The following is a 144,179-nucleotide window of genomic DNA, read 5'->3' as shown; positions in this document are numbered from 1 at the left end:
CCTTTTAAGCCTTTTTTAATATGACAAGGACCAACAAAAACACGAAAGAATGCATATCCATACCTCGTCCTTCCAGTGAAGGAAGAGATCATGTTGGTTCTCGGGTGTTTGCTTTTCTAATCTGACATGAAGGACAAATACAGAGCTGACAGGTGAAGGGCTAAGCTAATTTCCATTAAAAGGTGCATATCATTTTGTTATACAGAATAATTGCTCTTCTTGCTCCTGAATGCAAATGTGTGAGAGAGGATGGGGTAGAACGGAGAGAGAGATCTGGAGAGAGGAAAGTCAACATAGGCTCAACTGGGGGAGACCAAGTTTAAATGTGTGTGGAGACATACTTAGGAGAGTGATTCTGCTATGTGAAGTCTTGGGAGAGAAAGGGGAAAAGACGTTTTAGGAGGTTTTGCTATGTGTTGTGAATGGCAGACCTCTTTGCTGCCTCTCTATAGACATCACTATGGTTTAAATTGCTTTCGAATACCTTTTTGGATGTCAGGTAGGTGTGTCTTTTATGTAGGACACTTGCTGAGGTAGGTCACAGAGAGGCCCAGTTTTATTAGGCTTATATTTTTATAGCATCTTTTTAAAGTGCTCTTTAGTGCTGCTGTTTAACTTTATTAAATAATTCTTCTTTTGAGTTTTAAATGATGAGTAAAAAGACTGTTAATCTTTTTCTCAGTTAACCCAGGCTCTATTGGAATCCTGGCAATTCCAACTTATAGACAGAACTAAAGCAAAATACCTAAGAGGAAAAAGGCAACCTTTGAGCCTTGAACTTAGAAACCCAGATGTTCAGTATTGCAACATGAAGTATCCCAACAAAAATGCATTTTGTTTTCTAGTTTCTGAACTTTCTGTGTTCTTAACTTGGAAACAGACACACTGAGCTTTTACAGGCCATTCCCGGGGAAGCATTTCAGTAAAACTTCTTCATTACGCGTGATGAGGTATGTGAACAATTTCAGCATTGATGCCCATTAATTTCCCATGCCCTTCCCTGCAGGGCTGTTAGGTCCCAGCCCCATGTCCCATCACAGAGAGGGCACTGCACATGGACCCTCTCTGCAACATTCACCACATTGCATCTTTGACACGTGTGTCTTTGTTATGTGTGAATGTGTAGCACATCCTCACTTTTTCAGCAATTTCAAAACCTGGATGTTAGTGTCTCATTCTTTTTCCAATTTTCTTTGTTTATAGGAAAGCATTTCTGGTTATTTTCTAGACTTTGATTACTGGCTAAAGGATGATCAGCTCTCCTGGCAAATTTGAAGAGTTGTCTGTGTTTACATCTGTTCCTTATCAGGAGCACCCCGTACTAGACTGGATGTTGGCATGCTGCAGACTTCTTCTCTTTGGCCAAGTGCCTATTTTAAAACAGTACAACCTCCAAGATTTTCCTTGAGGTCATTATCAACACTTCTCCCAACAGGACGACGGCAGGAGTGTGGGAGAAATTTCTTTCTGCTGGGTTTACATCCCCAATACATGGGAAGCTTTTTGCCCTTTCTTTGAAAATAGTTTGAAGTATCTGTATCATTGCTTTCATTGTCTTGGACCAATGCTTTGTCTTGGATTGATTTATCAGTCTCTGCCTTATTCTTTTCATTGTTTATTCATAAGACCCTGGCAGCATAGCTGCCCTAATAATTCTCTTCTTGATATTGCCATACTTTTCAAATATGTGGTTCCAAATGTGCTCCTAAAGGATGGTAGGCTGAACCTCTGTGTATGCTTGTGTTGATGATTTTTCAGCTGAACAAACAAACATCTGAGATGCTTGATGAATAGTACCAATGAAAAAGTATCTACCAACAAGGCATATTATTTAAAGACAAAATTTTGTGCATGGATGGACTAAGCAGAATTTTCATAATTATTCATTTTCCAGTTATCTGTTATAGAGAACTTGTGCAATTTAGCAAGCCCCCAAGGTTGAACACTTACCTTCAGAGGCAGTAGTGCAGAACAGAAAGTACATGGACTCCGGACCAGACAAACTTGGATCCAAATCCTGGTTCCATCATTTAATGGCTCTCAGGGCCTCATCTCTCCATTGATAAAATAGGAACTGTATTTATTCTGCAAGACTGTAGTTAAGATACGTCCCTATATAAAAAGTGCTTGGAAAATAGTAGGTACCCCCCAAATGGTAGCCTCTTTAACTTTATTATTGATTTTCCTGAAAATGCCCTCAGTCTGCCTCACTCAGGTGCTCTCACTGGCATGATTAGCTATTATTCTCATATTTCACAAACCACATTTGGCTTTAATGAAACCATACATATGTCCATCTGGAAAGTAAGTTCAAAAAATAAATATAGCGCCACAGAATGATGAATAGCCCCTTGGGAAGACCAAAACACTCACAGACTGAGGATTTTTAGGTAGGTCAGAGAAATTTTGCCTAGGAGTAAACAATCAATGCCTACTTTTTCATTAAATTCCAGGAAAACTATATTAATATGTCTAGAGTCTATATTTCTAAGGTTTCATTTTTGCGATTCCTTCACAGTAAACTTCATTGTACTCAATTTATCTTCCTAGAAGACCAATGTTGTTCTGGGATATTATTGGCCTCAAGGAACATTTCATTATCTGACTCAACTCTCAAAAGTTTTCTAAGATACATTGTGAATGGGATTTAAATAATTTGTTTTATTTTAAAGAAAAGGATCATTTCTCAGGAAACATAGTCATTCTTGCCTCTTAGATTAAAACAAGATATAAATGGGATGGGGTCTTTCAATTTGACAATGGAGAAAACCCTTATAGAACTTACCACTCCTAGGGATTCCCACAGGGCAAATGGTTTCATTTAAACATTGATCTGATCCCCGTGAACCAGAGAAAAAATTTTGAGACAAAAAAGCCTTCTATAAAAATTGTAACAGAAAATTAAGTGTTTTGAGTCATAATAAGGATATCCACAAACAATTTCTGGCAATTCTGTTATTTAACAAATTTGTATCTTACAACTAATCCAAAGTATGTATAAAAACTTACCATGCATATGAAAAAGCAAGAATAGCTATTTATCCAAAACTATTTTGCATACTTAAAATAAATCTTTTGAATCACTCTTTTGATGCTTTGTTATGCATAGGGCTACAGTGGAACATTATTTTAATTAATTCATCATTGTTACATCCAAGATCATTTGTTGTGTTCATAGTCCCTTCCCTATTCCCACTAAGTACTTTAAACTACTTCACCACATTTTAATGACAAGTCATATGAAAGTCCTTTGACATATGGCCTCTAGTATGAACTCTAGCCTAGTATCTCCAAATGATCTGAAGTTTGTTACTATGAGATTTCTAATGAAAGGTAGAATTCTTTCAATTAATATAATTAATTTTTAGACTCAAACCATTTTGTAGGTTCCCCAGGCAAAAGGTAGCTTCACCATTGGTTAGAGTAAGGAAAAAGAGATTGCTTAAGAAGTGTGGAGTAAGACTGATGCTTCAGTAAGACTGAAGTCAGGGAGAGATTGGGCCCTGGGTACCCGAGAAAAGCATAGCTGCGTCAAGGATCGTCAACTTTGACATTTACTACCTGTTTCCTCCAGAAGGTGGTGCTTGTCAGTCATGCCTGGATGGTTGTGAGACAGGAATAGATACTGATTCTTCATGTTTCTTAATTCTATGAGAATCTTTGCTCAGGAAAAGAAGCCACAGAATGTAGAAGCAGTACTAGATTGGCAACAAAGCATGTTTTAGCAAATCTACAACTCCCACATAATATGCGTTGTAGGAGTTCATGGTAAAGGAATGGTTGAGGATAGAGGAGAAAATTCACAGAATCATAAAATGTTCAACTAACAAGACTTCAAAAGTCGTCAGTCGTAAGAGTTCTTAACAACTCCCTACGAGATGTGTGGATTGATTTTAGGATGTCTGTAAAACCTCTAGAAGTCGCTTGCAAGTTTCATGTTGTATTTATCCATGAGGGTTCACAGTTTTCCTTATATTCCCAAAGGTCCCCCAAAATAAATAAGATTTAGTAATGTTCATCTTGTAAAGGAGGAAGCTGAGGCATGGCATGGTTAAGCAACTTGCTTATGTCTCCTTTAGAATATCAGTGCTGGTGCTGCTGATGGAGTCCTATTTTCCTGAGTGAAGCTGCAACTACACAAAATTCCACAAAATTTCTTCATTTTTTGGAAACAGAGTGTTTACAAGGTACTCTGCTAAGTTTGTTTCTGATCATGTCCAAATAACTGTAAGTTTGGTTAAATACTCAAAGCTATTAGCATTATACTAATGATTTTGAAAATGCTTATTTGACCAAATGTTTCCATTTTGATTGATTATGTTGGTATTATCCAGACATAGTACAAATAACAGCATGCTCCCATGATCATGATCCTGTAAATATTCTGGCATCTCTCCCATTACCAATAAAATGATACAGCACAAATATGCAGCACAAAAGGGAGAAAAATGGGAAACATGTGTCTGAGTTCTCCATGTGAAATCTGGAGTCATTAAGGGAATGCTTTGTATTCTGTGCCCTAAGCATGCAGTAAGTTAGCAACTGTGCAATCCAGCAAAGTAAAAAGAAAGAGTGAGGTTGCGAGAGATATTTCCAAAGGAGAGAAATCACAATTCTTGTTTTGAAACCAAAATAACTCCACCCGTCTTGGCCTCCCAAAGTACCGGGATTACAGGTGTGAGCCACTGCACCTGGCCACAAAACAGTTAATGAAACAAACAACATCATCAATAGCAAAAAATGAAAAATAAACAAACAGCACTAAAGATCGCAAACAGGTATCATAGAATAACGATTATTATTAGCCTGGATAGGGTTCACATCCTTTCCCAACCTCTGCTTGAGCCTTTCATTTTGCCTACCACCAAGAAAGGTTAAAAGCCAGTTTTTCATGAGAGAACAGAGATCAAAAAAGAAGCTAAATTTCTCATGGTGGCTGCATGAAGAGGAGCCTGAGAATGTGGGCCTACATGAGAGTACAGGCTTCATGTTATGACAGGATATGGAGGCTCAACATGGTAGGGGTAGATGTCAGGCATAAAATAATCCTATGGGGTAGAAGAAAGAAAGTCTCTGGGCGGGGGGCGGGGGGGGGATGGTGTTAGAAAACAGGAAAAGATGAGAAGTAGTTGGAAGCTGTTTCCTCTAAATGTTGAGGAAGAGGTGACGGCAGAAAATGATCAAGGCTTCATGAAAGACTTACACAAGCAAAAACACATTAGACACTATTTTCTAAAAACAATGTCTAGGTAGCCTTGGTATTTACGACATAGAAAAGCATGTGTGACCTATTTTCACAATGGGCCACTTTGCATTCAATGTGATGGGTATACTTGTCATTGTACTTACCACAAAAGGAGGTGTTCAACACTCAGTGAACCACATCTTCATGTTGGTGATGAGAGCTGGGGCTAGAAGACGGTGATACGTGGAAGACAAAGGCTAGGTGTTCCACCCCTTAAAACCTACATCAAGGTCAACTGCAAGTTTCAATGCTTGGTAATAGCAGGAAGTGAGTCCGATTAGTTAATCCCTTCTATATTTGGGATGGCTGCAATCTACATTAGTCAACCTGGGAAACAAACTAGCCTTATTCTTCATGCTTGTGAAGGTGTGAAGCACAACACTGAGTGTCCACACTCGGTGAGTTCCACATTCATGGGGGAATAGGCTCAATCTTGCCATATATAGGCAGAATCCTTGGTTGCTCTGTTTCCTTTTTCCTTCTAGGTCATGAAAGTTTTTGCTTTAGTAATTTGCTTAACTAAGGAAATCTTTGAATCAGAGATCACCACATGAAATCTTCAGATTGTATGTCCATGCAAATGGCTAGGAAGGAAGACTTTTATTACAGAGTAAGTATATTGGCTTATCATTTAGTGAAAGAGGTCCCCAGTCTTTTGTGGCCAGCTGTCCAGAACATATCCTTCCCGTGGGGCATTCACACTTGATTGTTAGAAGTGGCTTTTAATTACTTGCCACTTTGCTCTCACTCCATTAAGCTCTATTTTATGCTGGACAGTGGGCATTATTTACTCACTGCTCACGAGCCAGTGGCCATGGTTACATTTCACTTAGATTTGCTTGTGTGTGATGTTTCAGTCACGATCAATATTCTAGAACTTCTACCAAATCAGAAACCCATTTCACTGCTTGGGAATTATGTTGATAGTCACACTTCCTGGCCATCAGGTACCATTTTTTTCTTTCAAAACTTCCAGAAGATGTCCCAATCTTGCTCAGTTTTTCTGCCTTCAACAAGCCTGCCATGAAAATGCATCTGGTGAAATGCTGTTTCACAACGTGGTTTGTGAATAATTTGCCTCAGAGTACATCACTCAGTAATCTCCAGCCCAGAGTAACAGGAAACCCAGCACCCCTCTTTAAGGGTACCTCCTCCTCCAGTATTTCTGGGAATTCCCCTAGGATGCTTATACTTGTGCAAAGGGATGGTCCTGTTTGCTCCCAACTGCCCTGGACTATGACTCCCACACACTCTCTTCAGGATGGGAACATCATAACCAATTCTAGAGACCAGCTGTAACAGACTGGATCCCACCCCTTTCATCATGACCATTGCTAGCAAAGCCAGAGACCTGCTGAGCATCTAAAGACCCAGACAAAGGAGATCTGCTGCTGCTATTCAAGCATCACGTTCTGCATGTCATTCGTATCTAAAGCAGAATTGCTTGAGTCTGAAACTCATATTTTAGTCACTTCCACTAGTGCAGGACCTTAACCCCAGAGATTTTAATATTTGAAATATCATCTAAGGGCATCTCATTCTAAGATAGCCTCTTCTACCAAAGTCTTTATATTCACAGAAACCCTTTCTGCTAACATAAATAAAACTAGGTCAGGTTCTGGTATTCAGACACTCATAACATAGATCTGACCCTATTTTTTTCTTGCCGTCAAGCAAATTTTATCTTTGGAGCTGTTGTTGTCCTTCCCAGCCATTGTGCATTGGCAATGACCACCCTGACAGGTCACAGTAGCTTTGAAAATTGAGCAGAAATTTCGGAAGGCCTGCGATCTTGCATACATTTGCCCAAGCTCTCTCTAACCACGATACAAGCTTGTATATCAATAGTTGTTTTCTTTTCTATCCTCCCCCCAAAAATTCCCTTCACTAGATACTCCACTACTCTAAGTATAGCAAAGCCATATGAACATTAGAATTAGGAAATCCTGAATTAGCATATGAACATCATTCCAGATATGTGTCATTAAGGAAGTTACTGAGCCTTTTAGACTTGAGTTTTTTGTTTTTTTTTTAATCTGTACACTGAAAATACTAAAAGGGATAATAACCTTATGGGATTGTTAATGAGATTCAAATCAGTTAATAATTTGAAGAGTTTAGAGCTGCATTTGGCACATAGTAAGTATAGAACAAAAGGTAGCTATAACAAATGTCTGCTGTAAGTTAAAGTTGTGGTCTACTCAGGCACAAATGAGGCTCTGAGAGCCTCATGCTATGGGGGGTTGCATCTGTTCTGCCTCTCTTGAGCAACAGAATTGAGACCACAGTTGGCAGGTGGAGTTCTCTTATTCCTAATACCTATCTATAATAATGCTTGGCATGCTCCTTAAACAAGGACTTTATGAAGATAGAAACAGTGCAACTACACAGTTAACTCAGATATAATAAGACACATTAAGCATGGGGCTGTGAAATCCAGTCTTTTCTCACTAAAGAAGCTGCAGAATTGATTTTCTTTTGTCAACTATTTTTATCATTTTTTTTTTTTTTTTTTTTTTTACTTAAAGTGTTTTAGTCTTTTACATTTTCTTCCATTATAAAATGTAATCCTAGCACTTTGGGAGGCCGAGGCGTGCAGATCACGAGGTGAGGAGATCAAGACCATCCTGGCTAACACGGTGAAACCCCGTCTGTACTAAAAATACAAAAAATTAGCTGGGTGCAGTGGCTGGTGCCTGTAGTCCCAGCTACTCAGGAGGCTGAGGCAGGAGAATGGTGTTAACCTGGGAGGTGGAGCTTGCAGTGAGCCGAGAACATGCCACTGCACTTCCAGCCTGGGCAACAGAGGAAGACTCTGTCTCAAAAAAAGAAAAAAAAAATATTAGCCTATGATTATTGAAAAAAATAAAAAGATTCTTATATAGTTAAAATTTTAAAATCCCAAAATGTGAAGTTTTATGGAAGAAAAATAAATGTCCCTATGACTCTTTTTCCTATTCTTTATCATCTCACTTCTGAGAAGTTGACACTGAAAATAGTTTGGTATATGGACTTCTACACATATAAATATGTGAACATACATATATATGAGTATATAGTGATGTGTCACTTAACAATGGGGATACTTGATACTTTTGGAGAAACATCATAGATGATTTCATTGTGCAAACATCAGAGTACACTTATACAAACCTAGCTGGTATAGCCTACTACACACCTACAATAGATGGGATAGCCTATTGTTCCTAGGCTACACACCTGTACAGCATGTTACTGTATTAAATACTGTAGGCAATTGTAACACAGTGGTACTTGTGTATTTAAACACATCTAAACACAGAAAAGGTACAGTAAAACTATAGTATTATAATCTTATTTATTTATTTATTTTGCTACAGAGCCTCGCTGTGTTGCCCAGGCTGGAGTGCAGTGGTGTGATCTTGGCTCGCTGCAATCTCTGCCTCCCGAGTTCAAGTGATTCTCGTGCTTCAGCCCCATGAGTAGCTGAGATTATAGGCCTGCACCACCATACTCCACTGATTTTCTTCTTGTTGTATATTTTAGCAGAGACGGGGTTTTGCTGTGTTGACCAGGCTGGTCTCGAACTCCTGGCCTCAAGTGATTAGCCCACCTCGGCCTCCCACCTGGCCCAGTATTATAATCTTACAAAACCATCATTGTCCATCATTAACCAAAATGTCATTATGCAGGGCATGCGTGTATGTACTTTTTTTTTTTTTTAACAAAATCATCTCATACTATGTGCTGTTCTATAACTTGCTTTTTCCCTTCACAATATATTTTGGGCACCTATTCATATCCTTATGTTTAGGTTTTCTTAATTCTTAATCACAAATAATTTAGATATAATTCATTAACCTCTTAGCTAATGCATGCATTTTCTTTAGACTTTATTAATGCGCAGTATTATTTATAAATTTTAAGTCTTTCTTAAAAGACTTAAGCAATGTATCTTGTTTTTATTTAAGAGTAAGGCCATGCAATTTTAGTGTTTTCTGTTGATTTGTATTTCTTTCCATTCTCATATCTTCTGTCCAAATTCCTACAGAGTAATTTGCCTTATTCTTATTGATTTACATGAAAGTTTTTATGTATTAAATTAATCCTTTCAGTCACATATGTAACAACTCTATTTTTCTTTGCCATTTGTATTATTGTTTCACTTTGTTTATAATGTTTTGCATTAAACATAAGTGTTTGAAAGAAACTTATCTGGATTTTAGTTTATTACTTACAGATTTTTGTTATACTGAGAAATGTCTTTCCTAGTCCAAGATTACCAAAAAAGTTTTGTGTTTCGTTATTTTACATTTTAAAAAAAGTTAAAACCTTCAATTTGTGTAGAATTTATTATGAAGTAAAGAGTAAGTGCATTTTGTCCAAATAGCTACACATATGAACCAACAACATGTACTAAATAGTACCTCTTTCCCCAACAGTTTGGCAACCCCATTTTAACACACTAAAATTTCAGTTTTTCTAGGAATGTATTTCTGGCTCTTACAGATTCCTCCATTGATTTCCTTGTCTATTCTTGTGCCACCATTTTTGAACATTGCTTTTTGAAACATTTTAATATGTTGCATATTTTTCTCCCTTTTTAGATTTTTTTCATATTTTTCCTCACTTTACACAAGTGTATTCCTTCAAACAAATTTCAATAGTGTTTTTGTAAAAGGTAATTTGATTACTTTTAATTAAGATTGCAAATAAATTCAACATTATTTTAAGGTGAATTTACATCTTAATGATGAGTGATTTTTTAAAATCAAGAGTGTATGCTTTCCTATTTACTATCTAATGTAACTCAGAAAAATAAATATTTCCCTTTATGTATATCATTCACATTTCTTGTTGCTTTCTTGATATTTTAATATTTTGCTGTTATTGTGAATGGGATCTTATATTTAATTTTATTTCCCACTATTTATTTTTGATATAAGGATAGTTGTTTATTGTACTTTTTTTTAACTGCCACCCTGAATGACTTCTTCTCTTTTCTCTGTTTTCTAATGCTTCTTTCGGGTACAAAATATTTGCTAGAATGTAGGTGGTGAACATACAGGTGCTCATTGTACAAGTTTTGCAAATTTCCTTTAGGTTTGAAATTGTTCATAACAGAACGTGGGGGTGATACTATTTTTTCTGAGTGCACTAGGCCACACTTTGGATATTTCCTTATATCCCACCTATAATTATATGGTTACATGAGATATTATTCAGTTCTGTTCTTATTTGGCCAAATACTCACTAGCTTTCTTATTACATTTTCTTATCCTTTATATTTCTAACCCCTTCGCTCCTTTTTTTAAAATCAAAAGTGATGACTAATTAACCAAATGACTAGGTTTATTTTATTATGTGCTATATTGAGAAATTTTGAAAAAAATTTGATTTTAACTAACTTTAACATCATTGATTATTTATATTATTAACTGTTATTATCATTGGTAAGCACATGCTGCACAAGGTCCCTGCTCTGGAGATGATATTAAACCTCACATTTAATTATTATCTTGAAATTTTCTGGTATTCCAGGTAACAACAAAAGCTATGGGAGTCTAGAAATAATTAAAGCATATAATTAATATGACCAGTTTAATGCTATAATACACAATCTCCAGTTGGCCAAATAATATTTATTAAAATCTCCAAGCTTATTAAAACTAACATCTATTGGGACAATTTGGCAATGACCTCAAGTCATGATGCCTTATCATTCATGTACCATTAATTTCATTGTTTTTATGCTTCAGTGCTCTATTATAACAAGAGGATTAACTTTAGTTATGATTTTATGTGAGAATAAGTATGCAAATACCTAGTTTGTAAACTGATTTGTTTGCTATACTCTGCCACACATGTCCCTGCCAGAGCAGCACCTTGCTATAGTTTATATTTTAGGCAAACCTAAGCCTGTGGACTTACAAATGAACTTCTTAAGGGATCACATATTCACATGTACTTATGCTGGCCATCGCTAGAAATAATTTTAATAAAATGACATATTTATATTAGTTCCTTGGAATGCTTGTAAGCCTTCTGTAGACATCTGTGATGATGAAATATCTTTATTATTTAATGTTAGTTGTATATTCTGTCTCTTTCAGTTAAAATAACTGAATGAAAATGTAAGTGAAATGCAGTTTTTGCATATATCTAATCATATTTGCTGTATTTTTTCAGACTTCTAAAATGGGTGTACATACATATATCTAAATATATCTAATTTCCATTTTTATAAAACTAGTTCCATATTGATAGTACAATTTTGTATTCTTTTTGCTTATTAGTATATTGTGTTTAAGAACGTCATTGAATAATTTCTAAAACTATAACTTATAATAGTATGAATCTGCTGTAATTAATTTGCATATTGTTAAATCTTTGCTTATTTAATATCTGAAACAGAATCTTTTGTTCTCTAGAAGCTATTATGCTACTTTCGGGGCATAAAATAGGTACACAGTAATTGTTAGAAAAAAAGAGACAACTTTAAAAAGAAATAAAATACACCTCTTCTTTAGAAACTAATAATTACATGGGAAGTCAGACAAAACACAGCTCAAGAGATGTGACATTTCCAAAATATAGCTGTGAACAGCTATAAAGATCCACAGAGAAGAAAGTGAAAGCTAATTCTCGATGTGGGAATAGGTATAGCAATTGTTTCAAAGGTCATTTCCTCAAAAGGATGATCAGTGCAGACACTCACCTTGCCAGGGACTGAAGTTATTTCAGTTCTGTTTACCAAGCAAAAGGTACACATGAAAATTTCTGAAGCTGTGTGTGAAACATTGAAACGCCCTACCTTCTCTGGAATTCTGACTGAGAAAGCACTGAATGCTAGCTGAAATTTCTCCAAAAAATTTCTGGTATGCTTCCTTCCACATAAAACAAACAATAAAAGGAATGAAGGAAGAAAGTTCTCTAGGTCACAGGCTCCACATGCACAGCGTCCCCAAGCTTGCATTTTCTTTATTTGACTGAGCAGGCACATTCTGCAATCGGAAGGCCTGTAGTGAAAGCTTATCATATAAGCATAATGGCTAATACTAATAGAAAAAATACTCTGTGACTGGCTTTCTTCTACCTAGCTTACATACGCTGACTTACTAATCCATGCAAAAACTATTGTTGTATGTCCCACTAGAAGCTCCATATTATAGATGAAGAAATGGAGGCAGAGAGAGGTTTGGCTCAAAGTAGCACAGGTGGTAAGTGGTGAAGCTGACATGCTAACCCTGGAGTCCACATTCTTTACCATTAGGACAAAGATGCCCAAACTTGCTTGGGTTCATGGTACCTTTAGTATTACAGTAATTTTTTTTTTCACATTGTCCCAAGGCCAAGATATATTTGAGTTTCATTTATTAAGTAGCTAAGTCAAAACAACTTAGTTTTATGTCCTAACAACTTAAGAGCCATTTAAAACATAATACATATATATAAATATAAAATATATTTTAGTTCACTGGTACATAGCCACAATCAGTTACTAACAGGCTGTGCGCACCTATTGGGCACTGCACAGCTTTTCAAATCCTGGAAATCAGATTAGGTATGGCTATCCTCATTTCCTAATTCACACTGATTGTGGTGCCATATTTGTTTTTATTGTGTCAGTTGCCAAAAACTCAGCTTTACAATAAGAAGCTGTCATGGAAAAGAATGTAGCATGATCTAATAATGTTTAAACTATGTTTAAATGTTTAAACTACCTTGAGCTAGCAGGTCTCATGCTATTGGCAGACGTCAGTTAATACCATGTTTCCCTCCAAAGTTTAAAATACCTTGTAGCCCCTGTGAGTTCCCTGCACCACCCTAGGGCACCTAAGTGCAGCTTGGGAATGGTGACTGTAGACTGTATTGTCACTTGAGTTTAAGACTCGTCCAAAAATGAATTGTGATTGCTTTTAATTCAAAAGATGCCTTTTGAAAAATCATACTCCAAGTTGCCAGCTTCATTATTCAAAGATTTACATATATTTAATTGAAAGATTCTTTCACTTGGCTTAGCACTCCTTTGAGAAAAGTATTACAAATCAGAGGGAATGAAAATGAAGCCATTTGGGGAATCTTAGCCATTTCAGGTTTGTACAGCTACAAAACATGGGGCTGAACTGAATGGTTTCTAAAGTCCTTTCTAAACTTCAATCACTGGAATTTATACACTCGAGTCTTTTCTCTCTAGTTGTAGGTATAATATTGCTTTTCCACATGAGGATTCCTCCTCCCTCCCTCTCCCCTCAGCTTCCCTAAGCATTGAGTCATAGACTATGATACAATAAACACACTAGATCCCCATTGAAAGATCTCTGGGGTTCTACTCTGAGCTCTGACATACACCATCTGTAAGACCTTGGGCAAGTCACCTCACCTTTTTGCACTCATTCTCCTAATTTATAAAAATGAGGACAGCAGTGACTGTCTCACCAAACTGTGGTGGGATTAAAACACTGTGTGTGCGCCATAATCCTCTTCAAATTATAAAGCACTACATGATTATATTATAATATGATGAGTATGAGTTTATATTCTAGTGGTGTTAACATCTCTCCAGATTAGCACCGCCAATAGGCTGTGGTGATAATTACAATTTATTAGGGGAAAAATGTTTTCTTAGGGTCTCTTAATTTATAATCTATATATGCCAATCCAGCGCCACAGTTTTGCTCATGTATAATCATTTTAATCCTAGGTTGATTAAATAAACATATATAGTGCAATCTATCTTTAATCTAGCTTTGTTCTTCTTAGTGCCTGATCATTTTGATGGTTGCAAATCAATTCTGAAATTATTTAAACATATTTTTAAACAAAAACAGACACAAAGCATAAGACTCTAAACTCACTCATTATAACTCATTAAAAGTTAAAACCCATTAAAAGTTAGCTCCTATCACCCCAGAAAATGAAAACATGACTGTTATTAAACTAGTAAAGATTCCTCTTAGCAAACATTATACAAATCAGATAGTAGTATTTTGTCACTTTGGGGAAAATATTTTCATCTGATTGGGACATTCAGAATGTGGTTAAAGGTGCCATTTATTGCATCATTGTTTCCTCTTTACCTTAAAGGAGTTTTCTCTGTTCTTGATGTGACAAATGTTGTATTTCACCTATGAACTTTTTTTTTTTTTTTTTTTTGTTTTGAGATGGAGTCTTGCTCTGTCGCCAGACTGGAGCATTCTCGGCTCACTGCAACCTCCGCCTTCCGAGTTCAAGTGATTCTCTTGCCTCAGCCTCCCGAGTATCTGGGACTACAGGCCACGCCCAGCTAATTTTTGTATTTTTAGTAGAGATGGGGTTTCACCATGTTGGCCAGGATGGTCTCGATCTCTTGACCTCATGATCCACCCGCCTTGGCCTCCCAAAGTGCTAGGATTACAGGTGTGAACCACCATGCCCAGCCTGAACTTCTTTTTTAAATATTTTTTCTCTTTGGCTTTGTCTGTTAGCAAGTTTGGAGACAAAATGGCTTCCACTTCTCACATGCTAATATAATTCCCAATTTTAGTTAAGTCCTTGCCCTTATTTTTCCCTTTGTCTTTTTTTTCCTTTTCTTACCAATATTCATTTTATTTTATTTTGTATATTTTGTGGATTATTTTAAAATACAACAAATCCTTTAGAGAACAAATCATGATACATGAAAGTTATCACATAGAAAAATATCCTAACAAATGGAAATACACTCAGCCTCATTATCAGACCAGGCTCTGACAAAACACTCATGGCACATCCAAGAAGGGTAATTTAAGGAGATTAATAAAACGAATGATTTACGAAGTTGTAAAGAGGGTATAAGCAGTCTGAAAACGAGGGAGCAATGCCTCAGAGGTAGTGGCAGCAGCAGGCTTTCCACGTCCGGGCTTAAGGTGACAGTGAAAGGAACCTTTACTGGAATCCAGAAAGGGGCCTTGTGTGGAAAGCGCTATCTGGCAAGAGGTGTGGCCTTTGGTTGTAGTTCTGCCAATGTAAAGAGGCCTCACAGGGAGGAAACCAGAGGGAATAAACACCCTAACTTTGCTCTTTTCTTGCCTTCTGATCTTCCACCAGATGTCAAACCCAACAGGAAGATGGAGGGCCACAGAGCCCACTGATGCAGTGTGTGGAGCAGCCTCTGCCAACAGGCACTGAACAGGGCAGAGATGGCTAGAGAGTGGCCCTGAGGCTGCAAATGGAGGTTCTCCAGCTGATCTAGCAATGGTTAATAATGGAAATAAAAGTAATCCATAAAGAAATGAATCTGTAGGCTGGAGGGAATAATATATGGCAACTACCATCCCTATAGGTCAGTATTTCAAAAAGCAATATTCAAAAAATTTATAATCATTGAATAATATAAACTCTAGCATATTAAAGAAAATCCTCAATACTGAGTATATATTTTACAATATACAATAAAATTAAAACTTACAGCATATTATCATCATAACCACAAGTTGTAAAAATAGGAATTATGGCCGGGCACGGTGGCTCACGCCTGTAATCCCAGCACTTTGGGAGGCCGAGGTGGGCGGATCATGAGGTCAGGAGATCGACACCATTCTGGCTAACATGGTGAAAACCCGTCTCTACTAAAAATACAAAAAATTAGACAGGTGTGGTGGTGGGCACCTGTAGTCCCAGCTACTAGGGAGGCTGAGGCAGGAGAATGGTGTGAACCTGGAAGGTGGAGCTTGCAGGGAGCCAAGATTGTGCCACTGCACTCCACCCTGGGTGACAGAGCGAGACTCCGTCTCAAAAAAAAAAAAAAGATACACATATTTTACCCATTCCTAACGGTATACAAATTAAATAGAAAAGTCAATGTTAAAATGCAGAAATTTTATGCATTCTTTGTTATCCTGTCATAGTGAAGACTCAGAAGTCATCACAGAAATGGCAAGACAAAGACAAAATACATCTAGAATAGTGAAATCCAGTACATAAAACATTAGAAAACTAATTTTTAGAAATTTAGAGATAGACATTTAGAAGCTAGAAGAGAGATGCTATTGTCAGCCAACATGATGTAGAAATGAGAGTCTAATAAGATAGAAATATATAGAATCATATTTTAAAATGTTTTATGTTTGTATTGGTCTTCTACTCTTGTTTAACATCCCCGCCCTCCCACCGCCCCCCTGGCAAGCCTAAATATGTCACTACTGTTATTATCATTTGCTGCTTGTCTGGTTTCTTTGCTAGAGAGATGAAAACAAATCATTATTTTTTGCTCAAGGTAATGAGAAAGAAAGGAAGAAAAATAAGAAAACAGAAAGAATACTGGGTACTTTGAAAGGACAGGATGAATTTAAGTGATTGGGACAGCTTGAACAGTAGTGTATTCAGCAATATAACCCCTTGCTGTTATGCCACTAAAATATTTACCATTGTCACTTGCTTTGATAATTGTTTTGGGTCTTTGTGAGTTTTAAATTGATTTTGCCACTTGTGCCTGTTTGTGTTCTTTGGCTCATTTAGATTTAAACATTTATCAGTGAGGTAAACAATAAATTTTGCTTGATTTGAAAAATTGGGCTGTTGTGCTTTCCATCAGTCATTTTGTGAATTAAATCAGATTTCAAATGCTACTTAATAGCAACCAAGTCTACTGAGTATTGACTTTAATTAATTTTCTGTCTCTGACTCTGCAAAGCAATCAACAATTAAACCAAATTTAACTGCCTTTGGTGTGTCAGCTGCTTGAAATGCAATTTTTTTCATGGCGTATCTTAAAAATCTCTGTTAACATAATAGCTTAAACCCGTTCCTTGTTTTCACAGTGATAAAACTATGTAGGTGGCACTTTTTTTTTTTAGTTGGATTCTCCATCATGAATGCACAAAGTTGTTGAAATTCTTCATCCCAAACTCAGGCATTTTAGAAACTAGTTAATTCCTATCTCCTAACTAAACAATACTTGTAATTTTCTGATAGGCTTCAAGGAATGCCTACCAAACCATTTTAATTCATTCCTGAGAAGCTTCAGTTTCTGAAATGAGCTTTCACTTCTTCCTTATAAAATAACAGCTTTGTTTGACATGCCACTGGATACTTACATGTTAGCTTTCAACCGGATTGTCTTACATCCCAGAAAAAGTGTGCATGGGAGCAAATAAATAGGGGTGACTCCAGGGGTCATGGGAAATTTCCCTGATATATGGAACAATGTGAGATATGTCTAAGGAAAATATTTAGTTTCATAATTTGGGAATAGGATTTCATTTAGCACTTTTGAAACATGTGTCTAAATCAGTACGCAGCTAGCTCAGGAAAATAGTACTGAAGTGCCTGAGCTTTCAGTCATTTCATCGTTAGCTCTGATGGTTGTTAGATTCCCAAGCGGTGACAGAGTACGGAAGCTGCCTGGACCACGAAACACATCCGCTCCATCTCCTAGGTGTTGCACGTGGGTTATTTGTTGTTTTTGCTGTGTGATGTCCAGAATTGGCCACATTAAACTTTAATTCTCCATTTCCTTTAGGCTTATAGGACTCTTCGCTGAAAGGAAGATTGGATGTTGTTTTGTCCAATCCACTATCTGGTGCTAAATTTGTATACCCTCCTTGCATTCCCCAAACTCTTCAGCAAGCAGCAGATTCTGAGGGAAACACTTTGTCTTAGTCTGTTTGTGTTGCTACAAAGGACTATCTGATTGGTAATTTAGAAAGAAAAGAGGTTTTATTGTTTGTTTGTTTCATTGTTCTGTAGGTTGTACAAGGAGCATGGGACCAGCATGTGCTTCTGGTGAGGGCCTCAGGAAGCTTCCACTCATGATGGACAGTGAACAGGGGACAAGCATACATGGTGAGAGGAAGGAAGCCACAGGAAGAGAGAGAGGTGCCAGACTCTTTTCAACAACAATTCTCAACAACTCACTCCCCACAAGAATGGCACCAAACCATTCACAAGGTAGCTGCCCCAACAATCCAAACACCTCTCCCACCAGGCTCCCCTCCAACACTGGGGATCAAATTTCAACAGGATACTTAACGGTGCAAACTGCATCCAAATCATAGCACGCATTAAATGAACTACCCACTTCTCTGTCACTTAATTACCTTTGAGTTGCTGAATATCAAAAGATTCCAGATCTAGATAGATAGAGCACTGGACAGATCCAGATAATTTTTCTCTAAGCCAGAAAAATGGGGGCTCACCATGAGGCTACCTACTGTAGAAACATATGCCTTTGATATACGAGGAACCCTTTTTCCAGTCTGAATGCTGTATGCTTCTTCCCCCTCCCATTTTTGTTCCTCCCAGAGGCTAACTTCCAAAGTTCCTACTAAGCCTTGATAAAACAAGGTTTGAACCCTGTGAGTAATCCTGCCCCAGGTGCTGTCCAGATGATGGCCACAGGGCAGACTCTCCTACCCAAACCTTAGCATGATAGCAAAAACCTTAGCCGCCATTGACTATTTCACTTCTGACTGGCAATTTCTGAGAATCACTTTACTGTGATTTTGGAAATAATCTGATGCCTTGATTTGCTTGATAGAACCTAAAATATAGCATCTGGAGCATGTCCTTTTTAGAACCACATTAATAATTGTATTTATGGCACAGAGCTCACAGCTAGCAGTTTAAAGTCAGAACCATAGAAAGAAAACCATGTGAGTTTGTATCCAGCTTCCACCCTTGCTGATGGCATTACATGACCTTAAGCAAATAAATTTCTTGGTTTCCTAATCTACAAAATGGGAATAATACAAAGACATGTTAAGTGCCATGGGCAATGCTCATCCACAGTACGTGTGAGATGAGTATGGGCTATTGTTGCTATTAGTCTTGAATAAGCTATGATGATAAGGCCATCCCTGACCATTGCCAGCCAGGTGGTGATAAGCTGAGCCCAAGCAAAGTTCTCAGCCTTCTCTGTACATGCTATGGATGCTGAAGACATTTCATAGAATTGTTACACTAGACCCTGTACTCTTTACCTTTAGCCAAGTCTACTGAGATTTACTCTCATAAATAGATGACAAGCAATTACATCATAAAAGAGATCTTCCATGTTGTCCTCTTATGGTAAGCAGATGTTGGCATCAGGAAATTGTCTTGCATCTTAAATCTTTTGTATTGCAGCGTAAACCAATTTCCTTATTCTGTTCTTGATGAAGAGGAAAAGCCTCTGCTCACTAGATTCTGTAAATAATGAGTGGGTAGGGACAGAGGCAGGAAATGAGAACGCCCACCGTGAGCTAGGAGATCATCATTTTGCACCCAGTTTTGTCCCAGGCAGCAAAGTGAGCCCAGGCAAGTAGTCAGTTTTCTAACCTGTAGATGATCTTTCAAGTTTATTTAACCTCCAACTTACTGTAACTCTCATAAGTACCTTGATGTGTTAATATGTTTTTAAATTACTGTTTAGAGATAATACAAATAACTTGCCTACTGTAGTGACTGACTTATTGTAGAAATGCAATGCATGTTTGTTCCCTTTTCTTCTTTCTTCCCTCTTTTCACCTCCTTTAGCATTAACAGAAACCCCATTATTGGAGAATGGTTTCTGTGATGACAGCCTGTTGTAATATTTCTCAGATCATGCATATATTGCAGCTTCATTAAGAACCTTTTAACAGTAGACGTTGAATAAAATATTCTTTGAAGATAATGGACAAAAAGGAAATAAGAACAGTGCAAACTGTCATTTGTCCTCCTGATCCCTAATCAAGGTTGTCTTCATTGAAATAGATGGAGTTGGTGATGGTATGGTATGGAAGATTCTTCTTATTGCAAAACTACACCATGGATGACACTAGGTCTGATTTACATTACAGTAACGGCAAAAACTGCAATTCAACCTAACAGTTGTTTTGCTTATTCTTCTGGGGAAAATTAAAATGAATCTAATTTGGTTTCAAAATTCATCTGAGCCCAATAGCAGCCACACATTCACCTACAGAAGGCTTCATTCTATTAACTTTTAACCATCAGAGCAAAACTACTTTCTACCAAGTTCATCAGCCTTTACTGATTATGTTAAAGTGTGTGTGTGTGTGTGTGTCTCTCTGTGTGTGTGTGTGTGTGTGTGTTGAGGGAACAGTGGGGATGGAACTTACCATTTAATGAGCTCAATTATTTTCAGCAACATGAGTTATCAAAATATTTCTGCAGCCAGATTTTGCTGACTGGTACAAAATTATATCTGGCCCACACTAACCATTTGCACCTAAAATGTGAGTATCTCCAGAAGCAAAAACATAATATTTTGCAGAATATTTCCAGTGCATGATGTAACATATACCTTACCTTTACAAGGCAAATATGAGCAGCCAAGGTTAATTAACTGCAAGCGGAACTTGAAGAAAAATGCTCTACACAAGCAGCGCTCAAATGTGGCTGCACATACAGGAATTACCCAAACAGCATTGCAAACAGCACTGATGCCTGGGTCCCACTCCCAGAAATTCTGCTGGAAGTTGTCTGGGATGCAGCTTGGGCATGAGGATTTTTTAAAAGCTCTCCAGATGATTCTAATATATAGCTAAGTTTCCAAGCCACTGATCTACATTTGTGTACCTTCAATTTGGCTTATCAAAAAATTTATGTGAGGAAGGAGGGATCTTTACATTTAGATTCTTTAATGACCAGTCAATTGCTTCTGAATTGTGATTATAAATATTTCCCTCTTTACATAACTGTGTTCTAGGAAATCAGAAAGGGATTGAAAATAAGGTGGAGAAAACTGTGTCCTTATTAGAGAACCCAACATAACAAGGAAATAAAGGAGAAAGAAGTTTATGTTGCTCTTATGTAAAATGTCTAGAGGTGTGCAGACCTATGGCTGTAGGGTGGCTCCACTGATCATAGGGAATCTCTCTTCCTATATCATGTTCCACTTCTGTCTTTAATAATGCACTGCCTCACGTTTGTTCTAAATAGCTGCTCAAGCTCCAGCCATCACAGCAGGAAAGATGAAATAATAAAGAACATCCTATTTAAAGATACTCCTTAGAAGTGGAATAGGATGCTTTCACTTACATTATTTTAACTCAGTGGTCCTCAACTGGGGTACATTTTGTCCCTTAGCTGATAGTTGACAATGTCTCCAGATATTTTTGGTTGTCGCAACTGGGATGGGGGGTGGGAGGCAGCAGAGACTACTGGCATCCTATGGGAAGAGGCCAGGGATGGTGCTAACATTTTCACAAGGCACAGAACAGCCCCCCACAACTAAGAATTATTCATCCCAAAATGTCAATAGTGGCAATGTTGAGAAATCCTGAAAAGCTTAGTCATGTTAGTCATATGGCCGTAACTAACTGAAAAGAAGACAGGAAATTAAAACCTATATTTTGAGAGGCTGCATGCCTATTTAAAAATTAGAGATTCTATTACTTAAAAGGGTGGAATGGACATGGGGCTGGGGAGGAATGTTTGCGCCGTATTACCCGATACGTTCTAACTTTCAACTCTGGCCAAAAATATTTGAGAGCTGAAATTTGTTCACTCATCCATGATCCATCATGCAACCACGATGCAACTTTAAACCCGGCATGGACTGGCCGGTTTTTGAAGCAAAACCAGACATTTGCATGAATAGAAATGCAATTCTAATGAGAGCTTTTTTGGCTTCTCTTCCTAAGAAACTGGGGTTATATTTTAATGAGTTAATCTCATGAATATCCCGGATAAGCCTGCTAGCACTGACTACATCAGTAGTGGGTTACAAAAGGAGTTTCCAAGACAAAATGTGCACGTTGAATTTTTTCTTTCTTCCCACCTCTCCTTGGATAGAAATGTCCCTTGAGATGGAGCAGGGGTACCAAAGATATTCAGATCCTTGGTCTCTTCCAGTACTTACTGTATATGGAGACAACATAAAAGAATAAAGCTGGACCTGTGAGTATATCCAGTCCAACCTCATTTGGTGAATGAGAAAAGCAGGCCCCAGAGATTGGGATTCTAGTCCTAGCACGCATTCAAAGTAGACAAGTGATCTTAGGCAAGTTCCTTACCATCTCTCTGCCTCAACTGATCTCTAAAATGAAAGGATTGGAATAGATAATGTTGTAGGTCACTTCAGACTTTCAATTTATTTGTGTTACGAAGCTCTGACTCTAAGAGTTTTAGTCAGAAATATAGAATGAAGAATGGGATAGCTGAGCCTGGAATCTGCCCTCTGAATTTGAGCTCACTGGTGGATTTTGCACTTTTCATTTTGTTGTCAGATTTATACTGACCTCCAGTTAGTATAATGTAAATGTAAATGTCCTGAGAGGCCAGGCTTTCCTTGAAGACCAAGTTTTATTCAACAGAGAATCAGAACATTCTAAAGAGTTTTTCAGTTCTATTTTAGCTACATTCAACTGTAACTCTAAGACAGTAACAATTCAGATAATAAAGTTGTCTGAACTTTGGAAGAAAAATCAATGAAATTCTATCTATGAAGAGATTCTTATTAAAGTCCGTGTCTTTTATAATGACTTTATACATAATTCAAATAAATTTTTATTTTTTTAATATCAGGGCAAAATATCTGATCTGGGTTTATTATTGGGTTTTTAAAAGATTAAAGAAACATTGGCTGAGCATGGTGGCTTACACGTGTAATCCCAGCACTTTGAGAGGCCGAGGTGGGTGGATTACTTGAGGTCAGGAGTTCAAAACCAGCCTGGCCAACACAGTGAAACTCCATCTCTACTAAAAATACCAAAATTAGCTGAGCGTGGTGGTAGGTGCCTGTAACCCCAGGCTGAGGCAGGAGAATCACTTGAAACCGAGAGGTGGAGGCTGTAGTGAACTAATATTGTGCCAATGCACTCCAACCTAGGTGACAGAGCAAGACTCTGTCTCAAAAAAAAAAAAAGATATCATATATATATATATATATAGAAACAATGAAACAGAATTGAAAATAGCATAGAAGCTTATCATTAAGTCTTCCTGAGATGGAGAAAGTTTCCTATAGTTAACTTCTTTCATCTGATTAACACACTTATGTACAGCAATCTTCAGCCACTATGCAGAATGTTTTCATAAAATGCTTTTCTTTAGAAAGTTATGGAGAAAATTTAGTTTCTGGAATATTTTTTTCACGGTCTTGATATCTTGTGAATGTTAGCTGTACATACAGCCATACTGGGGCAATGACAACATCCTACAGTCTGCTTTCTTTCCTAAATGTACACAGCTTCTTTCAAAGAGATCAGAGAGATGATTCCCACTGCAGCAAAAACAGACTGTTCGCTCCAGCAATTAACACTGCCCAACACCAGTCAAACGTGACAATGTGCAGATGTGGATAGAGTAGCCCCTTGTAATTTCTACACCTGTAATTACTTCCCAAAACTGGCCTATATGTTCTGAGAAAAAGCCACAGGATTAATATTTAATCTTCAAAAAAAAAAAACCCAAAAACCATAATATGATATCCTACAGTTTACATCTATTGGGCATGATTTCCAACAGAGAACGCCAAACAACACTGGCCTTAATTGCATCAGAATCTCAATATACATGTAATATTTTCAATCATCTCATGTTTTAATTCTTGAAATCCTAATCTGTTTGGTTTCTTATCTCCTAGGGTTTAGCCTCTAAAACTAGTTGACAAAAATTATAATGAACAGAAATAATTTTTAACAGGTTGATAAAAATAGGCCTTAATTCAAATCAGAGAGTTTTGGAAAAGTCAATAAATTTTTAACGTGCTCTCAGTATATCCAAATATTTTGAAAAGTGAGTTCTTTGGAAGTTGCCATAGCAGCAGGTATTTGAGACTAGAAATATCTTTGATATTGTATGTTATGTTGGTATCGAAATTGTCTTATTATAGAAAATGTCACAAATTTTCCATTCAGCATTACTGGTAACAGTCACGGCAGGTAAGAAAAATCTGAGGAAAGTACCAGGGAAGGCAATTGCTAATATTTCCTTGTTTAACTTAGCCTTTCTAGGCAATTTAAGAAAGAATGAAATACATTACCTGGTGCCTATTTCATTCATTCAGTGTAACTCTATTTTTTTAAATAATGATATTCAGCACATATCAATAACTAGGTATATTTATCTGCCAAAGACACACATTATGCTTCACATAATACTTTCAATTTTACTAGGCTAGTTTTGTAAACAGAAGATGATTACTTATTCAACAAAGATCAGACAAAGTAAAATAGCAGAAATGTTAGATGTTACCTCTGTGGTGACATCCAGGGATTCCCCTTCAGGGTTGATTAACTTTACATAGGAATCTAAAATAATTATGACTACACATGCTGAAGAATGAAATGTTCCCATCAGGCAGTGATTACCACCAGCATCAAGACAGAATTTCAGCAGGCAATCAGAAATCACCAATTATGCAGAGTATCTGCAAGAGATAATGTTGTTGGTGCATAAAAAAGCAGAAATGAATAACTGGAAAAGATTTTTAAAGGGAGCAGATGGACTCATTTTGGCTCCTGACAGTTGACTTATGCATACTGTGTGCACCTGACCCATGGTAATAGCTAACTACCCGCACTCATTTGCAAAGTGCTCTTCAACCACAATGATAGAAAACAAAGCAGAACAATTCTTGTTCAAACAGAATCTATTTCTTCTATACTTTGTCTACCCAAGTCCCTGACTTTTCCCAAAAGCATGAATTTCTAATTTACATTTCAATGTTGCATGTAACAATTACTTTATGTGTTTGCCAGCATGTTTTTGAGATGTTTGTTATCCCACCACAACAGGAGCCACCACTATCTAAGATTTTTCTTGCTGGTTATTCTCTCTCTCTCGCTCTGTTTTTTTTTTTGGTTTTGTTTTTTGTTTTTTGTTTTTTGTTTTTTTTGAGATGGAGTCTGGCTCTGTCATCCAAGCTGGAGTGCGGTGGCGCGATCTCAGCACATTGCAACCTCTGCCACCTGGGTTCAAACAATTCTCCTGCCTCAGCCTCTGGAGTTCCAGAGTAGCTGGGATTACAGGCACCTGCCACTGTGACCAGCAATTTTTGTGTGTGTGTGTGTGTGTGTGTGTGTGTGTGTGTGTGTGTGTATATATATATATATATATTTTTTTTTTTTTTTTTTTAAGTAGAGAGGGGTTTCACCATCTTGGCCAGGCTGGTCTTGAACTCCTAACCTCGTGACCCACCCACCTCAGCCTCCCAAAGTGCTGGGATTACAGGCGTGAGCCACTGTGCCCGACCTGGTTATTTTTACTGAACCTTTACAGCTTTCTGCCATCAAGGATCGATTCAAGTTTGCAGATTTGGGAGAAGTTTCCATAACACAGAAACAAGAAGGGACTTTAGTTTTTACATAGTTCACATTTCCACCGTTGAGATGTGAGATAAACTACATAGAATCAAACATCTTGTCAACAACTAATTAGTGGCAAGGCCAAAATCAGAATACAGGTGTCCCTAAAACATAGAAGCATAAACCACAATAATTTATTTCTCATAATGTTGTGAGGTGATTGGGTAACTTTTCTGCTGCTTTCACTTGGGCTTATCTGCATGGTTGCATTTAGCTAGAATGTCATCCTGGCCAGAAGGAACAAGATGGCTTCACTCGTCTTGCTGGCTGGGGCACTTACGCTCTCTTTTCAATGGGTTCTCGTCCTCAGAGGGACTGGGCCAGTTCCTTTACATGGCAGTCTCAGTCAGTGTTGCAAGAGAGCAAAAGCAAAAGTTGTAAGAACCCTTAAAACCTGGGCCAGAACTGGCACTGCCACTCTTGTCCCATTCTGTTGGTGAAAGCTGTCCATACAGACAGATCAGACAAGAGAAGGAGAAATGGATTTCACTTCTTTTTTTGTTTTGTTTTGTTTTGTTTGCTTGTTTTGTTTTGTTTTGTTTTAAATTTATTATTATTATTATACTTTAAGTTCTAGGGTACATGTGCATAACGTGCAGGTTTGTTACATATGTATACCTGTGCCATGTTTGTGTGCTGCACCCATCAACTCATCAGCACCCATCAACTCGTCATTTACATCAGGTATAACTCCCAGTGCAATCCCTTCCCCCTACCCCCTCCCCATGATAGGCCCCGGTGTGTGATGTTCCCCTTCCCGAGTCCAAGTGATCTCATTGTTCACTTCCCACCTATGAGTGAGAACATGCGGTGTTTGGTTTTCTGTTCTTGTGATAGTTTGCTAAGAATGATGGTTTCCAGCTGCATCCATGTCCCTACAAAGGACACAAACTCATCCTTTTTTATGGCTGCATAGTATTCCATGGTGTATATGTGCCACATTTTCTTAATCCAGTCTGTCACTGATGGACATTTGGGTTGATTCCAAGTCTTTGCTATTGTGAATAGTGCCGCAATAAACATACGTGTGCATGTGTCTTTATAGCAGCATGATTTATAATCCTTTGGGTATATACCCAGTAATGGGATGGCTGGGTCATATGGTACATCTAGTTCTAGATCCTTGAGGAATTGCCATACTGTTTTCCATAATGGCTGAACTAGTTTACAGTCCTACCAACAGTGTCAAAGTGTTCCTATTTCTCCACATCCTCTCCAGCACCTGTTGTTTCCTGACTTTTTAATGATTGCCATTCTTGATGGGAGGAATAGCCAAGAAACATTGCAAAGGAGCATGGAAGACATCTCCGCAGGATCTTTGTCAATCTACATTCGGTCAGCAATCTCAAGGAGGAAGGACTACATTTCTATGTCGGCCCAGCCTCTTCATCATTTGACTCATTGTTGCTTTTGCAGCAAATGGGTTCAACCTAGTTTTTCTGCAAACACTTGGCCAACAGCCAATTTGTAGGCAAATTTACCTGATTTTGGTTGTTTGGCTTTATATAACAGTGAAAACTTTTAAACCATCTAGTAAAAATAACTAGGTTCTCTTTTAAAATTAACTTGATTTGTAACCTAATACATTTTAGAAAGTAATAAAACCTTGAGAAAGCCTTTTTCTGCTCTTAAGTCGAATCCTTAAAGTTTGATTAGTTTCCAAGTGAAAGCTGTCGAATTGAGCAAAAGGCCTGTGCTCACAGTTTATGACAGATGCCATTTGGTAACCTGAAGGTGGCAGATGCAAAGGCCAAAAGTGGAGGAGGGTAGTGGGGCCAGGGTCGGGGGCCCCCAGCTGCTTTTTTGATGGGCTCTTTGTCAAAGTCTCTCCTCTAAGGAACGTGACTCCATGCAAGTGGCTGTAGGTTTCAGAATAAATATTTCATTAGTCATGATGGTTTTGAAAACTTAAAGCTGTGAAGGACACATTGGAATCTCTGTGATTTATGATAAAGCCGAAGGAAATTTGATCATTCCAGTCCTGCCATATGTAGCTGTGAGAAATGTGCAAATGAATTGAACTAGCAAACCCCACAGATTTTGTTTCTTGATTAAAAAAAAAAAAAAAGTCTTAAGTCAGATCAGCTAACAGGCAATTTGAAACAGGGACTTAGCAAGGCAGCTGTTTTAGATGAAATTCCTTTCAGATGCTTCTTTCTCCCTTCCCCCTTCCATATTTTTCTGGCAAGGACTCAGAGCAGCTTATCTTCCAAAATTATTTTAGTGCTGCCTATCAGTGATTAAAAAAAATAAAAGCCTGGCATAGTTCTGTAGGTGCATATGTTACTCCTCTATCAGTTTGCTCTTTGAGGGTGGGTGTTTTACACATCCTAGTATGTCCACCAATCTTATTCTCTGCACATAATAATTCTTTATATGGTACATGTAAGGCATTTAGCACAGAAGCTCAATAAAATGTACAAATGTGCTTTTGAGTATATTATTAAATTTAATTATCATAAGTATCTAGAGAGAAAGAGTAGTTAAGTGACTTGCCAAACTATACAGGAGTTAGATGGCTAAATCAATTTGAACCCAGTTCTCCTGACTTGTATCTGAGTTCTTTTTCTGTTACAACATGTTTGACATTTCATAATAGGTGCTCAGTAAATATTTATGCAATGAATGAATCCTCATTGTGATTGTCTTTGTTACCAGGCAATGCAGCTTAGTCAACAGAGCATATTTTAGAATCTAAAATTTAGATCAGCACGTCAGTTCTAAAACACAGTGATTCTTTGACTCCTGTCTTCAGTGACCCATGAACAGACCAGACTGGCCAAAAAGGAAGGAAGTGATTCATCAGGTCATTTGGACAAGGACTTCATTTCCCAATATGATGAGTCTTTCAGCACTTGCCCACAGCGATAGGAGCTTGGAGGGAATCAGACTCAGTGAGCTGAATTTTCTTTTCTCTGTGGCATAGGTTCACATTCCTTTATCCAAAACTCTTAGGTGAAAATTCAAAATATTTTAGATTTTAGAAAGGAAATACAGTGTATATTCTAAATATTCTGCATATACAGGCCTGAGGGTACACCACACAATAAATACATTAAAATTTATACAGTGAAATAAATATTCTTAGTAGAATAAAGATTAAGGCAGATTTTGCCACTCAAAGAGCTTTGGAGCCAAAATTGCAAAAACATTTACAGTTTCAGAATTTTCAATTTTGGAATTGTGTATAAGAGATTGTAGACTTGAATTCTGGTGATAAGACAAGTCTCATAGAAATATAGGAAAAACTTTCTCTTGAGTGACATTTAAACATTTGAAAAACAAACAAACAGACACACCACTCCTCTTCTCTGTCTGTGCCAATAAAAGAAAAAAGGCAAGAATTCTTTTCTAGATGGAAGATGTATCTGTATAATGTGCATTTCTCCACTGTCTCAATTTAAATGTCCTTCCTTTATAGAGAAAAGCAGTCATGTTGCACCTTTTTAATGCCCATTTGAGTAAGTCCTGTAAGTTGCAAGTTCCAGAGAAATCCACATTTCATTTTTATTGTATGTGAACCAGATATCTTACCTGACACGTGTCAAGTGTATAAACACAATCTTTAGTTAAGTTTTTCGTTGTCTCTGTGCTTGTTCAGTAACCAAGGGCCTAATAAATGTTACTGATTTTTTGGCCCAGTGCTGTCAGATTCCCTTAAGTCAGGCCCAATGCAGAAAACAGATCAATGTAGAATCAGTACAAATGCTGTAGGTCGGAGCATCCATCAGTTCAACCAGAAAGAAGGGAGTGGGGTGGGATGCTGTAAAATCATTACTCTTCACAAATCCTGCCTTTTGAAATCAGAATCCAAATTTCCTCCACGTCGTTTTCAAAGTTCAAAGAGAGTTATTTTCTTAAATTGCATTTTATTCTTTTTAGGAACATCTGTCCCGCTGGTTTCATCTTGCGTGTAAATGAGCTACGATAGCAACAATTTCTGTCATCTTTGTCACTGATCTGGAATGAAAGTTACCAGAGAGCCTCTTGAGAAATGTGGTAGAGATAATTGTGAACCCTGCAAAAATGTGAGTCCTACGTTGCATTTGTTAATCAAAAATCCTGGAAAATTGATATTTTCCTAATATCATCTCTAATAACCAAAATGTCTCTGCATAAATCACATATATAAGGAAGGCACTTACAGTTTCTAGAGTAATAACATTAATAAGAAATCAACTTTAGATAAAGAATAAAATAGCTATTTATGTGGCAAGATATCTGAGATCTCAGATTATTAAAGTTAGCAAAATAAGATTAAGTCATTCAGGAAAAAGAAGAAAGAATCTACCAGTGTGTTAGTCTGTTCTCACGCTGCTATAAATAACTGCCCAAGACTGGGTAATTTGTAAAGAAAAAAGTTGTCTAATTGTCTCAGTTGCACATGGCTGTGGAGGCGTCAAGAAGCTTATAGCAGCAGACACCTCTTCACAGGGTGGCAGGAGAGAGAATGAACGCCCAGCCGAGGGGGAAGCCCCTTAGAAAACCATCAGCTCTCGGGAGAATTCACTCACTATCACGAGAACAGTATGGGGGAACCACCCCCGTGATTCAATTATCTCTACCTGATCCCCCCCTTGACACTTGGGGATTATTACAATTCAAGGTGAGATCTGGGTGGGGACACAGACCCAAACCATATCAACCAGCTCTCTATTATATTTCTAGTTTGAACTTCCTAATTCTTCTTTCAACTTTTGTCCTTCTCTCTGATGAGCAGCTAAAGTGATTGTTTACTATGAGAAGTTAGAGCATATTAATCCTCTACATAAAACTGTTTAGCGCCTTCCCATTTCACTTTGGAAATATTCAAAATTTTTAGCAAACCCACAAGGCTCTATGAACTGGCCTGGGTCTACCTCTGAAGGTAGGCATGACCTATGCCCCTGCTGACCATGCTGTCGACATACTGACCTTCCTCCAGCATTTTAAAAGTGCCACTTTCTTTCTTGCAGAGCTTTTACATGTGCTGTCTAAAATGCCCTATTCCAACTTGCTGGCCTTCAGGTTTCAAATTAAGTATCATATCTTCAAGGAGTTTTCACCTGGTGATATAGACTTGATTTCAGATACTTACTCATAAAATCTGTGCTTCATAAAATCCGTGCCTATCTTTGAAAGAATCCCCAAATACTTTTCATTATGTGATTATTGTTGTGATTGTGAATTCATTGCCTATTTTCCTACAAGCTTCTGCTTTCTTTTAGGCCTGAAATTGCACCTGTTTACTCTTTACTCCATTCCCAGTGCCTGGAAAAGCTCCTTGAACATGCAAAGCATCCATGAATACTTAAATGAAATGTCACTTTTATCATATATATCTTTTCTTATTGAAGAGTCCCTCGCTTGTGATGGGAGTCACTTGCCTTATACCTCCTGAACAGTTTCTCGTAGAGACGGAATAAGCATAGTCATATTTCCTTAGGCAGTTGTTTAAGGCAGAGGTTCACGATTCATGGGTAAAGGCCCAGGTGAGGAGTGAGGGCACCCAATTCTCCAGGCTCTCCCCTCACCACTTCAGCATTTGTTGATTCACTTCAATGTTGATCACACTTCTCATTTGTCAAATGTGATAATAATGCCTCCCCAACTCATAAAATTGTATCAGAAGTAGGCCAGGCGCAGTGGCTCACGCCTGTAATCCCAGCACTTTGGGAGGCTGAGGCAGGCAGATCACGAGGTCAGGAGATCGAGACCATCCTGGCTAACATGGTGAAACCCTGTCTCTACTAAAAAAAAAAAAAAGCTAGGCATGGCGGCATGCACCTGTAGTCCCAGCTACTTGGGAGGCTGAGGCAGGAGAATGGCGAGAACCCAGGAGGTGGAGCTTTCAGTGAGCTGAGATTACGCCACTGCACTCCAGCCTGGGCGACAGAGTGAGACTCCGTCTCAAAATGAAAAAAAAAAAAAAAAAAAAAAAACTATATCAGGAGATGAAGCTGAAGGTTGTGTGAAACATGCTATATAATTTAACTATAATAAATTCTTTTTAACTTCTATTTTAGGTTTGAGGGTACATATACAGGTGTGTTACATAGATCAACATATGTCGTGGGGGTTTGTTATACAGATTATTTCATCACTCAGGTGTTAAGCCCAGTACCCAATAGTATCTTTTCTGCTGCTCCCCCTCCTCTCACCCTCCCCTCACTTATAAGTGAGAACATGCAGTATTTGGTTTTGTGTTCTTGCATTAGTTTGCTAAGGATAATAGCCTCCAGCTCCATTCATGTTCCAGCAAAAGACATGATCTTGTTCTCTTTTATGGGTGCATAATATTCCATGGTGTATATGTGCCACATTTTTTAATCCAATCTGTCATTGATGGGCATTTAGGTGGATTCCATGTCTTTGCCATCATGAATAGTGCTGCAGTGAACATTCACATGCATGTGTCTTTATGGTAGAACGATTCATATACCTCTGGGCACATATCCAGTAATGGGATTGCTAGGTTAAATGGAAATTCTGCTTCTACCTCTTTGAGGAATCACCATACTGTTTTCCACAATGGTTGAACCAATGTACACTCCCACCAACTGTGTATAAGTATTCCATTTTCTGCACTACCTTGCCAGCATCTGTTATTTTTTGACTTAATAATAGCTATTCCGACTGGTGAGAGATGATTAATGATCAGTGATATTGAGCTTTATTCATATGCTTGTTGGCTGCATGTATGTCTTCTTTTGAGAAATGTCTGTTCATGTCCCTTGCCCACTTTCCAATGGGGTTTTCTCATGCTCTCACATACTTCTCTAATCTAAACCAAGCTGGACAGAAGGGAAAGAGATGTAGTTTTCCAAATACATCTCCAAATGATAAGAGTATTATAATAAATATATAATAGAGATTCCTTGAATTATATGTTAGCTTTCTAGAAAACAGAAGACAATATTGATCTGAAATGCCTGGATCTGAAGAGTACAAGTTCTTATTAGAAGAGGAAAATAGTTGCACCTGAGTAGTTATGTAGGCAAAGTAGTCTGTACCAAATATATTACCATACACCTCATTAAGTAACTGCTAGCAAGATAGTGCTAACTCACAAAAGTAGATGAAGACACTAAAAAATAATATTGGGGATTTAATCTGGAAGTAGACTGGATACACTTGCAGATTCCACAAAAATCTCGAACTAAAGTAAGAGTATCCATGATTTTAAGGAAATAGAAAAGAAGGGGATGAAAACAATTGTTAATTCTTTGCCCTTTAAAGACTTGATGTATTTATCTTGGAGTCAGAGGGAGGGCAGGATGCACATTATTTCTGATTGAACATTTTTTATCACTGCCTACTTGACCATGGTTCAGTGCTAGTGTGTGTGTGCGTGTGTGTGTGTGTGTGTGTTAAGAGGAGTGATATGGTAGTTCAAATAATCTTGCAGCCAGCAGCAGCTGTTTCTGATTTCTTTTAATAATCCATGAGAAAAATATTGAGTGTATAGTAATGCAAACAGCCAAACAATGAAATAAAAATAGGCAGAAGCAATCATTTGCTCTAAGTCTTTTCATTTTATTTGAATATACTGAGTAGGTTGAGATGTTGAAGTAACTGCCACTGTTTATGAAACAGCACATTTGTGGCTCCAATCTTTAATGTGTCGTACGTGTTTGTTTAAATCCATTCTTGGGTTGAAGCATTTGAAGTCAATGTAGCTACTCTTGTTATAAAGGAGATCTTTCTGCTTCACTAATTTGTCCTTACTCTTTTTATTTTTATGCTATCCGCTAATTGTTTCATTGTGTAACTCACCTAGACCTTAAGCAACCACATCAGATAAAGAGTGCATAGATGAGTTAGTACACATTAGCTTAATATCTGGTACCGGAATTCATTTTACACTGGGAATTGTCTTTTGTCAGGAAAAACTTTTATCAGGTGCCACCCACTCCTCTGTTTACTATACTCTGGAGACACTGGTCTTCTTCCAGTTTCTTGAACAGGCTACTTTCTTTCTTGCCCCAGGGCCTTTGCATGTGCTATAAATGGGGGCTAGAAGGTGAGACTATGGGGACAGGAGTTAGCACGGAAAAAAGGAAATGGAAGTGATAGACACAACATTTTAAATTAAAAATATGTGGAGAATTGTGCACTTAAGATTCAAGTATTTCATTCTGTTACTAATTTCCTGGGCTGCTGTAACAAATTACCACCAACTAGAAGACTTAAAACAATAGAAAGTCACTCTCTCACAGTTCTGGAAGCCAGAGGTCTGAAACCATGGTGTCAGCATAACCCTATTCTGTTTGAAGGCTCTAGGGGACGTTCCGTACTGTGCTTCTTCCAGCTTCTGGTGGTTCTAGGTGTTTCTTGGCTTGTGGCCCACATAAGTCTAGTCTGTTCTTCTATGGTCATCTTGCCTTCTCCTTGTTTGTTTCTTTTTTAAAAGGACACTTGTCATTGCATCATTGCATTTAGGGGCCATCTGGATATATGAGATAATCTCATCTCAAAATCTTTAGCTTAATCACATCTGTAAAGACACTTGTTCCAAATAAGGTAACATTTACAAATCTGAGGGATTAGAATGTGATAATTTTGAATGGTCATTATTCCATTAACTTCTTCAAATTTACTTGCAAAGTATTGAGCCAAGTTGCATCTTCAGTTTCTTTCAATAAGCTTTTGGGAACTTCTCATATTGTAATTTTTTGTTTAAGTAGTTTTAAGTTGTCTTTTTTTCATAATTAGGTTAGCTAACGGATTGAAATTTTATAGACTTTTCAAGAAAATAACTCAGAAATTTGATTATAAATTTTGTAATTGTGTTATCTCATTATTTTAATGTATATTTTTATATTTATCTCATTAATTATTTCTACTTTTATAAGATTTGTTGTGGGTTTTTCCCCTAACTTTTTAATCTGAATGTTTAACTCATCTATTTGTATTCTTTCTTGTTTATTGATGTAAGACTTTCATGTTAGGTATTTTCTGTCAAGAACCTCTCCAACCAAATCCATCCTGCGAATATGTATTTGAATCTTTGACCCAAGAGTATTTTTTCAAAAGATTTTTCTAATTTAGAGGTAGCATGGTATTTTTGTTTATTTTTTAATTTCTACTACATTAATTTTAGTGTAATACATAGGTCTGAGATTGTTACCTTTATTATTATTTATTTTTAGGATTTGACAAGTTTTCTTTGTGGCCAAGATTTGTGATTGTTCCATGGGTACCTGAAAACATGTTCTGCTTTCAGAGTAGAAAATCAAGTAGAAGAGTCTTATTAATTATGTTATTTAGGTCCCCTATATCCTTATTTTAAAAACTTGATTAAACATAAAATGATAGTGATTTGGTTTATATCTGTGTGTCCACCCAAATATCATGTAAATTTGTAATCCTCAGTGTTGGAGGTGGGGCCTGGTGGGAGGTGGTTGGATTCATGGGGTGGATCCTTCATGAATAGTTTAGCATCATCCTCTTAGTGCTGATAGTGAGTGAATGAGTTATCAAGTTATCACAAGATCTGGTTGTTTAAAAGTGAGTAGCATCTCCCCCCACCTCTTTCTTCTGCTTCCACCATGTGAGATGTGCCTGCTCCTGCTTTGCCTTCCACCAAAGTTTCTTCTGCTTTGTTTCCTGACGCCTCCCCAGAAGCAGAAGCCACTGTCTTTCCTATACAGGCTGTGCAACCGTGAGCCAATTAAACCTCTTTTCATCATAAATTACCCAGTCTCTGGTATTTCTTTATAGCAATATGAGAAGGAATTAATACAGAAAATTCATACTAAGGAGTGGAGTATTGCTATAAAAATACCTGAAAATGAAGCAGCTGTGTAACTGGGTAATGGGTAGAGGTGGGAAAAGTGTGAAGAGTTCAGATGAAGACAAGGAGATGAGGGAAAGTTTGGAACTTCTTAGAGACTTGTTGAATGGTTGTGACCAAGGTGCTGACAGTGATATGGACAATGAAGTTCAGGATGAGGAAGTCTCAGATGGAAATGAGAAACTTATTGGGAACTGGAGTTAAGGTCACTTTTGCTATGCTTTAGCAAAGAGCCTAGCTGTATTGTGTCCCTGCTCTAGGGATCTGTGGAACTTTTGAGAGGAATGATTTAGGGTATCTGTAAAAGAAATTTCTAAGCATCAAAGCATTCAAGATATGGCCTGGCTGTCTCTAACAACCTATGTTCATATGCATGAGCAAATAAATAACCTAAAACTGGAACTTGTATTTAAAAAGGAAGCAGAGCTTTTAAAGTTTGGAAAATGAGCAGTCTGGCCATGCAATAGAAAAGAAAAGCCCATTTTCAGTTAAGGAATTCAAGCAGGCTGCAGAAATTTGCAAAAGTAAAAAGAAGCAGCTAACTGCTAATAGCCAAGAAAATGGGGAAAAGGCCTCAAAGGCATTTCAGAGACCTTCGTGGCAGCCCCTTCCATCACAGGCTCAGAGACCTAGGAGAGAAGAATGATTTTATGGACCAAGTCCAGACCTTGCCTCCCTGTGCAGCCTCAGGACACTGCTCCCTGCATCCTAGCCACTTCAGCCATGGCCCAAAGGGGCCCAGATACAGTTTGGGCCACTGCTTCACAGGGTGCAATCCATAAGCCTTGGTGGCTTCCATGTGGTGTTAAGCCTGTGGGTGCATAGAGTGTAAGAGTTGAGGCTTGGGAGCCTTCATCTAGATTTCAGAAGATGTATGGAAAAGCCTAGATGTCCATGCAGAAGTCTGTTGCATGGGTGGAGCCCTCATGGAGAACCCCTACTAGAAAAGTGCCTAGTGGAACTGTGAGAAGAGGGCCACCATCTCCAGACCCCAGAATGGTAGAACAACCAGCAGTTTGCACCCTGTGCCTGAAAAAGTTGCAGGCATACAATGCCAGCCCTTGAGAGCACCTGTGGGGGCTGAACCCTGCAAAGCCACAGTGACAGAGCTGCCCAAAGCCTTGGAAGCCTACCCTTGCACCAGAGTGCCCTGGATGTGGGACATGAAGCTAAAGGAGATTATTTTGGAGCTTTAAGATTTAATGACTGCCCTGCTGGGTTTAGGGCTTGCATGGGGCCTGTAGCACCTTTCTTTTGGTCAATTTCTCCCTTTTGAAACAGAAGTATTTACCCATTGCTTATACCTCCATTGCATCTTGGGAGTAACTTATTTTTGATTTTACAGGCTCATAGGCAGAAGGGACTAGCCTTGTCTCAGATGAGCCTTTAAACTGTAGACTTGTGAGTTTGTGCTGGAATGAGTTAAGACTTTGGGGGACTGTTGGGAATGCATGATTGAATTTTGCAATCAGGGAAGGATATGAAATTTGGGAGGGGCCAGGGGCAGAATGATGTGGTTTGGATCTGTGTCCCTGCCCAAATGTCATGTCAAATTGTAATCCTCAGTGTTGGAGGTGGGGCCTAGTAGAAGGTGATTGGATTCATGGAGTGGATTCTTCGTGAATGGTTTAGCGTCATCCCTTGGTGGTGTTCTTGTGATAATGAGTTATTGAGTTATCACAAGATCTGGTTGTTCAAAAGTAGGTAGCACCTCCCTCCTCTCTCTCTCGTCCTCCTGCTCCCATCATGTGAGGTGTGCCTGCTCCTGCTTTGCCTTCCATCATGCGTAAAAGCTCCCTAAGGCCTCCCCAGGAGAAAAAGCCACTATTTTTCCTCTTAAACCTATGGATATGAGCCAATTAAACCTCTTTTCTTTATAAATTACCCAGTCCCTGGTATTTCTTTATGGCAATGTGAGACAGGCTAATACAGATAGTGAGAGTCTCTTTCTCGTAGTATGATTCTTCTTTTTTCTTTGTGTTTCTTGTGCTATTGACTTTATGACTATTAATACTACATTATTTGGTATATGGCTATCCCTAATTACTGAACACCATTGTAAATTTCATTCTTTACCAATCTAAGTTGACCATAACTGTATCATCAAATGCCTTTTTTCTCCCTATTTACTTTTTCTGGTTTTTTTTTTTTGTTGTTGTTGTTGTTGTTTGTTTGTTTGTTTTTGAGATGGAGTCTCGCTCTGTCACCCAGGCTGGAGTGCAGTGGCACCATCTCAGCTCACTACAGGCTCTGCCTCCTGGGTTCACTCCATTCTCTTGCCTCAGCCTCCCGAGTAGCTGGGACTACAGGCACCCACCACTATGCTCGGCTAAGTTTTGTATTTTTAGTAGAGATGGGGTCTCACTGTGTTAGCCAGGATGGTCTCGATCTCCTGACCTCGTGATCCACCCACCTCGGCCTCCCAAAGTGCTGGGATTATAGGCATGATCCACCGCACCTGGCCCCTATTTACTTTTTCTAATACTAAGGTTGTAACCCCTGCTTTCCTAATTGTTTGCTTGCATTTTCCTCACATGTATTTTCCCATATTTTAATTTACAACTTTTCTTAGTTATTTTTGTTTTGTTTTAAGTATCTGTTGTATAAAGCCTACAATTAAATTTAGCTTTATAATTTCCAAAAATATCTTTTTTGGGGATTTTGAATAGGCAAATTCATCCATTAATACATTTATTAATGTGAAAATAATGTTTGATCTTATAAGTATATAATATTTCACACCACCTTCATCTCAGTTTTTATTCTTACTTTATATGATTTTCTGTAAGATTTGTATTTGCTTTGCTTTGTGGCTATATGACTTAAAAGGTTTTCATATTTGTTCTGTATGATTGCCATTACACAATGTCCTTAATCCTCTATTTCTTTTGAAGGACTCTTAATTCCTTACTATGAGCAATGACAAAATACATATTGTTATATTTCTCATTCCTTTCCCTGGCACCATCCAGTTTTCGGATGATTATGTGTTTTGTCCTAATATTTGTCTTCCTGTCTTTATGCTTCATCTTTTGTGACTTAACTGTACAGACTAAAATAACGTTGTAGCTCCACCCCTCATGGGTTTAGAGTTACCCCTGGTAGCTTAGCTTTCACTGCAAAGCTCCCCTGCACTCACTTTCTGAGCTGAGTAGGTTGCCCTGACTTTGATGAAAGCCCTGCAGCAGAAGAGCAAAAAGCCTACATGGAACTGTCCACACAACTGCACAGGATTCAGAAGTGGGTCCAGGGATGTAATGTGAGCACCAAAAGCATCTGTTCCAGTATCCATAGAAGAGTGAGTGTCAATTCATGCAACATCAGTTGGACATTGATATCATGCGTGAGCCTCAGGTTGCATCACCTCTGTGATACCAGCAAGTGTGGGAAAGGCCGTGAAAAAGCCTGTTCAGTTCACACAGTCTATCTTTTGGGCTTATCTTCTCTTTTGTGTTCTGAGGAATAGCTACCGTTCTTGCTGTTCTTGTTCCCATGAGAACAAACACAGGTCATGTGGCTTATGAAGGTACACACTGGTTACGGCCTGATCAGGCTTCTGTTGGAGACAGACACTAAAACTAGATGGCAGTCAATAAAAATACAGGTCAAAAGTATTACAACTATAGTTACCAAAGTAGCTGGTCAATAATAGCTTTCATAAATCAGGCTGTTAAAAATGGATTTCTCTGTGTCTCTTCCTGGCCTAAAATACATGAGATAAAACAGATCAATGTATTAAATTGCTTAGATATATCTGTTTTTATAAATTCCAGTTACTAAGTGTGTGTACTTTTGGGCCTCACATCTGGATTAAAATCTTGCCTTTGCCACATACTGACCATGCGAACTTGGGCACGTTACTGAACCTTTCTGGGACTCAGTTCCTTCATCTGTTAAAATGAGGTAATAATAGTACTTACTTCATAGTGTTGATAAGTAGATTTTTAAAAATGATATATGTAAAGTGTTTTAAACAGTGCCTGTTCCATAGTAAACACTGTACAACTGTTATCTCTAATCATATTATTGTTGTTAGTATACTCCCACTGTTAGGTGAAGCCTCCCTTCTTGTGTGTGTCTATAATGCCTTCATAAAACTGATCTTACAGCCAGGTGTGGTGGCTCATGCCTGTAATCCCAGCACTTTGGGAGGCTGAGGCGGGCAGATCACGAGGTCAAGAGATAGAGACTATCCTGGCCAACATGGTAAAACCCCATCTCGACTAAAAATACAAAAATTAGCTAGGCGTGGTGGCACGCACCTGTAGTCCCAGCTACTTGGGAGGCTGAGGCAGGGGAAGCACTTGAACCTAGGAGGCAGAGGTTGCAGTGAGCCGAGATTGTGCCACTGCACTCCAGCCTGGTGACAGAGCGAGACTCTGTCCTAAAAACAAAAAACAAAAAACTGATCTTTCTTACAGTTACTTATGCAGTGCGCATCCTACCTACTAGACTGCATGCTGTGAAAACGGGGATCCTGTTTATCTACTCCACAGTTTTTTCTAGCTCCTGGTAATTAGTGTGGAACATGGTATGGTTCAATAAATACTTTGTTGCATAAAAGGGTGAATTACTCAGTGAATCATTCAATCAATCCTGCTCATTTAGCTCCCTTATGTGCCAATTTTCTGAAGTAAAGCATATATTTTGAACTCTCTCACTCATTATAGAGAAGCACTATTTGATATAAGCTTTGAACATACCTCTTAAAACTATATTTATATTTCCCCTTCAGTGATAAAATACAGATCAGACTGATAGATCAACTTAACCCATAACTCTTCTCCCTAACCACCATACACAGATTGACTTCAATTACTCGGATACATGATATTTTTTCTCAGTGGATTATACAGACCCTATGGTGTGACCATTCAGGCATTATCTTGAAAAAATTCTCAGTCCTGACCCCACCGCATCCTATTTCTGTTACCCTGGAAAATAGTCATTAATATCTCTGCTGCCATATGGGATAAAAACAGTTAATTTCTAAATTGTCTGATGTAGGTAGTTACCTTTTTGGCTGTCTTTTACCTTTTACTCTTTTTAAATTGTATGCCCCCAAAGCTAGAATTGATAAGCTTCAAAGTGAATGGGGAGAAACTGACCCCAAAATTTCTGATTTCCAAGCAGTCAGAGGTGGTTCAAGAGTGTTAGGACCTGGATGGGGGAGCTAAATGAACAGGATTGATTGACTGATTCGTGATTATTCATTGATTTATGCAACAAAGTATTTATCGAACCGGCTTCAGATGAGATAAAATTGTCCTTTGTCAGGGGCCTGAGATTTCTTCCAACATGGAAACACTGCATTCCACTGACACATTAGGAACACTCATTGGATGGGCGTGCCTGATACAAAGCCATGAAGAGAAGCAAAAATGGAAGGGAACTAATATTAATTAACCCCCAGTTGTGTCAGATGCATCATCCTATTTAATCCTCACTGCTATGAATCCTATAATTAAACCTCTTTTCGATGGGAGGAAACCAAGATTCAGAGAGTTGATGCTACTTGCTCAGGGTCCAGATAGAAAGAAACAACTGATCGTTGATTATTTGACAATGCTGATAACTAACATTGGTTCACCCAGTGTCTCAACTGCCTAATTAAGTGGGTCCAGGGATGTGATGTGAGCACCAAAAGCATCTCCCCACTCCCATCTTCCCCTCAACTATATGAGATCTCACATCGCAGGGAACACCTCTTTTGCTGTGTCTACTGCTTCTTAAACCCTACCCACCTCCAGTCATTGGTCTTTCTGTCAAACAACCCCTGTTTACATGGAGTTTCCCTATCTTTGTCCCACTCTGGGGCCTGCTCAGGTAGAAAGTGATTTACAGAAAGTAATTAACAGCATGTTTTGTGTTTGCATTTTATTTGGTTCTTAGATTTCAGTATATACAATCTATTATTTTCTTGACTTGATTACTTTCTTCCTGAGTTCTTCAAATTCTATTTTTACTTCTCCATCTCCCTTGATGACTCCTGCCCCCAAGGACCTGCCCTTATCCTCTTTTGTGAGCTACACAATGTTCTCTTCTTAACTAAAGTCACACCTTTATAACTTCCAGTGTCATTTCTACTCAGATGAATCACATATCTATTTCGGACCTCTCTTTTGAGCCCAAGATTTGCATTTCCAACACCCAGTTGGACATCCAAGAGATGTTTGCTCAGGTTTGGACATGTTGATTCTGATGCAGGCCTAATGTCTATGGGAAGACTCACATTCATGTCTGTATTTATTTGTTAATCTATAAATGGATGCCAAGCTAATGCTTCAAAATCAACAAGCCCAGACTTCTCCTTGCTCCCTGCTTTGATAAATGTTATCACTTAGCCACTCAAACTTAAAACCTAGTTACCTTTGTCTTGCTGTCTTCCATAAACACCCACATGAGTTGGGCCACCAGATTTTGTGGACTTTACTCAATCCTTATATGCTCGCTTTTTATTGATCTTTCATTAGGATCCTAGTCAATCTTTTTACTCTTTGCTTGACCACTTTCTATATTCTCCCAACTAATCTTCATCCCTGCACATCTTTCTCTGAAAGTTCATTGACACTGACACTAGAGTTATTTTTCAAAATCACAGATCTTATCTTGTTTCTCATTTATCCCAAATGCTCTAATTTAACTCCCTTGCCTCCAGAATATCAATACAAATCCATAGTGGGCATTTTAGGCCCCATTTAGAGCCAGACCAGACTAATTCAGCATGCACTGAAGGCTCTGACCTTCCCTCTATGCCTGTGCTCATGCCACACTATTTTGCTTAGAAAGGCCTTCCTTCCTACTCTGTCACACTCAGCCCAAATTCAACTTTGTCTTTCAATATCCCAATTCTCTCTGATATGGTTTGGCTCTCTGTCCCCACACAAATCTCATCATGAACTGTAGCTCCCATAATTCCCATGTGTTGTTGGAGGGACCCAGTGGAAGATAAGCAAATCATGGGGTGCTTTTACTCATACAGTTCTCATGGCAGTGAGTAAGTCTCACGAGATCTGATGGTTTAATAAGAGGTTTCCCTTTTCACTTGGCTCTCATTCTTTCTTGTCTGCCACCATGTAAGATGTGCCTTTTGCCTTCCACTATGATGGTGAGGCCTCCCCAGCCACATGGAACTGTGAGTCCACTGAGCCTCTTTTTCTCTGTAAATTACCCAGTCTCGGGTATGTCTTTATCAGCAGTGTGAAGATAGACAAATACACTCTCCCAGTCAGAGTTTATTGCCCCTTCATCTATTTTCCTATTGCTTAATTGAAATAATATCAACATCTACTTTTGAGACAGAGTTTCTTTTTTTTTTTTTTTTACTCTTGTTGCCCAGACTGGAGTGCAGTGCCATAATCTCGGCTCACTGCAAACTTCGCCTCCCGGGTTCAAGTGATTCTCCTGCCTCAGCCTCCCAAGTAGCTGGGATTATAGGCGCATGCTACCACACCCAGCTAATTTTGTAGTTTTAGTAGAGACAGAGTTTCTCCATGTTGGTCAGGCGGGTCTCGAACTCCTGACCTCAGGTCATCCACCCACCTTGGCTTCCCAAAGTGCTGGGATTACAGGCATAAGCCACCACGCCTGGCCCAACATCTATCTTTCTATGTTTGTTTAAGTTTTTTGAGCAGAGAGAACTTTTCATTATCATTTCTGTAATTATGCTACCCCAAGTAATTCAATACAAGTTGAAATTAACTTCCAAATATCTTACCTCTTAGATTAGAAATATATCAATAGGACATTTATATTGAATAATCTTATATTTAAATCATATTATGTCACTAACGTTTTTACTTAGAGACCATGAATTGTAAGCACCATTTTAAAGACAGGAAAATAAAATACAAGGGAGATATTTGGCAGAGATCAGCCAATGAAATTGTGAAAGATTTTAGAGAAGAATTTGGTATTCTTCATCTTTAGTGCTATTTTTGAGACAGGCTAAGAGAGAAGCACTAGCCAAATGTTAATTTTAAATTAACTAAAATTAGAGAAAAAGGTAAAACTTAGTTATTTATTCACATTAGAAATATTTTAAGCACTCAGTAGTCCCATATGGCTAGTGACTACTGGTATTGAATAGTGTTGGTGTAAACATTTTCATCATCACATAAAGTTTTTTCAACAGCATTGTTCTATTTCCCTTTTTTTCTTTTGTAATATACACTTGATAATTCATTACCTATTAAGGTAAGATTCTACTCCTTTATTGGTGTTTTGTTCTTCATTTTTATTTGTTCCTGCATTGTGAAATCCAGTGTTTGGGGTGTGTCAGAATGAATAAATATATGATTTTCCAAATACCTCTTGTAAACTGACTGACATTCTTCCATGCCTTTGGAATTTCTTTCAATCCAGCTTCTTCTCAGCTGAGGTCATGCAAAAATGACTCACTTGCATACGATACTTTCCTTGAGGAATTAAACCATAAACTGTATCCTTTTGTGTAAATCCCTTACACATTTCAGTTATGAATCTGTATATCTCTCACTTCATTTATTCTGGCTTAGTTATCAGCATAAGCCTGTAAAAGTCAAATTTTGCTAACAAATGGAAGTAATAGCAAAGAAAGCTAAGGACAATTTATTTCTCTTAGGAGAGGGGAAGCAGAGGTACAAACAACTTTTGTTCCACTACCCTTTTAACTTAAAACACACACACACACACACACACACACAATCTTACTTGAAAATGAGGACATTAGAGTCTATAAAAGGGACAGAGGGTCAGAGTACAGTAGTGTGAAGATCTCTTGTCAGTTGTACATTATGAATACAGAATGGGCTGATATAGCCCATTCCTCAAGTCCTGGGTAGTCCAGCCTTCCATATCCCTGGCCCCATTCCTCATTCACCATTACTAGCTCTCCTTGCATTGTGTATTTCAGGAGAAGATTCCTAGAACCAATATTCATCATCTCTCTTTTCAGTGATGGACAACTCTCTGCTGTGCCAAATATACTAATTTTAACCACCCACTCCCAAACTCACACCTCCTTGTTCAACAAGCCAGTTAAGGGCAGTGAATGAATCTACGATGCTGAAGAGCCCCATGGGAATCTTCTCACTGGACACTGGCTAGAATGGAATTGCATTAGACTTTCACAATTGCTTTGTTTCAAAGCAAGGAAGGAGAAATCAAAGGCAATTCACCACCTTTCTATATCCAAGATGAAAACACAGCACTCTTCTAAACTTCGGAAGTATAACTCAGTAGGTTAGTACTTCAGATCTAGCCTGAGGCAAAATTATGATTTTTCCAAAAGATTTTCTTTTTTTAGCATTCTTTTCCTTACACACAGGCCTTTGATCAAGCTACAGTTTTGAACTGATTGCAGCTTTTGAAGCCTCAGAAGATTTAAAGACCCACATTGTTAACAATGGTGTTTTAGGTGTGTGGGGAGTTGGGTACTCAGAGGAGTTAGGTAAGTGCAAAATCCTGAAATTTACACAAGGTTTGCAGCTGCCTCCTCCACTAGATATGAGTGTACCCTGCTATGGTGGGTCTCAAATGAAGAAAAATCCTAAAGATAAAAATAATTAATTTAGCTTTGAGATCAGAGTCTAACAGCTGTGGAAAGAATTTCGTATTTCCCTCCAGAAAGGAAAGATTTACAGTCTGCTCAGTTCCAACCAAGCCTTTCTATGACATATGGAACAACTAAGTTCTTTTTTTCCACAGAGAACAGCTTTCATTAATCAAGTTTCTCAACTTCTATAGAAGAAAGGCTGACATATAACTTAAACAAGTGGTTAAACCAAAAATATGGTGTAGTTTTTATTTGGTTAATCAATGATTTAATAGCTTAAGCTGAACTTTTAGGACTTCATTTATTTTCAGTTTTCTTTATCAACAGAATTAGATCTAATTGACTACACAAAATTGCTCATTAAAAAGATTGATCAACAAAAGGAAAAAAAAATGAGGGAAAGTCAATTAAAATGCCAGTATAAAGACAGAGCTATTGATACTGGGAAGCTCCAGGAAGCTTATACAACATGCAGAGATTTTTTTTTTTTTTCTAAAGCTTCCTTTTAAAAGGTGGTATTGATCTTGTTTTGGACAAAAGCAAATATATTTTCCCCAGGATCACCCTATGTTTTCTGAAGTTATCAGATTTATTTCTTTAAATCTTCTTTCTTTGGTCTGTTAACATAGTCTATCTGGGTAACTCATAAACAATACACAAAACTGTGTCTCTCTACTGAGACCAGGCTAATGCTTCCCTATGTTAGCTTTATTCTCTTTGCTCTTCCTTGTTTGTGACTTTCCTCATCCTTTCGTATTTAGAGCTTAATATAAAAAAGCAAAAATATTAAAAATATGGCAGAGGATTGAGGATGGGGAAGAATATCTAAATCTCAGCAAAAAAGGTACATGGGCCATGCATTTTTATTATCCCCATGTCTTGCCAGTATTGCATAGTCAATTTAGGGTGTCATTTTTTCAAGCACAATTTTATCAGACAAGACACTCTGTACCTCTGCAGAGCTTGGACACAGGGAAGGTGATCACACTATGGTGCTGAAGAAAACTATGTAGCAGGTGACTTTGCTCTGGATTCATATATTTGATACCCAAATTGACATCCTTGAAGCTCTGGGTATTTTCTGAACAGAACATACTAGAAGCTAAATGCCTAGTGGGAAGTACCTTGACAACCAACTAAAGAATGGACATTGGGAGCATACAGTTTGGAGCATTAAGTGATTGAGAACAGCAGATAAGCATTCAGACTTGAGAGTCCATTTTCCTTTTAAGCTGCATAGACTCCAATAATAATAGATCAAGGTTACCTTTTTACACTTTTGGCATCTGTCTTAATCTACAGGATATAAATGCCCCAGACAATGCATACTTAAAATTGACTTTATACAGAATTTGGAGAGGGAGAGTAGTGATTGTGCAACCAGATTACAGAGGCCAGCCACATTCCAGCAAATTCACATTTACTCAGCATCTGGGATAGTTTAAAGCTTACAGAAAATGGGAATGAATGTTGACAAAGGTAGAATAGTATATATTAAGTTCAAACATAATACAAACAAACCATATAACCAATGACATTTTCCGTGAAGAGAAGCTTTTAACGGGAATAGTGAGAGGCCAGGCCGCACAACCCTTTGGGTGTCTAGACATTTGGATGGAAGGAAACTAACCAAATTGTTCCAAATCCTTCTCTTTTGCACTGATTGAATCTGGCTGCAAGGACTCAGCCTGTGTCTAAAACAGAACAACTCAGTCTTCCTCTTCTTCTTCCTCTACTGTTTCATGTTTCAGAGTTGATAGTTTGGGTCAAGGAAGCTACCGACAGCATATGAGTCTATGTATAAAAACCAGAAACAGTTCAATTATCTTGAACCTTAGCTAAGTGTTTCCTTCATTTACAGGCACTCTGCCTTTCCTGAGTTATCAACCTTTAGGTGCTCAAACTAGACACATCTACAATGGACATGGCTGACCTCCACCAGGGAGGCCCTGCAGTCCTTAACACTGAGTACACTAGAAGGCAGGGGCTTCTCTCGACTCTTTTTCTTTTTTTTTTTTGAGACAAAGTCTCACTCTATTGCCAGGTTGGAGTGCAGTGGTGTGATGTTGACTCACTGCAACCTCCGTCCCACCAGGTTTCAAGCGACTCTCCTGCCTTAGCCTCCCAAGTAGCTGGGACTACAGGCATGTACCACCACGCCCAGTTAGTTTTTGTATTTTTAGAAGAGACGGGTTTCACCATCTCTTGGCCAGGATGGTCTCGATCTCTTGACCTCGTGATCCGCCCGCCTCGACCTCCCAAAGTGCTGGGATTATAGGAGTGAGCCCCACGTCCAGCCTCTCTTGACTCTTAAATATTTGTGGACTTCTCCGTAGGATTCCAAAACTACCTTCTAGTTAAAAAAAGAAAAAAAAGATGCAGGATACCTTTAGCTTTTTTTCCTTCTTACCAGCTATTTGGACAGTTGCTGCTAATTGACTTGGTTGAAGATGTCCATTCTTGAGGTAGTTCATAGCCATGTTTCTAGGGTCATCTTTATCTAAGGGTCAAGGATTAAATTGGGATCTTGAGAAGGAAAGTGAGTACTGACATATACGCACACATTACAAAGGAAGCAAAAGAGCCTACTATCATTTGATTAAATAAAAATAGGCTGGGCACGGTGGCTCACGCCTGTAATCCCAGCACTTTGGGAGGCTGAGGTGGGCAGATCATGAGGTCAGGAGATGGAGACCATCCTGATTAACATGGTGAAACCCCATCTCTACTAAAAAATACAAAAAATTAGCCGGGCATGGTGGCGGGCACCTGTGGTACCAGCTGCTCGGGAGGCTGAGGCAGGAGAATGGCATGAACCCGGGAGGCGGAGCTTGCAGTGAGCCGAGATGGCGCCACTGCACTCCAGCCTGGGCGACAGAGCAAGACTCCGTCTCAAAAAAAAAAAAAAAATAGATAAGATTTTAAAAGTGATGGTATTTTAAAATCTACCCACTACAAACAGGAATTGCAAGACTTTCAAGACAGTGTCTACTGAGTGGAGAGAAAGGTAAACATTTAAGAAGAGAAAAACTGCCACACTTAAGTCAGACTGTCTTATATCTGGATAGTTTGTTTCCTCTTTCGACAAGGGACTTTTTGTAAGAAAGTAGTTACTTCCTACATTTAACTCTGAAAGATAGGGATGTTCCCCAAACACGCAATTTACTGTAATCAAACATGGATGATGTTAAATTCTTCCAAATCACTGCTTGCATTAGTTAATTATGCCCAATTGAATGATGTCATCAGTGCAGATAGCCAGAGAAAAACCATTAAGACCAAATACTCTTTAAAAGTCTATATTCACTGAAGCATCTGAATTCTTAAAAGGGATGCTTGGCTAACCTCTGGAAGCACAAAGTAGTCCTCATCCTCCACCTGCAGAGTTAGCCTGCCTGGGACCAAAGCCTGGCTCCACCACCATAATACTGTGGAACTGTTTTTGTCAGGGTTCTCCAGAGAAACAGAAACAATAGGATTTAGAGAAAAAGAGAGAGTGCCAAAGAGATTTATGTTAAGATATTGGCTCACATGGTTGTGGAGGCTTGATGAGTCCAAAATCTGATTGAGAAGGATGCAGGCTGGCAACTCAGGAGAGAACTGCAGTTGGAGTTCATAGGCAGTTTGCTGGCAGAGTTCCCTCTTACTCTGGGGATGGCGGTCTTTTGTGCTATTGAGGCTTCCTTCCAATTGACTGGCCGAGGCTCACCCACATTATGGGAGCAATCGGTTTTACTCAAAGTCCACCGATTTAAATATAAATCTCATCCAAAACACCCCCATGGAAACATCCAGAATGTCTGACCAAATATCTGGGCATTGTAGCCCAGCCAAGCTGGCATAGAAGATAAAGCATCACAATGACCTTGGGCAGGCTACTTAACCTTCTTGTGCTTCACTGTGCTCGTTTATAAAGGGAGATTGTTTAAAGTATGGGCACATACTTCATCGGATGATTGTGAGGATTAAACAGGTTCATTTCTAAGTGGAGTGCTTAGAACAGTGTATGGCTCATAGTAGGCACTTTATTGCAGAGCACTGGAACAGAAGGGAACTTTCAAGATATCAAGTACACTCTGAGATTCAGAGTGGTGAAACGACTTCCCCAAAATTGCAGAGTTAGTTGTTATTAGGGATGAGATTACAATTATAATGCCCCAAACACCAGTCCAATCACTATTGTACAAAGTTTTACTGCTGCTTCCCTTGATGTGGGTAGACTCAACAACAGTGTGTCAGATGAAATGTATTATCACTGGAATTTAGAATCCCTTCATTTTTGAGATGTTATTAAAATAAGTACTTGGTAATCATTATTGCAGAAATGTATGCTTGATATTCATATCTACAGATTGTTGAAAAAATACCTCTCTTGTCCACTGCATGATTTATTGACACTGGGATTCCTTTATCCTTCTGCTGTTTCACATGAGACATTGTATTCCCTTGGGACAGACTGAACTAATACACCTGGTGCTTCCACAGAACCTACCCTCTAAAGTTCAGTGAGAGTCAAGGTACGACTAATTAAAAATACTTGCCTAGTTTGAGTTGTTGGGTTTTTTTTCTTTCTTTAAGGCTTAGATCTGCATTCCATCCCAGCCTGCTGAGAAGAGCTCTCTCTTTTGCAAAGCCTTTTCTTCCTTCCTATGCGAAATGTTACTCAATCTGAGATTCTAGATCAGTGTTTCTCAACGTGAGTTCTACCGAGATTATTTGGATTATAATTACCTGCAGAGTTTGATAAAAATATAAGTAGTTGGTCAGCACTACAGAATCACCGAATTTGAATTTCTTGAGGGGAGATTTGGGAAAAGACACTTTTTATAAGGTCCTCGTGTTGATCCTTAAGCCATAGGAGCTTGAGCATCACTGCCCTCGATTACCTTGATCTTGCTAATAAACACTGCTTCGTGGAATTTCAAAGCTTTAATAATGTCAATTAAAGTTTGTAGGTGGATCAAGCTCCACTTAATTATGTTGCATTATACATTCCTTCTAGCTGAAAACAGTTTAGTTCTTCTGCATTAATGAAGTGTAGCTGTGCTTACACAGTATTTCCTGATTTGAACTGCAAGCCTGATGATTATTGTTAGCTGTGCCTTATAGAAGCTCCAGGATAGGTATCACGTGTTTTAATGCTGACCGTTAACATTCATGGTTTATTACATTAAGTGCCAAATTTTTAATCATCGAGTGTAAAAGTTTCCATTTTCAAAGCACATTAAATCCCAATGATATTCTTGACTGAAGTCATTCACATCCTTAAGAAACGGTTTAGTAAGTGTATTTGAAGGGCCAGTTGGTAACAGGTAGAAAGGTACATGTGTAGGCCAGGCGCGGTGGCTCATACCTGTAATCCCAGTACTTTGGGAGGCCTAGGCAGGCAGATCACGAGGTCAGGAGATCGAGACCATCCTGGCTAACACAGTGAAACCCCGTCTGTACTAAAAATACAAAAAAAAAAAAAAAAAAAAAAAAAAAAAGATACAGATACATGTGTAGATGTTGGTACTGATGATATAATGATATAAACTTACATTGAGGAAAGAAGTCCTTGCAACCTCAAGGTGAAAATATCCACTGGAATTGATTCTTGACTCCTGCCTGACCAATTATCATTGACAATACTAAGATCAAGAACAATGTAACATTCAGTGAGTGTTCACTACATTGAGGGACCTCTACGCATTATATTATTTAATCCTCCAACAACACAATAAATTATATAATTTTATTTATCTCCATTTTTCAAAGAGGACCTGGGGCTTGGAGAGGTCATGGCTCTTGCCCATAGTCAAACAGCCTGCCAGGAAAAGAGTGAGGATTTGAACACAGGTTTATTTTACCTCAAAGCCCTTGTTTTAACCTTGTCTTTCAGTAGACCAGCTTCCTGTTTCTGTTCTGTTCTGACGTTATTCATAAAGTGAGACAGCAGACAAAAAGAAAATGGGATTTGGCCTTTGAGAACAGTGTCAGCACATCTTGAACATGCTGCCACTCCAAAATTAGAACCATGCCATTTTCGTTTTACTGCAGAGGGCGCTGCCTGGGGCCCAGCTGAGCTGAGCTGAGGTTTGGAATAGCTCAATTACTAGTTAAATATGGACTCTGTGCAAGTCATTTATTTCTGCGGACTCCACTGATCATATGTAAATCAAAGGGGCTAAAATCACATGCCTTCAAGCTTCTGGTATTTTACAAATACTGTGATTTTTGTATATTTTCACAGAACTTTAGAACCAGCAGGGATGATCTAGTTAAGAATCATTTGGCTATAAGGAAAAGAGATCCACCCAAGCTTGCTTAGGTAAAGGAAGTTTATGGTAAGGAAAACGGCTTATCTCATAGAAACCAAGTTAAGGGATATAGCCAGGCTTCACAGGAAAGAAAAGCCATCATTTGTCTTCTGTTTTCCTTTTTTCTGTAAGGGGCTAAGGGATGTTCATTTCTGTGTGTTGTTATTTTGTTTCTCTCCAACTCTGAAGATTGGTTTTCTTTCCTCACCTGCTCATGGCCAGTCAGAGCTGCCCAACTGGCAGCACTCAACACTGCTTCACTTCAGTCTCTGGGAATGAATTCCAAATTTTAAGACAAGAGAATCTAACTGGTTGAGTATGGGTTCCATGCTTAACATTAATTATCAAGCCAAAGAGATGGGATGGGATTGTTTGGTATTTGGTACTGTTCTTTCAAGAAATGATTTTAGTAATTTATGCAGAGATTATACAACCTTTGTGAGAAATTGAGAATGAATGTCTAATGGATAGGATAGACATGGTTTGCACTAGGAAAAGCAACAGCGTTTTTTTACTCTCTCTCATCCTATTTCTGTATCTTTGATCCTATTTTATTCTCATTCTTTCTCAGTGCCTTCATCTTACCTTTCATCCTGGTCTTTTCTGATCTCCCTGGTTCCTTTCCTTCCTCTACTCATGAAATTTCTCATTTCTTTGAGGTGCTGCAGTTAGGTCTTTGCGGTAGTAGCAAAACGAATCAGATGAAGTAATTTCTGCCTCGAGTTAAAATAAATACATGTTCATTTTTCACTGAGTGATTATTATGTGCCAAATCTAGTGCTAAGCCATTCACATATACTATTGTATTTATTCCTCACTGTAAACTCACAAAATAAACATTAACTTATTTTTCCATCTGAGAAACTCAAGGTTCTGTGAAGTTGAGTAGTTTGTACAAGCTCACACAGCTAGTAAATGAAACTGTGGGATTTAAATTCAGCCTCCAGAGCCTGAACCACTGTATGCTATGGCTGCTATCATCATGATATGTTATCCAAGCACGTGAAGCAGCGGGCTTATCCTGACTCACAAGAGTCAAGTGTTACATTTGCAGGAATTTTGAGAGCTGATTATTAAACGTGACCATTATGAAAATTTAAATTATACAAACTTACAATGAAATTACATTTATTTTTAAAAAATAATACTTAAAGCACATCACTAATTATGTTACTATATGTGACCACTATATATGCATTTGAGTTTATTTCTATCACATCTGTATGATAGAAATACTGCACCTCTCCCAAAATCTAGAGTATTTACACCACAGAAATTGACAACTGCCCATCTAAATGCAATTAAAAAAATTTTTTAAATCAATAAGTAGACAGCCATAGAGGCGAACGAAGTCCATCTAAAGGCTAAATAGGACTGTGAGTCACCAGTTTGACCTCTGGTTTTTTTGTTTTGTTGTGTTTTGTTTTGTTTTTTGAGATGAAATCTCGCTCTGTCACCCAGGCTGGAGTGCGGTGGCACGATCTTGGCTCACTGCAACCTCCGCCTCCCAAGTTCAAGCGATTCTCCTGCCTTAGCCTCCCAAGTAGCTGGGACTACAGGCATGTACCACCATACCTGGCTAATTTTTTGTATTTTTAGTAGAGATAGGGTTTCACTGTGTTAGCCAGGATGGTCTTGATCTCCTGACCTCGTGATCCACTTGCCTCGGCCTCCCAAAATGCTGGGATTACAGGCGTGAGCCACTGTGCCTGGCCCTTGACCTCCGTTTTAAAGAAATGCATCTACAATGAATGAATCTCAAGCACTCATGCCAGAGCACTCTTTTAAGTGTGGGCATCAGACACAACTACACATCTGGTCAATCATGACTGCCTCAGGAACCACTCGTTGTCCAGACAAAAAAAAAAGGAGTTAAGTTAGTGCTAGCCAAAGGTTGTCTGTTGCCTAAGCTGAGGACTTTTTGAGGCCTGGCTAAGGTTTCCTGTCCTGCACAGCCAGGTATTTGCATTGGCAGATGTGGCATCACCACAGTCTCTGCAAAGAGCTGGCTGGACTTCTTGACTAAAGCAGCAGTGAGCAAGAAAGAGCTGACCCAGAGATTACATTTTTGCTAACCCACAGCAGTGTACTTTTTATGCAGACTGCCTTTGCCTCTGTTTTAGACTTTATTTATTCATTAGTTCTTCTTTCTAGGTCAATGAGAAGCCAAAGAGAAGAGGGTCTTGCAGCTGGAGGAGATAAATATGTGATGGGGTGTGTGGGTGGTCATTTAATGTTTCTTTCTGGGCTGAAATGATGTCGGTTTCTTATGTTGTCTGTGGAAGTAGCAATTATCCTTTTCTCTTTGACTGGAGTAGTTATTTTTGGTAAAAGCTATTAAGTCTTTTGAGTAAGAACATTTTGGGTACCCTGTGGTTGGTTGTCTATGTTTAGATCACTTGATCTGTGACCTTGGACAAATCTCCCAGCCTTTCCATTTCTCTCTTGTTAAGTTGAAAATGATAGAGTGACTTGTCAATAACTAGACAATTTAAAAAAGGTTTTAAAGAATTGTTTAACTTCTAGAATATTTCAATTCAATTATGATTTAATATTATTTCAATTTTTAATGCCTAGAATGTTATTTTAAGTCACATTTTAGCGAGAAAAAAAATCTTATTTATTTATTTACTTAAACAGTTACCCCAGTTGCCACTAATTCATTTTGTGCTTTGGATACCATATCATATCCATAATGTATCCAACTTTTGAATGCAGGAACCATACCCTTAGTTTCCTAAAAGTTTCTATGGTCTGATTGTCTCAGTCCAAATTATGGTATATTGTTTCCAGTTGTGAACCTTCGGAGTGTTTCTCTTCTGGGTAGCTCTAAAAAGCCTCTTCACTTCTACCTTGCTATTTGAGTGTAAGGAGCAAAGAAAATTTAATGAATACTGTATATATAAATACATATATATTCTGTAAAATATCGCTGTGCTTTGCTATGAGGAAGACCCTGCTTTGCTATGAGGACGACCCTAAAGGAATTGTAAACAATGTCCCTGGAGTCAACTATAGCAGTTTAGATGAGAAAGATAATTATCGCCCGAAAAGCAGTGTATAATCAAAGTCGAGTAATGATATAGACTACAAATATAAATGAGAATAATCTCTCTTCACTATCCACTTAACGAATACTCTGGAAGACATTCAGCTCTTCATTCACCCCATCAAACATGCTGACCTTTGTCATAGCATACTGTCTGCTCAGAGCTAGCATGCACCCCTCTGCTAGGGCCACTTGAACAGTGTGCAGCCCAAGTGTGTTCATTCCAAACTGCCAGTGGCACTTGTTATTAAAATCATGTAACATAAATCAATGAAATATCATACAGAAAGTGAGGTATGAGATTTTTTGTATGAAAACTAAATTGATTGCATTATGATGACTTTTATATATGAATGGCTAAAAACAATTACTAATGAATATTGCAAGAAAACTTTTTTAAAATTTGGGGCAGAAATCAGAAAAGTGTATAGGAAAACTTCACACTCACAATACTTGGAAGGTTCTTGCTCTATATTAAATAAACCAAGACTGGGAATCATGGAGGATGCATTATGGATGAATTGTATGCAAGAAAGATACTGTAGGATTGTTATTAGCAGACTCTTAATCGCAGGAAAATATGCCCCTGAATCAAAAGCTTAATGAAATAACACATGTGTAGTTTTAAACATTTTAAATCAGAGTATTTATAAAGCATATGTATCATTGCTAGGATTCCTTCTCTGATCATTTTTTTTCTCTCTCTTTTTTTTTTTTTCTTTTTTTTTTGCTGCTCTTGTAGTTGATTGGCAAATCAACTACTAGTCTTGTTTTCATCAAATTAGAGAACTTCTACTATATTGAGGATTTGGGAAAAGATGAAATCAGTTTTGTTTAATAGTTGGGAATTTGACTGTAAAATGATTGGTGTGATTTTCTCACCACAGAAGAACAAAGCAACATTTTTTTTTTTTTTTTTTAGATAGAATCTCACTCTTGTTGCCCAGGCTGGAGTACAGTGTCATGATCTCAGCTCATTGCAACCTCTGCCTCACAGGTTCAAGTGATTGTCCTGCTTCAGACTCCCGAGTAGCTAGGATTACGGGTGCATGCCACCACACCTGGCTAATTTTTGTATTTTTAGTAGAGATGGGGTTTCACCATGTTGGCCAGACTGGTCTTGAATTCCTGACCTAAGGTGATCCACCTGCCTTGGCCTCCCAAAGTGCTGGGATTACAGGCGTGAGCCACCAAGCCCGGCCCAAAGCAACATTCTTAATTAAGAATAAACACACAAGTGGCAAGACAATGCAAACTTCAGAGCAGGAGAGGTAAAAATTCATGCATAAGAGTAAAGAAAAGGCCCAGAAGAAGCTTTTGGAAAGATCTGGGAAGAGCTTAGGGACCTGATTATAAGTAGTAGGCAGTATTGAGCCATTGACTAATTTTGATCAGAACAGTGAAATTATGAAAGCAATACTTTGAGGGAATTCTTCTGATAACAGTGTGCAGAATGAGATGAATCTTTAATGGCAAATATGTGTTTGAGGATTGTGCAAACTCAGATTACTGGTAATGCTGATCTGGAGCACTGTGATGAGAAGTATGAGGCTGAGGCTATTCTCTGTAAAACGTGCTGTTTTCTACTAGTGATGCCTGACATGAGCAAGGGAAAGGAAGTTGCAGCACATCAATGCCTGATATTTGTAGGCCTCTGATCAGATTAAGGGTAAAGATAGTAGAAGCGTTTATGCCACCACAATAGCACGAGAGATTATAGAAGAAGGTATAAATTTTTTTTTCCAAATACATACTAATTTGGTTCCATGGATAAAATTATGTCATAAGTAGAATTTTTAATTTGTGTTTTGGAATCAAGCAAGATTAAGCTTTTCCTTATTATTCACATAAGGGGTTCATTAGACTATAATCATAAAGAGCAGCACGGGATTTCGAGTAAGATAGAATTTTGCTCAAAATCCAGACCTGCCATTGGCTAGTTAAGTAATTTGAGACAAATTTCCTGAACTCTTTAAAAATTTATTACGTTGCTGTAAAATGGGAACTAAGTTACCTAGCTCATAAGGATCCAACATACTAAGTTTATTGGGTAGTATTAAAGGCAGTTAACATACTGCCTATCACAAGCATGGTCAATGAAATTCTGCTTAAAAATATTTTACTAATTTTTTTTTCATTAAGCCTTAAAAACAAAAATCCATAAGATTATTATTCTAATAGTTGGAATTTTCTAGCTTCTGAGACCCCAAGTGAAACTGAACTAACTCTAGATAGAAAAATAAGCTAAAATATATTTTTCCAGGTTTTTGGAAAAGAGACACCAACAATTCTTTTTCCACAAGAAACTAGATATTATGAAATTCCTCCTCTGTCTGAGCCACTGTTTGCCTGCTATTTAAAGGCTTTATAAATGAGGAATCATCATGACTTTGAAGCCATGGTCTGAACTGCAGGATGTTGGTATACTCATATACAGACATTTCAATACTTTTTTTTCTCCTACTTCTATCCCGTGGGCAGTGATTTCTTGGCAATTCACATGCAAACACTGGGCATCCATTCACATAATTTCTCAGTTTGTTTAGGAGAAGTTGTGATGTTCATTTGCAATAGGGTTTTGGCAAACTCCTGTCAGAATGTCTTTATAAAAAAGGACAGAGCACTTAATTTGGCATGGCTCTTTCATGTGTAGGTTTGTATTTCCTCTCTTCTAGTTTCCTTAAAAATATGTAGAAACACACACATACCCATTCATTAAGCACTTTGAAGCAGCAGTTTGTAATATTTCCAAACAAAACATTACTTTACCAACGTGGTTGAGTGTCTCAAACATCTCTTTTCTGTTGAATTCTACCAACTGAAGTTGAGACAAAAAAGGAAGCCAAAAATGTAGGTTCTGGCTAGTTGTATAGTGTGTTGCTTATGGTAAAGGAAGATTTGAACCAATTCTAATCCAAGAGAAATATCATGAGTCATCATATTGTTCAGGGTGTGAATATCCTAGAACTGATCTATTTGCAAAGCCTACTTCTTCCCTATGAACTTTTCTTTTGTAGCAAATGGTAAGCTTTTTTATAATGTAAAAATGATATAGCTTTTTTTTTTCTTTTTGAAACCATTGGTAAGCTTTTGTTTCTAATGTAAAAGTGATAAAGCTGTGATATATTAAACACATATTATTTATAACAATGGCTTGAATTATTATAATAATTACCTCTATCATTGTTAATCATTCAAACCCAGCTAATTTTAAGTCTTCAAGTGCTCAAAAAACAACATTAAAAGGTCTGACATTTGAAAAGTATGGAATTAAACATCATGGAACTGGCTTTAAAAAGGTGTCCATTCATGGCATGAAAATGTGAAGAACTTTCTTTCTTTACAACGTGAGTTCAAGGAAATGCCTAAGAGTGAATGTTCCATCCTAAATGCTCTGCCCTCAGCTTTTTGAAGGACACAGAAATTGCACCCAGCAAAGATGTCCTGTCAAAATGATTTAAAAGAAGAAAAAGAAAGTTGCTAGAGGGGAACTGGTACTGCAGATCAAAAAACAATTTTAAGCGGTCTATTCTGGTGGTCTGTGTTGAGACATATAACAGCCCAGGCTGCTGTTTTTCCAAGAGGTTAAATTTCAAAAAGAGGAAACAACAGCAAACAGGCTGCCAATTTACTCAACGATGTCACAACTGGCTGGAGCTCTGTTCAAAGTAAAACCGCTGATTTACAAATTCCTGGATTTACTCTTAAATATTAACACTTCTTAGGAAACTTTAGAGCTTACATGTCCCATTTATGACTCCCAGGCAGACACAGCCCTCTCCACAAACACATGGTCCTCATGACAACTCTTCACCACGTATTTCTGCCCCACTAAGGGAAGCCACTGTCAACTCAACCTGTGATGCCAAGAAGCAGCCCAGGTACCAAGGGACACAGACTGGAGTTAACACCATTTGCGTTTCTGTATGGTGTAGTTTGGAGGAGGATGTTTACAGCACAATTCCAAAATAATATGCTGTAGCAGACAGAAGTTTCCCTTCTATCAGACACAAAGAACTAGTTAGGGAAGGCAAGCTGGCTAGACCACGGTTCAGTTTTTCTCGTCTCCTTTCTCCAAGTGGAAAATCTGCTGGCTGGCAGTGGAAACAATAGGGAAACCACCTCAGAATGTTCGAGAAGAGGATGGGGGAGGAGTTGCAGCTCAGGAATACTTCAAAGAAGATGTGTGGGGAGAGGAAGACAGCACACATAAACAGGGAGAAGTAAGTGTTACATAGCCAGTAACTCTAAAAATTGAGAGAGGTGTAAGAGCATTTAAACATTCTATATCCCAAGCAGTGCTTCCCTCCAGAAAGCAGAAATTTCTCCAGGTTATTCAGCTGGAAGAAGGGTCCAGGATCCAGTCACAGAATAAATTTAAAGTAGGTCTGGTAAAGGTTGCAGGACTGCATATATAAATATACCAAATGTATTTTTTAAGAAGAGAAACAATGTACACTCCTTTTAAGAAGGGAAATGCATACTCCTTTAACTAGAAAAGGACTCAAGTTGTCATTCAAAAAAATATGTGTGCAAACAACTAGAAAAACATAAGACACTCCACTAAAAGTTGCATGACTATAAATTGTACTGTATGCATTCATTTTTATATATTTTTGTATGTGTTATTTCATCTGTATCTATTATCTGTCTATATCTATCTATCTACCTATCTATCTTCATTATCATCATCTGTCTCCCTATTAGTTTACCTAGTTATCTTTGGAAAAGGAACAGCTATAAGGAAAACTTATTAGGGGAAATAATAGTGTTAATCATAACTACATCCGAAGTTTCTATGACATCACGAAGTGTTTTTAAATAAATCTGTTATTCATCAGCTTGGCGCCGTGGCTCACACCTGTAATCCCAGCACTTTGGGAGGCCGAGGCGGGTAGATCACGAGGTCAGGAGATTAAGACCATCCTCGCTAACACGGTGAAACCCCATCTCTACTAAAAATACACACACACAAAAATTAGCCAGGCGTGGTGACAGGCATCTGTAGTCCCAGCTACTCAGGAGGCTGAGGCAGGAGAATGGCGAGAACCCAGGAAGCGGAACTTGCAGTGAGCTGAGATTGTGCCACTGCACTCCAGCCTGGGCGACAGAGCGAGACTCTATCTCAATAAATAAATAAATAAATAAATAAATCTGTTATTCATCTAGAAATGAAAACACACACGGTAATAGAGCACACCTTAAACACCTTATTGCTAACTGAGTATGTCTATCTTCTGCAAGTACACAAGTAGTAGCTAAAATTTATTGAGTGGTTCTCACCTGCCAGCCTCTGTGCAAGGCACTTCACATATATCACGTATTTGATCCTTATAAGAATGTTAATGAGATACAGCCCATTATTTTCATCATTTTCAGTTGATGAGACTGAGGCTTAGAGAAACCAGTTGGCGAAGGCCCACTAAGTATAGTCATATTTCAGGGGATAAATGATTTGACTCTAGATTTATCCAAATTTGTTCAATAATTAGTAATGTTGTAAATGGATCCTTGTAGTTTCTAAGAAAGAGATCTTAAATGATTTGGAGGGGGAAAAAATGCATGAAAAAGTCTAGTGGGCTGAAGAGTTAATGGACTTTGGAAGCAGATGGCCTGGGTTTGTGTTCTGGCTGTACCATGTTTTAGCTGCATGATCTTAGGCAACTTATTGATATATTGGAAAGTGAGATTATCTTTCATTGTTTAATCTTGCCAAATGAATGTGTAACTTTAGCACTGACTTTACTGAATCCCTTTAGTTCTTTATGTAGGTGATGGTCATAATTAATTTTATAACTATATTTCTTATCCAGAAATAAATAGAGCTAGCAATTCTTTTTTTTTTTTTTTTTTTTTTTTTTTTGGATCTTTCATAACAAGCAGGTAATGTTTTTCAAGTACTATTTTCAAGTTGTCATACCAGGATGATACTGAAAAGTACCCAGCAGAAAGACTTACTTGGGTTATTGTCCATAGCTAGATATAATTCATTATTGTTTTTAGGTTACAATAAGGGAAACTCAGAGTTTCAAGAAAATATCTTATGAAAGATGGTTTAAATTTTAAATAATATTTACCAGGAATAATAAAAGCCTAATAACCCTGTAACTAAGCTTTGGGTTACTTCTTATATGATTCACTTTAATCAAATGTGTAACCTCATGTATCTTTTTTTTAAAGAACTTCCAATCCCAGCACTTTGGGAGGCTTAGGCGGGGGGATCATGAGGTCAAGAGATCGAGAGCATCCTGGCCAACACGTTGAAACTCCGTCTCTACTAAAAATACAAAAATTAGCTGGTAGTGGTGGCATGCACCTGTAGTCTCAGTTATTCGGGAGGCTAAAGCAGGAGAATCACTTGAACCTGGGAGGCAGAGATTGCAGTGAGCCAAGATTGTGCCACTGCACTCCAGTCTGGCAACAGAGCGAGACTCCATCTTGAAAAAAAAAAAGGAATTTCCACTCTCATTTTGTTAGTTCCACAAGAACACTCAGAAAATGCTACTAAAAATACGTCTTTATACTGAAAAGATTAATTTCAGATATCTTTTTATTTACCACAGCTTAAGAGCATGAACCTTACCAACATCTAAAAATGTGTCATGTTAGTCTTTTCAACATCAGCAACCGTGTTAAAAGATGGAGCACTGGAAGCTGCATTTTAAACAAATGTCCCAAGTAATGCATACTGAAAATGTAATCCTGATGCCTAAGGTGGTGGAATTATTGTTGTTTGGAGAATGCACCTGTAAATTTCTTTTGCAGTCTTCTCCCCTCACTTTCTGTGCTTAAGAAGTCTAAGTCCCACTGCCCCTGCTAATTGTCCCTGGTTAATTAGAATAGAGAATAATCCCTGAACCAGCACGGGCCCATAAGCCGCACTGGTGAATTGTCATTCAGACCCAAATTGTCATTCAGTCTCCCTGAGCATTGAGAAACAACAGAAAGCAAGTATGTTCTTTGATTAAAGATTACTTTTCTAGCCCCAGAGTTGGAACTAAAATATGTAGATAAGATAGTGGCAAGAGACAGACAAATGCCTAGGGAGATAAGGGAGGGTCCCTGGAGAACCTCTGACCTACCCAGGTCAGTGTGCACCAGGGTTTTGCCTAAACATGCCCATGGTGAAAAATTTCATCCTTTAACACATGCAGTGTACAGTGGCTCAGACGAAAGGCCTGCAGGCACATTGGAAAGACAGGGTAGAGCCACCAAAAATTTGCTCCTTATGCAGGGGAAGAGCCTGGCTTCTTCAGCTTGTGTGTGGTAGCCTGGTATTCAATTTGTGAGGTGGAAACCTGTGTCCAGGACCCCTCTCTTTGCTGACAGCTTTCCTTTTGCTTAATAAATTCCACCCTCCTCACCTGTCAATGTGTCCACATGCCTAATTTTTCCTGGTTGTGAGACAATAACCCGGATTTAGCTGAACTAAGGAGCAAAAAATCCTGCATCAGATCTACAGATAGATAGACATAGATCCAGATATAGATACAGATACAGGTGTAGACTCAGATGTAGATACAAATACAGATAAAGGTATTTTTACAGAGTACACATCTATGTAGTATAAGTAAAACAAAAAGTTAACACCACTCCCCATGCCCCTAAACCAAGTGTGTAAAAACAGAAGACTAGCATAAGAGAAATAAAATCTTTTGGCTTCTTACTTCCCAGGCAGATTATAGTGTATGCCAAAAATGGATGTAATATTTAGACTCAATTTAGATTGCCTGTCTTACATTTAAGGCAGATGGGTTTCAACTACTGCAGCAGATAGTTGGTAACCTAAGGCAGAAAGCTTTGTTACAAGGTGGCAGATGGAAGGACAGAGGTACAAACTCCCAAAAATGACTCTCTCAGAGTCTCTTAAAATACTCCAGAACAGGGATGATCATGTTTGGCCCATTTGCCAAGAAAAACTGAGAACAGATTCCATAAAGAAAAGATTAAACCGACATGAGTAGAGAAATGTATCCTGCCCTTGGTTTGTATGAGATACCACTGATTCCTCCTAATAAATCCCTTACCTTTGATTTTTCTTGATATCACATGTGTAGTTTTCTGTTCTTTGTAATGAAATAATTCCTAACCAAGATAGCCACAATAGGCAAACAATTAGAACTCCTAACCAAGATAGCCACAATAGGCAAACAATTAGAACTATTAGAGCATGAATTTACAGGATACCTTGGCTATTTGTTTCATTGATGCCTGAAATTCTGTATTAGGGTTTTATTTTTTTCATGTCATTTTAAATTTCATGTCATTCTTTTGGTTTCCACTCATTCAAATATAAATATCTCTGAGAATAAAAATTACTCCTGAGTCCGTACATTGTGTATACCCTCAGAATTACATCAGAAATTTTTCTTGTGAACACTTTTTGGTAGGGGAAAAAAGCATCTGGTGTGGTAGGAGGGGTGGAAGTGATGCTACTGTCCTTGCTGCCAACTTCCTCTACAGTGACTGCACCTGCCACCATGGTCTTCCTAAAGGTGGGGGTCTTCCTTCCTAAAGGATGATTTGGAGAGCCCCTTGTTACTGTGTTCTAACTGGCAGGATCTGAGTTAGGCATTTCAGATGTATTAAGGCAGGAATTTCTCACAATCACCCTATGATGTTGGCATTATTATTAATGTTCTACAGATGAAGACTTAGAGACTTAGAGGATCAGAATGGTAAAGAAACTAGCTCAGAAAGAGCTGAATTGGAACCCAGGTCTGTCTGCCTGACTCAGAGTCTGTGGTTTTTTGTTTTGTTTTGTTTTTTGTTTGTTTGTTTGTTTGAGATGGAGTCTCGCTCTGTCACCCAGGGTGCAAGATCGCAGTGGTGCGATCTTGGCTTACTACAACCTTCACCTCCCAGGTTCAAACGATTCTCCTGCCTCAGCATCCCGGGTAGCTGGGATTACAGGCACGCACCACCACGCCAGGCTAATTTTTGTATTTTTAGTAGAGACGGGGTTTCACCATGTTGGTCAGGCTGGTTTCCAACCTCTGACCTTGTGATCCATGCGCCTCGGCCTCCCAAAGTGCTAGGATTACAGGCATGAGCCACCACGCCCAGCCAAAGTCTGTGTTTTTAACCATGGATATAACAAAAGAGGAGACATGAGTAAATAGGGGACTTAAGTAAAAAAAGGAAAGTTTTGAATGTCTATGACATTTCTACAATTTAACTTTTTGCCCAAGAATCTTAATAGAAAATGAATATTTTTTAACATTTATAACCTAACAAGATACACTATGTTAACTGTGAAAATTGATCATATTATTACAGGTAGATATGTACAACACCACATTTTCCTAACTTTATCATTCTCTAGTTCCAGTTTCCAGTAACTCTCTGTAAATAATCGCAATAAGGAGGTAGTTTTGAAGGATTTTTGATCACAAGAATGTTCATGCTTGCAGTGTATAGGTAATTACTAACATGAATAAGATGGGCATGATCAAAAACTGCTTAAGAAGGATAAAACTTCTTTAAAATGTTAGATATGTGTAATTTATTACTTTTAAAATATCAACAAACTGTACCACAATTTTAACTGGAAGATGCTATCTTTTTAGACACTTTGCAGAGGGATAGCCATCAAGGGCAAAAACTCCAGTTGAAGACCCTTTGCCCTATATAGTGGGACGTTTCTGTAAGGTTACAATTGGAATATTTATCTTGCTTCTTATGTATAGGTTATATGCTACTTTAACTTAACCTTTCAACACAGTGATTACATGTAAGCTTGTCCATGTTTGATAAATACTCTGCGGAGTGGCAATCTCATGCATGAAGTCCTTTTAAGAATGAAAATAAAATGATTTTTCTCGTAACAATGCTGGTAGAGAGAAAAACTTTATTAAGTCAAGTTCTGTACTTTAAGAAATGTGAGTAACTCCAAGTTCATTAGCACGGCCTAATACCCTACATCATAAAATATGAGCATTTAGAGAAGCTTTTTTCTAAACTTTAATTAGAAAATGAATGAATTAAAAATAAATATAATTCTTTTGACAGTTGAACAACACATGCATATGATCACCAGATCTATTTGGTGAGAGAATATTCCATATTGCAATGATATGAAATGGTCAGTTAATTGCTTGTCGGCATCTTGGCTGAGGTCAAGTGAAATTGTCAGATGGTCTGGGCTATATTGTGGTCTCTTCACCATTTTACTTGCTGCTTCTGGGATTCTAGTTTTTAAACAGAAAACAATTACTATCCTCACTACTTGGGTCCATACCCACTTGGTAGAATAAAATAGCAAACTGTCAATTGTTCAGTCTACATACAAAGTATGGATTTTCTGACCGGATAATGCACAGTAAAAGCAGATTGCTGGCATGACTGGTTAAGCTTTTGTATTAACACAATTGACTACAATTGCTTGCTACCTTAGGAAGCTCTGCTGACAAGTTCTGGCAACTTGCCCACAAAAATTGGAGTCAACATCACCAACATAGTTGTAAAGCATTTTAAAAATAAATATATACAGGGCAGGGCGTGGTGGCTCACGCCTACAATCCCAGCACTTCAGGAGGACAAGGCAAGCGGATCACGAGGTCAGGAGATCAAGACCATCCTGGCTAACATAGTAAAACCCTGTCTTTACTAAAAATACAAAAAATTAGCTGGGCATGGTTGTGGGTGCCTGTAGTCCCAGCTACTCGGGAGGCTGAGGCAGGAGAATGGCGTGAACCCGGGAGGCGGAGCTTGCAGTGAGCCGAGATTGTGCCACTGCACTCCAGCCTGGGTGACAGACCAAGACTCTGTCTCAAAAAATAAATAAATAATAAAATAAATAAATAAATAAATAAATAAATAAATAAACCAATTTTGCAGACAAGATAAAGATATGATTATTTACCTTACAAATAGTGATATCTCTTCCTTGATTTATTAAATAATAAATGTGCAGTGTATTTAAAAAAATTCTTACATTCACAAATGTCTCCTTTATCCACAACTTTCAAGGAATACAATTATTAAATAGTTATTTGTGTTAATTCTTGTAAATGGGTTCGTATTACCATTTTATTTAGACAAGATGGAGACATAACGGTCTTCAAATAATATAGGGATGCTAAGATTTGGCTCCGATCCCACCTTTAGGCGTAGGGTGTGAGAGAATAAACAATTCCTTATTATAGGCTTTTAGGTAATAAAAAGAAATAAGTCCAAACTGTAACATAAAACTAGGTAATGGATCTCACATGTTTACAGAGATTATTCCTGCCATAAAGTTAAAAAAAAAAAAAAAAAAAAAGGAATGGCATAAGGTAATTCCCTCCTTTGTAGTTCCTGGGTTGGTTTACCATAGAAGATGACATGTTGCACTTACCACCTAGGGCATTCATCTATTCTGAAATCCAAGTCCAACAGAGTAAAGCATGAGAGAAAAAGCAACTCAGACTTCCCTGTTTCACCTCCAGGGTGACTGAGAACCCATCTTTCTCCAGTGGTAAACTGTCCCATACAGAGTGGTGTGACCTCTTAGGTTTTGGCAATATTACTACTGCCTTCAAACAGCACCTCCCCTGCTCATGCAGGAGATATTAAGCTACACAGTCCTTAAATGCTAAGTCTGGTTTTGTTCCTTGTGAACCATAGGAATGTGGCAACATCAGAGCTACTCTAAATTTCACATGCTTTGCTGACTCTGTGTGTGTGTTTACAAGTTTATGCAATATTAGGATACATACAAAATGCAGTATTACAAAGAGAACTCACTTAAGAAATAACATTTTGTCTAAATAATTGAAGGTCCTGTGTACTTTTTTCCAATTATATCAACTTACTTCCCTGCCAAGAATCACCATTTTAAATTTGGTATCTATCATTGCTTGCATTTATTTCCTGTTCATTCCTTTTATGTGGGCTAACAATACTCTTAATATGTTTTTTTATTATGGTTGATATTTTATTTTATAATAAAATAAATAAAAGAAGTAAACTTTGGTTAAAAATGAAAAAGATATTTTTATAGAGAATAACATCAGCATAGCTTTACTAATAGTCATAAAATGGACTTATTTTGAAGATGTTATTATTTATACTAAATACACTTCCCCTTATACCACAATACTTATTCTCTTGATCAAATTTGCAATTTTAGTACCTGTTGAATACTGAAAATCAGACAAATATTAAGAAAAACATCTCATTTCTGAAATGAACTACACTATATAAAAGTGGAAAATTAAATAATCTAGAACAAGAGGAACTCAAACATAGAAAGCCATAAGGAACTTAAATTTAAAAAATCTAAAGCTATTTAGTGAAATATAAGAACAGAAAGCATGAAATTCAAGCTAAAATTCAGTTGGTTGAAGTTACAACTATGGTGACTATTATGATATCTAAACTATAACACAGATCATTGGAACTCTTTAGTTTATCTTAGCAGCACTCTTCCAGATGGTTTTATAAAATTAGGAAATAGAACAAAAGAAATCAAATTCAAAATAAGTATTTGTCAATACTCTTCTGGACTCTTAAGGACAATTTCTTTCCAACCTTCATTTACCTTTTCTCGTGAAATATTCAAAGAATAGACCAAGAGTTATTGAAATCGTTTATCACTTTTCCCCTTCAGAAAACTGATACCGTTTTAGAGGTGTTGTGTATTTCTACCCATTGGAGCTTGAAAATCATAATTTCTAAACTGGGTTTTTCCTTTTAATAAATCACTCCATACATGATTAAAGAGTTTGTGTATATACTTTGTTTTAAAATATTTTATTTACAACATTTCAAAACAAATAAGACAAATTAACTATCTGTATTTCAAAAAGAACTCACTTAAAATGAAAAGGTTTCCTAAAATATTAAATATATGTTGAGTCCAGGACTTTGAGGTCAGTTGGGCAACGTAGTGAAACTCTGTACAAAAAAGTTAAAAATTATCCAGGCATGGTCACATGTCCCTGCAGACCCATCTGCTTAGGAGGCTGAGGCAGGAGGATCTCTCAGACCCAGGAGTTGGAGGCTGCAGTGAGCTATGATGACACCACTGTACTCCAGCCTGGGCAACAGAGAGAGATGCTGTGTCTAAAAAAATAAATAAATAAAACAAATATATCTATGTGTCTTTATTTCAGGTTTTTTTTTTTTGTTGTTGTTGTTGTTGTTTTTTCTTTTTGAGATAGAGTCTTGCTCTGTCACCAGGCTGGTGCAGTGACAAGATGTCGGCTCACTGTAACCTCTGCCTCCCAGGTTCAAGCGATTCTCCTGTCTCAGTCTCCCAAGTAGCTGGGACTACAGGCACATGCCACCATGCCTGGCTAATGTTTTGTATTTTAGTAGAGAGAGGGTTTCACCATGTTGGTCAGGCTGGTCTCGAACTCCTGACCTCAGGTGATACGCTAGCCTCGGCCTGCCAAAGTGCTGGTATTACAGGTGTGAGCCACCGTGCCCAGCCCTTTCTTTCAGTTTTATAAAAATATAGGTATGTTCTTTCTTTTTCTCTCTCTCTTTTTGTGATAATTGATCTGTACATATTTAAAAATGCATGCTGTATTCAAGGTACTGTCCAAAGCCTGGAAATCCTCCCAAGTTTTATTGTTGTATTTGTACCTACTATTTTTTCTAGTCACATTTGTAAAAGGTTCACAATCCTCCAAAATTATTGCTCTAAGAGTCAAGGAAATTGACTCTCTTAATGCTCAAGTAAGAAATGATACTGGCAGAACTGTGCCTCCAGAAAGGAAAACCGTAAGGCCTCGCTCTGATATTTGAAACAATGGATTTCAGCAACCATGTAGGTCTTGTCAGGCACTGTTTATTCACACACACACGAAAATATTTCTAATTCCTTTCTTAGAAATGAAGAGGTCACCAGCAGGTATGCTTCATTCTACAATGATCTCTTTTGGAAAACTTGTTCAGATAAAATCTAGAGATAAAATTTTTGCCTTCTCAAAAACAGCTGGTTCATTGGCACGGGCATGAGAGGATAGGTATATGTAATAATATTTAAGGAAGAATTAAACTTGACTTAGCAGTTCTTGGAAAAACTGATTTAAGCAAATAGTTGACCTTAAGGATTTGAATTCTCTGAAATTTTCCCTTCAAATTTTAATCTTTCATAGATATTTAGAAATATATATTCAATAGGGAATAAGAATGCCATTAGATAATATGAGACAGACAAATAGTACAGGTAAAAGGAAAGTGATACATTATAGACTATTTTCCTGGGAGTTCCGAGTTCCAAAGTTAGCACACTAGTACAGTGGGGGAGAATAGACATGTTTGGTACAACAAATCAATTGCATAGAATTTTAATCTCGGAGAGTTTGGAAATATTAATCTTGCTACTCAGAGGGTCATAGTAAGTTGAGAATTGGCCTGACCACTTTGGAAGTAACATCTAGTCAAATATTTTAGCCTGGAATAAAATTCAAGTCATGATTTTCAACTTTTAAAAATGTCTGAATTGTTCAAAACGTGTTATGGTAGAAAAGTGATGGAATTTGGTTTAAATTTTTCCAAGTAATTGCTTTTCTTTTTAAAAAAATATGCCATTGATTTTTTTTAATCAGAGTAATACATGTACATTATTTTAAAAGCAAGCCAGTTGTAGATGCTATCTCTTGCTTTGCTATTGGGAAAGTTAAACATTTAGCTTTCTCAACCTATGTGCTATTTCTCATCTCACCAAAAAATCAGATGCACTTACCTTACCCTGAAAATTGTTATTACAGTGGAAATACTAGTCACAGATATTACTCATGATTACGCTTCTTTTTGTGTAACTTGCTTTCCCTGGAGTTAAGCATTACCTCTTTTTTTTCTTACTTTTAAATGTACCAATTGCTAATTCATCCCTAAACTTTCTGCCAAAAGTGTCCTAAGTATTCCAGCATATTGGTTATTCCACCTGGAGCCCTCCAACCTCCTCACCAGTCTAGACTGGTTTCTCTCAGACCACAGGCAGCTGATGTTCTAGAACTTTTCTTCATCAAGATCCTGGGAATTTTCTTTCTTTTCTGTTTCTCAATGCTTGTTTCCTGGATCCTCTACCTACTTCTGTTTTGGGTTATTCCCTCATGTTGCTCAATCATATCCTCCAATAGCTCTTAAAATATGGTATGTGGACGCATTTTTTGAGACCTTGCAATTGAAAATGCTTATTTTCTACCTGCAGTTAACTATTTTCTTTTCTTTTCTTTTCTTTTTTGAGATGGAGTCTCGCTCTGTTGCCAGGCTGGAATGAAGTGGTGAGATCTCGGCTCACTGCAACCTTCCGGGTTCAAGTGATTCTCCCGCCCCAGCCTCCTGAGTAGCTGGGACTACAGGCACATGCCACCGTGCCCAGCTAATTTTTTGTATTTTTCGTAGAGACGGTGTTTCACCATGTTGGCCAGGACGGCCTCGATCTCTTGACCTCGTGATCCAACCGCCTCGGCCTCCCAAAGTGCTGGGATTACAGGCATGAGCCACCACGCCCAGCCTAGTTCACTATTTTCTTCCCTCATATTCGTCTTTTAAAATTTCTTGGCATGGAATTCTAGGCTGGAATCGTTTTCCCTCAGGTTTTCAAAGCAATTTGTTCATTATTTTCTACTTTCTAAGGTCGCTTTCTGACCTTAGAAATCTTTTCTAATTTCAATCTTTTCAAGTGACCCTTCTATTCCTGGCATTTTATCATTTTATATACATGTGCCTTTAGTTGAGTATTTGAAATTCATTTTTCTGAAAATCTGAATCGATCAATCTGAAAATTTATTCATTTCCATTCTGGAAAACATTTCTGTATTATTTGCTTGACAATTTTTTTTTTCAATTTTGTTTAATTCTCTCTTCTTATAACTCACATTACACTTTATTCTTTATCTTTCTTAAATTTTATCTATAATTTTCCTGTTTTATCTTGTCCTGCTTTCTGAAGTTTATCCTGAACTTTTTTATATTTCCAGTTTCCTGTTAACTTTTTAAGATAATTAACATATTTTTAATTACAAAGATTTTTCTCCATATGATCCTTTTCATAGCCTGCTGCTCTTGTTTCTTATATACCTCTGAAAACATTAGTTTTTAAATATTTTCCTACTCTCTAATTTGTCTCTATTTTCTCCAGATTCTTTTTTTGTTTGTTTATTCAGGTCATGGCCCTTTATGTAAGTTTTTCCTGTAATATCTATTGATTTGGTCGTCAGCTGACATTTTAAATGCAAAGTTTTAAAAAATAAGTTGCTGACTAGAAACTTTGGTTTTCACATGGGTGAGGGTAGTCAGGCTGAACCACAGGGTAATCTGGTGGGGACCAGGCCATTTTGGGGAGATCCCCAACTTTTAGCACTCTAACCACTCTCCACATCTTAGGGTAGTTCCTCAGATTTTAGTTCTTCAATTTCTTTTCTTTTTTATTTCTTCTTTTTTATTTTTTTTTTAGACAGACGCTCACTCTGTCGCCAAGCTGGAGTGCAGTGGCGTGATCTCGGGTAACTGCAACCTTCTCCTCCCAGGTTCAAGCGATTCTCCCTCCTCAGCCTCCCGAGCAGCTGGGACTACAGGTGCGCCCCATCACGCCGGTCTAATTTTTGTATTTTTAGAAGAGACGGAGTTTCACCATGTTGGTCAGGAGGGTCTCCATTTCCTGACCGTGTGATCCACCCACCTCCGGCTCCCAAAGTGCTGGGATTACAGACGCCGGCCACTGCGCCCGGCATAGTTCTTCAATTTCATACCTGGAGATTATGAACCTGGTTGCCAACATCCTGGTAGTTGAATGAAAGAAGAGAGTTTGGGTGTCTCCATTCAGTATGTTAATTTTCACTTAACTCCCCTGTTTTTGGTACAGCATGTCAGACTAACTAACCCTCAGTAACTCTGGCATACCACACTTTACAGTCTATCTTATGAAACTCTTATCTGCAGATTATGAGAGGAATAATCACCCGACTGGGTGTGGTAATTGAGGGGTTCTAAGGACCCAATTTCTTCTTTAATAGACTTTCAACATTTCTTCTTGCTTTCAGTCCCACCTTGCCCTTCTACTTCCACAGGTACTAAGGTCTCAAACTCGTAAGCTTTTCCAGGGTTTTCTGCATTGAACAACTTTTTGTTTGTTTGTTTGGTGGTGGTAGTGAGGAATAGACCTTCCCCCTTTGAAAGCTTCCCTTGTTTCCTTTAGTCCGATAAATCAGTTACCACTTAAATATCTGCTTCCTAGCTTCTGAATTCATGCTGATAATGTCCATCTGCTGTCTTTACCTCCCTAGTGTCCCTGATGGTCATTTTTCTTAGGGGCTTATTCAGTGGCAATAAATGACTTTCTAAAGAAAAAAAGAAAAGAAAGGAAAAACTCTGATTTATAGCATTTGCCCATTTCCAGTGGTGTAGACACTCTTACTTGGACTGTCTTCAAGCTGCCAATAATTTAACAAGCTTTCAAGAGTCCTGAACACTTACTAGTTATATCTCAGTAGCAGTTAAGTGCACTGTTTATGCCTTTGTTAGTTTTACTCTCTTTAGTAAGGTTTTTGGAGAGGGTTGAGATAAAAGTATGTCTCTCCATATTTAACTGGAAGTCTCAATTTCTTACCTATTCGTGTAGACATAAACTGACTAGGAAAATTAGCTACTTGAGTGGAATAAATTTTAAACATGGAAATTATCTGGAATATATGTGTAGGGCTTTGCCCCAAACAATGACAAATTTGTTTTTTCTATAGCCCCAGCTATTCAGGGGACTGAGGCAGGAAAATCCCTTGAGCTCAGGAGTCCCGCAGGGGCAACATAGCGAGTCTTAAGGAAAAACAACAACAACAAAAAACAATGTTTCTTCCTTATTCAACGTTATTGCCCTAACTTTCCTTTAAGTGAATAAGGCTTCTTCCTGCTCATTCTTTCCCTAACATTCATAAACACATTTATTAAAGTGACTAAGGGATTTAAAAGAAAAAAAAAAAAGTTCACTTCCTTAAACATAAGCCTGAAACGAAATGAGTTTACTTAGGAAGATGTGTTTTAAAACACTGAGAGGGGCCGGGCGCCGTGGCTCACGCCTGTAATCCCAGCACTTTGGGAGGCGGGGGCGGGCGGATCACGAGGTCAGGAGATCAAGACTATCCTGACTAACAGGGTGAAAACCCGTCTCTAGTAAAAAATACAAAAAATTAGCCGGGCGAGGTGGCAGGCGCCTGTACTCCCAGCTACTTGGGAGGCTGAGGCAGGAGAATGGCGTGAACCCGGGAGGCGGAGCTTGCAGTGAGCCGAGACTGCGCCACTGCACTCCAGCCTGGGCGACAGAGCAAGACTCCATCTCAAAAACAAACAAACAAACAAAAAACACTGAGAGGATATTTAGGGCTATAATGTACTAACACCAACTCATAAGCATTATCAGTCATTTATATCTTGGAGGTGTGGAGCAAGTAAACTGAGGTAATGAAATAATATTTGCCTTCATATTAGTCACTGCTCAGTCACTTAGAGATGTAAATTGCAGAAGATATACAACTTGTAAAAATTATCTCAGTCTTTCTAATTGGATTGTGAAATATCTAACAGCAGCTCCATTTCTAAGAAATGTTAATGCAAACCTGAGACACTGCAAATACTGCCGGTGTTGCCTTCTATAGGAACAGGGAATTTGGCTGGGTGATATCCCTGGACTAATCACCTACAATGTGGAAATACTAAGAATCATGGCACAGAGGTTAATACACTTAGGCAAACAACATAGTGAGTAAATTAAACTCGCGCTTCTTTTAGCGAGATAAAGTTTGTCACATACCCGCAGAACTCATGAGGAAGTTCTGAAAGGATCATACACTCTCAAAATTTACAGCGAAAACGATCTTAGATAATGTCGTTTTCACAGCACTCAGTTATGGATAAGGAAACTAAGGCCCAAAGTGGTGAAGCCTGTGAGAGAGGGAACTAAAGAAAGACTCATTGTATCTACCTCGCACTTGTGAATTTCCTATCTGAAGATTTCTGTTAGCCCCCAAGCCTCCCCCAGGATCAGGAGAACATGAAACCAGGATATTTACATTTCCCATACTTCTCATATGGGAGAAATGCTTTCAGTTCCAAGTGCTGTTGTCCACTGAACACATGTCAGTACACATGTTTGGAACGTTTTACTTGTGTGAAATAATTAAAATCCATGGTTCTGAGGGTCATGGATTTGTTTTTGTTTATTCCATGACTTCCGCCTCTGCTCATCACGAGACTTTGCATGAGTAAGTGAGGAATATTGCCTTTGGCTGTCTTATTTCCTGTGTCTAAAATACAATGTGACCAAAAAAAAAAACCAGACTGAAAACCTAGCAATGCTGAAGGCAAAGCAAAAGATGGTGATTTTGGTAAGTGCTCTTTGTTTCCTGTGAAAATAACCCTGGTGTTTTGTTTTCTTTAATTTTAATGTCTTTTCTCAAACGTTTGAAGTATTTCCCATGTTGGACACCAGTCAAGCTGTAGCATTTGTTGTCATGTGCAGCGTGTTCAGAAAATCTGCTTCGGTTTATTTTGGATGATGTCATGTTACATGCAACCATCTTAAAATGTAGCTTTTCCTGAGGGAGTTGATGAGAAATGTGACAAAATGTGCACATGGCTAGAGTTAACTTTTGGAACTTAAAATCTAGAAAATAAAGACAACATTTCCCTTTAAGTTTTAAAAATAGCCCAAAGATATGTAGAGCCTAGGTGAGTTTTGATGGGCAATTTCTTGTTTTTCTAATCTTTCATGGGGTTGGACCATTCCAGACCATTACTGGCAAAAAAACATCCAGATTTTACCTTCAATGAGTCGTCCTTTGGGAGAGTCAATGTAGACAAGGCTTGCCAATTAAAACTGGAGTCCATCCTCTATGAGTATTTAACCCTAATGCTCATTGTCTACATGCTTTGGATAGCATTTCTTTTTAAAAATTTATTTTTGGCCGGGCGTGGTAGCTCACACCTGTAATCCCAGCACTTTGAGAAGCTGAGGCAGGCGGATCTTGAGATCAGGAAATCGAGACCATCCTGGCTAACACAGTGAAACCCCATCTCTACTAAAAATACAAAAAAATTAGCCTGGCATGGGCACATGTCCATATTCCCAGCTACTTGGGAGGCTGAGGCAGGAGAATTGCTTGAACCCGGGAGGCGGAGGTTGTAGTAAGCCAAGATCGCACCACTGCACTCCAGCCTGGGTGACAGAGAGACTCTGTCTTAAAAAAAAATTATTTTTGAGGGGTAGAATGGGATGTCACTATGTTGTCTAGGGTGGTCTTGAACTGGCCTCAAGCAGTCCTCTCAGCTTGGCCTCCTAAGTCACTGGGGTTACAAATGTGAGCTATTGCACCCAGTCTGGGTAGCATTTCTGAGCTATTTTTAATATCTTTTGTCCCAGGGAGTTGAGGGCCACCATTTATTCTATTTAATCACAGGTTGACAAGAGTAGATGGCCTTATGGAGGTTTAATATCCTCTTAACATTTTGTCAGAATTTCTTTCAGCTCTTTTTGTACTTGATGACTTACTGTTTTCTTGGTGTCATAATTGTCATAGAAGAAGTGGAAGAAGTTCTTTCATTATAAGTCCCTGATGGAGAAGAAAGGAATTCCCACAGGCCAGGAAAAAGGAACAAGAGGATTAACACCTGGCATTGTGGCTGATATGGTTTGGATCATCTGTGTCCCCACCCATATCTCATGTTGAATTGTAATCCCCAATGCTGGAGGTAGAGACTGGCAGGAGGTAATTGGAACATGGGGACAGTTGCTAATGGTTTAGCACCATACCCCTATTGTAGTTCTTCTGATATCGTTCTCATGAGATCTGGTTGTTTAAAATTTTGTAGGACCTCCCCGACTCCTCTTCCTCCTGCTCCTGCCATATAAGACATGCCAGCTTCCCCTTCACCTTCCACCATGATTGTAAATTTCCTGATGCCTCCCCAGAAGCTGAAGCTGCCATGCTTCCTATATAGCCTGCAGAATCTTGAGTCAATTGAACTTCTTTTCTTTATAAATTGCCCAGTCTCAGGTATTTCTTTACAGTGGTATGAGAACAGATTAATACAGTAATCCATCAGGAGACTGTGATTTACTAGGTAAAAAAATTAAAAGCATTTTTAAATTTAAGGAAGTCAGTATAATAAACAAAAATAATATTTTACATAATGTCCCCTAGTTCCATCCATGTTGCTGCAAATGACAGGATTTCATTATGTTAAGTGAAATAAGCCAGGCACAGAAAGACAAATATTGCACGTTCTCACTAATATATGAGAGCTAAAAATAAAAACTTGTAGCCATGGAGAGAGAGAGTAGAATGATGGTTACCAGAAGCTTGGAAGTGTAGTGACGAGGGGGGATAAAGAGGGAATGGTTAACAGGTACAGAAATAAAGTTAGATAGAAGGAATAAGATCTAGCATGTGGTGGCACAATAGGGCAATTATAGTTAAGAATAATTTATTATATATTTCAAAATAACTAAAAAAGTGCACTCTGGAGGTTCCTAAAACAAATAATATATGCTTGAGGTCATGGATACCCCAATTATCCTAATTTGATAATTAAACATTGCAGGCTTGTGTCAAAATATTACATGTATCCAATAAGTATGCACAACCAGTATGTATCTGTAACAACTAAAAATTTTTAAAAGAATATTTAAGGATTAATTCCTTCTTTAAAAATAATTCAAGGGAAGCTCAAAAAAAGTGAAATTAAAGACGTGTCCAGAATCCTTTAACTTTCTAACTGCTGCCATTCTAAGTTGTTCTTGAAAGAGAACTAGAATATTCGAGATGAATAAGCTCATGTGTGCTCCTACACATCACCATACTATCACAACTGCAGGAATTCTAGACAAATAACAATTAGACTTTTAGAAAAATATTGCTAATGATGTGCTACAGGATATCTATTTACTCCCTGTAATTATTATCTGGGGGTACTCCTTGTAAGTTCTTATATGGATGTGTCTTTATTAAGATCATTATGTCCAACAATTTACTTGCACGCATGCTGGTCCCATTTTTCTAAGAAGAATCTTTCCCACTGTCTTCTGGGGAGCATTTTATTTCTGTAGGGCAGGGGGCTTCTTCTTTTGTATTGCTCTTCTGTCTCGTTTACCTCTTGACTTGTTACAGGACACACCCCACAGACATGTGGAACTTAATTGGCCTTTATGGTTTGGTTATTCCCAAAAAGTCACACGAAGGGTTGAAAGTTCTCTAAAAGCATGTAACTTCTTTCCTATTGAATTATAACTGGTTTCCTTCCATCCCACCTGTTTTTTTCCTCAAAAAAGGCAGAGGAAAATAATAAAAAATTCCTGCTGCTTTCATATCATGGCTTTTGGTCAGCAGATTGTATTAAGGTGAACAATTTCTGATTTTTTTGATGACCTATGACTGTCATTGGATACGTAGAGTTTGGTTATCATTGCAAGGCTCTGATTGGGAGGAAGGGAAGCTCCGTCAACCAAGGAAGGGGACAAAGGAGTTAGGTTTTAGCTGGAGATCCACAATTGATTGTGCCTCACTGGTTATTGGTCAAGACGGCGTATTCTAGGGTGTAGAGAACGATGCAGACAAATTGCTTGCTTTTTATGGAAGTAGAAAGTATAATAATCTACAGTGTAGATAGATGCCGAGTCCCTGGGCTGGCGAAAAGCAACACATTTGACAGCATCTAACCTAGCACAGAAATACAGAATGCCAGGCAGGAGGCAGGGAGACACTAGGGACATCAGTGAGGGAGCAGCTTCCTTCTGTGACCCCGCCACCTGGCTTTTGGACCTGGGAGTATTGTAGTGGCCAGAGAGACATAATACCTTTACAAATTACCAGGGATTTACTCTTTAGCACCATGATGTCATGTAGATTAAATAACAAAATAGAACAAAAACAAAAGCAGTCAATGTTGCTACCTTTGAATCATTTCCTGTTGAGGATAGTCAACCTAACCAACTGTTTAGAGACCACTTGATCAAACAACATGACTCTCTGATGCCTTTTTCCATTTTTACCTGGTTCGTTGATAGTAGGTTGAGACAAGTTTAGACAGCACACTCACTTCCATACAAAAGATAGAAGATAGTTTGTGAACTCTTATGAGAGAGACAAAAACAAATATTTTAAATTTTTTTCTCCAGAAAATTAAGCTTACAAAAATTGTACTGCTTTACACATGACAGGCTTTTCTTTTATAGCTGTACTTCCCCAAGCCTTAAAATCATTTCATGAGTTAATACACAAAATTCATTGGATTATTTTTCTCCTGAGGCCCTCTCCTGCCCATGCCAATCAATTTACCTTCTTCTGAATCCATTCACTACCTTACAGGAAAAAAAAAATTTTATATATATATATGTATACACACACACACACACCCCCATACATATAATCTTTATACATATATAAGCCCACTCAATTTTTGTAAATAGAAATATTTTAAAAATATGTACTACATTATAAAATCTAAATATTGTTAGGTTATATAAACTGTTATATAAATATATATAGCACCTTAAAGACTGTGGTGCTAGCCTCTTCATGGGGCCAATGCAAGAATCAGGCCTCTCTATTTTTGGGTGAGAAAAGAATGAAACAAATGTTTTGTAAATTCCAAAACCTTGTTATTTAAGATCAGATATCTTACAGTGTTCTGAAGAAAGAATGTATAATCAAGATGTGAGCAACAGAAAGTGATTAATTCCTGGCATTATTACAAAAATGTTAAGTTATCATTCAAGAAGGTCTGACTGTACTTACTAAAGAAAAATATTCACCCAAATGAAGACTGAACAGAGAGCCTTCCACGAGAGTGTGGAAAAGAGTTCATCTATTCTTCGTGGTCATGGAGGTGCTCTGCACCTCATGGGCTCCAGGGAAGCCTGGATCTCAGAGCAGCCACATGCAGAGAGGCAGTTTGCTCACAAGGATCACAGAGGCAATGATGTCAGAGATTCCAATTTCTATTCTGCCCCAGGCTCAGGTTCAATTTTAAGACCACTGGAGTCATCTCTGGGCACAATGCTATAGTGTCAAACACTTGGAGGCTAAACTTAAGCCAGGGGCCTCATGCTTTGGGCCACCTTCTGATTATCTGGTCCTCCAGGAAATCAAGCTTGAGGACCACCCATCATGTGCCACTGCCCTCTTTTGAGTCTGTTTTGTGAATCATCTCCTCCAGTCATCCATCCATCCCTGGGGCTGCTCAGTGTCCTCCTCCTGCCTTGAAGGAGACGGAGGAGAGAAGGATGATGCACTTTGGTTCCATGGAGGCTTACAAGAGCACCGTAGAACTATGCTGCTTTGAGGAACTCTACATGTAAATTTGTGTGCATGTAACATATACACAGACACACTGCTCTTTCAGACAGCTTGGAATCACTCCTACATGGGCTACAGGTGAAAAAGAGTAGAGCAGGGAGGCAAGAAACCTCACAAACAATGCCACTGTCCCTACATGAGAGGGAGAAGGTGCTCTGATCTCCTCCTCATCCCCTTCCGATGGCTGAGATGTTCATGCCTGCCTCTCAGGAAGACTATCATAACATGTTAATGAGGTATACAATTGAGTAACATTGCACATGTGAGTGAAATTAATGCAAATACATCAGAAAAGTGGTATGAGAATGCATTATTGAGATACAAGTGCCCTATTTCTAAAAATAGGTTGCTAGCTGTTTTACACACACACATGTGCACATATGCTTCATTTCTACCAACCCCACCAACCCCAGCCACTAGTAAGGGGTTTTCCAAGTCACATGTTGGAAATACTACATTATTCAGGGTAATATTTGTAAGCATGTATAACTGGCTGCCTTTTGAGCCACACATTTAACACAGAATTGAAGTTTTAGCAAGGACGAGTCATTCCAGGATGTGGCTGTGTGTTTCCAGAATAGTTCTAGACATGTTTGAGTGAGAAATAAATTCAATGTATTGCAGACTCCATATATTTAATTTTTCTGTTGCCCACCTTTTTGTGTATTTTTCAGATATGTTTTATTCTCTAAATCAGGAGCATTTTGTCAGGAATTTCCCTCAGAACCTCTTAAAAAGTCTGTGCATTTGGAGGTAAATGAAATCCATATGTTCCTGATTTATTCTCACTTTCTTCATCAAAACGTTACTTTCTACAGGGACTTGATCATCAACAAGCTATATGAGATTTTTAAAAGCCTTTTTTTCCCCTAGAAAAGAGAAACCACATTTGATCAATAACATAGTTATAAAGACAAAGTTACACAAGAATTTATAAAGATACATCGTTTTACTATTTAACTTTAATAACTTAGGCTATATATATTTGGAAACTCACCAATCATTGTCAGAAAAATGCACATTTTTGTTTTTTTCTTCACAGGCTAAAAGCAATATTTTTTGTTTATCTTTTCTTTTCTTTACAGTTTTCTTTACAGTTTTCTAAAAAATTTGGTTCAAGATCTACAAATGTACTTAGCTCACATTTCAATACATCTGAATATAAATACCTTTAACAGAAAAATTCTAAGTTTGTAAACATAAACATATAGTCATAATACATAGTTCTATGCACATAATATAATACAAGACAATACTCCTCTCTCTAGACTCACAGCTCACTGAAGACAACAGGGATGTCTTTCTCATCTATCTCACCTATCAAATAGGCCCTTGATAAATATTTGTTGACCAAATGAAAACATTGAAAATAACAGTAAGGACCGCGTTTATAGAAAAGAGTCTGCTGTTTCAGAACTCAAAGGGATGCCAGTTGAACAAGAAAGAATGTGTCAACAAGACAAGATAATACACTAACTCATACTACAGTCTAATTTAAAAATTGATTAAGGCCGGTCACGGTGGCTCACACCTGTAATCCCAGCACTTTGGGAGGCCGAGGCGGGCAGATCACGAGTTCAGGAGATCGAGACCATCTTGGCTAACACAGTGAAACCCCGTCTCTACTAAAAATACAAAAAAAAAAAAAAACAAAATTATACAAAAATAATTAAAAATTAGCTGGGCATGGTGGCAGGCACCTGTAGTTCTGGCTACTCAGGAGGCTGAGGTGGAAGGATGGCGTGAACCTGGGAGGTAGAGTTTGCAGTGAGCCGAGATCGCGCCACTCCACTCCAGTCTGGGAGACAGAGCGAGACTCTGTCTCAAAAAAAAAAATTGATTAGAAATACATGGCTGAGGGCAAGAGGAAGTGGGGGATGTTCTCAATCACACAGCTGTTTAGCCTTCCTCAGCATAGCCCCTTGTTGAGAAGAGGAGTTGGGAATTGGAGTTGGTTACAGGGCTAGAGATTAATTTACATTCAAACTTGGAATGTTAACATGATCATTGTACTTCAGAAGTAGCAATATTTTTTTCTGTCTATGTAGCATTTAATACATGTATATACACACATACATACACACATATAAAATATAACATATAAATATATACAACAAATAAGTATTTGTTATGTGTATTTGCTCAGCTATATATATCTAATTCTACATGTAAATTTGTGGGCATGTAACATATACACAATATATATGTAATATGAATTTATATATTATTTATCAAGGATAATAAGGTAAGACAATACCATTGCAGTTCATATATTCCTTTTACATTACATATTATTTACTTAAAGAATATTATTTTCTTTTGGACCCTGCAAGGAGGCTGGCGATGATTTCTGATGTCTGAAGCTTGTCCACACTCATAATTTTATGGGCATTACCAAAGAGTAAAACATGAAACTCCCTAGAGACACTCAAGAAACTTAAACCCTTCCTAATTGATATAATCACATTTCTAGAATCACAAAAGAATAAAGAAAACTTGTTTGAGGCTACATTCCCCATCAAAGATTTTCATTGGATTATTTTTTAAGCTGCAAAGACGATGAAATAGAGACCAAAATGAGATCTGAACAGCAACATTTTCCCACATACCAGCATTACTGACTTCTAAACATAAAGCCATCCATCAGAGTTTCAGGCTCACAGAATTCCCTGTTTCCACAGAACCCACATTCACCTTTATGCAAAAATGCTGATTCAGAACAGACGTTGTGAGGAATATTTAGATGTGTAGCAACTCTTTCAGTTCTAAACACTGAATGTGGAGTATAAACGTGGAGAAAGGAACTTGTGAAAACAGGAACTGGTATAATTCGCTACGGGGCAAGACTTCGAAATGCAAATAACAGAGGAATAATAATGCTATTAGTCATTCAAACCTTAGTGGATATTAGTTTAGTCAGGGCTGCTGTCATTCTCATTAAAATCAGCTGCTTCTTTTAGCCTTTCTCATCACTCACCCCTGCAGAGATTTTATAGTGAAAGTATAGAACAGCAAAAAGTCATTGTGGAGGTAGGTTGTGGGAGTGGAGAGCAAGTAAGCACAGCATGATTTGAGAGACAATTGCCAGTAATAAAAAAAATAAAATGTGAACGAATATCCCAAATGAGCTTGATCTATTTTGGAATTTTGATAAAGCCAAAATTCCAGGTACCAGAAAATTATCTTCTTTGTCTATCTTCTTCCCTCCCACACTATACCATGACCACCTGCTCCTAGAAGACAATTCCCTACCCTACACTCACAGGACGAAGTCCAACACAGCACTGTGGTGACTTCACCTCCATAGATGGTTTATGGGTTTCTGTTCACATAACCCCAGAAGTGATTTCTGTAATAGAATCAGGGTAGAAGTTAGAGACTTCCTGTTATAAGCTCACAGTTGTTTCCAAAGGATTACAGAAACAGAGTTTTTTAAATCCAACCAGGTAGGGGAGAGGAAGCTCTTCATTTGTCAGTTACTGGGCATATGTAATACACTGTGCACTGATCAAAGCACAGGGCAACAAACAATAATAAATCAATTGTTGTCTCCTAGGAAATCGCAGTCTTGTCGGTATTGCAGATGTTCTTGCAGGTTGATGTGAGTGGTGCAAACAAGCAAGGCCAATTGAAAATTTGTTTAGGTGGTAGAAACTTTTTCCAATATTCAATATTCACAGGCCAAGTGGATTCATAAAATCCAGTGGTGTTGCAATGACTGACTAGTGACAATGGAAGATTATCTAGATGAATCAATAGCACAGAATGTCTGCATTCACATCCTGATTACATGTGAGGTCCTAGGATCTGGGTCCCAAAGTCAAGTAGCTCCAGCTCATGCATGCAAATGTGTTGAATGGGCAAGAGTGGGCAAAAGAGACAAGCCAAAACATTTCTCAAGCTAAAGGAGATTGGACATGAGAACAAAATAAAGACACATCTAAGTGCAAAAGACTAAAGCCAGTTATTAGCTCTCTCTTTAGCTCTCTCTCTCTCTCTCTACATATATACACACACACATTATATTTATATATAATATATATGTATGTGTATATAGTATATATTACATATAATATATACGTATATTTATACATACACATAAACTGTTTCCTAGTTTTCTTAATTCAACACGCTCATGTTCTCTCTACGTGTGTGTGTGTATGTGTGTGTGTATATTAGGAGATTTCCTATGACTGAGTATCATAGTACAAGGTGATGATGTTTGGAAACTTTGCTTGGGCATGGGGAAAGTGGGGTTAAAGGTGCCCTCTGAGTTTAGACATTTAACATGCTGTCTTAGATGGACACGTATTAGCATTTTAGCAAAAAAAAAAAAAAAAAAAAAAAAGCTGGTGAAGGAATGATAAAAATAAAAGAGCCAGTGAAGGAAAAGCTAATATAACCTATTAATGTATAAAAATATTTCTAAAGTTATTTTTGCTTTTTTGTTTGTTTTTCGTGGAGACAGACTCTTGCTATGTTGCCCAGACTGGTCTAGAACTCCTGGCCTCAAGTAATCCTCCTGCCTTGGCCTTCCAAAATTCTGGGATTACAGGTGTGAACCACTGTGCTTGTGGAATTGTCAGAGGAATGATTTATAGTGAAGTTGTGTCAATAAATGTAATCTGAAGTGTGATGTGCAAGTTCTTACGCAAAGAATACAGCCAGCAAACAAAATACAAAATGATTTTTGATAAAATATTCAGATAAGAAAATAAAAAAATTAGTTTGATTGCATGTTCTAGCCACATATTTTTCTCAGACCCTCATCTTCCTATTTAATAGGCAAAAACCATTACAGAGACCTACTTTAATAAACTCTAGAACATCTTTAATATATTTTTCCATTTAATCTTGTTTTTGAAGAGAAGGTATAATACAAAGCAATCATTTCCACAAAAGAAAAGAAGAACACTTCAAATCACTTGAATTAAAAAATGAAATATATATATATATCTTCTCTAGGAGATGCAGACTGAAGATAATGAAGTAAAATTAACTGAAAGAAATACAGTATTCCATCACATACAATACCTAGATATTGTTCTGGTGTTAAAATAATTTCTTGAAATATTTTTTCTTTCTCTGAGTTAATAAAAAATTAAGTTGTTCAAAATGTCATTTTTTATAGTGCAGAATATCAATAATATGTCCAAAAGATACCTGTGATGAAAATATTATATGGGATTTGCTAAGTGCATGCAACTATTTCAAAATGATTTCAGAAGAATTCCACTGTCACAGTTCTGTTTCCCAGCAGCAGTGGCACCACCAGTAACCAGGCAGATACTGGCTTTTCTGGTTCAGAAGAGCAAAGAATGTTGACAGAAACCACCACCCAGTGATTCATGTGTCACAACAAGGTTTAAATCATTCTTCAGTAGAAGAATTTCCAAGGTTATTCCTTCCCACAAGCTTTGTATGTAAGTTACTCTGCTATTCCCATGGTTACCAAAAGGGGAGACAAAAACAATACACTTCAAATTTCAACTGCTTTGCTGTTCAATCCCAAGCATAAAGTGACCTTCATCTGAACACTGTCTCCTAGAAGGTTTATTTTTTCAATTGATTTGGATATGACCCATCCCTTTGAAAACAATGTAAAAATATCCCAAACAAACAACAATAACATCTTCTATACGCATAACAAAAGCTAGAATTTTGCATCCAGCTACACTGCTTAACTTTAAATAATCTGAGGGGCCTGGACAGCAAGGAAATTACCCAGAAAACTATCATCTGGCAAAATTTTATAAACAAAGCACAATGGAAAGATGAAACAAATGATCCTTTGAGTTGGGTTGTTGGGCCCAGTAACCCATGTGAAGGATTCCCATTAGCTCCAGTTAAAGTGGCTATTTTAAGCTTTGTAGTAAATAGGAGTTTAAAAAAATCCAGCCACCTTGGGCACATGTTCTCAGGACCTCCTGAGGGCTTTGTCATGGTTGCTCATATTGGGCTCAGAATAAATCTCTAAATATTTGACTGGAGTTTGACTCTTTTTGTCGACAGACTGCAACAGCAATGAAACATATATGTTGCTTCTGTTTATCTAAATAAATCTGTAGTCTTTGTATTAAGATACAAAAGGACAAACCATCCAGGTTACATGGTTCATCAGTCCTACCAACCCCTTTTTCCTCAAAGAAATTAAGAAAGCAAGCAAGTAAAACGAAACAAAAACACTTGTAAAACAAAAATAAAATTCTAAGACCCCCTCGACCATCTCCTCAGCAGGCTGCTCTTTTAAAATTTAACCTGAGAGACTGTTTCAGGCCATGAAGGGAAGTGGGAGTTGGACATGTCTCACCACACCTCTCCAGCATCCACATCGACACAGACCTTAAGTCTCATAAGAAGCATTTACAGTCTATTCTCTGTGAAGCCTGCTACCTGGAGAGGCTGTATCTGCATGATCCAACTTTGGTCTCCACAACCTCTTATCTTAACCCAGACATTCCTTTCTATTGATCCCAGGTCTTTAGATGGACTCAACCAATTGTCAACCAGGAAATTTTTAAGTCTACCTGTAAGCTGGAAACCTCCCCTTCACCCCCAACTTACACCCAGCTTCAAGTTGTCCCACCTTTCTGAGCAGAACCTATTTATTTGTTTATTTTTTAAAAAGGAGTCTTGTTCTGTTGCCCAGGCTTGAGTACAGGGGGGCAATCTTGGCTCACTGCAACCTCTGCCTCCCAGGTTCAACTGGTTCTCCTGCCTCAGTCTCCTGAGTAGCTGGGACTACAAGCATGTGCCGCCATGTCTAGCTAATTTTTTTTTTTTAATATATGTTTACTAGAGATGGGGTTTCACCATGTTGACCAGGCTGGTCTTGAACTCCTGACCTCAAGTGATCCACCTGCCTCGGCCTCCCAAAGTGCTGGATTACAGGCACAAGCCACCACACCCAGCTAAACCAATGTATTTCTTTTTGAGACGGAGTCTGGCTCTGTTGCCCAGGCTGGGAGTGCAGTGGCCGGATCTCAGCTCACTGCAAGCCCTCCCCGGTTCACGCTTTATTCTCCTGCCTCAGCCTCCCCGAGTAGCTGAGTACAGGCGCCTCACCATCTCACCGGGCTAATTTTGTATTTTAGTAGAGACGGGTTTCACCAGAGTTAGCTGGTGGGATGGTCTCACCATCTCTCCTGACCTCGTGATCCGCCCGTCTCGGCCTCCCAAAGTGCTGGGATTACAGGCTTGAGCCACCGCGCCCGGCCCCAATGTATTTCTTAAATGTGTTTGATTGAAGTCTCATGTCTCTCTAAAATGTGTAAAACCAAGCTGCACCCCAGCCACCTTGCGCACATGTTCTCAAGACCTCCTGAGGGCTTTGTCATGGTCGCTCATATTGGACTCAGAATAAATCTCTCTAAATATTTGACTGGAGTTTGGCTCTTTTTGTCGACAGACTGCAACAGCAATGAAACATATATCTTGCTTCTGCTTATCTAAAGAAATCTGTAGTCTTTAGTATTAGAGTCAGCTCAAGACTCGTTATCAGTCATAGAGGAGATGATCTGAGTGGTGTTTCCAGCAAAGTTCTTTCCTATTCTTGTCCAGAAGCAACAACACAACAGAATGAACACAAGAATTTCAGTACTTTCATTGTGTCCTCAGTATAAGCCCTAGACACTAAATAAGATTCACAGATATTCCAATTCTTGTTCTCAGTGAACTTACAGTCTAGTGGGGAAGCTAAACACCTAATTTTACCTTTTATTATAATTTGATTTCCTCTTTTGTGCTTGTACAAGGAAATGAAATGAGAGTTCAAAGGAGGAAGAATTAATATCTCTTTGGATTCAGAAATTACTTTCTAGAGGCTGACCGTGAATGTATAAAAAGGGCAGGATTTGAACAGGTGGCAATTGAAGGGAAGATTATTGCATGTAGAGAACGTACCATCAGGAAAGGCATGTAAGTTGTATTTCAGTCATAGTTAGTTTAGAATTCATGTTACAAGGAGGATATAGACTGCAGAGCAGAGAGCAGTAGCAGATAAGTAAGTGGTATCATTCTGTGTCGGTCCTAAAATGCTAGTTTAATAAAAATTAACTTCACCTTGTAGACAATTAGAAGTCATTAAATATATATATTTAAAAAATAGTGGTTGAGCTTCCTAAAGTGCAGTTCTGACCATATCCATCCCTGGAAGCACTGTATAGACCAAGTGCAAGGAGGAGACATATTTAAAGGGAAGCATGGTGTGTTAGTTCTCACACTGCCATGAAGAAATACCTGAGACTGGGTAATTTATAAAGGAAAGAGGTTTATGGAAGGGGACGCAAACACATCCTTCTTCACCTGGTGGCAGCAAGGAGGAGTGCCAAGCAAAAGGGGGAAAAAGCCCCTTATAAAACCACCAGATCTCATGAGAACTCAGTTACTATCACAGGAACAGCACGAGAGTAACAACCCCCATGATTAAATTATCTCCCATCAGCTCCCTCCCATGACATGTAGGGATTATGAGAACTACAATTCCAGATGAGATGTGGTTGGGGACACAGCCAAACCATATCATTCTGCCCCTGGTCCCTCCCAAATCCATGTCCTCACATTTCAAAACACAATCATGTCCTTCCAACAGTCCCCCAAAGTCTTAACTCATTCCAGCATTGACTCAAAAAGTTCAAGACCAAAGTCTCATCTGAGATAATGCAAGTCCCTTTGACCTATGATCCTGTAAAATCAAAAGCAAGTTAATTACTTTCTAGATGCAAGTTAATTACTTTCTAGATACAATGGGGGAACAGGCATTGGGTAAATACACCTGTTCTACGTGGGATAAATTGGCCAAAACAAAGGGGCTACAGTCCCCATGCAAGTCTGAAATCCAATAGGGCAGTCATTAAACCTTAAAGTTCCAAAATGATCTCCTTTGATTCTATGTCTTACATCCAGGTCAAGCTGATGCAAGAGATTATCTACCATTCTGGGGCCTGGAGGATGGTGGCCCTCTTCTCACAGCTCCACCAGGCAGTACCCCAGTGGGGACTCTGTGTTGGGGCTCCAACCTCACATTTCCCTTTCACACTGCCCTAGCAGTGGTTCTCTATGAGAGCTCTGCCCCTGCAGCAAACTTCTGCCTGGACATCCAGGCATTTCTATACATCCTCTGAAATCTAGGCAGAGGTTCTCAAACCTCAAATCTTGTCTTCTGCACACCCACAGGACCAACACCACATGGAAGCTGCCAATGCTGGGGGCTTTCACCCTATGATACAACATCCTGAGCTGTATCTTGGCCCCTTTTAGCCATGGCTGCAGTAGCTGGGACACAGTGCTGAGGCTGCACTCAGCAGTAGGGCCCTGGGAAACCATTTTTCCCTCCTAGCCCTTCAGGCCTGTGATGGGAAGGACTGCTGTGAATGTCTCTGACATACCCTGGAGACATTTTCCCCATTGTCTTGGTGATTAACATTTGACTCCTCATTACTTATGCAAATTTCTGCAGCAGGTTTGAATTTCTTCCCAGAAAATAGATTTTTCTTTTCTATTGCAGCATCAGGCTGCAAATTTTCTAAACTTTTATGCTCTGCTTCCTCTTGAACAATTTGCTGCCTAGAAATTTCTTCCACCAAGTACCCCAAATCATCTCTCTCAAGTTCAAAGTTCCACAGATCTTAGAGCAAGGTCAAAAAGCCACCAGTCTGTTTGCTAAAGCATAGCGAGAGTCACTTTTGTTCCAATTTCCAACAAGTTCCTCATCTCCATCTGAGACCACCTCAGCCTAGACTTCATTGTCCATGTCACTGTCAGATTTTGGTCAAAGCCATTCAACAAGTCTCTAGGAAGTTCCAAACTTTCCCACATCTTCCTGTCTTATGAGCTTTCCAAGTCTCTTGGAAGTTCCAAACTTTCCCACATTTCCTGTCTTCTTCTGAGTCCTCTAACCTGTTCCAACCTCTGCCTGTTACCCAGTTCCAAAGTTGCTTCATTTTTGGGTATCCTTACAGCAGCACCCCACTCTACTGGTAATAATTTACTGTATTAGTCTGTTCTCATACTGCTATGTAGAAATACCTGAGACTGGGTAATTTATAAAGAAAGAGGCGTAATTGACTCACAATTCCACAAAGCTGGGGAGATCTTAGGAAACTTATAATCATAGTGGAAGGCAAAGCAAAACTGTATTTTTTCACATGGCAGCAGGAAAGGGAAGTGCAGAGCAAAAGGGGGAAAAGCCCCTTAAAAAAAACATCAGATCTTGTGAGAACACACAATCACAAGAACAGCATGTGGGTAACTGCTCTCATGATTAAATTACCTCCCACTGGTTTCCTCCCATGACATATGGGGATTATGGGAACTACAATTCAAGATGAGGTTTGGGTGGGGACAGAGCCAAACCATATCACATAGTCTGTGGTTTCCAGAAAAGCTAGTGATGCCTATTACCATCATACTGAGACTATCGTCTCTCCACTCTTCACTGGGTCTGCCCACAACATTTCATTCCTCCCCACTCTCCCCCAACTTTCCTGTGCTGGGAATCCAGGTAAACCCACTCCATCATCAATCCTTGTTATATTGGGAACACTGCATATGGTGTGCAATGTCGCTGTATCCCTAAGTATTTCGATAAAGAATCAGGCAACAATCGGCCTGAGGTCAGGAGAATGCTTTCGGGATAGTATGGTGGTTAACTCCACAACAATGTTGTAAACCCGTTATTTTTGCACCACTCTCATCTCCACTACAGCCCTACCTCTGGACCCAGGCAGCCCTATGGATATTCCTGGTGCTTCCCAATGTTGAGGATACAAACTGAAATACACTAGAGCTGTAAGAGTACAGTGAGATGGTGTGCACAGAAGAATATCTCAGGTAAGGGCCTAAAGGCTAGGGACCTTGGTTATACCAAATTCAGTGTCAGCCTTACCTTAGCCATACCAAAACATCCATAGACCATGCATTTAGTGGGGATGATATCACTTCCAAGAGGTGAAGATTGGTTCTTGAAGAGGTCAAAACGTCTAACTTGTGTTATGTATAAAACACAGATTATACATATAGTACATAAGCAGATATACAGTACATCTGTGGTATTAAATTGTTACAGGGAAATGTTAACTTGGTCCTAATGTATTAGGAAAAACATGTCTAAAAAGGCTCAGAGCAATGGTGAGAAAAAAGGTTGAGAAAAGCTGTCGTAGGAGCCTCAACCTTGCCCCGGTGGGTTTACAGGGGAAGTGGAGAGGGGGAGGGAAAAGAAAATCTCTGAGAAAACCCTACCTTGACTTTTTATGCCATGAGCCAAGGTGGAACTGTTTGAATACTTCAGCATCCACTCTGACAGGCCAACGGTAGCTATCCAGAGAGCTGATGACAGAATATGAGATTGGCAGGTCTTGCCAGGGTAGAGAGAGAGCCAGGGTAGAGAGAGAGTGGCAGCGGGGGAAGAGGCAGGCTCTGCCAGCTTCAGCGTGGTGCATTAAGCTTGAGGGTGGGGATTTCCCATCGCCTTCCTTAGAGCCCAGGCTTGTAGGGACAGAGCTGGAGTTCCCCGAGTATTGCTTTGCACTCCGGAACACATTTGCAAGGCTGAGCTTAGCCTTAATGCTGTCTCCCCAAGGCCTGGAAGCCTCTCCCTTCTTGTGGACTGTGAAGGTGCTCTAAAGGGAAGTGTTTTGACTACACTGGACTTTTGGTAAGCCAGTGGACTGGCATGGAAGCACACTTTGGCAACCAAATGCTGCTTAGAGTGATGCCACATTCTCCTCTTCGTGGCTGAATGATAAACAGGTGGAGAGAACCAGTCATGGTCTAGGACCATTCACAACCTCAGATGGAATCTTCTTTGTTTCTATTAGAGTTTCTATGTAATTGTTTTGTCCATCCACAAACAATTGGAGTCTTGCCCAGTATCTGAGACTCGGGAAGAAGGTGAGAGTGAACAGAATCAGAGCAGGAGGAAGGAGCTGGCACTGCAAGGAAGGCGTAAAATGTGAAGGACAGTAGGGGAGAGTCAGAGGAGGGCAGTGAGTTAGAGAGAAACTGCAGAAGATGAAGGTAGGGTTATCATAGGACATTCTAGCTAAGGAGAAAGAAAATACGAAGAAAATTGTTCTGATGACGAATTGGCTAGATACATAATTTTCTATAATTATGTTGTATGAGAAAATTATGCATATTTATATATATCAGAATATGTATAGCCTCATATAAACATGCAAACACATGCATATCTCATTTTATTATGTGTGTGTGATATTTAAGTATGTAATTTTCTAATTTGATAATTGTTTAATGAAATTCTTCTTTCAAGGTACCTTCCTTTGAATTTCTTTTTGTGTTCCCGTATGTAAAGGAAAAAGTGAGAGGATACTTCCAAAAATGGAAAAGCATCAAGGTGGGCAATGAAAATTTAATGAGGCTGTCACTCTTTAGATCTTTAAGGGATTTCTACTAAAGGGTGAATAATACTCAATAGAATTAGTTGCTAAAGGATTAGGGTATATTTTTTAATTATAAGTTTATACAGGTAAATGTTGATGGGCTTGCACTGACAAGCTTTGAGAGAGGTAAAGAAGTTTTATGTCCTGTGGGAGGAGAAACAGGTCCACAAAAGGAAGTAATAGTGTTATCCCACGTCATTTCATGTAAAATCAGCTTTGGAATTTATGTTCATACCTTTTATGGTGAAAAAAATGAAGACTTGATTTGCATTTGTAATACGTACTCGGGTTCACATCCAGTTAAATCCAGCTAAGCTCACACACCCATGTCATTTTGACAAGACTAAGGTACAGATGAAACTCAGGATTCTCTGAGTTGTTCAGACTAGCATTCTTTCTCAGTCTGCCAAGTGGAGAGGAAGGACAGAGATTTTTACCTCAACTTCAAGAAAGAAAATGTCCTATTTTCCATATTTTTTATGTTTTGTAAACCCAAGTTGTCCACATCATTATCACAGTTCTGCACTTATTTCAACATACACACTCACAAACACACAGAGATTTTGACAAAGCCATGTTCACTACCTTGGTAGAACAGACTTCTGTTAAATCTAAGTTTCCAAAGGAAAACTATTTAATTACATGAGGGTACTAACATGGCAAGGAGAAAAAGAATTCTTAGTCATAAATCAAATATGCACTGTGGAAACCACATGCTTTTAAAAATAATGGTTTCCATCTTTATAAAAAAAATTACAGTATTTGAAAATTGTAAGCTATTGTACCTAACTCCCTCCATCCATCCTGCTTGGATGGGGAAGAGCCACCTGTCATCGATGCACCAGGAATATGTCTCATACACAAATCTCTGTGCCTTTTTAAAAGGCACTGCCAGAAGCCACGCTCATTCCTAACTGTGCAGCGGGTTCGGCTGCTTTAGAGTGCTGATTCTTCCCTCAGAGCTAACACATACCTTGGGATGAAATTTTTGTGTGTGTGTGCATGAGCTGTGCCTTACAGCTTGGGTTTCTAAATATGTTTTTGTTTGCCTGGTTGGTTAGTTGCCTGTCATGAGTTTACTAATATCCCTATAGAATGTATGTGAAAGAGTCCAACATTGGCATTACTAAATTCAGATTCTAGACGAGTACTTAGGCATTACAAAACTGGAAAATATGAAAAAAGGATACATTGTCCAGGCTCCACAAATCTACTCTGTCATTTTATTTTAAACACTCCTAAAAGAATTTTTTTTGCAATTAAGACCTTTTGTTCACAACAATTTCTCCAATATGTTTTTATTTTACAAAAAAGCAAGGGTTAAAAGAGGTGAACAAATGCCAAAATTTGGGGAGGGGGAATTGCTGTGTTTTCTCTTTTGTTGTTTGAAGAATTTGGGGGTGGTTTTATTGTTCTTTTCTCTTTTCAAAATCCAGTTAATATAAACGCTTTTCTAATTGCAGAATCAGGCTTTGATGTCATTTAATGAGACATTCCTGAGGAAGTACAAAGTAAAAATAACATGAATAGTTATGCTGCAATCATTAAATCATCATTCCACCATGATAAAACCCAATATATGGTGAAATGAAAGTCATCTGTTGTGTAGGCAATGAGAGAAATTAAAATCCATTAAAGTAACAGAAAAAACAAGAAACTCCCACATATACAATTGTAGTGTTTGTGAATCTAAATACATGATCATTCATTTCTTAAAAAAACTTTTGATGAAAAAACAATTTTCCAGATAGAAATATATACATTAAGAAAGAACTTCTTTTCTGAGAAAATTTCAGGTTTGAACATGTAATACCAATACTGACGAATTTCTTTTACTTAGTCACATATTTGCCCCTTCCTGAGAAGAAACAGACTGTATAAACTGTTGGTTCTCAAAACAGTCTACCTTAATTGGAGTAGAAGCTAAAGAGATAAAGATAAAAGAAACATACCATTTGAAATAGTATGGCCTTTGCTAAAACCGAGGTCACTATGGCCACCACAAATATAAACTCAAAAGATCCTGAATCACACATGAATGAATGCCAAATGCTGCTTCTCCACCGACGAGACATTTGAAAGGGCAACAACGGCTTGCAAAGTACACCATGTGCCTGTATAATCCTAGTAATGTGTTAAAATATCATTTATAAAAAAAATTACTAAAAGTTTTGTTTTTTAAAGCCAATTTATTCCATACCAGAAATGAAAGTGAAAAAACAAAATCCTAAAAGAAACACAGGAATCTCATTTTTTTCTAATTAAACTGACTGAACCTATAAAGAATTTTAATTTCTGCAAATGACTAAGAAGTACTGAAATGTTACGACAGCGGGAGAATCATTGGCATGCCAGATACAAGCAAGGCTGTTTGCATATCTTGTGGCTTGGCCATCATCTATTCAAAAGCTATTTGGAATTGTTTTAACTTCACTAAAAATCCAAGAGGAGTTTATTATAACCTCTGCAGTAGGAACCCACTCAGCTAAAACTTGTAACATCTAATTTTTATGATGTTACTGAAATTTTAAGACTTTACATTTTGGTAGCCATGGCAAAAAAACACTCTAGAGAGATGATTCTACCATGTTAACCCTATGAATAATAACGAACCTTTGGTTGACTTCTCTGATGAGCCTTAACATATACTCTATAATATAATCTTTTAACTGGGCAACTTCTAAATACTGACACAACCATTAATAATAATGCTTATAGGGTAACAGAAAATCTTTGAAGCACTGAATTCAGTAACCTGGGTCATGCTCCAGTTTTGCTTGCTACTTCATATCTTTTATGTACATTATGCCTATAAACATCTTCCCTAAATTCCATGTCAGTTTGTAAAGTCAATGGATTAAATTATTCAAATGTGGCTATTTAATGGTCAGTAACAATCCCTAGAAACCTATTTTTTCATCTGTAATATTAGAAGGCTGAATTGATTGATCTTGAAAATCCTTTCCAGATTTACAATTCTTATTCTAACAGTAAAAGAAATACAGAAAAGTTCCAAACAAAGTTGGACGGGAAGCTAGTATTTGTAATGTCACATGGAGAGATTAGCTCAACAAGTTCCATTAATAGGAGTCATATGGTGAAATCCCCCAGAGCTATTTATAAACAAATCTCTGATTGCTTAGAACTACAGGTAGAGCCAATTTACTTAGACTTTTTTTTAATTAGAAAATTCAGGGCATTCAAAGGTTATGCTCTGTCTTTATCGGGATATAGTAATAGACGCTTGGAGACTAAAGTTGTGTTTTGCAGATAAATATTGATAAAAGACTGACCTGAGTAAGGAATGGGCGGAGAAGAATGGCAGATGCTATCAAGGTCATAGTAACAGAACTGGGCTGAGGACTGGCATGTTACAAGTATTTCAAGACCCCACGGTTTCTTGCTGATAGTAAGCTAGCCTACCAATTTTACTGAATAACTTGAACAGTGAAAGAGGTATTGAGACACTATAAGCAGTGTGTTCACCATTTTATTTTAAGTTGTCTGTGGGATAGCTGATGCAAGACTAGGCAAATGTCAAAGTCAAAAAAAAAGGAGAAACCAATCAAAGGAAGTTTCTAAAGATTTAAAAGAAACATTCTAACATGCTTTCCTTCTTTAAAAGTCAGTGTGTTTGGATGACGAGACTGTGTAGGCAATTGGGGAGAAGTGTTATTTTTCATAATCACATGAATTTATAAATTAGTCTTGAAAATTGAATATAATTGTTTCTAGAAAGTTGCTAGGTGTTTCATATTTATGTAAATATGAAAAAAATTCAGATTATTGAAAAATCAGAGTAGAAATATTAGAATGAATGCTTTAAGAAAACAGAAAAGGTTGAGCGCGGTGGCTCATGCCTGTAATCCCAACACTTTGGGAGGCCGAGGTGGGCAGATCATGAGGTCAAGAGATCCAGACCATCCTGGCCAACATGGTGAAATCCCCTCTCTACTAAAAATACAAAAAATTAGCTGGACGTGGTGGTGGGTGCCTGCAGTCCCAGCTACTCAGGAGGCTGAGGCAGGAGAATGGTGTGAACGCAGGAGGCGGAGCTTGCAGTGAGCCCAGATTGTGCCACTGCACTCCAGCCTGGGCAACAGAGCGAGACTCCATCTCAAAAAACAGAAAACAAACAAACAAACAAAAAAAAAGAAAAGAAGGAAAAGCAAACAAAGGAACTATCTTTCTCACATTCGTAACATTCATCCTTCAATTGCTCCTTAAAAATATATAATTTAATGGCAATAAGATACATAGATTTTAAAGAATTTATTAAAATTTTTGAGAATAAATTTTTTTAAAAGAAAAGTCTACGAAGGAGTTGTGAATTATATTTGACTCACACAATACAGGTATATACTAAGAATGCAACAGTCAAATCAATGTGTTTAAAAAGTTAAGAACTCATAGAAATAAAAATTATTTTTTCTCTGTGAGTTCTTCCCTGATAATCCATAGGTAGTTTTAGGTGTTCTTTCTGTCCTGTCCCCAACGTACATTATGTTATAAACTTACTGGAGTAGAACTGTTTCTTTCTAGGTCTATCTGCTTCTTGTACTAGATGCCATTTGCAATCAGGATTGTCTTTTCACCTTAGTGTCTTCTGTGATTACTGGACAGAGTGAGCATTCAGTATCAATTGGCTCAATAGCTTGGTATTGCTTTGATTTATTCTTAATGTAAAGAGAAAGGTCACACAAATAAATAATCTTACCCAAGTGTTTAAGGCCCTGGAGGGTAATATTGAAATACTTACAAATTAAAAACCTAAAACAAACAATAGCTGGGAGAAAATACTTGCATCATATATAATAAAAGGAATATCCCAAAGAGACAAGTAACTACACAATAACAAGAAAAGGACTAATAGCTAAATAGAAAAGTCATAATAATGGAGAGATACAAATAAAATATATAAACGACTAATAAATATATGAAAAGAAGAGGGAATTATTAGAGAAAGTCAAGTTAAAACACCAGTGAACTAGCAGGTTTGCCCATTTCATCAAGTAAAATTTTAAAAGATTGATAAGATCAGTGGTTGGTAAAGATACAGGGAAATAGCTACTCATATATTGTTAATGGGCATGTAAAATGGTAACACCCATTTCAGGGGTTGAGGTTTTCCATTCTATCTATTAAAACTGAAAACACATATATCCTTTGAACCAGTAATTTGACATCTTGGAATTAATGTTAGAAAAATATTTGCACAAAAAAGCATGTGCCTGAATGCTTCTGGTAGCATTTTTGCTGTTGTATTAGTGAAAAATTGGAGGCAAGCTAAATATCCATTAATAAGATGCAGCTGTAATAAATTGTGGCCTGTCTGCAGAATTCTGCACAGTCACAAAAAGGAATAAGTTGACTATGTGTTAATAGACAAGAAAGTGCGTATATGACATAATGTATGAAAGAGAAAGTTGTAGATGAGTATCTATAGTATGCTCTAATTTTTTTAGTAAAATACATAATCACAAAAACTATGCATGCTAGTTATCTGGAAAGGTGCATAATGTCAATGGCTATCGACTCCTGTAACAGAGACAAGAGACAACTAGAGACATTCATTTTACTTTTACAAATTTTTGCAATGACTTTAGTTGCCATTTGATAATCATTTAAAACACAATGTTTTAAAGATGTGATATGCAGAGCTAGGACTTTGTATGCCTCAAGTAAAATTTGTAACATTAAATATGATGTTTTTATCTTAAGTGTTTTTAATGAATATAATACTTGCATGTACTTTAGAAAATCAAGCCATACAGGAGGACTTTACATATAGGTTTGGATGGTTTTGGCTATAAGGAACAAAAGACTTGATCAACAGAGAAAAAAAAATAGGCAATTATGATTGCAGTTTACAGTATGCCAAAGGCAGGGCAGGGTTGGTTGATTCAGCAGCTCACAGATGTCGGGAAGCCTGAGTTCTTTCCAGTTCTCTGTTTTGTTATTCTCAGTGTGAATCTCACCCTTAAATGGCTGCAGTGTCCTATCTGGATATGGCAACACCATCAAGAAGAGGGTAGAGCATATATATCTCCCTATAGTTCTCTCTCAGTAGTGAGGGACACCTTTCTCAAAAACATCCCCTTCCATACCCCAGAACCCTTCCTTTTGCATTCCACTGGGCAAACCAGCATCCTAGTCAAAAGAAGTGGGATCATCCTTCGAGTTTTAGGTAGAACTGGCCTCCCTTGAGCTCCATGAATAAAAACAAAATCAGGGTTCTCTTAGGAGGGAAGAAGGGGTGGATAGATGCTGGATAGTCAACCAACAATGTCCATTAAAGTACATTACAAAAAGGAACAGCCTTTTCTTTGCTTCATCACTTCCTTCTCTAATCTCTCCTGAAGGAACAACTTTTAACTCCTGTATTCCTTAGCTAGTTAACCCTGTATTTCTAAACAATATGCTTATACTGTTACAGCTTGATTTATTAAGTTTAGAGTTTATCTGTAGAATTTAAAAAGAATTTAGTTTATTTACATTCTCCACCACCACTGTTGATCTTCTCCCAAATGTAATTACATCATTAATTTTGCTTCCTCTAAACAGTACTTTGCAACTCTAAGAAAAATTATATTTACAGTTTTTATTTCTTATTCAACCAAAGACAGTAAGTGTCTTATGACTCCACACTTTCTCAGCTGAAGCATTACTCATTTCCACCATTTCCTATAGCTTTTTTCCCTGGCTACAAACTTTCCAGTTTCTATCATTTATAATTTTATTCTTACATTGACATGCCCATAATATCCTATAAGCACAGGGAAATTTGTATTCTATAAGCATAGTTCAGTTTTCTGTGCTGTGACTCTAGGTTTTCTCTAAAGGTTGAAAATCAGTAATAGTTATTTGTATTAGCACAATTATACATGTTTCATTGGAATTTCCTTTTGGGTAAGCTTTTCTATTGATACTTTTGCTTTTTTGGTTCTTGAACCATTTGCTTTATCATATTTTCAATTGTTATCAGACTCTTCCTTTATCGTTTATTCTCTGTAGTTTCATTTCTGCCCTTGTCGGAGTGATCCTAATAAGAGTTCTTTCCTCCTTCCCTCTGTCCTGGTTGCTCTGTGGGGCTGCTGGGCAGCTGTCCTTCTTTGACTTCCTTCAACCGTTTCCTTGCTTTGGATAGATTATTTACTTGAGTTCCCACCTCTTTTTCTTTCTCCATTGCCTCCTTTTGCTGAAGAATATCCTCAAAAACTCCTAGAAAAGGCCAGGCACAGTGGCTCACGGCTGTAATCCCAGCACTTTGGGAGGCCGAGGCAGGCGGATTGTGAGGTCAGGAGATCAAGACCATCCTGGCCAACATGGTGAAACCCTGTCTCTACTGAAAATACAAAAATTAGCTGGGCATGGCAGCGCGTGCCTGTAGTCCCAGCTACTCAGGAGGCTGAGGCAGGAGAATTGCTTGAACCCGGGAGGCGGAGGCTGCAGTGAGCCGAGATCTCACCATTGCACTCCAGCCACTGCACTCTGTTGCTCTGGGCAACAGAGCGAGACTCCGTCTCAAAAAACAAATAAACAACAACAACAAAACTCCTAGGAAAGTTTGCTTGGAAGGTTGACTCTCTTTAGAGGTTTATTCTGATACCATGTTTGATAGTTTGGCTGGTTTGTATATCACATTTCCAGCTTGCAAGGCATTGTTTCGTTGGCTTATCATATCCAGAGTGATCTATCGATTTATCATCTATCTATCTATCTAGATATATGTATATGTATATATATGTATGTGCAATTGACCCTTGAACAACATGATTTTGAATTGCATGAGTCCACTTACATGTGGATTTTCTTCCACCTTTGCCATCCCTCAGACAAGACCCAAACCTCTTCTTCCTCCTCCTCCTTAGCCTACTCTACATGAAAATAGTAAGGATGAAGATCTTTATGATGATCCACTTCCACTTAATGAATAGTGAATACATGAATCATATTTTCCTTACGATATTCTTAATATTTTCTTTTCTATAGCTTATTTTAAGAATACAGTGTATAATACATATAATATACACAATATGTGTTAACTATTTATAAGTAAGGCTTCTGGTCAACAGTAGGGTATGAGCAGTTCAGTTTTGGGGGAGTCAAAAATTATATGCAGACTTTTAACTGCATGCAGGTCAGTGCTCCTAACCCTCATGTTTCCGAGTCAACCGTGTGTGTGTGTGTGTGTGTGTGTGTGTGTGTGTATATAAAATATATACTTAAATTTATATATATTTTCTCTGGAATCTTTTAGATACTTCTTTTTAATCTTAAGTGTTCTGAAATTTCCAGCAGATGTTCCTACATATGTGGTTTTCACTGATTTTGTGTAGATGTTGAGTTCCTTCAATATGAATGTCTATGTCCTTCTCTACAAGAAATGTTTTTAATTTTTTTGATAATATATCTTCTCATCTGATTTTATTATTCTTTCCTTCTGAAACTCATTATTTGGATAATATGTCTGCTGGATTGGTTATCTTTTTTTAATCTTTTCACATATCTTCTTTCTTTTTCATCTATAGTCATTTGACTATTTTCTAAAAGATTTTATCTACTTAAATACTTCTTTTATAAATTTTGCTTTGTTTTTTCTTTGCCTTTCAGCACTAATTTTTAAATTCCAGAAGCTCTTTCTTTTTCTCTGTCCATTTTCTTATCCTTGTGTTTTTTGATGGACATAATATCATCTTCTTAAATCTATCTAAGAATACTATTTAGAGATTTTTGTTTTATCCTCTTCAGTTTCCTGGATTATTTTATTTTCTCTGAGGTTAATTTTTTATTTATTTCCCTTTCATGCTATAGGATTTCCACAAAAACTTTCTTTCTTTGTTATCTATTATATTAATAATATATATTATTATTATATTAATGAATAATATTATTATTATACCAATGAATAAGGCAACATAAAATTTCACTCTGGGTGATAGTATAGAAGCAGGGATCTTCTTTACAATCTCCATAACCAACAATCTTCTCTCCAGGAAGAACTAACAAGGAATGAGCTATCATGCTTTGGTGTCCCTAAATGTCAGAGTACAGAGAGAGTTTTGATATGGATTTCCAACTCCCACACCATCTACCCTAATTTCTCCCAAATAGTTACTTCAGCTTCTTTAGAAAAATGTCCTTTGGTTGCTGTGGTTGCAGTGGCAGTGGTAATGACAGTGGATAGATACCTTGATGCCAGGCATTTTGTTACTGGAGATCAACTGGGTTATACTCAGAATTTAATTTTTCTTTTGCTATTTCCACAGCTTTCTCTTTACCTTTAATAGTGTCTTCTATTTCTGAGGCCTAATCTTTTTCAGAGTTCTTAAGTGAGGATAAACTCCAGCCAGAGTCATGGATCTCTCCACGTGAACTCATGACTGTGTTGTCCACTGGCCAACTGCATCACCAGTCCTTCATTTCCTGTTTGTCTTCAGAAATCTGTTACAAGTTCTTGTCTGTTGATATCTACCCCTACCTTTTTTTTTTTTTTTTTTTTTTACTGTTTCAGATTTTATCTTTTTTATTCTCTACTACTATTTTATTTTATTTTATTTTATTTTATTTTATTTTACTGTTCGGGATTTTATCTTCTTTATTCTCTACTACTATTTTAGTGAGGTTTCATGGGGTGAGGGAGAGTGATAGGAGAGAGATAAACACATGTACTTGATCTCCCATTTGGAACCAAAAATCACAGATAAGCTTCTAAAGACAAATTTTCACCTCCGGTTTAGCATTATAGTTACAGAAATCTTTACCTTTTACAAGCGCCTTGTCAAGCAACATTTTCTTTAATCTTCACAACCTCATGAGATAGACAAAATTATCTCTAATTTACAAATAATAAAAATCAGGTGTAGTAAGATTGGCTTCCTTAAGGTTAAAACATTAATTAGAACTCAAAGTATTGTAATTTTATGATTTTGGTACCATGGCCAACAACATAACTATGTTAAGAGGTCATCACTTTAGAGATGTGCCTCAGTTGCTGACATTGTTTAGGATGAACGATAGTATCACATAAAGAGCCCTTGTCTGGAGGAGTCAGGAGGCTTAAAATCTAGTCTCATTCCTCTGAACTAATTAACCACAACTTCACAGGCTTTTATTTCCTCATCTTAAAGTAAGAGGGTCAAATGCAATAATATTTTCAAATTTCTTTTCGGCATTCATGTTTTATATTTCTATAAACCTGGAGAATGTGATCCTCAATGATATTATCTGAGGCTTGATAAACCTCACTGTAGAAGTGTGTTCTGAGCATGTTGCTTTCGATTTAAGCAGACAGTGCTCTGCCCTTAGTGGGATGGGTTTCATCAAGAGTTTTCCCAGGGCATCAAATTAAGTCTAATGATATTTAATAGTTAGGACTCTTGCCTAATTGGGACAGTCATGCTCACTTAATTGAGATGCCTCTAGGTAATTGTGTGGTATATCTACAGAACTTGAGGTGACCGGAGACTAGTTATGTTTTGGACTTCAATAATTCTTAGTGACAATTCAGCAGAGCAAATGCAGAGTGAACTCTTCTTTAGAAAAATAATCTCTTCTAGATAAAAATAATCAATTTTCCTAGGAAGATAACCCTTTAGCTGTCTGGTAAAAATCAGTTGGTAAATGCCACTCTTGCTTCCAGAGAGGAGGCTAATAATTGATAGGCTGGTCTAATATGTTGAGCAGTCATCATAGGTTTGTATCACAGCAGGCGTGTGCTTTAGAGAATCTTATAATCCACATTAAAAGACAAACCCATATAGAGAAAAGAGGCAGGTGCTGACTCTGAGGTATAAGAAAAAGGAAGACTTCAAACATGTGCACACATACACGCACACTTATTAGACAAATCAAAGAAAAGCACAGGGACATAGATTCTTCTTTACAATCTCCTTAACCTCAACAGGAGGTGCTGAATTTAACACCTGGCTGTTTTATCCATTAGTCTTCTTTCTTCAAGACTGAATGAGGTCTCTGGTTTCTTAAATAGTTGCTATATTGAGGTTTGCTCCCGTGGACTATGAAAATCTTCATGTTTTCAATATAGTCCATTCTATCCTCCACTTGCCCTATATGACAATATTTTCCTTATAAGTAGCATTTAGGAAAGTTTTATAATTCAGAACTTTTTAATTTTAACATCTACCCACCTGGTTGGGATGCTGAAGTGGGAGGATTGCTTGAGCCTAGAAGTTTGAGGCTGTAGTGGGCTATAGTGGTGCCATTGTACTCCAGACTGGGTAACAGAGTGAGACCCGATCTCTGAAAAATAATCATCATCATAAAATAAAATAAAAATTAAATAATTTTTAAAAGATCTAAAATAAAGCACCTTAATTTAAAAAAACACACACATAGACCTATAAACACATAGACCTATAAACTATGATTTGATGCCCTTCTGGGGACACCTTTGGCTTTATCTGAGATAGGCTGATATCATATAATAGTGAACATGTCTGGAAGAATCACAATATTTCCTGAGTAGTTGAACACTGCATACATACAATTTGTTCTTAATCCAAATAATCTCAAACCACATGTCCCATGTAATCACTGTAGTTGTCAACAGCAGACTCATACTGGTTTATTTTTTTCCACAGGGGTGGAGCTTTTTAGATAATTGATTTAACAAAGTTAAAGGTATAAGTTTAATTATTGCTTTTCAGCAGTTTCTATGACACTTGGGCTCAGTAACACCACTGAGATTTTTTTTTCCACCCAAAGCAGGAATGTTCCATGCCCTTGCTCTAATCCCATCTGAACCAGCCACTTACCTACACTATTATTAGCAAAAGTATTTTGCAACTCACTGTGAAAGCAGAGAGTTACCTTTCTCTACTATCTCACTGAGGCACTCAGGCTGGGGCAAGATACCAGTAGTGGTTAAGCAAATTAATAGGCTAACATCAGGTGGATTTTAACATCCCAAAGGATAAGCATTTATTTAGCATCCCTCTTTCCCTTCCCTTTGGTTCCACCTCACCCCTATGTCTGACTTGTACTGAGTAGTAAATTGGCAGTTTTCACTACAATGGTTTGGGATATAATAAAATATTCACTAGTTTTACAATATTTGTGATTTTATTTTCAATTTTAATTATGTTCTTGTTATAAACATCCTTTGTTTATGAGACAATGAATATATTTCATATTAGTTTAAAATACTTTAAGTGCCATTGAAAGGTTGTTTGCAATTTGGGAAGCAGAGTCATTGTGTCATTTTTCTATTTAATGCTGTGTTCCTGATAGGTACTGAATAAATGACAATCGTTGTTGATTACTTAACTTATATCAATGTATTTCATAAAATAACCTATACGATATTTTATCAATATTCTAGTCCATCTGATAAGCATTAAACCTGCCAACAATAATGTCATATTTATTACATAATTCTTCTGAATAAGGTCATCTTATGACATTTTTAATTCCTAAGAATCTCTATTTACTTTGAAATTCAGATTTATGGATCAATATATAAGGTCAAAGTTGTGCCACGACTTCACAGACATAAAAATCTGCTCAGCTGTAGACTTAGGTTACGCTAGCATACATCCTGCAGCAGAGTTTTAAATTTAATTCTGGACTTTAAAAAAACCTGGATAGAAGCAACAAAGATTGCTGGATGGAGTACTGAGGAAAGCAAGGTGAAGTTGAGTGTCAGAAGGCTGGTCAAGGTTGCATAAGTGCCTTAGTTGCTAATTTGCCTATGGCTTTCTTTACACCTTGGTTTTATAATTTTTATAGTGAAGGTACAGAACTCAATCTCTCGGGCTTTATAGCATGTTGATGTTTCACGCACCTCACATAGTTCTTATAAAGGCACTCTAATGCTATGGTGATTTTCTGAACCCAAAAGCTAGTAATGTAACAAAGGTTGTTTTCTAATCTATGAAATGTCTGAATGTATTTTATAAATATAAAAGTCTGTCAAAGCTGGGCAAAGACACAAAAGTATTTTATCTTTAAAAATATTACCAAAATTTAAAAATCAAGTCACATTTAGTTACACGTGTAAGTAATTTTCTATCTCAAAAAAAAAAAAAAATTCAGCAGTTGAGACACTGCCAATAAATCTCCATATTTATTTTCTGTTACAGACTGAACTGTGCCCTCTATCCCAAGTTCATATGTTGAAGTTCTAACTCCTAATGTGACCATATTTAGAGATAATGTCTTTAGGAGGTAATTAAGGTTAAGAGAGGTTATGAGGGTGGGGCCCTAATCCAATAAAACTGGTGGCCTTCTAAGAAGAGGAAGAGAGAGAGAAATATCTTCTAGCACATGGACAGAGGACAGGCCATGTGAGGACACGTTAACAAGGTGGCCAACTACAAGCCAGGAAAATAGACCTAACCAAAAACTGAACCTTGCCAGATCTCAATTTTTGATTTTCCAACCTCTAGAACTGTGAGATTAATTTCTGTCGTTTAAACCATGCAGTCTATGGTATTTTATTATGGCAGTCTGAGCTAAGACATTCTCCATATTTATTAAAAGTATCAGAAGTAAATAAAATATTATGCTGTGGAAGTTCACGGGAGTCCTCAAAATAGATCCGGTGCTATTCTGTCTGAAATATTTGACTGTCTGGAAATAGTACCCTCTTAAAAAATTCACTCTATTAGGTTTCAGGAGGTAAGATCTTACTCTGTTGTAGTTCTAATTATCAGAAGACATTGTGGAATTAATATTCAGATAATGTTTACCACATGTGTAGTTTTAAACTGAACAATGGCAATATTCATCTATTTACAACCATTAAAGATGATCTCTTAAGATTCATTTTGTCCAAAATAGAGAGGGGTATAAGTGTCCCCTGCAGGGTGGAAGACTACTGTGGACATCCTACAGGGCTGCCATGTGGTCACTCCAAGCTTTCCTGCATTTGCCAGGGTGTTCTGCCCTCTCTCACGGTGAGTAACCATAGGGACAAGCAAAGATATCAGGTAAGTCAGAGATGAATGTTACTTTTCTTGTTACTAGAATCAAAAGAATGTAATTGAGCCATTGTCCACAAGCACAAAGAAGAGAAAGGTGAAATGACTCGCCCACAGTGCTCATTCACAGGAAGAGTCAAAATCTGAAACCAGCTCTCCATCAAATATTCACTCCATTGTTCAAGCTTTTGTCCAGTCAACTATACATAATTCCTCTCTTTATATGGAGATATGACTGGGCCTAAAATATGAATGCCACAAATTCTATGACATAGCAAAATATTTTAGAAAATACTATAATGGATGTACATTTCCTCAATGGAAAAAAATTAAAATATTAGATATTTTTAAAAACACTTATGCCACTCCAAACAACCAGATGTTATAGAGTGAATGTTTTTCTTTCTTTATAAATTTGGTAACATATGGACCCCACACATATTCAAGAAAACAAACTTTTTTTTCCCTTGGTCGATACTCATTTTGTTATTATCTCTTACAGACGTGCATTCTTGAAAGAAAAATAATGCTTTTGTTGTGTGACCTTTGTCAGAATCATTTGTAAACACTCTAATAGAAAAGAATCAACCTTGAAATGAACTAAAACACAGTTATTTTTCTTGGTTGAAAGTATTTGTCTAGAAAAGAACTTCAGGCGGGCATGGTGGCTCACCCCTGAAATCCCAGCACTTTGGGAGGCTGAGGCAGGTGGATCATGAGGTCAGGAGTTTGAGACCAGCCTGGCCAACATAGTGAAACCCTGTCTCTACTAAAAATACAAAAAAGTTAGCCAGGCATGGTGGCATGTGCCTGTAGTCCCAGCTACTCGGGAGGCTGAGGCAGAAGAATCACTTGAACCTGGAAGGTGGAGGTTGCAGTGAGCCAAGGTCGTACCACTGCACTCCAGCCTGGGTGACCAAGCGAGACTCTGTCTCAAAAAACAAAACAAAAAAAAGAACTTAAATTTACTTTTAATTTTCAAAAATGCTATATTGTTTTATTCATGCTAGGGACTCTTTCTGGGAAAAAATAAATAACAAAAAGAAATCTTTAATTTCTAAAATCATTGAAGTTGTTCCAGTTTACATATCTTTTAAATTATGTAATACAGATTTTAATGTTTGAATTTGCTTTTCATTTTAAAACTGTCACATAAGCAAAAGTCACTACAAGTAATTTAGCTTTAGTTTTTTATGTAGTTTGTGGCATGAGGATCTTATTTCTCCCATAAACTAATAATATGTTATTATTTTGAACAATTAACAATCTGACAATTTAAAATTTTGTTACAGTATTTATCAAAAATTCCATTTGCCATTGACAAGCAATAGCATACTCTCTAAAAAATCTTGTGACCACATTTTGATCAGCAAGGATAAGTGCTTAAGTAAATTGTCCCACCTAACACCACAACTCTATAGTTTACAATAAAAGATAGAAGCAGTAATATCACAATAAAGGCTTAGCAGGAAATCAGCTCACTCTAGGAATGGCATTAGATAGCACTAAGACCAAGAACATTCAATTGACCTCAAGTTTTGTTTCTCTTTCTTGGAATGATCTTGCAAGAAAAATAGAAACAAGCAAAAAATAAGAGCAAATAAAAATATCTAGTATGAAATTTTAGGGATCTTGAACAAATATTTCGTTTACTTCTCTCATCTGTAAGTTTTACCATCTTAGATAGGTGAAACTATATCCTAATTTTTAAAAGAATCAAACCTCTGAGGGCCAGATATTATACCCTACCATACTAATTAGTAATAATTCCTATTTGGAATAGTTCTTTCATGTGTTTCCTAAATTCTGCCTCTTGCACATTTTTGTGCATTTCCTCTTGTTTAGTCCTCAGTGGAAATGAAGTTCTTTGTTAAAGAAGATGAAGACTGTCTAGTCACTATCTTTTAAATTAGAATATTTCATAGGCTTGATAATTGATAATGTTTGGTTGTGTCCCCATTCAAATCTCATCTTGAATTGTAGTTCCCATAATCCCCACATGTCATGGCAGTGATTCAGTTGGAAGAAATTTAATCATGGGAGTGGTTACCTCAATGCTGTTCTCATGACAGTGAGTTCTCATGAGATCTGATGGTATTATAAGGGGCTCTTCCCCCTTTGCTTGGCACTTCTCTCTCCTGCTGCCATGTGAAGAAGGATGTGTTTGCTTCCCCTTCCACCATGATTGTAAGTTTCCTGAGGCCTCTCTAGCCTTGTGGAATTGTGAATCAATTAAACATCTTTCGTTTATAAATTACACTGCCTCGGGTACTTCTTAATAGCAGCATGAGAACAAACTAATACAATGATAGATATTGTATTTGAACTGCCATTTTCTTTCCAAAATAAATGATCTCACTACCCTGCATACTTTCTCATCTCCTTTAATTTCAGAATTAGTAGTTCACATTGAGAACTGGAAGGATCAATAGACAAGAGATTAAGAGTCAAGGCTGTAGTCACAATTCTGCCATATATTAACTATGTGGCTTCCAATAACTTGCTTCAAGCTTTCTGAGGCTAAATATCAGTTAAATGTGAAATTTTGACAGTTATCTGTAATTATTCTTGTGCATCTAAAATCAAAGTTCTAATTCTTCTCTGAAATTCATGTAGTTCCCCCACATTAATCAGGGAATCCAGAACTGGACACAGTATGCTGGTGCTAAGTATATAAGTAATGTCATTATTCTGACATGTTTTACTACTATGTCTGAATTGTAGTCTCAAAATAATGTTTTCAAATTATTGGACTCCTGCAGTGAAATAAAAATTTTATTATCCATGTTGACTTCAAGATGTTTTGTTTCTGCGAATCTTGCTCATCTTTATGAGCTCTGAAATGTTTAACTTTGTTTTTCAATGTATCAGCTGAAGATATATGTATTGGCATGCCTTTTGTTTACTAATGATTATTCCTCCAACATATCATTATATATATGATCTGGATAACAATTGGCTAACCTTTCCATCTGACAATGCATCATTTACTCCCTTAATTATTATTCCCACAAGTCACCAAAGAAAATATTTAGCATTGTCAGGGGTGGTGCTGGCCCTGGAAAAGAACCACCAATGTTGACACTGATCCTCTGATAAGTCCTCTCTTTAAAATGACCATGAATTGTGTGATCCACCCTAGAACCTATATACCCAACTGACTTATTTTCCACTTCCCAGTTTATTTGCTTCTATTTAGAGCAATATGTTCCATTGATCTCCTTTCCTTGAGAGATAGAAAGCAACTCAAGCTGAGAGTATGACACCTAGGAATCTATTTAGACAATATATGACAAAAGAAATCTTCCCATGGAAGAGGAAAAAAAGGCAATAAGAACTATAGCCAGCTGAACTCTGTCAATCTACATTAAATATAAAGAGCTCAAAAACTCCAATTACAAACAGAGATTATCAGAATGCGTAACAACACAACTATATGCGGTCAATAAGAAATCCACTTTAACTATAAAGACACAAACAGTATAAAAGTAAAAAGAAAAAAATATACATCATGTGAATACTAATCACAAGAAAGCCATTATGACTTCATTTATATCAGAGAAAATAGTCTTCAAACAAGAGTCAATATCCAAGATAAAGAGACATATTTTGTGATAATAAAAGGTTGAATTTACTCAAAAAGAATTTAAATGTGTAAATTTAAATTTTCATCCGATAACAGAGCCTCAAAATACATAAAACAAAATTGACAAAACTGAAGGGAGAAATAGACAAATTCACAATCATTATTGGAGACTTCAACAGCTTATTTGTAGCAAATGATAAAACAAGTAAATTTTTTTAAAGCCAATAGCATTATATTATATTTGAACAGCACCATCAACATGTGATCTAATGGACTTTTGTCTAATCTGTTATACAAGAAATACAGAATATACTTTCTTTTCAAGCATGCATATAATATTAACAAAAAAGACAATATTAAAAACTTTCAATAAATTCAAAAGTATTGAAATCACAGAGTATTTTATCTGACCCCCAACAGAATTAAAGTAAAAATTAGTAATAAAAAGATATCAATAAATTTCCAAATATTTGGAAACTAAGCAACATATTTCTAAATAATCCATTGGTCAAACAGGAAATCACAAAAGAAATTAGAAAATATTTTGACCCGAGCAATAAAAAATATAACAAATTGGAATTTGTAAGATGCAGCTAAAACAGAACTTAAAAGGAAATTCATAGCTTTTAATGCTTATATTAGCATACAGTAAGTTCTAAAATCAATAATTTCTTCCACCTTAAAAATCCATAAAAAGAAATGCAAATTGTTTTAAGTAATTGAAAGAAAGGAAGTAAAGATAAGAACATAAATTAATTAATCTCAAATAATACAAAAATCAACAAATTAAGTTTTTTCAAAAAGTTAATAAAAGTAATAAACCTCTAGCAAGGTTTAGAAAAAAACAAAGAAATCACAAAATATCAAAGTCAAGAATAAAAGAGGAACTATCACCATAGATCCTACAGACATTAGAAGGATAATAAAAAAATATGAACAGCTCTATGTCAACAATTTTGACCATATAGATGAAAAGGACAGATACCTTGAAAAATATAATTTCCGGCTGGGTGTAGTGGCTCACACCTGTAATCCCAGCACTTTGGGAGGCTGAGGCAGGTGGATCACGAGGTCAGGAGTTCTAGACCAGCTTGGCCAACATAGTGAAACCCCGTCTCTACTAAAAATACAAAACTTAGCCAGGTGTGGCAGCACAGGCCTGTAATCCCAGCTACTCAGGAGGCTGAGGCAGGAGAGTCGCTTGACATGGGAGGCGAAGGTAGCAGTGAACCGAGATCGCGCCATTGCACTCCAACCTGGGAGAGGGAGCAACTCCGTCTCAAAAGAAAAATATAATTTCCGGCCGGGCGCGGTTGCTCACGCCTGTAATCCCAGCACTTTGGGAGACCGAGGCGGGCAGATCACAAGGTCAGGAGATGGAGACCATCCTGGCTAACACAGAGAAACCCCGTCTCTACTAAAAATACAAAAAATTAGCCGGTCATGATCGCGGGCGCATGTAGTCCCAGCTACTAGGGAGGCTGAGGCAGGAGAATGGAGTGAATCCGGGAGGCGGAGCTTGCAGTGAGCCAAGATTGTGCAACTGCACTCCAGCCTAGGCGACAGAGCAGGATTCCGTCTCAAAAAAATATATATATTTATATATACACACACATATATATATATAATTTCCAAAGTGATAAAAGAAGGAATATACAATCTATATAATAGTGTACATATTTTAAAAATTGAACTTATAATTTATAACCTTCCCCCCCAAAAAATACTCCTGGGCCATATGCCTTTGGGAGTGAATTCTACCAAACATTTAAGAAAAAAGAAACAAAAATCAAACTTACACAAACTTTTCTAGAAAATAGACCGTGGGCAGGGGTCGGGGGTGGTGGTGACCGTCAGTGCACACATATCAATTAGTTTTATGAGGCCATATAACCCTTATACCAAAATCTTAAAAGGGATTCTTTTGTAAATTCTCACAAAAGACTTACATCATGACCAAATAGTGCTTATCTTAATACAATATTGGGCTGGGTATGGTGGCTCATGCTGGTAATCCCAGCACTTTGAGAAGCCGAGGTGGGCGGACCATCTAAGGTAAGGAGTTCAAGACCAGCCTGGCCAACATGGTGAAACCTCATCTCTACTAAAAATACAAAGATTAACTGGGTGTGGTGGTGCACACCTGTAATCCCAGCTACTCAGGAGGCTGAGGCAGGAGAATCATTTGAACCTAGGAGGCAGAGGTTGCAGTGAGCTGAGATCATGCTACTGCACTTCAACCTAGAGCAAGACTGTGTCAAGAAAAAAAAATACAATATTGGTTTACATTCAAACATCAATCAATGTAAATCATCTATGTTGTCAAAATTGTTGGCATAGACCTGTTCATAATGTATTTTTAAATTATCCTTCTAATAATGTCTGTAGGATCTGTGGTGGTAGTTCCTGTTTTATTCTTGACTTTGATATTTTGTGATTTCTTTGTTTTTTCTTAATCTTGCTAGAGGTTCATTAATTTCATTAACCTTTTTTTTTTTTTTTGAGACAAAATCTCACTCTGTCACATAGCCTGGAGTGCAGTGGTGCGATCTGGCCCCACTGCAAGCTCCGCCTCCTGGGTTCATGCCATTCTCCTGCCTCAGCCTCCCAGGTAGCTGGGACTATAGGCACCTGCCACCATACCTGGCTAACTTTTTTTTTTTTTTTTTTTTTTGTATTTTTAGTAGAGATTGGGTTTCACTGTGCTAGCCAGGATGGTCTTGATCTCCTGACCTCATGATCTGCCCACCTCGGCCTCCCAAAGTGCTGGGATTACAGGTGTGAGCCAATTTCATTAACTTTTTGAAAAAACTTTTTGTTGATTTTTGCATGTAAATCAAAAAGGAAAAAATCCCATGGTCATTTCAATAGACATGGAAAGAACATTTAACAAAATTAAACAAAGTCTCAGCGAACTTGGGGTAAAGGATAATTTCCTCAATACAATAAAAGGAATCTATGAAAAATCTCCATCTAACATTATACTTAATGGTGAAATACTAAACATTTTCCACTAAGTCAAATAAAAAGTATGTTTATTTCACTAATTTGATTCAACATTGTACTTGCCTTAATCATTGCAAGACATACAAGTTAGAAAAGAGAAATTAAAATTGTTTTCATTTTTGACATGATTGTATATGAAGAAAATCCTAAGGAATCTACCCTCATAAAAAAAGCCAAAAAACCCGATAATATCTACTAGATCTACTAGATAAGAAGTGATGACATGATTTGATTAAAGTTTAGGAATTCAAGACAAATATACAAATATCAATTCTATTTCTATGTGTTATCAATCAACAATTGAAAATTAAAACACAATAGCACAAAACATAACATACTTTAGGGGTATGTTTAACAATATATGTGCAAGATGTGTACACTGGAAACTACACAGTATTGCTGAGAAGATGGAAAGGCATAAAAATGATACAATGGACTCTGGGGACTCAGGGGAAAGGGTGGGAGGCAGGTGAAGGATAAAAGACTACAAACTGGGTTCAGTGTATACTGCTTGGGTGATGGGTGCACCAAAATATCACAAGTCACCACTAAAGAACTTACTCATGTAACCAAACACCGCCTGTTCCTCAAAAACCTATGGAAATTAAAAAAAAAAAAAAAATTAAAGAGAACAAGAGAGAGAAAAAAAGAAAATCATTAAAGTTCCAGGCTAGCTATTAATGACAATAATAACAATAATGATATTTTATGTGTCTATAGTGTCTTTCTATATGAGCACCTCAGAGGACTTTACTGATAAATATTTCACCCAAACAAACATACTTTTTCAATTAAAAATAAATAAATGGAGGGATATACCATATACCATATACATGGATTACAAGACTCAATATTGTTAATATCCCAACTGTCCTCAAATTAATCTATAGATTCAATGCAATTCCAATCACATACCCAGCAGGAATATTTTTTAAAACTAATATTTAAATGGAAATGTAAAAGGCCTAGAATCAGTAAAACACTCTTGGAAAAGAATAACAAAGTTGGAGTACTTTACGTAATTTCAAGAATTAGTATAATGCTATAGCAATCAAGAGAATGTGGTATTCATAGAAGGCTAGATAATAGATTAATGGTACAATATACAAAGCCCAGAAACAGTCCCATCCATTTATAGTCAAAAGATTTTTTTTTTTTTTTTTACAAACTGTCAATAAAATTTATTGGTAAAATGATTATTTTTTTCGACAAAAGAGGGTGAATAAAGTGGATATCCATATCAAGAAAAAGTGAGAGATATGACTAACTTATTATATTATACACAAAAATTAAGCAGAGAAGTATTACAGACATAATGTAAAAGTTCAATCTATAAAATAAACAACTGAAGACTATCTTTGTGAACTTATGATCTGGCAACAATTTATAGACAAAATACAAAGAGTACTGACTATAAAGGGAAAAGTGGATAAACAGGACTTATCAAAATTCAAAACATTGGCTGGACACGGTGGCTCATGCCTGTAATCCCAGCACTTTGGGAGGCTGAGGAGGGTGGATCACCAAAGGTCAGGAGTTCGAGACCAGCCTGGCCAACATGGTGAAACCCTGTCTCTCCTAAAAATACAAAAATTAGCCTGGCATGGTGACATGCACCTGTTATCCTAGCTACCCAGGAGGCTGAGGCAGGAGAATCGCTGGAACCTGGAAGGCAGAAGGCTGCAGTGACACAAGATCGTGCCACTGTACTCCAGACTGGCAACAGAGCAAGACTTTGACTCAAAAAAAAAAAAAAGTCTAGCCACATACCAGGATAAAATATTCATGATAGCCAATAAACACATGAAAATATATTAAATACCTTAGGGAAATGCAAATTAAAAGTACAAAAAAATCATATATCCATTAGAATTCCTAGGATTAAAACTACTTAATGTCAGAGAGAAGGTAGAGCTATGGATTACTCATATATTGCTGGTGGAAAGTAAAATAGTACAACCACTTTGGAAAATTGGCAATTTCTCCTAAAGTTAAACATATACATAACCTTTGACCTTGCAATTCTAATTTTAGGTATTTACATGCAAAGGTAAAAAGATATCCAAAAAGTTGTGTAAAAGAAATGGTCACTCCACTTAATTTATAATCATAAAAACTTGGAATTAATCCGAATGTCTTTCAACAGAAGCATAGATAAGCAAATTGTGATATGTTCACACAATGAAATACTACTCAGCAAAAAAGGAACAAACTACAAATACATGCAATCACATGAATGCAGCTACACAAGATATTTATATTATGCAATACATCCAGTTCAAGAATAGGCAAAATTGGGCAGGACGCAGTGGCTCACGCCTGTAATCCCAGCTCTTTGGGAGGCCGAGGCAGGTGGATCACGAGATCAGAAGATTGAGACCATCCTGGATAAGACGGTTAAACCCCGTCTCTACTAAAAAATACAAAAAAAAAAAAAAAAAAAAAAATTAGCTGGGTGTGGTGGCGGGCGCCCGTAGTCCCAGCTACTCGCAGGGCTCAGACAGAAGAATGACCTGAACCCAGGAGGCGGAGCTTGCAGTGAGCCAAGATCGCACCACACCACTGCACTCCAACCTGTGAGACAGAGCGAGACTGTCTCAAAAAAAAAAAAAAAGGAAAAGAATAGGCAAAACTAATTTATGGGGATAATAATTGTTTCTGGAAGAAGATAGTTTGATTAGAAAGGAGCATGAGAAAACTTTCTGGGCAGCGCTTTGTATCTTTTTTTTTTTTTTTTTTTGAAACAGAGTCTCGCTCTGTTGCCCAGGCTGAAGTGCAGTGGCCGGATCTCAGCTCACTGCAAGCTCCGCCTCCCGGGTTTACGACATTCTCCTGCCTCAGCCTCCCGAGTAGCTGGGACTACAGGCGCCTGCCGCCTCGCCTGGCTAGTTTTTTGTATTTTTTAGTAGAGACAGGGTTTCACCGTGTTAGCCAGGATGGTCTCGATCTCCTGACCTCGTGATCCGCCCGTCTCGGCCTCCCAAAGTGCTGGGATTACAGGCTTGAGCCACCGCGCCCGGCCAGCGCTTTGTATCTTGCTTGTGATATTGATAACAGGAGCATATACATTTGTGAAAATTCATTCGTTGGTACACTCAAGATCTGTACCTCAATGACATAAAGTATAAAAAGAAGCTCTTCAAACCCCCAAATCTGGCATGTATGATATGTCATATTTATGCAGGTATATTTGTGTGTGCGCATATGAAGAAACCAGTTTGCTTGCTCATGTTAAAACCTACTCTTTTGAATTGGATTTGAATGAAGTTTTTCAATGCCTTATAAATATTATCTAGATGAGACAGAAATCCAATGCCTTTTGATCAATGATCTCAACATGTCATATAGTTGAATTCATAAGCCCAAATATAGAACTGCTTGCAGAGAATCCGGGGCCTAGGAAAATGAAGCAGGTGCCCCAAATCTTGCATTTGGGAGCCTGCATGCTGCAGGCTTTGGGAAGGCAGGCAATAGAGGATACAATTATTTCAATTGAGCTAAAAACTAAGTAATACCCCATGGCATATGAGAGCCATATGAGGTCTCAGAGGTCTTCCAGGTCAGCCCACTAACTGTACAGGTGGAGAACTTGACACCCAGAGAGGTTAAATATTTGCCCAGGAACACACAGCTTGTTAGTGGAAATCTCAGGCTAAAATCCAAATAGCCTTATTCCCAACACCACGTGAAGTCACTGTAGCTGTATGCCTCTTACAGCTGTAATTACTCACCATTTTCAAAGCAGAAGGGAATGGATGGACTATCAAGATATTCAGTCTAAACATTGTTGTTGTTTTCTTTTAATCTCCCCAACCACTTTATGGCTTCCTTTGATATATATTCCAACCCGTTATAGACCAGAAAGAAGAGAGTGACTAGCTAACTGCTTGCCCGAGCCCATAACCCTTTAGGGCTGCGTCATGCCTAAGAAAGAATTTTATTGCAAGGAAATTGCATTTCAGTTTCTTACAGCAACTTCCCTACAGAGGTTTTAAGATTAGAGAGTGGAATGCACTGCATCACTGAATACAACTGGCATGCATCTATTCCATGACGTGAGCACAAACATTCATTTACAATTACTGTACTCATTGTAATAAGGCTGACTTTTTCTTTTTCTTTTTCTGGAAGGAATTTAAGGATCATTTACGTTTTCAAGATACAAGCAAAATTTTACTCTCCAAATTATAACTTTATTTTTTGCAGTCATTGTGTAATTTTAGAAAATGTAGAGATCTTGTTTATATCCCAAATTTCCTTTGGAAGACTGAATTTGCAGTCTAATACTCTGTTTATATTTTAATGCAAACTAATTTTTTTTTCCACAGTAGTGAAGGCCTTCAGGGCTGTTGTGTATATGGGAACAGTGAACATCGGGGACCTGGAATTACCCAAATAATTTGCTGTCCAAAGGATTTCTGTTATTCTTGCACCCATGCCCTAGCCTATGCCCCAGCCATTCTGGACTGTTACAGAAAGAGACTTTTATGGTTAGAATTGCAGTTTCCAGAGTTTATTTATTCACCGGGGAATGTTTGAGAGCCCTGTGAAAAATTCTATCCACATCGGTCAGTTGTGGAGGACTCAAGGTGTCTTATAGTCCATAGGCAACTTCAGGTAGGTGAGCTCCAGAAAACTGTAAAGTCTTCTGATTCTCTTTTTTGCAATTCTTTTTGACCTCACCTTCCATGTTAATTAACATGGAAGGGTTTTCCAGGCCCTCCATGTTAATTTTCTGCAAGCAGGTGTTGTGAGGAAGGCACATAAACAGAGAGAGGCTTAGCAGGGAATAGCCGGGGAGTAGAAGGAGGACCAAGAAATATAGGCCAGGAAGCATTCAACAAGACTATTGAAAATGCAAACTGAAAAGTCTGGGGGGAAAATTAAGCCACAAATTCATGTATTTCAGACTTTTCTGGAAAGTGCCATTCTTGGAAAGTTCCCAAGAAATATTAATTGAGCAACAGCTAGTTAGCTTTTTTGGAAAATACATCAAAGTTGAATGACTTCCACTGTACTTTATAATAAATAAACCTCTCTTTTGGAAGGCTAATATTTGCTATTCTTTTTAATTCTTATTTTTTAATGAAAAAATAAATGCATTCACATTTCTTGGTTTTTTCCTTTCCCCACCATGCCAAGATTTCTGATGTACCACAAAATCCAGTTTCATATGTCTGTCTTAATTCTACATGAACCAGCGTATGTGCCCTGGTGCCAATGTGTTAAGAGCCATTAGTGACTTCATCTATTACTAAGACTTCTATATGTGGGACTTGATGACATGGGGTACTCGAGAGAGCAGTCATTTGATTGATTCCATAGTGTAGCTGTGACAGTGTGGAAGCACTATGGGGCATTTTCAGAGGCAACATGAAGGCTATATAAGCCCGAACAAAATGTACTGGCATAAATCCTCAGTAAATATTTATTAAGATCAATGGCTTCATACGATGTGCTGACGATAGCTTTTTGCTCTGTTAGAATTAAGATAAATTATATTATTGATGTATTAGGACCTCCTCTTTGCTTTTAAAGCACAGGACGGTAGTTGTTTTCTTTTTTCTCATATAACTTATATACCTTCCTAGTAACCAGAAATGGCATCAAAATGCTTTCATACTCCTTTAATCTATGGCCAATCTGCTATGGTTTGGTAACAATGATGTGACCTACAGAAATGTCTTAGACAAGAGCCAGAATCAGATTGCGATGAATCATTTGACCTCTGCTTATGTGGCCAGTGATAAGGTGTTAACAGTTCATAATCATATCCAACAGTTATCAATAAGTAATACCTCAGCTAGCACTGTAAAAAGCAGTGAGGACTAAGTCAACATAGCCTTCAGAGAACATTACTAAGAGCTTGTGATGGAAAAGCGCCCAGCAGACCCCCAGGACTAGAAGATGTTTATAGAACGCAAGATTATTGTCGGTCACTGATGAAAGAGTACTTTTCTTCTTCCTGACGTACTTTTTCAAAAATAACTGGTTTCAAGACCTTATCTGGATCTATGTTACCTTAGATATTCTTGAGTGCTATTTTGAGCATTTGGGTATATTTTCCATGATGCCCTCTTCCCCCAAACTGGTGTCCTTCAAAGGAAAGAATAAGATTTGGAGTTTTATTATATAGCCTGGATATAAAGAAAATTTGACTAGATCATTTAAAATGAAAACAAAGTATTTTAATAATTAAAAGAATAAAATAATTTTGGTCCCATTTCTGTGACAAAAAGAAAGAATCAATACTGTCATATTTCTACTGTCTTTATCAGGTAAGCCATGAACTGATTGGTAAGTGTAGTTGGCTGCGACCAATTTAGTTGAAACTATGATCTGAATTACTGAATCCGCTCTGCTGAAGTCAAATCAGTTGTGTCAAAAGGAAACATTACCCTCTGCCCACCAAAAGTATAATAAACTGGTCGGACGCGGTGGCTCACGCCTGTAATCCCAGCACTTTGGGAGGCTGAGGCAGGCGGATCACGAGGTCAGGAGATCCAGACCATCCTAGCTAACACAGTGAAACCCCATCTCTGCTAAAAAATACAAAAAATTAGCTGGGCATGGTGGTGGGCGCCTGTAGTCCAGCTACTCTGGAGGTTGAGGCAGGAGAATGGCATGAACCCGGGAGGCGGAGCTTGCAGTGAGCCAAGATCACGCCACTGCACTCCAGCCTGGGTGACAGAGACTCCGTATCAAAATAAATAAATAAATAAATAAATAAATAAATAAATATAATAATAATAAACTTGTCTAGAGTAGTGGTTTTCAAATTCAGTGCCAGGAAACACTAGTGAGCCATTATAGCCTTTGTTCACAGGTTACTCAGGATTTAAGTTCTAATATAACCCCATCTATGGCACTTGACTTTTAAATAAATATGACAGATTACGAAGCTTAGACATCTCTTTATAAGTTTGCCATCAAAATTTTTGCAGTCTCCCCTCTCATCCTGGGTGCAGTATCCTATAGATCATCTATATTTTTTCTTTGTTGGTTGGTTAGTTTTGCCAGCCAAAGTAGTAGCCCATGGCCCAAACCTATTTGACAACTACTCTTCTACAGAACACGTTAAGTTAAATGCTTTAAAATCTACTCTCTGCCTTTGCCTTTGCCTGAGCTAATGACTCTCTTCAAGGTATCCTAGCCATTGTTTTCTGTTTCCTCACTTTGAGTTCAATAACAATAAAATAGTGGCTACTAAGTGTTTTTTAAAATAAGCTTGACCTAAGAATTACTGCTTTTTAAAATTAAACTAACACAGACCTCAACTAAGTTTTCATATTTTTTTTTGTTATTGTTGTTGCTATTTCAACAGAGGGGGCAAAAATTTCCACATAAGATCTTTGTAGAGACTTGATAGGACATCTTTAAATCTCTCTTTTAAGTCTTAGATTAAAATATTAAATGCCACTTGACTGTACACGTAGCCATAAATAACTCCACTCAGTACATCTCATCAACTTGGCAATGAAGCTCTGGCAATCTCCAAAAGAAGGCCTAATTGGTGCTCAGTAATAATCTCTGTTTCCCTTTGACTACTCCTAAAATACTGGAAAAGGTGTATCTTTGGAACATACTACATGCTTCAAGAGAATAATGTATAAAGAACTCATCCTTTAAAATGTTTTCTTAGGGCCATTCCTTAAATATTTTTCATATCTCATTGACAAATTGACATAAAGTATAATTGGGTGTTTAGTAGATAAAGTAATCAATGGGTCTGATAGTTTTGTATTTTTGTTTGTTTGTTTTGTTTACCTAGGAAATATTGAAGTATAAACAAATGGCATCAGGCATCAAAGATCTGAAATTTGAGAGGGGCAGGTGGAAAGGGTTATTTGTGCCCTATAATATACAGAATCAAAATCATGTGGTCTGGGTTTCCAAAGAATGCAATAGACTATTTGTCAAATTAACCATAAACAGAGAAAGGGATGATCAATTTCAAAATGACTTCTTATTCACTACTCACATGGTTGTGTCATTTCCTGTTGGCTAAAGAGTGAGGACTAAGTCAACACGGCAGCAGTAAATCATATTCACAGTCAACATTCATTAGAAAAAACAAGGCTGAATGTTTCAACCTAGACTGGAGTGCTCTTACCACAGAGCCTAGAGAACTTAGTGCAATGTCCTTGAGAGGGCAAATAGGCATAATTTTAAGAGGAAAAAAAGGAAAAGATTCTCTTCCAAGAAAACAAATTCTTCCTAAATACCCAGTTCAATCCATTAAATTTTATGAATCATCTTTCGTCAATTTCTCACTTCAAAAAAAAATGCCTTCTATTTTGTTGATGCTATATAAGACTAACAGTGATCACCCTCTTCTGACCACCCCAAAAAGAGACAATTGTGAAATTGCCACCTTTCAGTACAGAACAGTTTACAAGTTTACGTTCTTGTCTTTAATTTTGTATTGAAATGCCTATATTTGAAACTATTTAATACCCATCATCTTATTAAATTCTCAAAGAGAATGCCCATGACTCATATCCATATTTTGTGACATAACGTCTGTGAAGGCATCCTGCACGTTTTCTTGCTTTGATGTCAGCCATCTCTCTGCTCCACTGATACTGACCATAAGAGACCAGTGCTTCCTCCTCATTGTGCACTTGCTCCTTCAAACACTTCTGCTGGAGTCTGAAGAGAGGCAGGTGACCATGAATAAACAATTAGGATTACGCCTTACAATATTCCACTGTGGGCTGAGATCTCCATAAATACACTGAACATGAAAAGGGAGGTGCCTGTAGTGTGTTTCTAAAGAAGAATTTTGGAAAGTGCAGGGCACTTGATTTTCTGAGCGGTACTATTGTGCAACTTAAAGGAGGCAGATGTTATCATCCTCTGTAAGGATGAAACTGCGGAAAAGAATTTAGTCAGTGTTTGCCCAAGGACAGATAGTTCATTGGTTTAGCCTGGACTAAAACCCAAGTCCCTGACTTGTAGTCACTCAAATCTCAGAAACAATTATCAGTCTCGTGCTTTCCCTAGATGGGGACTCTCTCTCAGTTAGTTCTCTCTCCAGGCCTGGAATCAACCCTTTTTGTATCAAAGGGCATGTAGTTTCTATGGGAGGGGAGATTTCCTCTGGTAAGTAAAGGGTTAGCCACGAAGAAAATAATTTTTAAACTCAAACCTTTTAGGGCAACTGAATGTGTTCTATTAACTAAATCACAGAGAACTATTTACTATTGGTTTTCTGTTCTCTTGGTCTTAAGGATAAATCAGAAAAAGGAGAGAGTAAACGGAAGACAAAAGAAGACAAACAAGAATCACAAAAGGAAGGACACTAGGTAATATACTATCCTCTCAGGTAAGGCGTCACATTTTCTAAATGAATGTGTTTCTTAAAGGTAAACCTTTTATTGCAGTCTACAATTTTAGTCTTTTCCAGGAATTTAGGTATACTTAGATCCCATATTCTCATTGAAGATGAGCAGTTTCATCAAGGTTTCACAGCTAGTGAGTGACAGTGCAGACCAAGAACTGAAGTCATTCGTTCATTCATTCATTCATGTAATCATGCTGCTACCTTGTTCCAAGTCCTGCCATGACTGACTTCACATTACCCTGAGAATGAAATCCAAATTCTACAGCCAATTATTCAGCCCCGCCTGTTTACTTTTGCTTCCCAACCTACGCTCTCCCTCCTTCAGTGGGCCCCAGTCATTCTGGCCTTTCTTCTGTTCCTCAAACCTACCAATCCCTTTCCCTCCAGCCTATAACCTTTCCACTGCCTGTGAGCGTCCTTCTTCTGGACCACGGCTCTGATCCCTACCTAACTGTGCTTTAATCATGCCATGCCCTGTTTTCTATGAAGAAAACATGGGATGGTCTTACTTCTTTATTTAGTGTCTATCTCCTGCCTGGAATGTATGCTTTTTGAGAGTAGCAAACAGGTCTGTCTTGTTTACTGCTATATCTGCAGTTCCTAGAACAGTGCCTGGTTTACAGCAGAGGCTGAATAAATCATTGTTAAACTAAATGTTACATGAATTTTAAAATATATTAAGTATCCACTTCACACTGAACACTAGAGATTTTAAAAAGAAAAAGGAAGAATTTTTACCCTAGAGGGATTCAAATCCTGGTGACTTCAGGCAGCTGGTGTTTCTACTTTATTATACATCCATTACATTTTGCTCAGCAACTGGCAGATTCCTGGAAATTCAGGTCACCTGATTTCCAAAAATAGTCATCCACTATGATTCCAGATGATTATATGGTGAAGTGATTATGCATCTTGTTTTGCTTGGGGTAGACCCTGTTTACCCCTGTTGTCCAGCCACAATCATTGGTAGTGCCTCTTCTGCTCTCAAAAGTATCCCGGCTTAGATGATAAATTATATGGTTACCCTATTCATTGATCAGCCAATTCGTAAACATTCTTAATTATTTCTGTTAAAGTGATTTAACCATTTAAGCTACATCAGTTCAGAAATATGGAGGATCAAATCATATCTCTGGAAGTTAAATATAAGACAAAAGATGGGATGGGCCCAGCTCCAATTAGTGAGTCCACTAATGAAGCCAAAATTTCTCAAGACACATTCAACAGTTCTGAAAAGTGCAAATTAGATTTTACATGCAAACTACAACGTAGGTCAAGGACTCTTTATTGTGTCAGAAACCATTCTACAAACTTCACTTGCATTTCCTCCTAATTACCATTATGACTCCTATTTTACAGATCATGAAATTGAGGCTCAGAGAGGCTAAATAATCCACCCAAGGCCATACAGAAAATGTGAAGTTGAAGACCCAAATACACCTTTTTGTGATCTGCCCCAACTACTATGCCCATTGCTTTTTAAACAAGTAAACAAAGAAACATGTAAATAATTCAATAAATGTTTCCTGTGTTTAAGTAGTTTTGGGAAATGCTAGGTTAAACTATGTTAGTCTGCTTTTCTCTAGGTTTTCTAAATGTTTGTAACATCAGTGTGTTTGGTGAATCTTCAATGGTGATGCAGGTACAGTGTCACCCTCACTAATTGGGCCATGGCACCCTTTGTGTCAGCAGGGAATTACAGCTCGGAAGAACAAACATTGGCAAAGGCTGCTCTAGGAACCCTAGCAGGGCCAGCAACCCGCTTGTCTGTGGGTCAGTCCTCCACTTGTGTAAACACAGACCCACCGATCGAGTCTGAGTCGGTGCTCTCTGAGGGGGCTTCAATTTTCTCAGCCCCAAATAGTACATCATTCCTGGATCCCCTAGGCTTCAGGGGCCCTACCAGTCCACTGCTTACATCAGTGCTTTTGACCAGTCTTCACTGTGCCTTTTCACTTCCCATGTTGAACTTTCTGCTTTGTTTGTTTTCACCTCATCTTCTTCTCATTTATAAGCCTAGGAGTCTCCATAGGGGACCATATAAGCTGGTTTTGGCCAATGTCCCACTATATTGTAACAATTGAAACCTCCTGAGCATTTGGGGTGCAGGAGATGAAGATGAGAAAAAGACTTCTCATAGAAAAAGAACAAATGTGTGGACTATTCTGGTCCTTTCTAAGACTCTTGCTTGCGGGGAAGAGTAGGAGGGCTAGAGAGATGGATGTGGAGGAGGGGAGAGGAGAGGGTGGAGGGTTGTACCTGCATTTTTCAGCTAAAGATATTTGTGCCTTCTGAGTCAAGCCTAGGGTGCTTTGATTCCAGGAAGATGGAGGCTATAAAGAATTAACAGATAATATCAACATCTGCCCCCCGCCAACCCCCAGTCTCCTCACTGCAAGTGTGGCGAGGTGTAACTAAGCTGACAAGTGTTTGGGTCCCTAGGGTTGAGTTTCCAATGGCCTTTGTCACTCAGTGATGGGCATCTTCCACTTCTCTTTCTTCTCCCCTCCCACCTCCTGTACCCACTCCTCAAAACCTTTCTGCCTGACAGGTTTCAGAAGCCAGTGTACTGCCGTGACCCAGCCAAGTCAGTTCTTGCATCTGGAATAAAGAGGCTAATCTGTTGGTCCATGGCCTATGTACCTGACACAAACCATTTAAAAAAAAAAAAAAATAGAACCACTCAACCATTCTCCACCCAAGATTTGCTTCCTATGTTTTATACTGTGCTTTAACTTGGGTGGGAAATGTTTGCTTTCATAAAAGGTCATGAGGCTTCTACAGATAAGCCCCTATATTAAATTATATTTAAAGGGATTGTAGTTCAAATCAATATCCACAGATGCCAGTTTCCCACCTTGCCCTGTGGACTTGTCAGCAAACCATCTTTGGGGTCTTCATGTCGTCCCAGAGCCTTGGTCTGAAATAGATCCCGAACGGGCACCCTAGAGGGCGCACTGCTTACATTTTCGGCAAGCAAGGCAACAGCGCTCACTCCCAGGCTCCATAAAAGGGGAGGAGGCAGATCAGTTTCCTCCTCTCATTGAGAAAGAAGAGGATTGGAAGGCCGGGCGTATAAAGCCGCGCAGAGAGCGTGAAACAAAGCAGTCGGCTCGGAATTGGACTTGGGAGGCGCGGTGAGGAGTCAGGCTTAAAACTTGTTGGAGGGGAGTAACCAACCTCCTCCTCTCGCTCTCCTCCTCGTCTGCGCCGCGTTTCAGGGGTTGCCCATCAGCCTTGCGATTTATTTTTATATCGGCTTTTTATAAAGAGAGAAATATATTTTCTTCTTAAGAGAAAATTCCTGTTCCAAGAGAAAATAAGGCAACATCAATGAAGGAGAGAAGAGCCAGCCAGAAATTATCCAGCAAATCTATCATGGATCCTAATCAGAACGTGAAATGCAAGATAGTTGTGGTGGGAGACAGTCAGTGTGGAAAAACTGCGCTGCTCCATGTCTTCGCCAAGGACTGCTTCCCCGAGGTGAGTGTGGCCGGCCGCGGCTTCCAGGAGGGGGTCGGCCAGTGGGATCCCAGTCCTGAGGTGGGCTTCCCCGCTTTCACCCGTTTTTGCTTAAAAAAAAAAAAAAAAAAAAGTCTTTATCGCCCTTACTACTTTCCGCTGGTTAGACTGCGGGGAAAGGGAAAGTGCGCTGGAAACGTTTAGGGTTGGGACGCGCCTGCACATGGGCTGGTTAGCTCCTGAAACTTGTTCGTTCCTGTGTGCATAACCTGGGGTTGGGAAATTCGGGTCAGCACGTCTGTGAGAGCCGGGTCGGGTGGGTGGGGAGTAGGACAGGGGTTTCGGAAAGGGTCTATGTGCTTAGTGTGTGGTCTGATGTATGAGGGTTTTCTTAATTGGGGAGCCGGGAGGCGAAGGGTGTTCAACGGGTGTCGTGCATTTAAACATAACCTCTTTGCCCTCTTTCGCCCATTTTGTCTATCCAGAATTATGTTCCTACAGTGTTTGAGAATTACACGGCCAGTTTTGAAATCGACACACAAAGAATAGAGTTGAGCCTGTGGGACACTTCGGGTAAGAGTGGGAGGACCGCGTGGCGCTTGGGGCGGGTTTCCAGCCGCTGGGGGATGCGCGGCGGGTCTCGGGAAACCACGCGCTACAAGCCGTCTGCGCCCCTTCATTAACTTTGGCCCTCCCAAAGGATTCCCACGATCCCTGGTGGGCGAAAATTGTATCCCTTCTGGGCGGGGGAGGCGGACGACAGCGTGGACGAGGAGATGGCAGTGGGGAGAGGAGGGCGCTGTGTGCCCGCAGGGTGACCCCGCGGTTGAAGCCACTAGTGGCTAGGTGGCCGGGAGCAATCTGCCCGCGGAGCCGTGGTCAAGTCGCCTTGGGTCGGCCGAGGTGGCCCGATGCTGAAGGGTGTTGCAGCGGCGCTGCGTGCGCCTGGGCGGAACCACCCGGCTCAAGGCAGGCGCCCCCCCTAGATCTAACCTGCTGGTTGGCAGGGAGGCGGGGAGCGCCGCGGGGGTGATGGGAGGCGGGAGAAAATCCCAGAGGCGACGCGGTTACTTGCAATTGCCGCTCTTGGGGGAGAGAAACTGAGCGCAGGCAGCCGCGGCGCCCGTGACGCCTACAGCCAGGAATGCGCTGGTGGCGCAGGGGCCGGGCAGCCGCTGGGCCTCCTCTTAGCGCCGCCGGCCGCCCGCGGCGCCTCGGTTGCCACCTGTACCGAGCCTCCCCTTTTTCCTTACTCCATCCCAGTGATCACGCCGTTCCCCCTTCACCACACCAGTCCCTCCTGACCTCTATTGCATCCCCCACTCTGCTTGCCTCCAAGGCCGCAGGCAACACTATTCGCCTTTGACCTTCCAGTCTACTTGAATTATTGGCGCCGCGGTGGGTTATATTCATTGGTCTGAGGTTCAAGGCCGGGTTATTGCTTTCCCATGTGCCCACCCACCTACCTGCTGCGCGGTGGTAGGGAGGGCTAGGTACCCTCCCGGTGGGAAGGCATCTGGCCCCCTGGCTGAGTTAGGGGTTTGGGGCAGGTCAAAGGCTGGGGAGCGGCAGGGGAGCACCATGTGAGGTCTTGGACTGGGACATAGGCACCCGCCGCCCTAACCAGCGGTGTCCAGCGAGTTTGTTTCCAAGAAGGGTGTCGGCTGCAAAAGCAGGACCCACTGGGAAGGCTGGGTAAAGGCCCCTGCGCTTAGGGCTGGGAATTTAGCAGGGAGCTGGGTAGCTGGTGGACCGAGCCAAATCCGGGGTGAAACTAGCGAGGAGGAACGCGCAAGTGCCAACAAGCAGGTTTGCTGTTAGGCGGGGAGGCCCTGAGGTGGAGCCGCGCCCAGCGGGGAGTGGCCTCGTGGAGGTGTTCCTGTGAGCTTCCCACAACCCTAAGCTTGAACCACTGGAGCCCCCGAGGGGACGCGGGAGATCAGAGAGCAAGAAAGGAACCAGACTGACAGGGTCGCCAGAGGCAGTCCCAGCACAAAGGCAAGCGAGAAGTCTCGCACGAGCGAGCGCCTCTCACGGTCGGTGCCAGATGCTCCGACTGCTGCAGTGAGAAGGGCTGATTTTGTTTCCCCCTGGAGTCAGGCTCTTTCTCCAGCCGTTCCAAGGGCAGCAGAATCAGGACTTTGCCGCCGTGTTTTCTGTTAGGGATTGTACACAGACTCGAAACTATGGAGAAGGTGTTGGTAGACAGAATTCAAGTGGTTCCTTATTTCAGTAGTTCCCATCATCAGAATTATTATACAGCCTGGTACTTACAGGGCTCTGATTCCCAGACATATCATGGTATGTATTTGTTATGCCTACTGGATGGCACAGCTGGTGTGGTACCAATAATAAGCACCAGTACTCCTTGCCCCGACCCGTAGCCCTGTTTGGACCTAATGCACGATAAAAATTATTTTGGCACGGGGTGGAGCAGTGGGTCTGATCCAGTCGTTGATACAAAGCTGTGTTTAGATCTTAGCTCCTGGTTACCATGGATTTCTGTGTGCAAATCCCCTACCTCCCTGGGTCTCATTTTCATCATCTGTAAAAAGAGGACACTGAGCTAGATGATGTGCAGGGTCTCTCCCACTGTACACTTCTTGGCTTTATTACGCTGGACAGGCAGGTCTTTTTGTTTCCCAGGATGTTGGCTGGCTTCAGCTCTTAGTCTTAGGGGATCTGGCATCCCGTGCTGGGGTTTTTACAGCCTACAAAGCAAGCCAGGTTCTGGGCAGAGCCAGGCTTCCTGGTGGATTTAGGAATGAAACCCATTTGGACAGGGAGGGGGAACGGGTGGGCTTATAGGAATGCTGGGCTATACGTTTCCTATCTCAAGCTTCAAGAGTCACAGGACCACCAATGGATATTTTGAATTCGATGCTTAAAGGGCTAAATTGATTCTTTTAGGGGAGAAAAGGCACATTGTTTGATAAAGGTTAGAAAATAAAACAAAATGTGGGCAGTTTATAGTTGGAGGCTGTCCGTCGAATGTGCAGATAAATACCACTTCAGGTATCTTCATGCATTTAATCAAAACTCTACAGACTCTGCACACATAGCACAATGCCTTGCACACAGTAGTTATCCAATACAATCTGATGAATGAATAAATGAGTAATGATATGCATAGTTTCCAAGGAGATGAGGTTACCTGACATTTATTCACACTGAATTACCTGTGCACAAAGAATGGCAACTTTATAAACATTGCCTTTCACCGAATTAGAGATAATCATCTGAAATGAAGTTTGTAGTGAAATAATCACTTGTCTTTTTATTTAATGAAACCAAAACCTATGTATGTTTAACTAAAATATAAAGGTTTGAAAATGTGATTAAGAAAATTTTATACTGCAAAATTATCCAGTAATGAAATCTTAGTTAGAATTTAGATTTAAACAAATGGAAAAAAGAGGCATAAGGGAATTATTTAGAATTCCATTATGTTGTTCTTAAGGAGAAATGTTAGTTAGTTCAACACAGTCACCAAGCACTGCTTACTTAAATTCTAAGAATAGCCTGTTTCCATCAAAGGTGATTTGTTGTTTATATATAGCAGGAACCATTGCATCAGCAACTAATTATTTCAAGGATCTTTAACATTTTTCCATTTAATTCCAAGCTTTTCATGGCGAATTTCTGGACAGGATTATATTTTGGTAAATGTTTGACATTTTCTTTGCCCACTAAAATATTTATTTAGTTCAGATTGTAAAAATAATTGCATATGCCTTATGCCTCTTGATACATCTATTTTTTCCAAAGGCCATCAATTTAACTCTGGAGAAAAGATCCAAGCCAAGTCTATGAAGTTCTAAATGTCAGATAAATTGCACTTTTTATTTCCCTGCTAGAACTTTGTGAAAGAGACTTATATAGGAAAAATTGGGTGTGCCTGACTGCTCTTACATAGGGAGAGAGACGGGGTGAACATTGTCCTTTGAATGATACCTCCTGCCCTGTTTACCCTCCTAGCAGAAGGGCAACCATTTAGAAGACAGAAGTAGTTCCTCTCTTATCTGGCCTCTTTAGTTGGACAGCTTCTCATAAGGGGTCTACTTTTGCCTCCAGCAGTAATGATCATGCATAGGTGAAACTGTGACAATTTGGATGTGGGGAAGACTATCAAGTGAAAGTAGGATATGTGAAGTCGCTTTGCACCAAAAAAAATAATAATAATAATTAATTTTCTGCTTTTTGAGGCACAGTAACTTAATATTTCCTTCCTTTCTCCCTTTCTCCATCCATCTCTTCCTTTTTTTCCACATCCACTATAAACAGGCCCTCTGTTAGACCTTACAGATACAGTGTTGATTAAGCATGGTCCTGCCCCTAAGAAGCATACAGTTCAGGTGGGGTAATGGAGAAAAAGAAGCTCTTCCAGTTTAGCGCGTATTTCACTGACAACTCATAATGTACCCAATTTTGTCAGGTCCTTGAACCCCAGTGCCCTTTTCCACTTGGTTGCAATGTTTTTCCTTTGTCAGACATCCTAGGGTTTGTAGATCCTCTGGATCCTCTTCAGACAGGAAACAGCTACCCCCTCTTCCCATTGCACATAACCAGTTAAAGCAACTACAAAAGGCATTTTGCCAGTTGATTCTTAGGGCTACAGTACTCCAGCCCCCCAACAAAAGTAAACAAAACTTTTGTAAAAATGCTGGAGGAATCATCTACGACAGGGAATTTTTAAGGCCCATAACTTCCTCATTTTCCTAAAAAATATTTTTCATTATAAAATGAACATTCTTAATAGTTGCAGAAATGCTCCCATTGATTTTCAAATTTCACCCAATGAGTTTCAGCAAAACAATGGGTAATAGTTTCAATTGTGAAGTAATAAGTAAGACCAAAGTAATTCTAATATCTTGTGCTTCAAAATTGGCCACATTTGCCAAGCATAGAAGTAATTTGTAGCATGAAGCCAAATGCCTACTAATAATAGAAACATAGTCATTTAAGGATCACCGTATCTTTTCCTAAGAGATTTGATTGCAGTGTAATTTCAGCACATGTGATTTAGGGAGTAATAATCATTCATTCCAGCTTTTAACCAAGGCAAGTTAATGCACATTTTATTTAAGGCTTATTATTACTTTTAATATATTCAATTCAGCTGTTAAAATTCCCCACAATAACTATGCTATTGCCTCATGAACACTCTTTTGAATCTTGTCATGATCCAAGTTTCTTTCAAGCCCTGAGTGCTAAAGTTAGTACTTCCTATTTAAGTTTTTAGCATTATTAACAGTTAAGGTAGTATCCTTTATTTCTTAGAGAAAAAGGGAGGAAAAATATCTTAATTACCCAATGGCCTTAATATGAGAACAAACTTCTCTATAAACAGAAGTCTATCTAAGTTGTTATATTTACCTTATTATACATCAAGTATGAAGAATGGTCTTGGTGACAAGCTCTCTAATGAAATATTTCTTAATAGGGATGGAAATGGTTCAGCAGTATTGGAGATTAGTATATAATTAATCCAGAAAAGCAGCTTAAAAAGAGATCACTGCTCTCTCTCTCCCCCTCCCCCTTTTTTTGGTGATTTAGCATATAAATGAACACATCTAGACAAGGCATAAAAATGATTATAAAGTCAGTAAACATGGTTTAGTGCTTTCTGTGTGCATACAATCTGCTAGATGCTATGGGAGGGGTACAGAACTGGGCGAGAGCAGCTTCTACCCTTAGGTACTCACAGTTTCAGCATGTGATAAGACAGACATGGTGAAAACACAAGTGACAATAACATTTAAAATATTCAGGCTTTCCCAAACGAACAGAAGAAATCAAATGAGGAGCCCAGATTAAGTGTCAGGTGTTTAGGTGAGAGGAGATGCCTGTAGACTGAGATTTGAACAGGGTAAAGACATCCTTCTTCCCTGACAACCTTCTTCGAATACCCACAGGACAAACAGAGGACATAGAAAAACTTCCTCCTGTCTAGTGCTGTAATACCTGTTTATAGGAGGGTGAGCCTGGAGGTTCTAAAGCTGGATTTTTCCAGGAGCAACAAGATCCAAAGAGTTGTTGAAGGTCACCTGGGTAGCCCAGGCTCCCTAACTCATGACTTAATGCTCATTGAGGCCCACCACAATTCCTTTCCTTTCTGGAAGTTGACTAAGTTCTAAGAAATTTCTAACATCCCTCCCACATGGAAACTTGCTTACATGTAGTGGCTCTCAGAGAAAACAAGATTCTGGAAGCTGAGAATTATAACTTAAATTAACCTTCTTGGAGAAAGGAAGAGGTTAAGAATTTATGAAGGAGCCAGAGAAGCATGGATGCTTGGGATTTGAATATCAAGTGTGAAATTGCAGGAAACCAGGCATTTCATCACGTAGTAATGATCCATTGGAGCTTAGGGTTTCAAAACTAGGTTTAATTCTTAACTTGAGTTCTTGAGTTTCCACACTGAAACTCTGTAAGAGACCTGGGTTAGGGTAAAACAGATAGTTTGTATGGTGGTTTCCAATAAGCAGTACATAAAACTGCATTTGGAGATTTGTCCACCATGCGATAATTTCCATTTAAACCATGGAACCTCCTAAAAAAAGGGAGGTGGCGATATGAATGCCCTTTCTATGTCTAAAAATGTCTGTAGATTTTTTTTTTTTTAGCCCCATTTAGTACTGTTTTTTTTCCAATCTGGTTTCTCGCTAAGTTGCACATTTCAATGAAGCATCCAAATTGGTCATTCTGATACCACCTGAAATAACCAGATGTTTCCTCATTAATCCAGTTCTTTTGCATGTAAATACGACACCAAGGACCAATACTTTCTCCAGTTAGCTCATGGTGCCTGGCGGGCTGTGCCAAATGAATTAGTCGTGGCTCAGTCATTTTCTGATGTCCTTTAAATGACTTCTCAGTTGCTACAGATTGGCCACTTTCTCAGAGTCTCTCTTGGGAAGGCAGACATTTTATTGACATGGAACGTAGTTGCCTCAGAAGTTTGACCAGGTGTTGTGCACTTTGGTTTTGAAAAATGAGCCTGATGACATAGTTTGTGGAAAGATGAATTCATTCGTGGGAGTCTACTCCAAGAAATCTGATTCTTAGATAGCATATGAAACAAAACCTTGAATCCATTATCCCTATTTACTTTTAGGCATATACAGATACATACACTCTTATCCCTAAAGCTCTTGACTTAACCATGGTTCCACTGTCAGTATAATTTTTTGATTCTTACCTATTTTTAAGTATCTCAATAAGATTAGGAGTTTAGAGCTAAACCTTTATTTAAAGGCCAAACATATCTAGCTGTGTGACTTTCCAATTTTGTATCTGCATTGCCCCCAGAAATAGAAAACATTTATTCCATCTTAATAGCAACACATAAATGCCCACAAAATTTTATAAGATCTGTTCATAGTTCCTATTATCTGAATCCATGGAAGAAACAAACAAAATATTCTTCTGGGAGTGTTTGTTGCATATTTGCAGGCATGGTATTTGTTGTGCAGACTACTTGAAACAAGAACTAAACAGTCTTATACTGAGTCAGACACCAAAGTTCTGCCCAGACTTCATTCACATTCTTGAGATTGCTGCTAATTTAAACCTTTTACTGTGATTAGAGATGGCATGAGGAAATGCAATCTTGTAATAATTGGGCAGATCAGGCCCTCTCACATGTTAGCTGCTGCTGGGTTCAGATGTGCTCGTGGTGGTCACTAAAAATACCAAAAGTTAATCTACTTTTCTCTGCCAAAAATATGCAAGAGCTTTAACTTACTGTTGTTGGTAAAAATTTCTTAAGGGGAAAAGGGAAGCTTTTCAAATGAAGGTTCAAGTTAAATAAATTATATTTATGAAATATTCAACAAGAAGAGTTTTCAGTTCCCTGACTCCTCTAAAGCCTCACAGTGTTTAAACTGGTATTTTGCAAAAGGTTCCATAAAGCCTCCCTTTTGGGCATGAATCTTCTTACGTATACATTTAAGTATGTACATATATGGTGTGTTCTATCTTTGCGAAAGGGTGACTTCAGCAGGCAGGTATGTGTCTGAAGAATTAGTTTCTGGGTGAGGCACGTTGTGACTATTCTTTGGCTGGAAATTTTGTTCTCACCCAGAATTAATGATCTTGAATATAAAGATGGGTAGATCTGAAATTTCAAAAGCGCTCTAGAACTTTGCTGATGTTTGCCAAACTTGAGCAACTCACAGAACCCCAAGTGTACACTTGTTCCAGTCTATCTATCCCCAGCAAAGCCTCTCAACTATGTTTTCTGGGTGAGGGGGGCACACATTTTGCATATATAGCGTAGTTGTTTCTTTACAATATAGAGTTTCCCAAAGTTTTCCCTTCAGAGGCCTGGCAGGTTACTTAAAAAGGAGCTTGGAATAGGGTTGTGAGCTGAGAAAAGTTTCATACAGTACCAGAGAAATGCTGCATCTGAGAATTTCCACATGCATTAGGCTATTCCACATGCTGAAAAAGAGTTTTATTTGACAAGCAAAACGCAGTTCCTAAATGTTACTGGACTTTAGTCCATTCTAGAGCACATACTCTATGTATATCAGCACCTACCATGTACTGCACTGAAAGTTGAATACTTTCATACTGAGTAAAAACTGTTGAGCCCTCCTGCTTGTGTTGTGTTTAGTTCTATAGTTAGCACCTTGGGAGTTTTTCATGTGCATCTTTAAGAAACACCTATAGAAGTTAATTTTTTTGTTTTCTGTTTGGCTTCGCAGGGTGTTGTAAGACTTTCCTGGAGGGATATAGGAGTTAGGGGCAGGTATTGTTCCTGCTTTACCCACTGACTTTCAGCTCCTTCCTTTGGTGACATTTCTGCTCCTCTATATTGCTTCTCACGTCACAGAATCATTTCTGGAATTCCTCTTCCTTTTCTGTTGGCTTGTGTTATCTCACGCATGCCTGTGATTCCACCATGCCCTCTCCAGCTTTGCTTGCCTTACTTCCTTTGTGCAGTTTCTTGGACTTTCTGGGGAAGAAAAGGAAGAATTCCAAGTGCTTAAACACAGAGTAAACACTGTAATGTTACACAGGAGGTGTTTGTGTGTGTTTGTGTGTGTGTGTGCGTGTTTGTTTTTTGTTTTGCTTTGTTTTTTTTTATCCTGAAAGTCCTGCTGAGCTGATGAATTACATCTTTCCTGGTGGGACAGTTCTTTGATAATTCTATATAAATATTTTTCACTATGAAAAAATAGAGACAATAGACACTGCTATCTATGACAGGATAAACTTAACCTATCAAAAATATAGTGAATAAATGGTCTTGTTATTTTAAATAAATTACTCTTGTCATTGCCAGTCAAATTATGCTTATAACTAAAAAATATGGGAATCAGTTTTACTAGTACCTTTGGACACTTGTGTTGATCTAAAAGCAGCACTGTTCATTAGCAAAAGTAATAGAATGGGATCAAAGTGGCATCCCTAATTAGATCATGTTAAAGCTCTGAAAAATTACCTGTCTACCTCCACAAGCACGGTGGTTTATTTCTTATAAACCTTTGCACTACATATGTATTTTCACTCGTAGTGTTAACCAGGTAAAAACAAAAGCAGATACAAACTTTCCTGAGAATCTGGTTTAACTGGAGAACCCTGTTTCATTTTAAAATCAGGCCAGAGTCTAAATTTTGCAAATACTTGGATATATGCACTAAGCACAGAAGCCAGCCCACTGGATTTTAGTAGGTAGCAGGTCTCCAGCAGGTGACACAGGGCTGAGCACAAAGCCAGATCTCCTTTGTGGCCATAAAATGGGTGGGGGATGGGAAACATAGTCCACAAAGGGAGGGGTATTCCCAGCAGTCACATGGCGACCTGAATGTCGAAACCATTCCTCAGGATTTTCCTGGCAGTCTCAATTTCAATTAAACTCTTTTATCCTCTTTGTATTTCTTCAATCGCTTTTCCTAATTTTTATATTTGGAAAAGGTGGTCTCCATTGTCATAGAGTAGTGTTACATCTGGAATTAGCAGTGAGTACTCTCACATCATACAGATGTACCCTGAAAGGAGCTGGTAGGTACCTGGAACTGTCCTCTAAAGATACCAGGTCTGCTCGTACTGGAGGCTCTCCACAGGGAGACAGCGGTTTTTCCTGTTGTGAGTGATTTCTGGGAAAAGAGATCTCTGAAGCCTCGTTAGGTTTCTGACAATCCTAACTGTTGGCAGCTTTGCCTTCCTGGGTCTGGGATCAGGTCGTCTCTTGCTGACTTTGAGGAGCAGAGGAAACTCTCATTCATGTGTCCAGTATTTGGAGCTCCACTCTATGATCTAGAATTTTCTGACTCCCTGTTTGGAAAGAGTCATTTAAATGTTTACAGCAGGCGCTGTGCTAGAGTTAGACGTTGGACACAGAAACAGGAAAGGTTCTAGTTGAAAAAGTGTGAACTTCTCAGAGGTAATACAGAAATACTAATGTAGCCGTAAATAGTGTTCAACCATCTAGTTTCTGATGCCTCTCGAATGTTCAAATGAGTGAACTATTTGTGAATTATTCTCTTCACCTCAGAGTTCTTTCAGCGACTGAAAAGGCAGCCACAGCTTGTCATTTTCAGAGACAGCCTCATTCTAATATACCTTCATACTTAAAATGACTTGACTTTTTAAACTCTAAACCCTTTAAGCTTTTGAGAAATATCTTTCAGCTGTCAGCCTCTGCTCTGCCAGGGTTCTGGTTCCAGATGAGGGTAGGCAGCTGCTGCAGCTCATGAACAGCTCTGACTTAATTCTCTATTTATTCACACTTTTCTTCCTGATTCTTGTAACTTTCCTTTCTTCCTTGCTTAGCAGACACACGTGGCTTCAAGTTGTCACTCTCCATCGTAAAGCAGCTAGGGAAAAAGCTGCACTGTTGCCTGGGGTTCCGCAGCGGATGCCAGGGACCCAGAGTGTACTGTGTGAATAGAGGGTGATGCCCCCTGAGTGCAGTGCCTTTTAGATCACAAGAACAGCCTCCAAGCAAATGTTGTTTTAATAGAAATATAAACAGTGATATTTTTTAAAGCTGCTTTTTAAGTCTCTCTTCCTGACTTTGCCCGTTGAGGTTTGGATTTATCAGGGGACAACATGTCCTGTTTTTCTGCTCAAAATGGAAAGTGATGTCAAATTGAAATAGACTTTTAAAAAGAGTTTGGTGGTTTAGATTTTCTTTTTCTACTCTGGAGTCAGATACATACGTGTGTATATATTTCCTAGTAAAATCATTTTCATGTGATGCTTGTGAAATGTCAGTATACCTAAAACGATTTCTTAAACAAGCTGTATTTAGTTTTCTAGTCAATTACTTCATAACTATTGTCCTCATGTAATTGCCCATCCTTTGGAATTCTTAAAGAAATAGAAAAACTTCCTTGACTGACTAGAGAGTTCTGTGGTTAAAGTAATTGGCTGGTGCCTTGAACATTTAGGGTACCCTGGATTTAATTCAGGTTAAGATCCTTGGATCATGCCTTAGCGTCACTCTCAGAGATGGGACTCTGTAAAAAAGTGACATGATCCTATATGACATTTATTACATTCTTGGTTGTAACAGGAAGAAAATCTGTATAGGGTTTGGCAATAAGTTAAAATAAGCAAGCTCAAAGGTCAATAGCCTATCTAAACTTACAACTTGGAGATGGGGTAACACTGTGGTTTCTCTTTGTGTAGTTGTTGAACCCTCCCTCTTCCGCTTTCCCTCATTTACCCCCATCCTTCTGTCAGATTTATCTTGAGTTTAGGTCTCTTTCCCAAGAAGTAGTTCAGTTTCTGATTCTTTTTATCACTCAGCTTTTAACAGTAGCGGTAATACAACCATAATACCCATAGTGAATACGTATTGATCCCTCACTAAAAGCCAGGCACTGCCTGGGTTTACTTAATCTCAGGTACGTATGTTGTCAGCATCTTCATTTTATGAGTGAAGAATCAGAAGCACAGAGTCCTAAAGCTACCTTGCCCGCTCCCTCTTTAGTGGTGGAGGCAGGTTTGCACTCAAGACCACCTGGCCCCAGGTGCTTCCCTACTTCACCCAGGTAACTTCAGGCCCTAGTCTTTGAACCATACAGATTTCACCTTAAGATCCAGGCCCTCCTCTTGAATTTATGTCAGATACATGTGAGGTTTCATTCATCATATACTTCTAAGCAGGCTTTTGTGTGTCTGTTTGAATTCTTTTCCAAGAATTAGGGGAAGTGGGGGTCGGGTCATGATGTGACAGTCAAAGGACTTAGCCCGAAAGGGTAGAGTTAATGCATGACAGACAAGGGGACTCTCATCTGAAAATCTGTGTATCTTTGTTTCTTCTCAGGTTCTCCTTACTATGACAATGTCCGCCCCCTCTCTTACCCTGATTCGGATGCCGTGCTGATTTGCTTTGACATCAGTAGACCAGAGACCCTGGACAGTGTCCTCAAAAAGGCAAGTGCTGGGGAATGATGACACACTTCGGTACTAGATGATATATAAATAGAAACATGGGAATTGCTGGGGAACTCAAAGACTCTAGTCAATTCCCTGCCTTACAATTTGTAATTAAACACTAGAAAGAACCCTTTCACACCAAAATGGGGTTTCCACTTTTTGATGATGAACGTGCTTGAAATTTTATTTCATGAAGCTCTGAAACAGAATACCTTTCAAGGGCCTGCGTGTTTGTCCTTCGGGAGAAAATGGTACAGCTGAAAACAGTTATATTTGATTACTATCATATTCATGTCTTCCTTCCTTCTTTCAGTGACTCAACCGATTGCACCTTAGCTTACAGATTTACATTTGACCTCAAGTCAGTTAGTGAAAGGAATGCAATAATGGCTATTTTAATAAGCTGTGTTTTAGTTATGGTATTAGAAACAGAAATTGAACTAGTATAGGAGGAATAGGGATGTGTCCAATGTGAATTGTCTGATGATCAGGTATCTGTCTAGTAATTATGATCAGTTATCTTTCTAGTAATGTAGAAGCAGGGCTTGTAAACATGTTATATATTATAACGTACACATAGTTTATGGAGGCAAAGGTTAGTCAGGTTCTGTAGGTGAAGAAGGAACCTAACTAAGGAAGCTATGGATGGAAGGAACCAGAGGGAGATCAAGAGGAAGAGGACCTATTACAGGATGGGTCACAGGAAGTAGGGAGGCCAGTGGGAGGAAGGGGCATTTCTTGACCTCCAGCAGCAGGGACTCAGCCTCCAGGTAGTTGTAGAAGGCACGTGCCGTGTAAGTCCATGGATCAGCATTTATTAGCCACTAGCTGTTTTCTCAGACCTGGCCTGTGTGCTGTGGGGCTTCAGGATCAGACCCTTGGTGGAGCACTCCCTCTCCTCCACGCACTGGCTTAGACACCGGATGTGGCTGAGAGCAAGGCAGTGTCAGCTGAGGGGTGAGCCATGCAGCCTAGTCTGAGTATGGTATGGATTAAGAAAGACAAACATGCAGGTGTGCCTAGGTTGGTTTTGTTTTTTGGGTTTTAATTTTTAGTGGAATTTGTTTGTATTTTGTGTGTTTTTATTAGTTTACATTCCTCTATTATATTTGATTGCTTGGCTTGTGTGTCATGGTGAAATCAGGATTTGAAGTATAATCATCCTTCTGTCTCTACTAAATATTACAGACAGAGTTCAATAAAATATGACTTTCTTAATAGATCAAAGGCTCTTTTTCCCTTTTTAGCTCCTTTCAATTTTGGGTAATACATATCTAACACAAATAATGCTAATGCTTGTCAAATCCAGGCAGGAATACACCTTTCCTGTCTTTAATGCTTGTAAACAATTGCTAGACATGCGGAGGGAGGCCAAAGTCATTACACAGCTGAAGAGCAACATAACAACATGTCTAGTTCTGTCTGGAGATAAAAGGGGTTGCTTATTTACTAGAGATTTTATTTGATGTAGTATCAGGCTATGCATAATTTATGATGAAAAGCCTTTCTCCTGTTTTATTTTGCTTTTTTCTTCTAAGACCAAATGAATAGTGACTTTGGCCTTATAGATATTAATGAGTATGTTTTACGTTCCTGTGAGGTTTAAGGCTCATGATAACCCCTGTGGTTTGTCTTGATTAATGGAAGCCTTTAAGTCCTTCACTATCAAAGAGGAGGTTAGAATGACGTGAAGTAGGAAGAATTTCTTTTTTTTTTTTTTCCAGTTCACCTTCCACTTCTAATGCTAGTGCCACCTAGCATATGGTAGGTGTTCCTACATAATTCTGAAAGGAGTGAGGGAGAGAGGGAAGAAGGGAGGGAAGGAGGGAGGGAGGCAGGGAGGAAGGAAGGAAGGAAGGAAAGAAGGAAGGAAGGAAGAAAGAAAAAAAGGAAGAAGTGAACACAATGGGCTCTTATGGAAAGTATATTACTCCTTTGAATCCACTGGTGTAGTTTGCACTAGAATTCATTACCCAAAGTACACCCCTAGATTTGGAGATGTCTCCTCTAGTGATCTTTTCAGTTATTCTTGCAGGATGTCCCTCTTATCTTGTGTTATACTTAATACATGACTTCATCACCCCCAGTATTCTGTGAATTTCTTTCCAGAAGACACAGCTATGTCTTAATCATCATTGTCACGGCCACAGTACTTTGTAGAACATTTACATATTTGTGAATGTGGGTGGGAAGAGTCAGGCACCACTTCCCCATCTCAGCCTCTCCAGGCCCTGCCCTCAAAGGCCAAAGATCTCCTGTGACCGCCCTGAACCCTTGACTCCCATGCTGTTGCAGAGCTCAAGCTTGAGGAAATGAAGCCACAAAAAGCCACTTGCTTGTTCTTAAAGAGGACAGTTGGAATTCCAAGCCAGGCATTGCTGAGGGTTCTACTAATTCTTGTTAGATCATGAAACAAATAGACAAACTGGAATAGATTGAAATAGTTTTAAACTAATTCGAAGGCATATGAGCTACAGGACCAGCTGCCTTCCCGATCACCAGGAGATGTTCCTTTGCAAATGTCATGATCTGTGTTGATGGAACCATGTGAATAGAAACTCCTTCAAGGCAGGATGTTCTGTTTTATTAATTAACTATCTCAGGTACTTAAATAGAGCCTCAGCTCGCGGTGGCATGCTTCAGTGGGATCAGGGAGTGCATACTTGTGCTAGTGTTGCCTCTGCCTTATCCCCAGCCTTTTAGTTAAGGAGGATCAGATCCACACATCGAAGGATGTGGTCACTTGTTAGGATATATAATTATTCTTAAGACACATTTATCTTTCAGAGACATGCCAATAATTAAGACATTATTGAAGCTACCTTTGGACAACATCTACCAAATCTCTTTCAATAGCAACAGATGAGTCACAGAGAGGGAGAATCGATCATAATATACATAATCATTCTCTAATGCTTAAAAAGTCGTAAAACTTCACATCTATTCAGGAGATAAATGCAAAGTTTGCTTCTTCATCTCAAGGGACACTCCTTTTTTAACATCTTTTTTTGAGTTTCATTCTAATGTCTGCCAGTGGAGAAATGGTTTTTATGATATGGATGCCATTACTTTGTTCATTTTTAATCTTTTTTTTTTTTTTCTGTCATAGTGGAAAGGTGAAATCCAGGAATTTTGTCCAAATACCAAAATGCTCTTGGTCGGCTGCAAGTCTGATCTGCGGACAGATGTTAGTACATTAGTAGAACTCTCCAATCACAGGCAGACGCCAGTGTCCTATGACCAGGTATATATGTTGCCCATGTGCAAAAGTGGATTTTAGAAAGAGTGAAAGAAATGGACTGTCACTCACAATAAATAAAATAAAAAGTAGCTGCTTTTCCAAACGCTCAGCCAGTGGTCAGTTGTGAAATTTAAAATGCTGTCATTTATTAGTGTAATTACATGATATTTGGGTACATAAACAGTTGATATGCTAACCTTGTATATTTCTGCAACTCCAAGTAGGTTTAAAGTTCAGTAGGTTTAACAGAGAATGTGGTCAAAATCAGTAATACTCTTTAAGAGAGGTAATCTGATTTTACAGTCGGCAGTGCAATAATAAGGCTGTTTCCAGTAAACTGGAGCACTCCATAACACCATCTTTCAGAGAGTCTTCATTTTTATAGGCATTTCCCCCAAGTATTTAGAAATGAGAATCAATTTCAAAAGCTCATTCTCGTAAAACCTACAACCAGAATCTAAAGAGAGTTCATGTTGAAATACCAAAATTGTATTAAGAATCATCATTTTAAATACTGCAGTCTTCTTAGTCTTCCATTTCTCATTAGCAAAAATTTGGTATTTTAAATAAGTAGTTTTGGTTGATGTGCACATGTTTATTGTTGCGTATATTGGTGGTATGGTTCACACTTAGAAATTACGTATTTTGTGTTTGATATAACAGATGTCACAATAGTATTATTCCTTTCCTCAACTTATTTTGGCCCTAAGTAAGACACAATCACGTACATTTCAAAATCAATTTTAAATTTCATTCATTGCCCCTGTTTTTGGTACAACCTAGTCACTAGTCTTGAATGCCATTTACCCTCAAGAAAAGAGAAATGGAGTCCCCCAGGAGACGCTGGAACAGGTTCTCAAGGCCACATCGCCACAGCCAGAGCTGTGTGGAAAATGTGGGGTTTATGTTCATGACCTTCAGCTAACTTATTTCACCAGTAAGATTCTCTGGGCCATTCCATGCTTGCTGTGACCCTGGAAAGCCTGAGTAACCAGTTAACTCTTGCTTGCAGTTGATAGTGAAGATGAATCACCTCGTTAGCTCCACTCTGCACTTCTTTGAATCACCTCATATTAAGTGTTTGATAATGAGTGTCCTCATTTGTTAAGATCAGCCTTTAGCATTTATTCAGAGCTCTAACACCTCTAATGAGCCATGAGAGTTGGACATCTTAGCGATTGGCTCTTGACTGCAAATATTTATCAAGTAATAAATAAGGCAGTTCAAATTTTAACAACTTTTATTTTTGCAGTGACACTTGGAAAATTCAGTTAACATATCAGTAAACGTTTTGCAATGCATTATTATTTTGTGGTATTAGAAGACACTAGCTAACTTTCTCCTAAAGTCTTATTGCTGATTAAAATCCCTTCTTTTGCTTCTCAGGGGGCAAATATGGCCAAACAGATTGGAGCAGCTACTTATATCGAATGCTCAGCTTTACAGTCGGAAAATAGTGTCAGAGACATTTTTCACGTTGCCACCTTGGCATGTGTAAATAAGACAAATAAAAACGTTAAGCGGAACAAATCACAGAGAGCCACAAAGCGGATTTCACACATGCCTAGCAGACCAGAACTCTCGGCAGTTGCTACGGACTTACGAAAGGACAAAGCGAAGAGCTGCACTGTGATGTGAATCTTTCATTATCTTTAATGAGGACAAAGGAATCTAGTGTAAAAAACAACAGCAAACAAAAAGGTGAAGTCTAAATGAAGTGCACAGCTAAAGTCATGTATACCAGAGGCTTCGGAGGCGTTTGAGAGGATACTCATCTTTTTGGAATCCTGTCCTTAGATTCGGCATGTAGACCAAGTGGTGAGAAGTGAATACATGGAAGAGTTTTGAAGTGTGACTTGAAAAATATGCCAAAAAATGGAGATACAAATGAGCTAGAGGAAGATGAGGGGGGATGCGAGTACCTCCAAGAAGAAAAATCACACTCTGAATGGTGCTTGCATTTTTGTTGGGTTTTTTTTGTTTGTTTGTTTTTGTTACAATCTATTCATGGATCTCTACTTTGATTTAATTTTTAAATGTTTTAATCTCCTTTACAAAAAGTATATGTTAATATACCGTCCTCACTGGGGAACTGGCACTGTGACCTTAGCATTTAGTTTTCTAGAGGATGTGATCTAATTTCTTTCTAGCTCATCATTAAAATGGAAATTGTATCAGGACCCATGGGGATATATCCAGAGGAAAACTTTATGAGGCGTTGAAATCTTGCCTTCCTGAAGATAGCTGAGTAGGATGGTTCTAAGGAAAGCCTTTGCAATCTTGCAAGATTTGTAGACCAGCACTACAAAGATCGCATAGATCAAATAGGAAAAAAAAGTGTCGATTTTTATTCAGTCTGATGGTTCTGTTCTTCATTGTGATTGTCATTAAAAAGTGGTAAATTGCTCAATGTAATATTTTTGTGCGCTGTTTAGAAAAGAAGTTGTGTGATTTTTTTGCCATCGTTGATAAAAATGCAAAGTCAAATAAAAGGTGTCTTGGTTTGACGTCATAGAATGATCCAAGGAGAGAAAAAAGGTAGTTACTGTTTTCACCAGAAGAGGTAATGAGTGAAGGAAAGAATAGTAGCGGAAAGCACAGTTTGTGAGTAAAGCTGTCTGGAATTAAGTTACCAAAAATACAAAGCAAAAGGACTATTGTTTTGGGTTGGAGCTCCAAAACTGGCAGCATCTGATGATCTGTTGGTTTATTTCACTTTCATTAAATGAACATTGATGAGAGAAGAACTCACTTACCCAAGCTTTAGAGAATCCCTAGTGGAAGATTATATAATAGAGTTTCAGTCCTGACACAACACCAGGGCATTTCTAGAGCATGATTGCTAAAACCTCACTGAGCAGACGCAGCCAAGGTCCGTGTTCAGCACTTGGTCGCTGTTGTTACGTAAAATAAAAGCATTTAAAATAGTTTACAGATATTTTTGACCAGTTCATTTTAGAGATTATTTCAGAGAAGAAACCAGATCTGACCTGTTTATTGTTGGCGCTTGTTGAAAACGAGCTTTCTTTCCCATGATAATGCTTCGTTTTTGAAGTGTTGAAGCTGTGCTCCCCTTAAATTGTGGCAGGAGAGATTAAGGTAATTACAACACATAGTTCTATGTCTTACAAGCACTTTGTTTTGTCTCTGCAAGAAAATACGATTCCAGTCATTTCCCATAAAATACAGACATTCTACCAACATAATATGCTTTGATTGATGCAGCATTATGCTTTGGGCAGTATTACAAAATAGCTGGCGAGTGCTTTCTGTATTTAAATATTGTAAAAAGAAAATAAGTTATAACTGTTATAAAGCAGAACTTTTGTTGCATTTTTTAAACTGTTGAAGTCACTTTGTATGTTTGTTTGGTCAATGTTTCTGCAGTATTTATTAAAACATACTTTTTTTTCCTTCAAATAAAAAAGTAACCATGTCTTTGTCTAAATGTGATCTGTCTTATTACCTGCTTCCTGATTTCGCTGTTTAGCTTTGTTCTTTAACATAGGTGATTACAGAATCTGGCCTAACATTTTCTAAATGAGAAGGCTCTGGAATTTTTAAATTCTTAATAGTAGTAACAGATAAACCTGCATATATAAAAGGTTTTCATGATGCTTTCAAATCACAAGAAAAAAAAAAGGGGGCATAATTAGATTAAGTGATTTGATCATATACAAAAAAGAGCCCTGATACTGCCTAAGATTAACTTGTAGAAAATACGGAAGTCCTTCAAGTCTTTAAGAATGAAGCAATATGATGCAGTCTCAAGTCACAGGTTTAATGCTAATACAAGCCTAGTTTGCCTCTCTGCCCTGTGGGGTCCTGAGCCTTGGTCATTAACCCATGCCACCTCGCAAGGCATGTCCATGTCCTTGTTCACAGTGGTTGTGGGGATGACCCAGCACACAGCTTTTGCAACAATTGGAAGGATAAAAAAAAGCAAAACAAATTGTCTTGCATATGGTAGTAGCATCTTTAAATAACACAGTACAACATAATACAAGTTTCCCCACTGACCTGGGAGATGTACAGTAAGCATAGAACTTACCGTAAAATAGAGGACTATCTCCCCATAAATCCAGTTGATTCTCAGTCTTCAGCTAAAATACTTACGTAAAAGTTTTACATAAGTGTCCAAAGATACTCTGTGGGATTTTTAAAACAGTGCTTCTTTCTACACAGCTAAGCCACTTCATATAAAAAAAAATGCATCCTTGTGGCTTATTTTTTTCTGAGTGGCTTTGGGAATCTTGGAGGTATAGTTATTTGCTTGGAAATAATTCTCAGAAGCCCAAAGCAAAGGGGGAAGCAGAGAATCCAACATGAGTGAACCAATTAAAGCACACTGACATTATGAAATGGCCTTATAAACAATTT

The 144,179-nt window shown here is 38.3% G+C and overlaps 1 protein-coding gene and 1 long non-coding RNA gene across 2 annotated transcripts; both read left to right on the top strand.

Annotated features, from left to right (window-relative positions):
- Positions 1 to 26,650: 26,650 nt before the first annotated feature.
- LOC103876244 lies at positions 26,651 to 122,549 on the top strand. The gene is made up of 3 exons (XR_004176514.1): positions 26,651 to 28,373; positions 29,362 to 29,507; positions 120,588 to 122,549. It is a non-coding gene; the product is annotated as an uncharacterized LOC103876244 (long non-coding RNA).
- Positions 122,550 to 123,548: 999 nt separating this feature from the next.
- Positions 123,549 to 143,247, top strand: RND3 (Rho family GTPase 3). Its single transcript, XM_009182213.4, has 5 exons — positions 123,549 to 124,183; positions 124,648 to 124,735; positions 136,446 to 136,555; positions 139,668 to 139,802; positions 141,186 to 143,247. Exons 1-5 carry the CDS (start codon positions 124,034 to 124,036, stop codon positions 141,435 to 141,437), a joined length of 735 nt encoding a protein of 244 aa, XP_009180477.1. The 5' UTR covers positions 123,549 to 124,033; the 3' UTR covers positions 141,438 to 143,247.
- Positions 143,248 to 144,179: the final 932 nt, after the last annotated feature.

The sequence above is a fragment of the Papio anubis genome, chromosome 10 (assembly GCF_008728515.1).
Source record: "Papio anubis isolate 15944 chromosome 10, Panubis1.0, whole genome shotgun sequence".
NCBI lineage: Eukaryota > Metazoa > Chordata > Mammalia > Primates > Cercopithecidae > Papio > Papio anubis.
Note: the sequence above shows the minus strand (reverse complement) of the source record. Positions and strands in the feature narration are given on the sequence as shown.

Bases quoted from the DNA above. Each gene is read 5' to 3' on its own strand.
- RND3 (XM_009182213.4), top strand. From the start codon at position 124,034: ATGAAGGAGAGAAGAGCCAGCCAGAAATTATCCAGCAAATCTATCATG. The intron at 124,184-124,647 runs GTGAGTGTGGCC...TTGTCTATCCAG, and splicing joins CCAAGGACTGCTTCCCCGAG to AATTATGTTCCTACAGTGTT. The intron at 136,556-139,667 runs GCAAGTGCTGGG...TTTCTGTCATAG, and splicing joins TGGACAGTGTCCTCAAAAAG to TGGAAAGGTGAAATCCAGGA.